This window comes from Sciurus vulgaris (assembly GCF_902686455.1).
Source record: "Sciurus vulgaris genome assembly, chromosome: 1".
In the NCBI taxonomy this organism is placed as follows: Eukaryota; Metazoa; Chordata; class Mammalia; order Rodentia; family Sciuridae; genus Sciurus; species Sciurus vulgaris.
The window spans coordinates 66171245-66315423 of NC_136461.1; the positions used below are offsets into that span (position 1 = coordinate 66171245).

At 36.5% G+C, this 144179-nt stretch overlaps 1 protein-coding gene, 1 long non-coding RNA gene and 1 pseudogene across 3 annotated transcripts; 2 read left to right on the forward strand and 1 right to left on the reverse strand.

The window, feature by feature from the left end:
* Positions 1–50136: 50136 nt before the first annotated feature.
* Positions 50137–51633, reverse strand: LOC306638023 (vesicle-trafficking protein SEC22b-like; annotated as a pseudogene). Its single transcript has one exon. The product of its transcript is annotated as a vesicle-trafficking protein SEC22b-like (transcript).
* Positions 51634–61147: 9514 nt separating this feature from the next.
* Positions 61148–100936, forward strand: PTGFR (prostaglandin F receptor). The gene is made up of 3 exons (XM_079148560.1): positions 61148–61575; positions 63024–63893; positions 99554–100936. Exons 2-3 carry the CDS (start codon positions 63096–63098, stop codon positions 99851–99853), a joined length of 1098 nt encoding a protein of 365 aa, XP_079004686.1. The 5' UTR covers positions 61148–61575; positions 63024–63095; the 3' UTR covers positions 99854–100936.
* A 6-nt stretch (positions 100937–100942) lies between these two features.
* Positions 100943–103462, forward strand: LOC306666451. Its single transcript, XR_013765305.1, has 2 exons — positions 100943–102877; positions 102918–103462. It is a non-coding gene; the product is annotated as an uncharacterized lncRNA (long non-coding RNA).
* The last annotated feature ends 40717 nt before the right edge of the window (positions 103463–144179 follow it).

Here is a 144179-nt window from a genome sequence, read left to right on the forward strand (position 1 = left end):
GTCAGGTATGAAGGTTAAAAGTAAATGACTACTTTTCTAAAGTGCCTAAGAGAGTCCAAGATAATTTTATTTCTTGACCTGCAACATTCCAACTCTTCACAATCATGATGTTCTACTCAGAAAGGCCCAAAAATGCAGGATCTTTAGAGCAAGTATTTGGCTCTGGAGCGGTCTCTCAAGTTTACATAAAAATTGCAAGATGACATAAAAAATATTTTCCCCATAAATTATTTGAAAGCAAGTAGGCTTCATGATGTTCCATCACCCCTGGAGACCTCAGTGTGTATTTCCTCCTAATGAGGATTCTCCAACGAACCACCATAAAACCCCATAAAACCATCAAAAATAGGAAATAAACATTGATACATTACTACCATCTAATTCTCAGACACCATTTTTTTTCATGAATTAGCTGGAAAATGCCCTTTCTAATAAAAAGATCCATGTCGAAACTACATGTTGCCAGGTGCTGTGGTGCACGCCTATAATCCCAGAGGCTCAGGAAGCTGATGCAGGAGGATTGCAAGTTTGAGACCAGCCTCAGCAACTTAGTGAGACTCTGAGCAACTTAGTGAAACCCTGTCTCATAATAAAACATAAAGCAGGCTGGGTGTGTGGTTCAGTGGTTAAGTACCCCTTGGTTCAATCCCTGATATCAAAACAAAACAAAACAACAAAACATGCCATGTTCAGTTGTCATGTGTGACTTTTTAGTATTTTCTCACTCCTTGGCTTTCATGACCATGAAGATTACAGGGCAGTCATTTTGTAGGACATGTTCAATGTGTTTTTCTTATATTTTCTGTTGATTAGGTTTGGCTTATTTGTCTTTGACAGGAATATCATAGTAGTGGTACAGGGTTGTTCTTCTTCTATACCGTCATGATTTTTATGTATTACTGGTGATGATCTTTTTGATCATTGATAAAGGAGATGTCTGCCAGCTTCTCTTTGTAGTCAATTACTCTTCATAATTAATAAATATTTTGTGGAGAGGTAATTTGAATTTGGCAAGACATCTCATTCCTCATCAAACTTCTTATATATTTATTTATGCCAGTATGATATTAGATATCACAGTATGAATCATAGTATGATATTAGATATCATAGTCAGTATGAATCATAGTCAGTATGATTCTTTTTAATAGAATATTACTATTCTATTAAAAAGGGATTATTGTCCATTTATATAATTATTTATTTTGAAGATCAAATATTCCTTCTCATTTGATCGATGTAGGAACTCTCCTTCCAGCTGCTTCTATGTCCTTTTGACACACTCCTTGGTTCTTTGAGCATTTCCTTACTTTCTGGCATAACAAGGGGTTCCAGGTTCATTTTGTGGCACTCCTACAAGGAAACTTGGTTGTTTTTATTAGAAAAAAAGTATTTAGAAACCAAAATCTTGGTGATAGGTGAGCACATTGCTGTGCAGTGTTGCGGCTCAGAAGCCCTTGGAGTAGACGTGGCTACATATGTTCATAGGTGTTCAAACATTTATTTACATCAGTATTTTTCTATGTCTGTTTATTTGTTGAACCCAAGAGTTCGAAGATATCTCCAATTCTAATTCTCCAGGGGTGATGGAACATTATGAAGGCTACTTGCTTTCAAACTGAACAAGGGTCATTCTAGTTTTTCTCTGTCTATATTTATAATTTCTTTTTCCATATTTCTATTTCTCAACCACTGTGAGAAATCTAGTTCTAATACCTCAATATATTTACTTATTTTCTCAACTCCCCTGTTATAGAACAAATCCCTGCTGCTAACACCCCTTCCATTGATGATTCTAGACTTACATTTTTAGACTTTGGCGAGTGGATGCCCTTCTCATCCTGCTTGGACTCTGACACCCCATGCTGGGTTGTACATGCCTCATTACATTTGCCTCTACCGCACTGCACTTGATCATCTACTGTTGTGTGGTTCGTCCCCTCCAAAACTCCTGTTGAAATCTTACTGCCATTGAGGCAGTGTTGATATGGGGCCTCTATAAAGAGGTGATTAGGTCATTAAGAGGAAGTAATGCCATTTTCATGAGAATGGGTTTGTTCTCAGCAGGGTGGGTTGTTGTGAAGTGACTTGCCCCTTGTATTTTGCATCTTCTGTAGGTGCTGCTTGCCCTTACTCCATGGTATGACATAGCATGAGGGCTTTACCAGATGCAGCTGCCTGATCTAGGACTTCCAGTCTCTAGAAACTTGAGTCAAAGAACTTTCCATTATAAATTACTCAGTATTTTGTTATGGCAACAGAGAATATGCTAAGATGCCATTGCTCTACTTGGGTACCCTTCTTACTCTGCCCAGGCTTTGGTAACCTACCCCAGATGGACTCTCAGTATAGACATGCTCTTTACCTATCCAGGGCTCCATCGCCCCTCACTGGGCTGCCACTATCACTGCCTCATTCTTCTTGGACTCCAGCATCCCTTCTGGGATTCTACCTTCCCCAAGAGCCCCAGTACATACCTTGCTCAGCCTTACCTAAAAGCTTTTGATTGAATTTTCAGGAAGGAAAGGGAAAAGAAGAAAAGGAGAAGAGAGAGGAAGAAAAGTAGGCTTGTTTTTAAAGTTCAAGTTGGAGAAACAGCCAGTGGGCATCCTGTCTCTGGACCACTCTTACTAGATGTGGGTTGGGATAAAACAAGAATATGGGGAGTTCAACTGAATTAGTTGTCAGGATTATGGTCCAGGAACAAGGTTCAGTGGACAATTTCACCCAAGTTAAGAAGAATTGTAGCTAGTATTTAGTATGTCTTATTTGTTAGTCATCGAGTTACATTATCTAGCAATTTTCTTGATAGCTGGACATTATTCTACTCATTTAACAAAGCAGGCAACTGAAGTTTGTAGAGGTTCACCAGCTTGCTCATAATCAACAGGAAGGATTCAAACTGGGGCTCCAATCCAGGTCTGACTGATATGCATAACAATTCTTTTACTGCACATGATGATTATTACTAATTAAGAAGGAGAAAGATAATTTGAAAAAAAATTTTTTTCTTGGATTCATGTACAAGTGTTTCTGAATTTCTTTTTTTTTTTCAACAAAGCAATCAAGTTATTCTAGTAAAATTAGATTTAGGAGTTGAAAGAAAACTTCCTATTCTTACTTTAGTTCTTCTGCTTTGGGAAATAAGAACCTGAGGAGGTTTCAGACATATCAATTGTAAGCAAAGAATGACCCAGAAAGAAAGCAAGGAGAAGTGGGGCCCATCAATAAAGTTGTATTTACATTAAAAAGTGGTAGAAAGAAAAAGCTAATCAATGTTTGTTTAGTTATCTTGTTTTGATTGAAAGTCTTCCCTTGTAGGGTAGGAGACAAGTGAGAGAATGACAAGTTCAACCAGCATTTTTGGCTCCTGCTAAGTCATGGCTCCAGGGACACAGAACCTGCCATGTTCCCTCTACAATTGCACTGAAGTTGAGTGTAAAATTATCATGTATGTCACATGATATTTCAGGCGTCCTGATCTACCACAGCACCAAGGTTGAGAAAATAACCTTCCGTTTCCAGGATCTTGCTACGTTTGGTGTTGGCAGCTGTTGTTTTTAATCATTCACTTGGTATTCTTTAATCCTTCTTTAATAATAGAATATAGGTTTGGTTTTATATTTCTCTCATATAAATAGCAGTGAACAAGTACATCATTTATGCAAAAATAAATGTATAATTTTCTTTTCTGTAATCATTAAGGATGAGCCTTTGTGAATGAAAACATACATCTCCATCCAAGTTATAAAATGAATTCTACCTAACAGCCCAACCAATGAATTGATGGAACTTCATAAGGTCTTGTAGAATGTTTGGAGCTGAGAGCCATGTGATTGTAGTTCCAGGGGAGGGGACAAAGTTTGATGGTGTGTTCTCAGTTCCCTTTCTATCTGCTGTGCTCACTCAAGCCATCCTTTCTACTTATGCTGTGGTGTTGCTTGGTATTTGCATTATATTTTTATACGAAGCACTCATTGCTTTTCAACACTACTCATATATTTTCACTGTGTCATAGTTGGTGAGCAAGACATAGAACTACACATGAGCAGATAGAGGACTTGGGCTGTTCTACACAGAGTGATTTGGGGAACTGAGCAGTTAGTTGATCTCATCAAATTAGAGAGAATATTAAAGTAATCATCTAATAAAACAAGCTGGGTTATTTATTCAAAGAACTATTTTAAGTTTTCAGTAAATTATAAAGTTCTAATGTGTTTATTGATTTTTGTCAGAGAACTGAACTCTGCTATGAAGATAACTTGAATTTTATGATTGGGCTTCAAATTAGTAATAAACTGTTGGACTATTTAGCATTCAGTGTACAAACAAGTTATTGAGCTGCTTGAATAAAATAGTGTAGCCATTCATTGAAAAGAGGTATTAATATGCTAATTATTATATGTTCTAGAGGCCTGTGATGTAAAGCCATCATTGTTTTCTTTTAAAAAAATGATTGTTTACATTTTGCTGTTTAGTTTAGCAAATTAATTTGTACTTTAGACAGAGCGATAGAATTTAAAGAAGTAGAAAGGATTTTTAGAATATTAAAGGAATAAAGACAATATAGGAAGAAATAAGTATGACATTATGTGCCATTACACTAAGTGAATTGCAGTTTCTTTATTGTGGTGTTAAAAATAATGAACTTTGCTGCAGTTACTTTAGTTTAAATCTCCAACATATTACCACATTGCAGTACCTAGCATGGTGCTGTGCACATATATACGTTTAACAATTCCTGACTTTCGATAAATGACTACCACTGAGTATTAGTCATTATCTAACTCTTAGCTTAATGAAGCCTGAAACTTGAAAATATGGGGCAGAAGTTTGTTTATTGTCAATGAGAATTTACTTTAAAAATGCTATTAATGTGTCTGAAATCTCAGAATGTATCTAAGTACAAACTTAGACTTGTATCATGGGCATGAATTAGAAGGTAATATGAATCTGAAGAAATAAAAATATAAATATTTAGATTACTCTGTACATACAAGATGGGGAGGGATTTCATGCCTACGAGCAGGTTGCCAAACAGAAGTTTATACTTAGAATACAAAATACGATGGTTTAATCTGAGAAACCATCTGAATGTATGAGTATTATAATTATAGTTGGGGAAAAAACCCTGAAGAATAAGAAAAGCCATCTGGTGCTCCCCATGGGTCAGGAAGTTCAGTGTCCAGAATTTAAACTTCAGAGCCACCAGTGAGATGTGCCAGGGTTGCTGCCTGTCAGTCCTAGCATCCTGATCTAGAGGGATTGCTAGTGAACATGTTTGTTTATATTGTGAGTTAGTGACTAAGAGTTGAGTGTTGCACGGAAAGGAAAACAACAGGAACAACAACAATTAAATAACACAAAGCATTCTCATTAGTGTTCTACCAGTTTCTGGAAGAAAATAACCAGTTCCTTTGTCAGGGAGAATTCTTTTGTTTCCTCTCTGGGCATTTTCTTCAGTCTCTAACCAACCAAACTATTGTGTATATTTCTGTCTTTGCATTAAATAAAAAGGGAATGTAGACAGTTGTCCCTTCTTCTTAATGCTCTAAACAAAATGGTTAAAGGGTAATAAAAGCATTCTTGCAAAGGGGAGAAGAAAAGGAGGATTCGGAGAGAGGAATCTACCCTTCCTCTCTCCACTTCATGAGAAATTGCATTTGAAAGATAAGCTCTTCCTATGGGGGTGACGTGTGAAAGGGCAGGAAGAGCTAGCTTCAGGCAGTAGTGGTTTGGGGACCTGCACTTCACCACTTATCCTTTGGTCATAGAGAGCTAGTTGCGAAAAGGATGATCACAGGAAGTACTGTGTTTTAGTAACTAAGCAGCTGTACACACATTTTATTTTTGTTATGTGTTCAAGGGACTTAGTGCACTTGTACACTGTAGGGGGCGAGAATTAACTTATGAGTGTTTATTATGTGTCAGGAACTATGGTAGATGGTTTACTTAAGTTATTTCTTCAGTCCTACAATACCTATTAAATTATTACAGAGTGTTACTGAATTATTACAGGATTGTTGTGAGGATTAAATGGGATAAAACAGTATCAGGTACATTAAATTCTCACAATGACCCTATAAGTAGCAGAAAGGTTAAAGCGACCCAGCCAACATCACACAGCTAGTCAGTAGCTAGAGAGGACCGACCCCACAGCCCTTACTCCTGCTGCCTCTGAGCGACTGTAAAGGACTGTTCTGGTGGATAATTATCTACTGTGCATGTGATAGGAGCGAGCTTGGGACAGAAATTCCAAGCAAAAGTGTATTATCGTTAAAATCTATTCTGAGAATGTTTATTATTACTGGGAGGAGTACATTTCTGCACCATTTCTACTCTTGAGGTACAAAGCTTTCAAATTGCTTTCTTTCCTCTTTGTGAGCTACAAACTGCAGGCAGTTGTTTCCCACCGACAAGGTATTTCCAAATCCATACTTAAAACTAAATTTGAGGAAATTTGATATCCCAAATCTTGTGCAAGGAAAGAATGTGACTCTTTAAAAATTTCATGATCTTGTGTTAATTTTATTTCTCAAAAGCTTTATATATGGAATTCTTTAAATAGTCTCTTCATCTGATACAATGGTATGCTACACTGGCAGAAATGTGAGTGGAAGTTAATATTTGTAAAGATGTCAGGGCAGTGATTTTTTAAAATCCAAAATTTATTTATAATATTTTTGGATGCAGAAATGTGCATAAATAGAAGGCAAAATTGGAAAAGAGTTTAAAATGAAAATACCAAGGCAAAGGGATAGGAGGTTAATGAGTTGAACTCTAGTAAGATTGAAATAGAGAAAATTTTCATTAGAACATAATATTATAGGGATAATATATCAACACAAGAGTAGAAATGATTACATTGAAATAAATCTTCAAAAAATGTAAAATTTTAAAAATTATTGTTGATATTTGTAATACCAAGAAACAAAGTTATCCTCTCCCACTGATGGGATACTCTGCATAATAGCTATTCAGAAGAAAAGATGAAAAGTACTTTACTGTGATGTCAAGTGTTAAATTTTAAAGACTAATTTTTAAGATGTGTATGAGAGAGAGAGAGAGTGAGAAAGAGAGAGAAGGGGCACTTGGAGGAAAGAATGGAAAGGATCAAAAAATATTTCAATTAACTCCCTTGATTACATCTTGTTTTAGAGAACTAACCATAAAACAATTGCCTTTTGTCAAGTTTGCCCAGCGTCCTTTGTTTTTAGCACTGTCAGTGGTAATACGGTGCTGCATGATTTGTTCTATAGTTAATTACTGTTTTCCTTTGCCTCCGTGTATCAGACACAGCCAAAGTTGCCACCTTTTTTAGGAGCTTAAATTATGTGCACTAAATGCTTACAGTAAATATATATAATTTTTTTTCACTAATAATGTAGAATAAAAGGAAATAAAAAGACAACAAAAAGAAAAAGTAATAATTCAGCAAGAAATCCTCTCACATTTTCTTTTCTTTTTTTTTTTTGTTCCAATGAAACTTTATTTATGGATACTGAATTTGAATTTCATATCATCTTTCCATGCCACAAAATATTATTCTTCATTTGATTTTTTAAAAACTATTTTTAAATGTAACATCCACTCTGAGATTTTTTTTCTTTCTTTTTTTTATTGTAAACAAATGGGATACATATTGTTTCTCTATTTGTACATGGAGTCAAGGCATACCATTTGTGTAATCATAAATTTACATAGGGTAATGTTGTTTGATTCTTTCTGTTATTTTTTCCCTTCCCCCCCACCTCTCCCACCCCTCTTTCCCCTCTATACGGTCCTTCCTTCCTCCATTCTTACCACCCTCCTTATCCCTAACCCTAAACATAACCCTAACCCTAACGCTAACCCCTCCCACCCCCCTTATATGTCCTCATCCACTTATCAGCGAGATCATTCGTCCTTTGCTTTTTGAGATTGGCTTATCTCACTTAGCATGATATTCTCCAATTTCATCCATTTGCCTACAAATGCCATAATTTTATCATTCTTCACGGCAGAGTAATATTCCATTGTATATATATGCCACAGTTTCTTTATCCATTCATCAACTGAAGGGCATCTAGGTTGGTTCCACAATCTGGCTATAGTGAATTGAGCAGCTATGAACATTGATGTGGCTGTATCTCTGTAGTATGCTGATTTTAAGTCTTTTGGGTATAGGCCAAGGAGTGGGATAGCTGGGTCAAATGGTGGTTCCATTCCAAGCTTTCTGAGGAATCTCCATACTGCTTTCCAGAGTGGCTGCACTAAATTTCCAACCCTACCAGCCATGTATGAGTGTACCTTTTTCCCCACATGCTCACCAGCACCTATTGTTGCTTGTGTTCTTGATAATCTCCATTCTAATTGGGGTGAGATGAAATCTTAGGGTAGTTTTGATTTGCATTTCTCTTATTACTAGAGATGTTGAACATTTTTTCATATATCTGTTGATTGCTTGTACATCTTCTTTTGTGAAGTGTCTGTTCATTTCCTTAGCCCATTTGTTGATTGGATTATTTGTATTCTTGCTGTAGAGTTTTTTGAGTTCTTTATAGATTCTGGAAATTAGTTCTCTATCTGAAGTACGAGTGGCAAAGATATTCTCCCACTCTGTAGGCTCTCTCTTCACATTACTGATAGTTTCCTTTGCTGAGAGAAAGTTTTTTAGTTTGAATCTATCCCAGTTATTGATTCTTGCTTTTATTTCTTGTGCTATGGGAGTCCTGTTAAGGAAGTCTGATCCTAGGCCAACAAGTTGAAGGTTTGGACCTACTTTTTCTTCTACAAGATGCAGGGTCTGTGGTCTGATTCTGAGGTCCTTGATCCATTTTGAGTTGAGTTTTGTGCAGGGTGAGAGATAGGGGCTTAATTTCATTCTGTTGCATATGGTTTTCCAGTTTTCCCAGCACCATTTGTTGAAGAGGCTATCTTTTCTCCACTTCTATTCAATATCATTCTTGAGACTCTAGCCAGAGCAATTAGACAAACCAAAGAAATTAAAGGATACGAATTGGAAAAGAAGAACTCAAACTATCCCTGTTCGCTGATGACATGATTATATATTTAGAGGAACCTGGAAATTCCACCAGAAAACTCTTAGAACTCATAAGTGAATTCAGTAAAGTAGCAGGTTACAAGATCAATGCTCATAAATCCAATGCATTTTTATACATAAGTGATGAATCTTCAGAAAGAGAAATTAGGAAAACTACCCCATTCACAATAGCATCGAAAAAAATAAAATACTTGGGAATCAATCTCACAAAAGAGGTGAAAGACCTCTACAATGATAATTACAGAACACTAAAGAAAGAAATTAAAGAAAACCTTAGAAGATGTAAAGATCTTCCATGTTCTTGGATAGGCAGAATTAATATTGTCAAAATGGCCATACTACCTAAAGTGCTATACAGATTGAATGCAATTCCAATTAAAATCCCAATGATGTACCTTACAGAAATAGAGCAAGCGATTATGAAATTCATCTGGAAGAATAAAAAACCCAGAATAGCTAAAGCAATCCTCAGTAGAAAGAGCAAAGCAAGGGGTATCGTAATACCAGATCTTCAACTCTATTACAAAGCAATAGTAACAAAAACAGCATGGTATTGGTACCAAAATAGACAGGTAGATCAATGGTACAGAATAGAGGACATGGACACGATCCCATTTTCTATCTTCGTATTCCTAGGAAAAAATGGCACTTTCTTATATTTGCATAAAAACAAAACAAAGTGCCTTTTTTTTTTTTTTTTTTTTTTTTGTGCTAGGGATTGAATGCAGAGGTGCTTAATCACTGAGTCACATCCCCAGTCATTTTATATTTTTATTTTGATACAGGGTCTTGGTAAGTTGCTTAGGTCCTTACTAAGTTGTTGAGGCTGACTTTGAATGTGTGATCCTTCTGTCTCAGCCTTCCAAGTTACTGGGATTATAGGTGTGTGCCACTGTGCCCAGCTAAATCTTTTTTATTTTAATTACTGTTGGTGCATAAGGGTGGGAATTAAGGAGAAGCTTTAAATGAATTCATGGAAAAAAATGCTTATTTCTAGGAAGGGACTTTTAAAAATTACTAAAATACTTTAAACAATTTATAAAATGCCTCTGTGGACATCAAATAGTTCTTACAAAACAAAATTTTAATTATTTGTGTATAAAAAATCAGAAACATATGAATTAAATTTCACTTAAAATACACATGACTTAAAAAACTAAATGTAAAAAAGTACTTGGCAAAACTTATTTGGGGTTTGGGAAAACACAAAATATGTTTTGGGTTTGGTAGAGCCACAGATTATTTAGAGTATCTTGAAATAATCACCAAACCCGCGAAGTGTTCCTGAGTTAGCCCATTCCATAGAAGATTTTTATTGTGATGATGTCTGACGATTGATCACTTATTTTTTTTTACTGAAGAAAAAAATGCACTTATGACAATTCAAGGAAGTTCAAATTTTATTTTTCCAGTGAATTACCATAATTTGAAAACCCAATAATTTAATAGACATGTTGTTTGCTTGTTTTAAAAAATCTGCAGCAGCAATATTACTACAGTGAGTTATAAAATCAGAAAATGGTCTCTGTCCATTCATTGCTCATGTGATCTTTTGTCCCCTTTTCCTCCTCCTCCTCCTCCTCCCTCCTCCTCCTCCCCCCCCCCACTCCTCCTCCTCCTCCTCCTCTTCTTCTTCTTCTTCTTCTTCTTCTTCTTCTTCTTCTTCTTCTTCTTCTTCTTTGTATTTCATTGTTTTTCTTGAGTACATCTTAATAATAGTATCTTGGTTGCACATTGGGAATTGCAGAGAGGCAAATGTCAAGCCCAGTCCCTTTCCTTTCTAGCAAATTTGTTCTTCCTACTTAATCCTCAGCCTCTCTTTAGGTGTCCAATGCTCTGCAGTTGCCCCTACTCTTTACAGTCCTAGCCACAAAGATCTACTTATATCCACCACTGCAGAGTCCCCAGAACAATCTCTCATCAAAATTTACATTGTGTATATCTAGTACAACACTGGAGAGATGAATGTCAGAAATGTCTTGAATTATTTAATTATAGTTACATACATTACTTTGTTGGAGAAGAAGAATGGCATTAGATTTTAGCTGAAGAGTTTCTAGAAAATCGCTTTTATGAATTTCATTCAATCAGATTGAAGTATAAAGAGGGTGCAGTGATATCTCAATGGTGCCCAAAGATTAGATAGAACTATAGTTAGATTTAAAAGCACGTGTAGTTAGATCTAGAAGTAGTTAACAAGAAACACAAGATCTCGTCAATGTAAACTCATCTGGAGTAGTTAATGAGAAACAGCGACTACTCTGGATGAGCTTGTGCCATTTTTCTTTCCTGTAGGTAGACTATTTCAGTGTATGAATTTTGGGGGGACACAATTCAACTGTAAGAATGCTACATACAAGGAAGAGTAGAGGCTCTAGATAATTTCATTCATAGATAATTTATTTTTAGTTTTGGGAAACAGTTGGAATGGGGCAGACCCTTTAATTTGGTCAAGGATTGAGATGATTAGTGTTTAGTGTTTAGTTTTGGTATGGACTGATCAGTTCTACTTTACCTCTACTTCTAAGGTATATGGTTTCAGGGACCCACTGAAAGCCTTAAGCATTTTTCAGGGCCCTTTCCTCCTTCTTGGGCCCTGAATTTCACTTTGATCCCCTTTAGACCTTCAGCTCCAGATTTCAAAGCAACAAATGTAAGAGGAATTGTTAACTTCTGCTTTCCTTCTCTTATTTCCACTCCTGGTAACTTTTTGATACCTTCAAGTAGAATTTTTAAAAAACAGTATGTCCAAGATTTCTGTGTTTCAGCAAGAAGGTTAGTCTGAAATGAGCTAATTCACTATAAGGAGGAAGCCTAGTCAAGTCATTAAGGTTAATTCTTGGAATTCCCAGAGCACCAAACAAATGACCAAGTATCCAATTTATCTTTTATTAAATCCTTGTGTTTTGACATATTCATAAATGCATATAACTTGACTTGATGCATTTTAATCCCTAGTACTTCCACTTTCTTCTTTTCCTCCTGAGTATAATCCACTTAGTGTATTCAGTAAGAATTTGAGGAATACAAGTATGAACTCTCCAGAAAGTTAGTAGCAATAGGAAATGCTTGTTTGAACACTGCCCATGTGCCAAGTGCTAAGTGCTTTAAACAGAATATTTAATTTATGCTTCACTATAATGATACGACATAGAGGCTATTATTGGCTTTAATTTATAACAGGAATAAAAGGCACAAAGAAGTTTAATAACGTGTTCAAAGTAACACAGCACAACAGCAGAGTCTGAATTTAAATGTAAGAACTCTGTTTTAGGAGTCCTTGCTTTTAGCTCTCCTGCTGTTTGTCCTATTTCATGAGTTACATTGTTTGTACTTCTGGTATTTAGAAAGCCTTTGCTCAACATTTTTTCCAAGTTGTTGATACTGCTTCTACACTGGGAGAATGCCTTCTTATGGACATAGACTTGTTTTCTTAAAGATAAGCTAATTTCTTCAACCTTGACATGGCTAGACTTACCTTACACTCAACTTTTTCTATGTTACCCTTTGTTGAACTTGACTTTGAAATTCTTTTTTTCTTTGTTTTAGTGATTTACATTGACCTCTTTTCACTATCATCAATTTATTATTATTCATCGTTTGTCTTTGGTAAACTCTTCTCTAATCAGTTGAAATAAAAAGCAAATTCCTATAATACATGCAGAGTTCAGTAATATACACACAACATTCTCTATTCCAAAGTGTGTCCACCAGGCTATGAGCGCCTTAAAGCAATGGTATCTGGCCTGTCTTTCTAGTGCTGGGTGTCTGACATACAGTGCTTGGTGATTGAGCAAATGAATGCGTGCTGGTCTTGGAGGTGTAACACTATTGTATCACTACCTAGATCTTAACATTTTCCATCCAGATACTTGCTTTATATCTTACATGGAAATAAAATGGAATGAATACTAAGGTGGACATGAATGCTTTTATTCTGTGAACATTCTTTGGTGGTATTTTTGATTTCTGCAAAGGGAACCTAATACCATTCAAAATAGTAGTTTATTTTCCTGATGCTCAGAATACATAACATTAGACACATGTTTGGACATATTATTAGATCCAGTATTATTATATTGGCTCAGTCTCACAATAAATTTAGTTTATTGAGTTTCTGCATATCTCAGAGAGAGAGAGAGAGAGAGAGAGAGAGAGAGAGAGAGAGAGAGAGAATCCCAAATTGCATGCATCACTACATTATATTCTTGAGAAAGCCTGCTCACTATAATAAACAATCTTTTATGGTAGCTACATTTTGAAGACTCAAGAGTTAATTTTACCTGTCAGATAGGAGTACATGAAAATTTGATTTTACTATTGATTAGTCTGCATGTTTTATAGGTTAGTAATTTGATTACTAGTTCACCTGGTTTAATTACTTCCTACAGCTCTAGTAGTGGGTTTGATTTTCAGATAAGAAGGCTGGAGCAGTTCACTGACCATTTCTGTGTTTCTCAAGACAATATGTGGCACCCAACATAAACTTCCTCCTAAAACCTAATTCAGGGATAATGGCCAGATAGCTATTCTTTGGCTTTTGACAAATAAGTCTGTTGGGGTAGCAATTATAGTTAGAAACGGATAAGAAAAGGCAGCCCACGGCACTGTACGTACTGCTCTGGCTAGATGTCATGAAGTTCAGTTTGGGTCCTATGGACCTCTACACTCCTGACTGCATTGTCTTTCCTTCTGAACCATTTAATTAGTGTAGGGAGAGCCTTTTTGTTAGTTGGAAAGACTAATCAAGGGTCATGAAATAATCCATTGTTTTCCTGACACAACATTGTTCTTTCTAAAAACACTCTAAGAAAAAATATATTTAAAAAATTTTTTTCAAAGGACTGTCTAAATCTTAAACTCTAATCTCTTCTTAGGTGATCACATAATACTATCTATTACTGACGACTCCGACATTTTTATCTCTACCTGGAACTCTTCCCTGATTTCCAAACAAATATCCAACTACCTCCGAGATGATTCATATGGATATTTGATGCAGTGAATGGGTTGTTGGGGTGAAGATCAGTTTGATTCTGAACATAAAGATTTGAAATTTCTATTAGACATCAAGCTGAGACTGTAAAGGTGGAAGAGTGAACAAGCCTGGGATGGAGTCAAGGTGACTCTCCTCCAGGAGTCATTAGCGGAGAAGCCAATGGAAGGTTGTAGAGACACCCACTGAAATGGGAAGACCAGGATGGAGGTGTCACAAAAACAAGGGAGGGCTGTGCTTTAAGAAGGCAGGAGTAGTCACCTCTCATTCTGCTGGGTACTAGCGTAAGGTAGGAACTACAGAAGTGCCCCCTGTATTTGACAGCAGGAGGTAGCTGGTAACATGGAGAGATGGACTGAAATTGACAAGCAACTTCAGTAGCATGATAGGACAGAAGACAGTGGTGTAGGTTTTGTTATGAATCATTCTATCAGCAAAGTTTGCAGCAAATAATTTATACCACAAAATTTCACTCCATGAGAACAAAGAACAATGAGAAAACCTCTATATTCATGCACATATAGCTTATGTACAGGAAGAGGATGTGGATGATACAAATCATGTTATTAACATTGATTGCCTTATATAAAACACCTTTCTGCTATTTGCATTTCTTCACCATGTACAAGAAATGTCTTATTTATGTAATTAAAAATAATAAAAATGCTAAAAAGAAAGGGAATGGAAGGTAAAGAAGTGGAGGCAGAATATTGTAAGTTGTTTTGTTAAGCTTTCTTGTGAAGTGGAACAGGAAATAGAATGAGAACTCAGGAAGATTTGGGGTCCAGGAAGGACTGTCTTGGAGCATTCTGAATGCTCTGGGATGAGTGAGGGCTGGGGGTAGGGGTTGAGAGTGCAGAATAAGAGTGAATGACTATGGACACAAACTTTAGGGGATGTTTCTGTATTCTTAATTTTCCATTTGAAAAGTTATCATTGGGAACCGGGGACCACTGAGGACATCATATTGTGGAGTCATCTTCCCTACACACGGAAGTGTCTTAGTAACTGAAAGTCAAGGACTTCAGGTGGAGAGAGGCTGCTGGGTTTCTCTCCTCTCTCCCCCATGGCTCTCACTCAGCCTCTGTCTAGACATGTGAGTGTGGTAGTGTCTTTTAGCCTTTATCTTATTTGAACTTTACCACAATTGCCCCAATCCTGTATTTCTACTTCATCTTTTTGTTTTCTTCGGTTTACATTTTTGTAAATGTATTGGAGTATTGGAGATTGAATCCTGGCACACTTTCTTACCAAGCTACATCCCTAACTCTTTTTAAACAAATTAAATTAAATTAAATTATTATTATAATCTAAATTTTAGACAGGGTTTCCCTGCATTGCAGAGGCTGGCATGGAACTCACAATCTTCTTACCTCAGCCTCCCTAGTAGCTGGGATCGCAGGTGTGCACCACCATGTTCAATCTGGTCTACTTATTTTTGTATTGTAAATCTGTTTGTATGACTAAGCAGATTTTATAAACCTGCAAGGATGATTTATATACTTTTGTTTGCTTTTCTTGAAACTTTCATTAAGGTGTTCTGTTACTAGGACTCTTTATAAATCTCTGGGGCTGAGAATTTTCTCATTAACAATGGGCCTCTTTCTCTCCCTCCTTCTCTCATATGGCAATGGACTAAATAGTTCTTAGTCTGACTTCTTATCCTGTAGATGGAATCACTATAAAATTTCTTGAGCAACAGAACAAAATGGAGATGAAGAGCAACTTGCTACTTGAACAACTGTCAGGTTGTGATTTACCCTAACTGCTGCTTAGATACTTGACAGGCAGGCTTTCTTCTTTCAAAAACAGATTAATGAAAAATTTGAAAAAATTGCTATTTGAAAGGAGCAAAGGCTGTGCCTTTTGGCAACTCATCTTTTGAAGTTTGAGCAAGACATATTTTCCAAGTTATTATTTTTAACATGCTAGTCCATCAGTGGCCAGGACTGTATCCATCTCTTCTTACTAAAAGGCAAAGGATTCTTATGTATATTCAGGGAAATGTTACAAATCTATGCTACAAAATGGGACCCCATGGAAAAAACTGAGGAAAGCTTAATCTGGAGAAAATAATCAAAGGGAATATTCTTGATATCTTAAAAAAATTTAAGAGCTATTATTTTAAAAAGGTATGAACTTATCTTTTATGACCACTGAAGAGGAGTTATAGAAAAAGTATATCACATTATAGCAAAGCATGGAGATACCGTTTGGGAGTTCTTTCTGGGGATCCAAGGACCACCTCACAGCAGGCCCTTGAACACAGAGTAGAATACACTTGGAGGCATATTGTTCAAGGGAATTAAAAATAGGCTTTGTGGTTGAACTAGATAAGTTAAAATACCACCAACACCACCCCCAAATACAGAGAATTTTGTAGATTTTGCAAATAGGAAAAGACTGAAATGAAAACATAAGTCACCTATAATATTCCTAGACAGAGTTAAGCACTGATGATATTTTGATATGCAGGGCATCTATGTATTTTCCAAGCTGTAGTTTGCTTAAAGGTAATGTTATGGTTTGGATATGAGGTGTCCCCAAAAAGTTCAAGGGTGAGACAATTCAAGGAGGTTCAGAGGAGAAATGATTGGGTTGTAAGACTCTTAACCCAATCAGTGATTTAATCCCCTGATAGGGATTAACTAAGTGATAACTGAAGTGGTAGGGTGTGACAGGAGGAAGTGGGGATTGGGGCATGACTGTGAGGTATGTATTTTTTAAAAATTATTTATTTATTTTAATTAAAAATCATAAATTTACATAGGGCAATATTGTTTGATTCATTCTGTTATTTTTCCCCTTCCCCCCCATCCCTTCCACCCCTCTTTTCCCTCTATACAGTCCTTCCTTCCTCCATTCTTACCACCCTCCTTATCCCTAACCCTAAACCTAACCCTAACCCTAACGCTAACCCTTCCTACCCCCCTTATATGTCCTCACCGCTTATCAGCAAGATCATTCGTCCTTTAGTTTTTTGAGATTGGCTTATCTCACTTAGCATGATATACTCCAATTTCATCCATTTGCCTACAAATGCCATAATTTCATCATTCTTCATGGCGGAGTAATATTCCATTGTATATATATGCCACAGTTTCTTTATCCATTCATCAACTGAAGGGCATCTAGGTTGGTTCCACAATCTGGCTATAGTGAATTGAGCAGCTATGAACATTGATGTGGCTGTATCTCTGTAGTATGCTGATTTTAAGTCTTTTGGGTATAGGCCAAGGAGTGGGATAGCTGGGTCAAATGGTGGTTCCATTCCAAGCTTTCTGAGGAATCTCCATACTGCTTTCCAGAGTGGCTGCACTAAATTTGCAACCCCACCAGCAATGTATGAGTGTACCTTTTTCCCCACATCCTCGCCAACACCTATTGTTGCTTGTGTTCTTGATAATCTCCATTCTAATTGGGGTGAGATGAAATCTTAGGGTAGTTTTGATTTGCATTTCTCTTATTACTAGAGATGTTGAACATTTTTTCATATATCTGTTGATTGCTTGTAGATCTTCTTCTGTGAAGTGTCTGTTCATTTCCTTAGCCCATTTGTTGATTGGGTTATTTGTATTCTAAGTGTAGAGTTTTTTGAGTTCTTTATAGATTCTGGAAATTAGTGCTCTATCTGAAGTATGAGTGGCAAAGATTTTCTCCCACTCTGTAGGCTTTCTCTTCACATTACTGATAGTTTCCTTTGCTGAGAGAAAACTTTTTAGTTTGAATCTATCCCAGTGGTTGATTCTAGCTTCTATTTCTTGTGCTATGGGAGTCCTGTTAAGGAAGTCTGATCCTAAGCCAACAAGTTGAAGGTTTGGACCTACTTTTTCTTCTACAAGATGCAGGGTCTCTGGTCTGATTCTGAGGTCCTTAATCCATTTTGAGTTGAGTTTTGTGCAGGGTGAGAGATAGGGATTTAGTTTCATTCTGTTGCATATGGATTTCCAGTTTTCCCAGCACCATTTGTTGAAGAGGCTATCTTTTCTCCATTGCATATTTTTGGCACCTTTGTCTAGGATGAGAAAATTGTATTTATTTGGGTTTGTGTCCACGTTCTCCATTCTGTACCATTGATCTACCTGTCTATTTTGGTACCAATACCATGCCGTTTTGTTACTATTGCTTTGTAATAGAGTTGAAGATCTGGTATTGCGATACCCTCTGCTTCACTCTTTCTATTGAGGATTGCTTTAGCTATTCTGGGTTTTCTATTCTTCCAGATGAATTTCATAATTGCTTGCTCTATTTCTGTAAGGTACATCATTGGGATTTTAATTGGAATTGCATTGAATCTTTATAGCACTTTAGGTAGTATGGCCATTTTGACGATATTAATTCTGCCTATCTAAGAACATGGGAGATCTTTCCATCTTCTAAGCTGTTCTTTAATTTCTTTCTTTAGTGTTCTGTAGTTCTCATTGTAGAGGTCTTTCACCTCTTTTGTGAGATTGATAACCCAAGTATTTTATTTTTTAAGATGCTATTGTGAATGGGGTAATTTTCCTAATTTCTCTTTCTGAAGATTCATCACTTATGTATAAAAATGTGTTGGATTTATGAGCATTGATCTTGTAACCTGCTACTTTACTGAATTCACTTATGAATTCTAAGAGTTTTCTGGTGGAATTTCCAGGTTCCTCTAAATATATAATCATGTCATCAGCGAACAGGGATAGTTTGAGTTCTTCTTTTCCAATTCGTATCCCTTTAATTTCTTTTGTTTGTCTAATTGCTTTGGCTAGAGTCTCAAGAATGATATTGAATAGAAGTGGAGAAAGAGGGCATCCCTGCCTTGTTCCAGTTTTTAGGGGGAATGCTTTCAGTTTTTCACCATTTAGAATGATATTGGCCATGGGCTTAGTGTAGATGGCCTTTACAATGTTAAGGAATGTTCCCACTATCTCTATTTTTTCTAGAGTTTTGAGCATGAAGGGATCCTGTATTTTATCAAATGCTTTTTCTGCATCTATTGAAATAATCATGTGATTCTTAACTTGTAGTCTGTTGATATGGTGAATGACATTTATTGATTTCCGGATGTTGAACCAACCTTGCATCCCTGGGATAAAACCCACTTGATCGTGGTGCACTATCTTTTTAATATATTTTTATATGTGATTTGCTAAAATTTTGTTGAGAATTTTTGCATCAATGTTCATTAAGGATATTGGAGTGAAATTTTCTTTCCTTGATGTGTCTCTGTCTGGTTTAGATATCAGGGTAATATTGGCTTCATAGAATGAGTTTGGGAGGGTTCCCTCCTCTTCTATTTTATGGAATACTTTGAGAAGTATTGGAATGAGCTCTTCTTTAAAGGTTTTGTAGAACTCGGCTGAGAACCCATCTGGTCCCGGACTTTTCTTTGTTGGTAGGCTTTTGATGACCTCTTCTATTTCATTGCTTGAAATTGATTTATTTAAGTTGTGTATGTCCTCCTCGTTCAGTTTAGGTAATTCATATGTCTCTAGAAACTCGTTGATGTCTTCGAAATTTTCTATTTTGTTGGAGTATAGATTTTCAAAATAGCTTCTAATTATGTTTTGTACTTCACTTGTGTCTGTTGTGATATTTCCTTGTGCATTCCGAATTTCAGTAATTTGAGTTTTCTCCCTCTTTCTCTTTGCTAGTGTGGCTAAGGGTTTATCAATTTTGTTTATTTTTTCAAAGAACCAACTATTTATTTTGTTAATTTTTCCAATTGTTTGTTTTGTTTCAATTTTGTTGATTTTGGCTCTGATTTTAACTATTTCCTGTCTTCTACTACTTTTGTTGTTGGTCGGCTCTTGTTTTTCTAGGGCTTTGAGCTGTAGTGTTAAGTCGTTTATGTGTTGATTTCTACTTCTTTTGTTGAATGCGCCCCATGAAATAAATCTTCCTCTCAGTACTGTTTCATAGTGTCCCAGAGATTTTGATATGATGTGTCTTTGTTCTCGTTTGCTTCTAAGAATTTTTTTATTTCCCTCCTGATGTCTTCTGTTATCCATTCATCATATAATTGTGTATTATTTAATCTCCAGGTATTGGAGAAGTTTCTGTTTTTTATTCTGTCATTTATTTCTAATTTCAATCCATTATGATCTGATAGAGTACAAGGTAGTATCTCTATCTTCTTGTATTTGCTAACAGTAGCTTTGTGGCATATGACATGTTCTATTTTAGAGAAGGATCCATGTGCTGCTGAGAAGAAAGTGTATTTGTTCTTTGTTGGATGGTATATTCTATATAAGTTGGTTAAGTCTAAATTATTGATTGTGTTATTGAGATCTATTGTTTCTTTATTCAATTTTTGTTTGGACAATCTATCTAGCGGTGAGAGAGGTGTGTTAAAATCACCTAGTATTATTGTGTTGTGGTCTATTTGATTTCTGGAATTGAGAAGGATTTGTTTGATTTACAAGGATGAGCCAATGTTCGGGGCATAGATATTTATGATTGTTATGTCTTGCTGATTTATGCTTCCCTTAAGCAGTATGTAATGTCCTTCTTTATCCCTTCTGACTAACTTTGGCTTGAAGTCCACATTATCGGAAATGAGGATGGATACTCCAGCTTTTTTGCTGTGTCCATGTGCATGGTATGTTTTTCCCCATCCTTTCACCTTTAGTCTATGGGTATCTCTTTCTATGAGATGAGTCTCTTGCAGGCAGCAAATTGTTGGATTTTTCTTTTTAATCCATTCTGCCAGTCTATGTCTTTTGATTGATGAGTTCAGGCCATTAACATTCAGGGTTATTATTGTGATATGATTTATATTCTCAGTCATTTGACTCATTTTTGTTTTTTGACATGATTTGGTTTCTCCTTTATTTGGCTATTCCTTTAGGCTAGTTCCTCCTGTTGCTGATTTGCATCATTGTTTTTCATCTCTTCCTCATGGAATATTTTGCTGAGAATGTTCTGCAATGCCGGCTTTCTTTTTGTAAATTCCTTTAGCTTTTGTTTATCATGGAAGGATTTTATTTCATCGTCAAATCTGAAAGTAAATTTTGTTGGGTATAAGATTCTTGGTTGGCATCCATTTTCTTTCAGGGCTTGAAAAATGTTGTTCCAGGCCCTTCTAGCTTTTAGGGTCTGGATTGAAAAATCTGCTGATATTCTTATTGGTTTCCCCCTGAATGTAATTTGATTCTTTTCTCTCACGGCCTTTAAAATTCTGTCTTTATTTTGTATGTTAGGTATTTTCACAATAATGTGCCTTGGTGTGGGTCTGTTGTAATTTTGTATATTTGGAGTCCTATAAGCCTCTTGAACTTGGTTTTCCATTTCATTCTTCAGATTTGTTAAATTTTCTGATATTATTTCATTGAATAGATTGTTCATTCCTTTGGTTTGTTTCTCTAAGCCTTCCTCAATCCCAATAATTCTTAAATTTGGCCTTTTCATGATAACCCATAATTCTTGTAGATTCTGTTCATGATTTCTTACCATCTTTTCTCTTTGGTCAACTTTGTTTTCAAGATTAAATATTTTTTCTTCAATATCTGAGGTTCTGTCTTCCAGGTGTTCTATCCTATTGGTTATGCTTTCTATGGAGTTTTTAACTTGGTTTATTGTTTCCTTCATTTCAAGGATTTCTGTTTGTTTTTTTTTCAATATCTCTAACTCTTTATGGAAATGATCTCTTGCCCCCGTTTTTGCTCCTTTAACTGTTGATTGGTGCGATCATTTAATGCCTGCATTTGCTCTTTCATCTCCTTGTTTGCTTCCCTGATTGTTTTAATTATGTACATTCTGAGCTCCTTTTCTGACATTTCTTCTGCTGTACTGTCATTGGGTTTTATTGATATAGTATCTAGGTTTCTTTGGGAAATTTCTTCCCTTTTTTTCTCATATTGGTCAGATGTCAGTGGGACTCTGAGATATTGCAGATTTCCTCTATGGCTTATAGTGTCCCTGTAGATTTCCAGTGTATCACCTCCCAGCCTTCAGTAGCCTGAAGTCTTGTAGGAACTTGATAATGCAGTGCTTCCGAAGAAAGCTGCCCCTAGCCCGCTACTGGTTCCAGGGCTTGGAGCTGGCTCTGTGCGGAAAGGCTCTCACTGGTCGGTCTGCTCCTAGAAGCTGGCTGTGAAAGGAGCCTGCCGCCGGAGGGAGCAGGGCTGATTGGGGAAGTCCCTGGCTGCCCTGTCCTGGTCCCTGAAGCAACCTGTGGGCAGGAACTCGCAGCCCTGGTTCAGGGACTTGAAGCTTGGTTCTGTGCAGAAAACTCTCACTGGGGGACCTGCTCCGAGATGCTGGAGAATCTGGCCCTGTGGGAGGAGCCCATCGCCGGAGTGCGCAGGGATGCCTGGGGAAGACTCTAGCTGCCCTGCCCTACTGTAATAAGCCACCCGAATCTGGGCCTGCCGCCCGGGCAGTGCTTCACCGGGTGGGGGAGACTCACCCCGTGGCTCTATTTTAATCTGAGTCTCTCAATGCCTCCCCTTCTTGAATCCTGGGTTCTGGAGCGACTGGAGATGCAGTCACCCTCTACTCCACCATCTTGGATCGTGAGGTATGTATTTTGTATCTGGAGAGTGGAGAGTCTCTGTCTCTGCTTCCTGCCATGATGTTCCTGCCACCTCCAGCACTGAGGAATGGAGCTGGCCTTCTGTGGACTAAGACGTATGAAACTGAGTCCTCAAATAAATTCTTCCTCCTCTATAATTGTGCTGGTTGGGTCCTGCAGTCACAGCAGTGAAAAAGCTGAGTAAAACAGGTAACTTGTGAAGGGAATAGGCAGGGTCCTGAGTGTGTATAATGTTGTGGTTTGGATCTTGAATGTCCCCTAGTGACCTATATGTTGAAGGGAGGTGGTAGAACGTTTAGTAGATGGGACCTAGTGGAAGGAAATTGGGTCATGGTGGCATGCCTTAGAAGGGGATATTCAGATGTCATTCTCTTTCTTTCTCTTGCTTTTTGCTTCCTGACCACCACAAGGTGAGAAGTTCCTCTGCCATATGTTCCCTCCACAATGTATTACCTGGCCACAGCCCCAAAGGCAATGGGGTCAAGTGATCATAGACTGAACCCTGGAGCCAAAATAAACTGCTTTTTTCAGTTGATTGATCTTAGGTATGTGTTACAGTGACAGAAAACTGACTGATGAAATGTATTTGAAATGCTGGGATCACATTGCACACACTGTTGTGTAACCTGTTTTTCTGTGTTACTACATTGCAAACAGTTTCTCCTGTGGTCACATATTTTTTTTAACATATGTTTAATTTGTAGGTGGACACAATACCTTTATTTTATTATGTGGTGCTGAGGATCGAACCCAGTGCCTCATACATGCAAGGTGAGCACTCTACCACTGAACCACAACCCAGCCACAGGTTACATAATTTTTAAGATCAGTTTAGTATAGCATAAGGTGACTTAATTTTTTTAACCAATAGCATTCTGTGTACACTGATATTATTTGTTTTACTCTTTGTTAAATTGTAATAGGTATAACTTTGTGCATATTTTTTTACTTATGATGATAAATTCTCTGATGTGGACATGAGGCATTAAGCCATAATTTTTAAAAATCTTTACTAGATGACCTAAAAATTTCTTTTTAATCCTGAGACTTTATAAAGTCTTAGACCCATGAGAGCTACCTTTTCAAAGACTGCACAACTGTCACCAGAGTTTTTTCTAAGTGCATTAACCAATTCTTCATTGATTCTGTCTTCCATGATAACAAAACATTCAGAAGCAAGGAAAGATACTTTTCCTTCAGTCATTACTGTGACCCTTGAAATCAGAAAAAGGGAATAATGAAATTATTTATACATTCTCAAATAACTTTATTTCTTTCTTATTCTTTTTTATTTTTCCACTCACTACCCACAAATATCTGTCTGGAAAAATCACGAGCCCACTGAGAGTGTGTAACAATTGATACACATACTTATTCTGTACCTAACAAACAAAATTATTGTCATTTTTTAGTATTTAATCAATTGTTTTAATCTTAGATTTTTCTATCTAGGCATATACATAATTTGCAAACAGTGTTTGTTCTCCCTTTCCAATACATGTGTTTTATTTTTTCTCCTTTATTGCATTGTCCAGGTTCCTTAGAACAGTGTTGATGATACCTGTCAGGGTGGAAATTCTAGTTTTGTTGGAAATGTTGCTGCAGGGGCCTTCAATGTGCTACAGTGTTGCTTTTTTTTTTTTTTTTTTTTTTTTTTCTTCCTTTTTTTTTTTTTTTTTTTGGTACTAGGGATTGAACTCAGGGGCACTTGACCACTGAGCCATCCCCAGCTCTATTTTGTTTTTTATTTAGAGACAGGGTCTCACTGAGTTCCTTAATGCCTCACAGTTGCTTAGGCTAGCTTTGAACTCCAGATCCTCCTGCCTCAGCCTCTGAAGCTGCTGGGATTACAGGCATGAGTCACCGTAACCAGCTAGTGCTGCCTTTTCTTAACTGACTGTGGGCACCAGTTCCCAGAAAGGAGAACACAGGGTTTGGCAGTCAAAGAAGTTTGGGAAACAGTATGGTAAATTTCCTTCCAGCAGAAACACAGAACAAACTAGCATTCTAGAGCCTCTGAGAAATTCCCCAGTGAAAAAGAATCTGATTAACTTATTTACCTACTAAACTTATTTGCTCTGGGGAAAACTATTTTTTCTAAACATACCTGTGGACATCTCCTCCCTTAATACCAGTTTGAGAAACCTTGTTCTCTTTTTTCACCTTTGAGTACTTTGTTTGCTCTTGGTTTCTGAGAATTTTTTTTTTTTTTTTTTTAGCTTGTGAAGGAAGTTGAGTATTTTGTTTTAACTCAGAAATTGATAGTGCATTTTATTAAATGCCTTTCCTAACTTTCTGAAGTGGTCATGCAATTTCTTTATCTCTTAAAAAATAGCGTCCTATTAAAAGTAAATCATTTCTGCCTCTAATGTGGAGGATGGGAAGATGTGCTTTGTGGTTTCTTTGCAGTCTGTTCCAAAATTAGTTCTGCCGTTTATTAGCTGTGTGAAAATTGGCAAGTTTACTTTGCCTGGCTCTGTTTCCTTGTTTTATAAAATGGAGTGGGTAATAGTTACCTAACAAGGTATTGTAAAGTGTTTGGTACAGTGCTTGAAATATGGCATGCATCCAATAAATGTTAACTGCTAATCATACCTCTTGTTTAATGTTGAGAATTAATAAGGGTAGCTGCTAAAAGTCTGGTGATTTTAAGGATGGTATGAAGTTGACAACTTTGTTATGGTTTTATTTTTAAGAATAGTCCTTTCAGGTTGGTGCTCCCTTTTCTTATGGCAATTTTGATAATATTTTTCCAGAATGTCACTGTTTTATCTAGATTTTCAATTTTGTCTATCTGTGCTTATATTGGTTCCTTATTCCTAATTTTGCACATTATGTTTTCTTTCTTTTTTTTTTGTTTGTTTTACAGAGCATTGTTAGATATTTGTCTATTTCATTGGTACTAGAATAGGTTTTATATTTTGTAATTTTTAGGCATGTGACATTTCTAATAAATTAATTCTGCTTCTGTCTATGGATTATTTCTTTTGAATACATTCTAGGTCACCAAATTGATCTATTACCCCCTTTAGAAAAATGATGAATTAACTTGAGCTGATATTTCTTCTTTTCTGATAAATACATTTGGGATTAATAATTTTTATTGCAAATCTCTTTGCTGAATCTTAAACTTGAGTGTGCAGCAACATCATTGTCTTTCATCTTAAAATTCTGTAATTTTGGTGTTGAATTCCATTTAATCTGAATTATTTAGCAAAGGGTTTTTTAAATTTGCAAGTGGGTAGCTTAATGGTGGTGGCATATGGAGGGTGCCTATAAATATGATCTGGTTTTATTATAGTGTGAATATTGCTTATTTATTTTTACTTTTTGGGTTTTATTATGATTGCCTTTGAGGTTTACTCTACTATTTATTTTTAAAGACAAATTCCATGGTATTTGGATAGAATCGGTACTTGTTAGGTGCAAAATTTTACATAATACTAAAACAAGCTAATTTTTATTAAAATCTTCAATTACCTTATTTAATTGTTCTCTATTTGATTTGACAAATATTCCTGGGGTCATAGGTCTTTTCCTAGAGTTCTACTTTTTTCCCAGTGGTTTATAAATGGTCTACTCTTTTTAGTCTTTTATTTAATATTGTCACATAGACAGGACCTAGATCACGAAGAGTTTTAGTGACCATGGAAAGAGGTTGAATTTCATTTGAAGCTTATTGGGGAGTCATTGATACATGTTAAACCAGTGACATTAGTAAGATTTATACTTAAAATATATTGTTCTGGATGCTATATGGAACAGTGAAGGTAGATTTTTAAAAAGGTGGAGACAGGGAGACTAGTAAGGAGGCTGTTACAGTATTCCAGGTGAGATTTATGATGTGACTTGGACTCTGTTGTAGGGCAGAGAAGGAAAAGAACAGATAATTCATGATTTATATTGGAAACAGGATCAAATAAATTCACAAGTGAATTAGACAAAAGGGATTAGGGAGGGAGAAGAATTAAGGGAACAAATTTCCAAATCACTAGGTTGGTTGGAAAGAGGAAAGGAGTTACAGTGGAATATCCAAAACACTGTTGACACTGTTTTTGTCCTCATTACTCTCATGCATTCCAGAAACATTTGTTTGGCAGGTTGTGTACCAGGAACTGAGGATGCAAAGAGGACTGAGATCCCTTGCCAGACTTAATAGGCTTTTGGGATTATCCTTTGTTTGGTAAACACAGTCTCACAGGCATGGTGTTCACTAAGTGATGTGACCAGTCCTCACCAGTAAAGATCATGCATGGTAGCAGGGCCATACCATGCAAGGGCCTTTGGCATAATGGCCTGTCGGGTAACAGTAGAAGCTCGGTTGCTGCTCAACTGATGACGATGTTTGGCAGCATCCCCAAGTCAAGGAGGATCCCAAAGTCTAGCTGCATGCTCAAACAACATTCTTTTTGTACAGCGGCACCAGGTGCTCTCATACCTATTTAAGATTAACGAATATTTTTAGAAAATAAACTAAAATATAGAATTGATAAAGTAGAACAACACGATTGCTGGTAAAATATATATGTGTGTGTATATGTATATATATATGTGTGTATATGTATATACATATACACACAAGCATATACATACACATGTACACACATACTAATTTACTGCCATATGTACAAGAGCATATACATACATGTGTCTATATACTTCTAACTGCTTGTAAAGTTGTAAATATGTACTAATAAAGTTAGTAATTCTTAATGAAATGTTAAGTTAGTTGTTGTAGTAAAGTTAGATGCAAATACATTTTTATACACATATTGTGTATCTTATCTATAATATTTATGTGTACCTATAAATTCCTAGAGGATTTTTTAGTTTACTAGCCCAGTAGTAAATCACTCATGGAGCTTTTGGGAAGAACGTACCATAAACACCAAATATGAATCTGAGGAATGTGGCTGAAGTAGACTCCTTGGAAAACCTCAGTGATAAAATGAAAAGATCTGGAATACCATTAAAGCAATGCAAGGAAGAATGTAAAAAAGTCACAGATTTATTTAATAAAGAAACTTTATGATTGTGATTGATGTGGAAGAAAGGACACATTACAGTGTAGTGATCTCTGAAACTGTGTGACACTGAAGGAAATTCTTCTCAACAACATAGGAATTAAAATAAAACACTTATTTGGACACCTCCTGAAATCCAAAGAGAAATGTCAAGACATATGAATCATTGTACTTTTACCAATGAGGTACAATGTAAAATTTTATATACATGTCTGAAGTGTGTACACAACTGATAAAATAGATTATTTTTAAGTAATCAGATAAACAAAGAAAATAATGAATAAACAGTGTAATATTAACCTTCTGTGGTTTAAAACTGCCTGGAGAAAAAAAGTAGATTTGAGTACTTAAAATGGGTTTATTATAGATTTGCAAATATCTTTTTCCATCTTCCCACATAGCAGCAAACACTGTTTATATTGCACTAAGCATCAGTGGCTTAATTTTATAATTTTGATCAGTAAGGTAAACAAGTGGGCTCAGTTAGTTGGGAACAGAGACAAATCTTGCATTTGGTGCTGTATTATCACTGTTAGGTACCTAAAAAGTGATGAGTGCATTTTTGATTGACTAATTAGCATATTGGACTCGATTATAAATACCTGCTTTTGAACACCAAATTCAAATTTTCAGGCAATTAAATTGTTTCTGTTTTACATAAGCATTTCTTGAATTGGTTGTCTAATTTATGAGTCAGTGAATTCCAAAATCCATACGTTAGCATGTACTGTGTAGCTTGCATTATCAAATGGTAGTTAAAAAGATGGATTTAAAAGTTAGAGTGATTTGGGTTCAAATCGCAGCTCTGGAATTTAGTAGCTGTGTGACCTTGGGCCATTTACCTTTTCTACACCTGATTTTCTTCATCTGTGAAATGGGAAAAATAAGGGTACTTATTTAAAATGGGTTGAGATATATATATATATATATATATATATATATATAAAACAACACTCTCTGAAGCCATTTTTATACTTGTCCTGCCTCATATCCACTCAGTCTTAAACTAACTGCAATCTGGTTTCTAGTCCCATTACCCACTGAAGTTGCTCTTGCTTTCATTAACAACCTCCATTTTGTAATTGCATAGATTTCTCTTCCTCTACTGTGCTCAACATCTTGGTGACCTTCTCCTCTTATCTTCTTTCCCAAGGTTATCTCACTCCTTGCAAAGGCTTTGAGTACTGTTTATATGCCAGCAGTCTAAGTATATGACTCCACATCAGGCCTCTCACTTGCCCTTCATATTTAGATATGCATCTACCTACCTGGTATTGTGGGTGTCCCCTCACAGACATCTTAAGATTACAACATCCAAAACAGAACTCTTGATATTCTTGTAGTTGGTTCTGCAACATGTCTACCATCCTTCAATGGCAAGCACCACAATCTGCCCAATTATGAAATGTAGAAACCTCGTAATTGTTCTTTTCCTTTTTCCTTGCCTCTCACACAGTTCTATTACCACCTCCAGAATATATTTTTTATCCATCCATTCTTCTTATCACCACTGCCACCACTTTAGTCTATCATCTTTTATCTGGATTTCTGCAGAACCTCCAATATCAGTGTGTTTGGGGGCTTGCATCTCCTCCAAGTGTCAGATTTTAATGAAATCTCTCTTTACACACTTAAGTTAAATGAAGCCTAGAAGAAGAGATTTAACAATGTAACCACATTTAGATTTAGTGCAAATACTACGTTTGCTAAATAAGGATATTATTGGAATTTAATAAAATATTTTTAAAGGATTTGTGGATTGCTTATACTTGTGCAAATCACACCCTGGATGTCTGTTTTCTCTTCAAAGGACTAAGCACAACATTCAACTAGACACAAAACCAAGGTTTCTTTGATGTCATCTCCAAGGCAGTTGGAGGCAGCAAGATACTCATCTTCACCAGGCTGTCTCTTCAAACCTGCTAAGACCCTCTGGATAAATTGTTATTCTTCCCTGACTACATGGCTGGTCTTTTTTTGAAAACTCTAGGCTCACAGAGTGGCACCCAGCCTTCTCTGCCAACTATATGGGATGTCCCATCCCTTCTTTGGTCTCTTTCCTTCCCTGCTCACTGGTGCTAAGGAAATGGTAGAAGCTGGCTCTTGATTTACCGCACTCTTATAAACCTGCACACTCTGTATAAAGGTCTCATGCAACTAGACAAATAAATTTTCTCTCTGTTCCATATTCAGAACTAGAAAATTATCTGTAATCAAGCAAATGTGTCTTCTAACTTGTCTGATTTTAGTTTTTCTATTCCCAAACCATTTTTCACATAGCTGCCAGAAAACTGTTTTAATAAATGTTCCAAATCAATCAATCAATCAATCAATCTATACCAAAGAACACAAAAATCTTAAACATATAACTTGATAAATTATCACAAATAATCATTGTACCATTAAAATAATAGAAAGTAAGTATTAGAGATGTCATATTGAAACTTCTACCAGCCTGGTAGACAAATTAAATTTCAAAAGGTTTAGTGGAAAGAAAAAAAAACTGGGTCTTGAAAACTTGGTTTGAGATTTGAGTTCCTGATTTGCACTCTAATCTTTCTGATAACATAGCACAGGCCGGTTTCAAGATGGCGGCCTAGAGGTTGGCTGCATTTCATGTTGCTCCAGGACTCAGGATTCAAAGGAGGAGATATTGAGAGACTAGGGACCAACTCAAAGCAGCCGGTGAGTCTCTCCCGTTTGGGAGGCGTCCCGGATGGGGCGGTAGTCCCAGAACGCAGGAAACTTTGTGAAGTAGAGCTGCCCGGCGAGACACCCCTCCCCCCGCTGGAGAAGTGAACTCGGACAACTGGGAGCGTCGTAGAGGAGACCGCTCAGCACAGCGCTGGGACTCGGAGCAACCACTGGGGCTCCGGCGGCTGCCCAGGGGAGGAGCGGCGAGGAGAGCTGTTTGGACTCAGACCACTTCTGAACACCGGGTCCAGCCCTGAGGAGTAGGAGGAGGAGGAAGAGGAGGGCGGCAGGCCATTTGGACTCGCAGTGACTGCATTGGAGCTCCAGGTGGCTGCTTAGAGGAGGAGGCGAGTGGTGAGTTGTTTGGACTTAAAGCAACCGCTCCTGAACACAGGGGGGCTGCCTGGAGGAGGAGCGTGGTGGGTCGCTTGGTCTCGAGTGGCCGCACCAGAGGTCCAGGCGGCTGCCCAGAGGAGGAGTGCAGTGGGTCACGTGGATTCAGAGCCACTCAGAGCGACTGCTCCTGAACACCCGGGGGGTTACCTGGAGGAGGAGGAGGAACGGGGAGGGTCACATCGACTCGGAGTGACTGCCCAGGGCTACGGGCAGTTGGTGGGAGGAGGAGGCACGAAGTGAGTTTCTTGGACTCCTAGTGACCGCACCAGAATACTGGGCGGCTGTCTGGAGGAAGAGGCCTGTGGCGGGTCTCTGGGACACAGAGCGATTGTACGGGGCCCCAGGTGGCTGCTCAGAGGAGGGGCCGCATAGCCAGGCGATTAGGTGCAGAGCAGGGTCCCAGGATCTAGGAGGCTTCTTGGTGGAAGAGCCGCACAGAGACACGTTTAGGGCGGAGCGAAGGTTCCAGGCCTGCGGGCAGATTCTCTGAGGAGGGGCAGCCTAAGGAGATTCATCTGCGAAGGGTGAGGCTCCCAGGCCATGGAGGTAGGGCCGGGCCCCTGGGAACTTTGCAGAGGAAGGCAGCCCAGCCCAGGCAGTAGCTGTAAATTGAGGGGAACCTCTAGGAGGGGAACTGACCAGCGAGACCTCCCCACCTGGTGAGTCTTCCCTGGAGGGTGAGGTTTCCCCGCAAGGACAGTAAAACCAGAGACACAGGCCCAAACAGGCCTTGCCTCAGCCCGCAGCCTAGTTCCCCTTTGGATGACCATTGGTCAACAAGTGGAGGCACCTCTGCCCACTAGCAGGGAATATACCCCACCTGAAGGCCACCACTCCTAGAGAGGCAGCTTCCTGTGGTGCACCACATTATCAACTTCCTCCAAGACTTCATTCTACTGAAGGCTAAGAGGGGATATATATAGAAATCTTCAGGGACATTGTAAGTCAATAGAGGAAATCTGCAATATCTCAGCGGTCCACTGATACCTGAACAATATGAGAAAACAAGGAAAAAAAAATGTCGCAAACAAATCTAGATGTTACATCAATAAAACCCAATGAGAGCATGGCAGAAGAAATGACAGAAAAGGAGTTCAGAATGTACATAATTAAAATGATCAGAGAAGCAAACGATGAGATGAAAGAGCAAATGCACGCACTGAATGATGAGATGAAAGAGCAAATGCAGGCATTGAATGATCACACCAATCGACAGTTAAAAGAGCAAATACAGGAAGCAAAAGATCATTTCAATAAAGAGTTAGAGATATTGAAAAAAAAACAAACAGAAATCCTTGACATGAAGGAAACAATAAACAAAATTAAGAACTCCATAGAAAGCATATCCAGTAGGATAGAACACCTGGAAGACAGAACCTCAGACATTGAAGACAAAATATTTTACCTTGAAAACAAAGTTGAACAAACAGAGAAGATGGTAAGAAATCATGAACAGAATCTACAAGAATTATGGGATATCATGAAAAGGCCAAATTTAAGAATTATTGGGATTGAGGAAGGCCTAGAGAAACAAGCCAAAGGAATGAACAATCTATTCAATGAAATAATATCAGAAAATTTCCCAAATCTGAAGAATGAAATGGAAAATCAAGTTCAAGAGGCTTATAGGACTCCAAATACACAAAATTACAACAGACCCACACCAAGGCACATTATAATGAAAATACCGAACATACAAAATAAAGACAGAATTTTAAAGGCTGTGAGAGAAAAGAACCAAATTACATTCAGGGGGAAACCAATACAGATATCAGCAGACTTTTCAATCCAGACCCTAAAAGCTAGAAGGGCCTGGAACAACATTTTTCAAGCCCTGAAAGAAAATGGATGCCAACCAAGAATCTTATACCCAGCAAAACTTACCTTCAAATTTGACGATGAAATAAAATCCTTCCATGATAAACAAAAGCTAAAAGAATTTACAAAAAGAAAGCCAGCATTACAGAACATTCTCAGCAAAATATTCCATGAGGAAGAGATGAAAAAACAAAGAAGCAAATCAGCAAAGGGAGGAATTATCCTAAAGGAATTGTCAAATAAAGGAGGAAACAAGTTGTGTCAAACAAATAAATAAAAAATGAACCAAATGACCGGGAAACCAAATCATATCTCAATAACAACCCTGAATGTTAATGGCATGAACTCATCAATCAAAAGACATAGATGGCAGATTGGATTAAAAAGAAGGATCTAACAATATGTTGCCTACAAGAGACTCACCTCATAGAAAAAGATACCCATAGACTAAAGGTGAAAGGATGGGTAAAAACATACCATGCACATGGACTCAGCAAAAAAGCTGGAGTATCCATCCTCATTTCACACAATGTGGACTTCAAGCCAAAGTTAGTCAGAAGGGATAAAGAAGGTCATTTCATACTGCTTAAGGGAAGCATAAATCAGCAAGATATAACAATCATAAACATCTATGCCCCAAACAGTGGCTCATCCATGTATGTCAAACAAATCCTTCTCAATTTCAGAAACCAAATAGACCATAACACAATAATACTAGGTGATTTTAACACGCCTCTCTCACCACTGGACAGATCTTCCAGACAAAAATTGAACAAAGAAACCATAGACCTCAATAACACAATCAACAATTTAGATTTAATGGACATTTATAGAATATACCATCCAACCAAGAGCGAATATACTTTCTTCTCAGCAGCACATGGATCCTTCTCTAAAATAGACCATATATTATTTCACAAAGCTAATGTTAGCAAATACAAGAACTTAGAGACACTACCTTGTATTCTATCAGATCATAATGGATTGAAATTAGAAATAAATGAAAGAGTAAAACAGAAACTATTCCAACATCTGGAGATTAAACAATATTCTATTATATGATGAATGGATAACAGAAGATATTAGGAAGGATATTATAAAATTTGTAGAGGTAAATGAGAACAAAGAAACGTCATATCAAAATCTCTGGGACACTATGAAAGCAGTACTTAGAGGGAAATTTATTTCATGGAGCGCATTTAATAAAAGAAGTAAAACTCAACAAATAAACCACCTAACACTACAGCTCAAAGCCCTAGAAAAAGAAGAACAGAACAGCACCAAAAGTAGTAGAAGACAGGAAATAGTTAAACTCAGAGCTGAAATCAATGAAATTGAAACCATAGAAACAACACAAAAAATTGACAAAATAAATAGTTGGTTCTTCGAAAAAATAAACAAAATTGATAAACCTTTAGCCACACTAACAAAGAGAAGATGAGAGAAAACCCAAATCACTAAAATTTGGAATGAACAAGGAAATATCACAACAGACAGGATTGAAATACAAAACATAATTAGAAGCTATTTTGAAAATCTATACTCCAACAAAATAGAAAATTTCGAAGACATCAACAGGTTTCTAGAGACATATGAATTGCCTAAACTGAACGAGGAGGACATAAACAATTTAAATAGACCAATTTCAAGTACTGAAATAGAAGAAGTCATCAAAAGCCTACCAACAAAGAAAAGTCCGGGACCAGATGGGTTCTCAGCCGAGTTCTACAAAACCTTTAAAGAAGAGCTCATTCCAATTCTTCTCAAAGTATTCCATAAAATAGAAGAGGAGGGAACCCTCCCAAACTCATTCTATGAAGCCAATAGCACACTGATATCTAAACCAGACAGAGACTCATCAAGGAAAGAAAATTTCAGACCAATATCCTTAATGAACATCGACGCAAAAATTCTCAACAAAATTTTAGCAAATCGCATACAAAAACATATTAAAAAGATAGTGCACCATGATCAAGTGGGTTTCATCCCAGGGATGCAAGGTTGGTTCAACATCAGGAAATCAATAAACGTAATTCACCATATTAATAGACTTAAAGTCAAGAATCACATGATTATTTCAATAGATGCAGAAAAAGCATTTGATAAAATACAGCACCCCTTCATGCTCAAAACACTAGAAAAAATAGGGATAGTGGGAACATTCCTTAACATTGTAAAGGCCATTTATGCTAAGCCCATGGCTAATATCATTCTAAATGGTGAAAAACTGAAAGCATTCTCCCTAAAAACTGGAACAAGGCAGGGATGCCCTCTTTCACCACTTCTATTCAACATTGTTTTTGAGACTCTAGCCAGAGCAATTAGACAAACCAAAGAAATTAAAGGGATACGAATTGGAAAAGAAGAACTCAAACTATCCCTGTTCGCTGATGACATGATTATATATTTAGAGGAACCTGGAAATTCCACCAGAAAACTCTTAGAACTCATAAGTGAATTCAGTAAAGTAGCAGGTTACAAGATCAATGCTCATAAATCCAATGCATTTTTTATACATAAGTGATGAATCTTCAGAAAGAGAAATTAGGAAAACTACCCCATTCACAGTAGCCTCGAAAGAAATAAAATACTTGGGAATCAATCTCACAAAAGAGGTGAAAGACCTCTACAATGAGAACTACAGAACACTAAAGAAAGAAATTAAAGAACACCTTAGAAGATGGAAAGATCTTCCATGTTCTTGGATAGGAAGAATTAATATTGTCAAAATGGCCATACTACCTAAAGTGTTATACAAAGTCAATGCAATTCCAATTAAAATCCCAATGATGTACCTTACAGAAATAGAGCAAGCAATTATGAAATTCATCTGGAAGAATAAGAAATCCAGAATAGCTAAAGCAATCCTTAGCAGGAAGAGTGAAACAGGGGGTATTGCAATACCAGATCTTCAACTCTACTACAAAGCAATAGTAACAAAAACGGCATGGTATTGGTACCAAAATAGAAAGGTAGATCAATGGTACAGAATAGAGGACACGGACACAAACCCAAATAAATACAATTTTCTCATACTAGACAAAGGTGCCAAAAATATGCAATGGAGAAAGATAGCCTCTTCAACAAATGGTGCTGGGAGAATTGGAAATCCATATGCAACAGAATGAAACTAAACCCATATCTGTCACCATGTATGAAACTAAACTCAAAATGGATTAAGGACCTTGGAATCAGACCAGAGACCCTGCATCTTATAGAAGAAAAAGTAGGTCCAGATCTTCAACATGTCAGCTTAGGATCAGACTTCCTTAACAGGACTCCCATAGCAGAAGAAATAAAAGCAAGAAGCAATAACTGGGATAGATTCAAACTAAAATCTTTCTCTCAGCAAAGGAAACTATCAGCAATTGGAAGAAAGAGCCTACAGAGTGGGAGAAAATCTTTGCCAATCATACTTCAGATAGAGCGCTAATCTCCAGAATCTATAAGGAACTCAAGAAACTCTACTCTAAGAATACAAATAATCCAGTTGACAAATGGGCTAAGGAAATGAATAGACACTTCACAGAAGAAGATCTACAAGCAATCAACAAGCATATGGAAAAATGTTCAACATCTCTAGTAATAAGAGAAATGCAGATCAAAACCACTCTATGATTGCATCTCACCCCAATTAGAATGGTGATTATGAAGAATACGAGCAACAACAGGTGTTGGTGAGGATGTGGGGAGAAAAGTACACTCATACATTGCTGGTGGGGCTGCAAATTAGTGCAGCCACTCTGGAAAGCAGTGTGGAGATTCCTTAGAAAACTTGGAATGGAACCACCATTTGACCCAGCTATCCCACTCCTTGGCCTATACCCAAAGGACTTAAAATCAGCATACTACAGAGATACAGCCACATCAATGTTCATAGCTGCTCAATTCACACTAGCCAGACTGTGGAACCAACCTAGATGCCCTTCAATTGATGAATGGATAAAGAAACTGTGGTATATATATACAATGGAATATTACTCAGCCATAAGGAATGATAAAATTATGGCATTTGCAGGCAAATGGATGAAATTGGAGAATATCATGCTAAGTGAGATAAGCCAATCTCAAAAAGCCAAAGGACGAATGAGATCGCTAATAAGTGGATGATGACATATAATGGGGGGAGGGGAGGGTTAGTGTTAGGGTTAGAGTTAGGGTTAGGGAGGGGGGCAAGTATGGAGGAAGGAAGGACTGTATCGAGGGAAAAGAGGGGTGGGAGGGGTGGGGGGAAGGGAAAAAATAACAGAATGAATCAAACAACATTACTCTATGTAAATTTATGATTACATAAATGGTATGCCTTTATGCCATGTACAAACAGAGAAACAACATGTATACCATTTGTTTACAATAAAAAAATACATTATTAAAAAAAATTAAAAAAAACATAGCACAAATACAAAATAATAGTATTTAGAGTGGGGTAAATGGCACAACTTGCTCAAGGCTGGAGGCATGAAGCCCTCTACTCTGGCTTCCCCTGACCTCTGTGAGTCTTTTTTGAAAAATGTGTATTTAGGTCATTTGCCCTTTTTTAATTGGATTGTCTGTTTTTCTGCTTTTGAGTTTTTGAATTTCTCATAAATTGTTAAGTGAATTGTTGGTGAATTTTTTCCAGTTCTGCAGATTGTCTCTTCACCATGCTGATTGCTTCCTTTACTGTGCAAAACGTTCTTAGTTGAATATGATCCCTACAATAGTGTTGCAGGGTGAATGTCTGCCAAGGCTGGGGTGTTAAAGTTTCCATCTTGAGGTGGCAGCATTAGAGGGTAGCAGAATGTTTAGGAGGCGGGGCTGAGTGGAAGGTCTCTGTGGTGTACCCTTGAAGGGGATTAAGAGGCGGGGCTGAGTGGAAGGTCTCTGTGGTGTACCCTTGAAGGGGTTATGGAGACTTGCACCCTCCTCTCTCTCTTTTTGCTTCCTGGTCACTATGAACTGAGTAGCTCCTCCCTCTTATGTTCCTGCCAAGATGGAGCATGGCCCAAAGGCATGGGACCTTCTAATCATGAGCTGAAAGCTCCAAAACTATGAGCCTAAATAAGTCTTTAGTCTTCTCAAGTTGATTATCTGATATTTTGTTATAATAACAGGAAACTGTTGAATACACTCCCATTTGTTTATTTTTGATTTAGTTATCTGTGCTTTTGGGGTCTTGTTCAAAAATCCTTGGCCTACACCAGTGTTTTGAAGTGTTTCCATTGTTTTTCCTCTAGTAGTTTTATAGTTTCAGGGCTTTGATCCATTCTGAGTTGGCATTTGTACATGGTGAGCAATAGGGGTTGAGTTTAAAATTTCTGCATTTGGATATCCAGTTTTCCCAGTGCCATTTACTGAAAACAATGTGTGCTTTTGGCCCCTTTGTTCAGAATCAGTTGGCTGTAGATACTTGGGTTTATTTCTGGAGTCTCTATTCTGTTCCATTGGTCTATGTGTCTGTTTTGATGCCAATACCATGTTGTTTTGATTATTGTAGTTTTTTAGTATATTCTGAAGTTAGATAGTGTAATATGCCCTACTTTGTGCTTTTGACTATTTGGAAGTTTTTGTGCTTCCATCCAAATTTTAGGATTTTTTTTCTAGTTCTGGGGAGAATGTCATTGATATGTTTCTAGAGATTGCATTGACTCTGCAGATGACATGTGAACAATCTTAATTCTTCCAATTCATGAACATGGGCTGCCTTTTCATTTTTTGGTGTCCTTTTCAATTTTTACCATCAATGTTTGATAGTTCTTATTGTAGAACTATTTTACCTGTTCATATTTTATTCCTTGGTATTTTTTGTAGAAATTATAAATAGTATTTCTCTCTTTCAGGTAATGTACTCTTGTGGTATCGCAATGTTACTGATTTTCGTATGTTGATTTTGTATCTGCTGTTTTGCTGAATTTATTTATTAGTTTTAATAGGTTTTTTATGGAGTCTTTTGTGTTTTCTGTATATAAGATCATGTCATATACAGTGACAATTTGTGTGTCCACACCCACAAATCCTAGGCAGATGCCTCATTCACAGTGGCAAGTCTATGGTCAGGTGCTGTAGAATTCTGCTGGATTCAGGGGCTCACTGAGGAAGGACTGGCCCCAGGTTTCCATGCCTTGGCAATTACCTCCCTTTTCTTTTCCCCAAGCAGACAAAGATTCTGTGTGTGCTGTGCTTCCTGCAGCTGGGAGAGAAGGATAGGGTAAGTAGTTCCTTGCTGCCATAGTTGTTACCAAGATGGATTGCATCTCAGTCTCAGGGCCACGGGAACCTATACAGTCTTGGGTATGTGCACTAAGCACATTTCACAGCTGGTGATGACACAGGTGACAGTGAGACCCTCTCACTGAGGTGCAGTTCTCTGCATGGCACTGTGGCAGGTTCAGAGACTCTATCTGGGAGCAGTGGCCAGCCTGAATTCTTCCTGGTAGCATGCTTCATGAGGGTGGTCCAGCATTGAGTTCTTTTTCTTTATTATGGGTTCTTTTAATTTGTATATGACAATAGAATACATTTTTACATAATTATAAAACCATGGGATATATCTTGTTCTAATTCAATACTCAGTACCTTTCCTTCTCCTTCCCTTCCCCACTGCCTACTCACTTCTTTCTATTGATTGTCTGCCATTTACCCACAGTTATTTTTTTAAATTACTTTCTTGTGGATGTACACAATGGCAAGATTCATGCTGGTATATTCATATATGTGCATAGAAAAGTTATGTCAGATCATTCTACTGTCTTTTCTTTTCCCATCCCCCCTTCCTTTTTTTCTTTCCTCTTTTTCTATTCCATTGAACTTCTTCCTCCTCCCTCACCCTCACTAGTTGTTAGCTTCCACATATCAGAGAAAACATTTGGCCTTGGTTTTTTGGGATTGGCTTATTTCACTTGGCAAGACAGTCTTCATATCCATTCACTTACTGGCAAATATCATAAAGTGATTCTTCTTTATGGCTAAGTAATACTCCATTGTGTATATTTCTTTATCCATTTTCTCTTTATCCATTTATCTGTTGAAGGGCACTTAGGTTGAGTTCTCAGGCAAAGTCCTGTGTTTCCTTTCCTGTGACACCCCAAGCTGATGGAGTCCTGTTCTGTGTTGTGCTTCCTTTAGCTGGGAGAGGTGGGGGAGTTGATTGGGCCTCTGGCCAACGTGGGTCCAGAGGCTCAGTCTGTGGGCCCTGACCGGAGGGCAGGGACTGTGAGGTTCTGCCTAGTACTGGTTTTCACCATGGTGTTCCTGGTACTAGGTTTCAAGTCTAAGGCCTGCTTTAATTCCATTTCCCTCTTTCAAGTAGGAGATATCTCTTTCCCTTTGCCATTGCTTAGAATTGGGGAAGGGTGATTTTTCCTTTCTATCTTCTTCATTATATCTTTCTTATAATCATGCTACATCCAGGTACTGTGGTCTCTCACCTGGTTTCCTGAGCTGTTATGAAAGTGGTTTGGTGTGTGAATAGCTGTTTAAGCTGATGTTTCTGTGGAGTAGACTGATGGTGTGTCTCACTCAGCTGCCATTGTGCTCTGGCCTGCTGTGGCTTTTAGTTTAAACTCCTAATGTTTTCATTTGCCATTGAGGGCTGTGGTTTTAATGGCAAAAAAATATTTGATTGGAATCATGCACATTTTCTGATTTTCCTCTGGTAAACAATAACTATTTTTCAAATGGAAAATTTTTAATTTCTTCCTTTTTTAAATGAGCAAAATGATAGTACGACTCAAGCATTTATCTCAATGCTTGAGTCTGTTGGAAGTAGTTTTAACACTGACTTCCTCCCCATAGGTGCCATGTTTGGTGAGAAGAGAACCATTCAGGCTAGACTGCTCTGCCAAGCCAGCTCAGGTGATACTCCCAGTTTTTGGACCTTTGCTTCCTGACCCTCCTTTGAGTCACTTTGTCTTCTTTCTTGGGTTTTAGAGTAATGCCAGTAGATGGCTAATATTAATTTTTCATATTATATCTTTTTTGGAAGATATTTAGAATCTAAGTTTCAGCTTTCATACATTACCTGAAACTTAAAAAAACAAACCCAAAACACTAAGAATTAATTTTTAGTGTGATGAATTGTAATATCTGTCTTCAATGCTTATAGAAAGAAGATGATGGTAGGGTGAAATGACAACACATTCAGTTAATAGTAGTTAAAAATCCATCGTTATTCAGTTTTAAGAGAAAATAGATGCATTGGAGCCATTGGCTGTCGCCTCTGCTTCAGAGCTGGTGAATGAATTCTGCCTTCCCTGTGTGCACATGCTTGCACACACATGAACACGAAGTCTGTTTTCGTAGGTTCCTGGGTCCCACTAGGAGAAATGAAAGTTTTGGCTTAAAAATCTAGTTTTTCATGAAATTATAAAATGAAATGTTGTTTAGCATTAATCTAAAGAATTCCATATTTTGTTCAAACAAATAATCTAATATTACAAAACTTCTCTGGAATATTATTTTGAAATTTGCTTTTGTTTTTCCAATGCAGTTAAAGATCTCTTATCACTTAATTACATTCTCATTGCACTCTAAGGAAAAGTCATTTTAAAAATTTTATTATGTTTAAAAAGCTCATGTTTTATGTTGGAAGAAATACAATAGCTATATTCATATCTAACAACATCAGTCATTATTAGATATACTCTTAACCCTTTCAAATTTGCAATTCTTGCAAATGTTATTTGTTTTGCTTATTAGCATTGATAAGCACACATATTTACAGTTGAAGTTTTCTCATAGGGATCCTTTTTACTATTTAACTTCCACTGTTCTGAGAAGCACTTGCTTTGTCCTTCAAATAGTTTTAAGAATTGATGCATTGTGATAATTAAGGAAGTGTTAGGGGAAATATATTTAAATGGTGTACGTGTGGTTATTGCTGTGTATTAACTATTAGTGTTGATCAAAGAAACAACACACCTTTACAGAACATTTTCAATAATAAGAGTAAAATTAATTTACTCCTCACAACAATCCCATGAGGTAGGCAGAAGTAAAATTCAAGATATTTCAAAACCTGAAGGGTAGGGGCTCTGGTCCATTGGAAAGGATTCTTGCTAGAGCTTTTTGTTTCAAGGCTTTAATATTTTAACTGCAGCCAAGTGGGTGAACGGGACGTAGAGGAGACTCTGGTGCATGTGTATTGTGTGTGTCTGTGTGCACGTGCATAGAAGGGAGGTGGTCCTTCAGTAGGGAGCTATTTACCTATGGGAATGAAAGTGATCTCCCATATTGACACGTGCTGGAAAAGAGCCGCACTAGAGGTAGCACTATATCATCCCCCAAATTGCAGCTAAGGAAATCAACTCAGAGAGGTCCATGTAATTGCCAGTGCAACCAGAGATGATGCACTCTGCTTGAGCAATGGAGGGACTTGAGTGGGAGGGAGATACGAATTTAAGGTTCAGGCTGCTCATTTGTCTATTCCTGGTAACAACATAAGTAATTCAGTTGTTGCAGTTAATTCCATAAACCATGAAACAGTATTCCCATAGGGCTTGTCTGGGTGTATATATACATACATTTTAATTTGCAAAAGAATGAAACACTATATAATTATATATTTGCATGGAAACATACTGGTTAAAAATAAATGAGGAAAGGTTATAAAAATATTTAATGACATTGTTAATATGAGAAATGTTATAAAGTATATAAAATATGTAAACATAAATATATATTATATAGATCTTTATATATAAAGTATAAGAAAAAACTATCAATCCATAAAGTGTTGTATATCATATAATAGGTAACCACATGCAACAACATACTAGATTATTTTATTTTTATTATTCCTGATATATTATTTCAATGTCAATCACATGCTGGTTTTTAGGCATGTGAGTTCAGCTGCTATGTGTGAGGTGAAGCCGTAGGTAAATGCCAAGTGAGATCCTAACTCACAGATTTCTCAATTATGAGAGAGGAAATCACTCTTCATGTCTAGCACAATATCTAGCTGATGGGTTTATATAAATATTTGATTCTAGTACAAATGATTAAAGATTTGGGATGGACACAGAGGAACAAGTTAACTTTTCTGGTAATGTGTAATGTGCAAATTCTTCAGTGAGGAAAAATCCCTATTAACATATTTCCTTTCCCTTTTGGTCATTTTACTTTTGTTAGTGAAATGCCAGTAATAAGATGTTTCAGTTTCCGCTGGTATCTTGGCAGGGGATTTAGTCAGCAGGATTGGGTTAAGAATGTTGGCTCTCAGTCGTTTCTGCCTGAGTTTGCTCTCAATCCACCACTTACGAAACTGGAGACCCCGGTTGAATTTCTTATGCTCTTGGCACCTCAGTTTCCTCATCTGCAATACTGGGATACTAAGAGTACCTGCCTCATGGTATTGTCCTGGGAGTGAAACGGATGGGTGAGTTGGTGGATGTAAAGATGAGTTAGTGCTTGGATTCAGAGTAGTTCTCAGAAATGTGAATTATCTCTGAAGGTCCAAGTGTGCTGTTGACAAAGTAAAGTTTACTTTACTTATGAAAATAGGGAATGTCAAGGGCTTTCTAAGTGTACAACACTTCATGAGAACCTTTATTAAGTATCTGAAATAAGAGAAATAAAGAGTCTGCTCTCATTTAATGGGATATAATTGTCATTTTAACTCCAGGGTGGGAGATCAAGGCAATGTAGCACAACAGGCCAGCTTACGATGTTCCTGACGGTCAAGGCTATACTACGTCACTGTTGATGAGGCAAGTAAGACAATGTCTTTGCTCAGTGAGGAGACCAAATGAGTCACTACAACAGAACTGATCTAATTAATTTTAGCTGACTTTGTTCATTAATTTTAATGAATTCTTTTCATGAAGACTTGATAGAGACAGAAGTGCACAATTGTTTTGAATGTGTAATTTATGCTACAGTAGAGCAGAATCGGACTTTCTCATCACAAATGGGAAGGCACCCATCACCACGCCCATCACCACAGTGCTCCCTGCCCAGGGCACTGACATCCCCTGCCCCTCAGAAGCTGTAACTTTGCATCATTTACTCTGTACAAGATATGTGTTGCTGTGTTCAGTTGCTTCATATGCATCACATAATATGTTCTTTAAATCAATATTATGAGGGAAGTTTGATGTCTGCTGATAGATGAGAAAATTGAGGTTAAATAGTGGCACTAGTTTTCAAACCCAGATCTTTATAATTCTCCATTCAGAACCTTCCTGCCAGCACCTTGCTTTTTGCTCAGTAAAGCTGATTTTGGACTTTCGACATCCAGAATGGTAAGAAAACACATTTATCATTTTTTTTTAACTAAAGTTTGTGGTAATTTGTTATAACAGTATGACAAACATAGGGCTTTAATTCTAGATGAGGCAATAGAGGTAAATAATAGTGACAACCAACCAATCACATAGTGTGTTAGCTGGTATAGGTGCCATGGAATAAAAGAGAAACACATGCAGGGTAAGAGGTGTGGAGAGTGCCTCATCTAGTTGTATTGAGAGGGACTTGGGCAACAGTTTACATTTTATCTAGGAGAGTCAGAATAAACCTCATTGAGAAAGTGAGATTTGGCATAGACATGAAGTTGGTAAGAGTTTGCCAAATGGATATATGTGGGAAACTATTCTAGGTGGAGGGAACAAGCAGTCTAGTGTGTGTGCTTCAGAAAGTACCACCACCACCACCAGGTGAAAAGGAGGGAAATAAAAAAGATTAGAGGGGTAATTGCTGGCTGATTATGTAGGCCAGTGTAGGCCATTGTAAAGTTTACTATTGGGAAGAAGAAATGATTTTACAGATTTACTAGAGGTTATTTTCTAGACAATACCAAATATCTAGCCAATTCAGCAAAATAGTGTTCAATTAAAAAAATTATTAACAGAATGAGCTAGAGGATAACTATGTATAGACACATCCCCAGTATTAATTTTAAGACACCAAATTATTTGAAAGAATGAAATTAATCCACAGGTTGATTTTGTGTGTGAAATGCAAGTTTTTCATAGCCTTTTTTTTTTTTTAAATAGGTTTTGGGGTTTTGAAAATTTTATTTTTAATTGACACCTAATAACTATACGTATTTGTGGGGTACAGTGTGAAATTTTAATACATGTACACAATGAGTACTGATGAAATAATTTGATCACCTCAGATAGTCATCACTTCTCTGTGTTGGGGACACTTAACATCTTCTGCCTACCAGGAGATATACAGTAAATTTTTGTTTCTGTGGTCTCCCTGCCGTGCCAGGTACAACACTAGAGCTTATTCCTCCTCTCTAGCTGTATTTTAGAGAGCAGACGGATAAGATGTTCCCCTAGCATTTGAGTGTAAATAAATGAGCAATCTATTGGAAACTAAAGTTCATCTGACATCAACTTCTCTTTCTATTTTATAATTTTTGATTATTTAAATTCTTATTTTCATGATATAATTTCTTAATTTTTTCCTTTTTTTAAATCATGTAGATTACTTGGTGCTATGTCTACATCTGATGTGTTTAAACTATGGCAGATTCTATGTGTGAGGCAGGGGTTTAAAAAATGATGACTAAATTTTAACTGGCTGGGTTAACTGCAGGCCTGTGTGGCAGAAAAGCCTGGCATGGCTACCTGGAGCAGATGCCCTGGCAAGTAAAGGCATAGCCACACAGTGACTGCCAACATGGGCCTGGCCCAGTGGTCCATTTCAGATTCCAAGTGCCCTTAACAGCAGAAAGGTTTATCCAATGTGTTTTCCATTCCACACCCTGGATGTGGTTAAATTCTAAAATCACCTGCAGATGTGGAGTAATTATAAGTTCATTTTTGCTTTCTTCCTCCCATGTTGTATTTGGATTATGTTTACTATGCTAGTTCTATGAAAGATCTCTTGCTCACTTAAATCTGGACTATATAATATGTGGCAAACTCCAGAAACTCTCAGGCATTCAGAATTTTGTTCAATCTAAACAAGTAAACACTTACTTGCTGAATAAATGAATAAACCAATGTTTGAATTAACTGGGAGTGACTATTCTTGCCTTCCCTGGTTACTCTTTACTTTTAGTTTTTGCAAATTCCTGGTCTGTTCTGATATTAGATGGAGGTGTATCAGTATCAGTGCCCTAGACGACTGGCAAGGGAATTGGAGGAGGCCTTACGTATGCAGACCAGGGATGAGTTCTAGGCACCTGCTTCTTCAGTGAGCTGAGTCATCCTCTAATCCCACTACATTTACCTGCTCTATATAAGTGGGCTTCTCATATGGTTTCTTATTCATTGTGTGACTGGTGGTGGTCTGAGTGAAATGCTATTCCATTCAACTGGTTCCCTGACCATCTTCATGGTATAAAAAAGGATGATTTAATTTAGCAGGTCAAGGAATAGGGTTGGGGGTTTCTTAGTAAGGTTCTCTGAAGAAATATAACACACACACACACACACACACACACACACACAAATATACATGCACACATACACAGAGGTATTTATTTATTTATTTTATCGAGACATAGTATTTATACATTTTATGGAGGACAGGCCATAATTTGATACAGGTATATGAAGAACAACGATCTGATTAGGATAACAGATATTTTCATCTTCCCAAACATCAAGCATTTTTATGTTAATTTTTTTTTTTTCGTATTAGGGATTGAACCCAGGGGTACTTCACCACTGAGCTGTATCTCCAATCCTTTTAACTTTTTGTTGAGATGGAGTCTCATTAAGTCGCTTAGGGGCTCACTAAATTTATGAGGCTGGCCTGAACTTGCCATCCTCCTTCTTCAGCCTCCTGAGCCCCTGGGATGACAGGCAGGCACTCCATGCCCAAGTGTGTTGAAAACTTTTGTGTTATTCTTTTCTAGTTATTTTAAAATATATCATAGATTGTTATAATCAATAGTTGCCCTATTGTGCTATAGAAAACCAGAATCAATTCCTCCTTTCTGTGTTTTGATGCCCCTTATATAGCTTATTTCTGTCCCCCACCCTTCCCAGTCTCTAGTGACACTGTTCTAGTTTGTTCTTTTATGAGATTGCCTTTTTTGTTTCCACATGTTATCTTTCTGTATCTATTACACTTAACATATCTTCTCATTCTACCCTTGTTGCTGCACATGATGGGTTTTATTCTCTTTTATGACTGAATAATATTTTGTTGTGTATATGTACCACATTTTTATTATTCATTCATCCATTGATGGATCCCTTGGTTGATTCTATATCTGGCTATTGTGAGTAGTGTTGAGAGTACAGGTATATTTTTGATATAATTATTTCATTTCATTTAGATATATACCTTGTAATGGGATTGTCAGATCAGAAAGAAGTTCTATTTTTAATTTTTAAAGGAATTGGCTTATGTTATTATGAAGATTTGCAGTTCTAAAATTTTCCACACAGGACAGCAGATTAAAGAGGCACGGAAAAACAGATATAATTCAAGTCCAAAGGCCACCTGCTGGCATACTCTCCTCTTATTCAAGGAAAGTGTCTTTTGTTCTATTCAGGTTTTCAACTGATTGGATGAGACCCTATCCCATTATGGAGGGAAATCTGCTTTGCCCAAAGTTCACTGCCATGAATGTAAGTCTTACCCAAAAATCTCTTCATAGAAACATTCAGAATGATATTTGACCAAATATCTGGGATCCATGACACATAAAATTAATCATCAGAAGGGTAGAGTAAGAGTGACCTTTGAGTTTGTTATCCAAAGGATCAGTACTTGGTAAACTGGCTGTTTGCGTGTATGTGTGTATGGGTTTATATATTGTGCTTATTTTCTTTTTGTTACTTTAGTTCTTCAAAAAGATTGGATAGTCTCTTCCAGTTTAGCTATGCATTAGGAGTTTTGTCTATGTGGCAACTATAGCATTTAGATGAAATTGTACACATCTCAGGAGTAATGAGTTATTAACAATGATTTAAGTTGGAAGGTCCAAGAATAAGCTGAAGGTCAAGGGATTATTTTAAAGTAAGTAAGGGATATTTTATCATCTCCCTTCATTCTCTACTATCTCTTTTCATCAGATTCTATTTCCAGAACAAAAATTGTTACACTAAATCTAAGTTCCTTATAATTTTACATTCCTTTTCAGTTGTTTTGCATTATGTAGAATTTATCATTACACTAGAAATACTTGGGTATAACATTCTATTGAATTTCTTTGATTTTTAAAAATTCCATTGCATACTTACTTACAGCGATGTGAGCATACATTAATTAAAACATTTAATTGATGTCCACACCCTTAGGTAATTAATAATGAATAGGGATAATAAGATAAGAACACACATATCAAAATGCACAATAGAGTAATACTTCAGAAGAGAGAAAAATTATTTATCTTAGACTTCAGGGAAAAGAACATTTCAGTTTAGAACAAGATAGGGAGCAGGACATCTAGGGATAAATTGTCTGATAGAGAAATGACAGTTGAATGGGCTTTTTAAGTATGGGCAGGATTTATTGAACCAAATTGAGGTAAGGACATTTTGGGAAGAAGAAATAGTGACAGCATGGGTTCTGAGATGAGAAAGTCTGGGGTGTATTTGGAAAATGGGTCAAAGTATAGGTCAAATGAAGGGAAAAAATATAAGACTGAAACAAACTGAGGAGTTCTTAGTAGTTTAAATCCAGAAACTGAATTGTTTTTACTTGATGACTAATTGGAAGTTACTGAAGGATTTTAGTCCCAAATTTCTATTTTAGGAAGATTTTGTATTGATTAATAATAGTAATGTTATTATTATACATAATTAATAGTTATTCCTTCTACAATGTAAATTTTTTCAAGTTAAGTTCCCAAAGTCCAACAGTTTCAAGCAATGTTAGTTAGCTTTCCATTACTGTAACAAAATACCTAAAATAATCATCTTAAAAAGAGGAAAGGTTTATTTTGACCTCCACCAGCAAGAGGGAATTCTCCAGGAGATTTTCCTCAGACAGGAACTGGAACATTGCCTGGGTCTCTGTTTGCTGGCCAGTGGACTAGAATTGCACTATTGGCTCTTCTAGGACTCCAGCCTACTGCACTTGCCACCCTTCAAAGATGTGTAAGGCAATTCATTATACTAAATCTCCCTTCTGCCCACCCAACACATCCTGTTGATTCTGTTTCTTTGAAGAGCCCCGATGAATAGAGAAACTTAAAGATCGTCCTAGCCTATCCATTTATCCTCCTTTTCTCTACTCTCCCTGTCCATCTCTAGGGCATAGGTGAGACATGTACAACTCATAGTGGTCAAGTTACTTGTCGAAGATAACCATCTGATTAGTGACATAATTTGCATATTGAGGTATTGGTGGGTTGGGGAGAAAGTGGGTGTCAATGACAACTAATACATTGATCTGCTGGGTAACTAACCTTGTTTAAAGGAAGAGAGATTGTCAGGAAAATGTACACATTTTCAGATAAAGTTTTATCCTCGTTTAATTGTGTTTAAGGCATCAACTGTGACAGATATGCAGAGTGCATCAGATGTGCAGGAGAAGCATTCTAGAAATGGAGACATTTCTGTCTAATGATTATTGAGAATAAAGATTTAACTATATGAAAGAACAAACTTCCCCATGTGTGAAAAAAGGTTTCCTTTGTCAGACACAAAGTTTGCACAGCAGTTTTGTGCCCTCTGGTTAGTAATGTTGGCCCTGACTGACATTTTCACAAGATAATGTCTTTTTTTTTTTTTTAACATTCTAGAAGCATTTATTCCATTACTGACCATTAGGTTCCACCATGCAATTTCTCAACAATAAGCTGCCACTCTCTATTCCTAACAGAAGCACCAAATGCTATGGTACCACTACCTAGGTTTTCAGTTTTATTACCAATTATCATCAATTAAAGGATATGCCTTTTAGGGACTTAAAAGCACTTATTCTCTATAAAAGAACTTCATATTTCATGCACAAAACTCCAACTGGCAGATATAGGTTTATAATAGAAGAAAAAAAAATTCTAGTTCTGTAAATTATCAGAAATAAAATAAGCATTTCTACTTGCCTTGTTTTAAGGAAATAAGATTATATTTTTCTACCAAGAATCAGGATAGTGGTTCTGAGGATCCTTTAAGGTTATAAAACTGCTTACTAAAGTTCCCTCTAAAGATGTTAAGAAGTTGGCTTATTTTCCTGTACAATTTAAAGAAATATTTGCAGTATGTGTAGGAGTTATAGGTTATATTGTAGACACTGGCAATAATATTCAAAAAGCCTATTCTCCCCTTTTAAAAAATTCCATGTCAGAAGGTAAAAGGAAATCCCCATTATCCCTGAGTGAAAAAGGAAAAAAAAAAAAAATATATATATATATATAGGTGCTTTTATTGGTTAATAGAAGCCATTGTAAATGAGTTATTTATTTTTAGAACATTCTTAAAGAATTTGCATAAACTGAAACAAGAATGAGGGGCTCTCGGAGTTTCTTAGATAAAAGTAGCAGTATAACTAGTTCATCTGCAGAGATTTCAAATTTAATTAACTATATAGCTGAACAGTTTCCACTTTGAAATGTGAGAATATCCTGAGAGGATGTTTATGGTACATAAAACTAATGGATAAAGGGGAATTTTAAAAAATGTTAGCAGGAGAAAAACACAGTAGGGAAAACTATAATGTAAGTAAGGGGCAAGACAAAGCTGTAGTACTAGGCTGGGCCTTTCTTCTCTTTAAGCCAGGGGCCTCTAGCCATCCTATGCTATAACAGCATCCTATGCTGTTATAGTAATATAAACCAAAAGCAGTGACATAAAATTAATTATAACCTAAACTAATTTAAGTCTTTTGTTTAAAGAGTAAATGAGAGAAAAATTGTAGCTTCTTAATCAAGGAGTGCTTTATAATTTCACGGCATCTTAATATAATTCATTTAACTCTACAGCAATTGTGCAACAAGCAAAGTATCATAAAAGGAAAACAACAAAGGTTAACTCCTATAGGGGCCAACAGACAGGATTGGTGCAGCACAGTAATTAACCTTCACATACTTGGAGTCTTGTTTGAAAGGCATCAAAAACTCAGATTACTGAAAAATCACAAATGTCACCAACAAAAGGAATGTTGATTAAAGTCAAAAGAACTTCCCAAAGGGCTGCCTTCTTTGAAGGAATTTCAGAATGTTGCTAGCACAGGTTGGCTACTTAAATCTCACTGATGGCGCCATTAGAGAATGAGAATGCCCAGTCAGTGCTGTTTTAAAAATGTACTGGGAAGGGAAAAACAAAACAATCTACTGTTCCTTAATGTATATGGCTTAGCACCCAGAGAAAGCCTCTGCCCCCAAGAGACTTTCCACATAGGGTTAAGCTTCAATAAATGAGGCGTACTCTTTCATTTTCAGGATGTCTTTTCTTGCAAGGTCTTTAGAGGCAGAAGTTCCACTTGGATTCTAATACACATTCCTGTGAGCTCAGCTTCCTGAAAACATACACCTGCCAGGTTCTAGGTTCTCCGTTACCAATGACTGGATTCACTACTTCACAGCCACCAGAATCGCACATACACTATTAACATGATGAAAAATACAGCTACGGCTGCAAGTTTGGCATAAGTGGAACGCATGTTCAAGTACTTCGCATCCTGGCGGTATTTCTTGGACAAACTAGACAAATTGTTGGCCTTTGAATCCAATGCTGAGAGTGCTTCTCCTCATTGTAACACTTCTTCAATATTGGCCACCATGATTCTCTGTACATCTTGCAATTCAGTGTTGATGGAGCCTAGATTTCTCCGAGCACGACTGTCAATGTAGAGCTTCTTGGTTTTCTGAATGAAGGTATCAAACTCAATAAAGGAATAAGGTCTAGACACAGTAGGCACCTTTTTCCCATGCTGTTCATCAAATTCTGAGTGCAAATCTTCTAGGTAGGCAAAAGCCAACTTCTTAGGAAAGGCAGCTTCACACAAAACCAGATAACACACTCCCTGCTCAATAATGTAGTGAAAAGTCATGGTTCCTGCTTCCAAGGTACACCTAGTAGGTGACTGTTCATTCAACTTTCGAGAGTTGCTGAGCCTGGCTCTGATACTGTTGAAGGTCCCAGCCAGACTGTTCGTCCTCCTGCATCGAGGCGGCCAGCAGGAGCCCATCTGCCACCCGGGCAATCATTGTAAGTAACACCATCTTCACTGGCTACAGGGACCCCACACTGGCCCGGGCAGCCTGAGGCGTAGTCCTCACTTCCTCCGCGGCGGGTGCAGTCACACCTCTACCTCAGTTCCCTCGATAATGTCTTTTTATGGTCAGAGAAATCACACTCAGAAACTGAAGATTTTTTTTTTAATCTTTAAAACACTCATGACAATACAGTGTTTTTTTATTTTCAATTTGATTTTTTTGAAATTTTTCAATAGAAGAAACAATGTCATTTATGTTAGAATAATCACTGACTTTTAGAAAATAAGGTGTGATGCTTCCATTATATTAAGATATGAAACAAGTGGAGGATATGAGCAATTAGTTGCAAAATTCAAGCTGGAAATAACTTTTCCTTCCACTTTTTAAAACATTTCTGCCTCATGCTTTCGATAATTCCAAAATAACTTATCTATGCTATAGTTTGGATCTTTAACGTCACCCATGTGTTGAAGGCTGGGTCCTAGCCCATGGTGCCTATTTGGAGGTGGTGGAACCCTTTGGAGGTGGGGCTTAGTGAAAGGAAGCTAGTTCACCAGGAGTGTGCCCGTTAAATGCATTTTAGGGGCCTGCCTCTCTTTGCTTCCTGTCTACCACGAGGTGAGCAGTCTCTTCTGCCCTGCTGTGTTCAGTCAGCTTTTCCAACTTATAAGGAGGAAAGATTTGTTTTGGCTCAGGGTTTTGGAAATCTCAAGCCTTAGGCAGAACACCATGGTGGGGGGCATGTAGTGGAAGCTACACAATTCATGGCAGGGGGGAAGCAAAGAAAGAGGAAGTGTCTTGGGTTCTGATACCCCTTCAAGGGTACACCCCCAGTGACCTAACTTCTTTCCAGTAGGCCCTACACTTCCTAATGGTACCACCACTTTTCAATAGCACCATGGGATAGTTACTTAGCCTTTAGAACATCAGCCCTTTGGGGACTTTTAAGACCTAACCTATAGTACATGTACTCCTACTATGATATTCTGCCTCATCACAGGTCCAAAAGCAACAGAACCAACTGACCATGAACTGAAACTTTGGAAACCATGAGCCAAAGTAAACTTTTCCTCCTTATAAGTTGTTTATCTCAGGTATTTTTTCACAATGATGGGATGACTAATGTAGTATATAATCTTTATGCTTCACTTTATATTGTTTAGAGAGATACAATCACTGAGATAAGGAAAAAGCACAAATGTAAATAGTTATTTAGCACACATTAATGAGCACCAGCAAAGAATTGTGCTAATTAATGGGAAACCCAAATATATATAGAGGACAACCTCTTTGCCAGTTTAGCAAGTAGGAACACTAACCAAATATTTATTGATTGTATGTTATAGCCCTGGTACAATAATAAGGGATATGTAGATGTCTGAGATCCACTTGCTGCATTCAGTGTGTAAAAGGTGAGAGACAAATGCAAAAAACAGGGAAAAAGTGCTGTCAAGTGTACTAAAATATAAAACTTTTCTTTTTTTGTTGTGGTTTTTTTTTTTTTTCTCTTTACTTACGTTCTAAGTAAATGAAATTAAAGTGTTAAATTATTATCATGGCTTTTATTATTCATCTTTATGTTGTGCAATGCAATATAAATGCAAACAGAACATTTCATTTGGTTGCAGAATCACCAGAATTATGCAATTTGCATTCTGTGGCTTGTTCTCTGAGGATTCATCTAACTGGTCTGAAGAGAACATCTCAGGACAGAATCAGGAGGTGGGGAAAGAAGAATAGAGGACCCCTTTAGGCATAGAGCTGGTTGAGGGAGCACTTAGGCCTAGAACACTCCTGGGACCAGTGCAGACCCCACTAGGCAGTCAGAGATCCTGCTCAGTGATTTGGGGTGCATTTAGTTGGGCCTGATGGCTGCTGGATTTCTCTCCTCACCATCCAGGGAACTTATGTCCAAGCTTGAGAGCAAGCCCCTTTCCTAGTGAAGGTAGAAGCAATCTCCAGGTGGAGTAGGAATGGGGAAACTGAGGGGTGGTGTTTGGGATGGGGAATGGGTGGCTGAGAACCTGCTCTAGGGAGGCAGTGCTGTATATCAGTTGCAAGCCCCTGATGCATCTTTTATGGCCCCATTGGACTTCACTCATGAAACACAAATTCAGAGATGAAATTAAGAACGTCAAGATGGTGCCTACAGAGCAATGACCCTACGTGTGAACTCTTTCTGAACTGCAGGCCCAGTGGAACTGCATTGGGTGAATATCCAAGAAGCCAGTTCTACTGTCAAGTTCAGGTCTTTAGAGATCGTTGCTCCCATGACCATGATAGCTCCATCTTTCAGGGAAAGAAGTTTTTTTCTCCTTGTTGTGCTAGAGGAACAGTAACCCTATCATTATTTCCCTCTTCAAGTTTTCTTTACTTGAATTGCAGTCCTAGACCACTTTTTAATGGTGTTTAAAAAAGGTGATTTTCTGTGCTTTATCAGGGATGGTCGCATCATCCTTCGTGGGAGTTTCAGATTTGCTCTGGATTTAGATGCTGGTGTTTTGAAGTTTCACTGAAGTGAAATTCATGTGAAAATTGCAGTCAAGTCTTGATTGCATGCAGCCAAGGAGTCAAGATGACCCCTGATAATTACTCAGCCACAAAAGGGCATGCCCTAACAGTTGTTTGCACTTGAACAACCCTCTGTGTCCAAATGGAGTGTGCAGGAGAGCCTTGGCTGCTCGTTATCTTCAGTGACACGGTCAGCATGGGCCAAGGTCAGGGGCCAGGGAACTGAGCAGACCTGGAACTGAATTCCTTCTCCATGATTTTGTGATTTAGCCTATTGATCTTTCTAAGCCTCAGTTGCCCCATGTACAAAATAAGGATTATAGTTTTTTCTTTTCTTATCAAGTTCTTGTGAGACCTAATCGAATAATACATGCAAAGTGTTTAGCATGGTGCTTGAGACATAGTCAGTGTACAATAGATGTAAACTTTATATCTTTTAATGTGCAAACATTGACAAAAAAAAAAAAAAAAAAAAGAGTGAAAATGGCAGTTTGTACCACAGCACTGTTCTGTTTTTGGCACACTGCTTTTGGGGCCTTCAGACATTTCTGTGATGCTGCATCTGGTCCACTCCTTTCCATGTTACAAACTCTTGTTACTTTCTGCTTTGCTAAACACTGTCTGTTCTATGTCTCACCTGCTGAGGGCCAGTAAAAGAAAGAGCTAACTAGGTAGACTCAGTTTGTGTCTTAGTTGGATCTAGGTATCTATGCCAAATATTGAAGTGAGATAAAATTCTGAAAGAGCAAACAGAAGCCTGATTGATCAAGGATGAAGGTAAGCTGGGGATATAGCTCAGTGGGTAGAGTGCTTGCCTTGCATGCATAAGGCCCTGGGTTCAATCCCTAGCATATCCCACCCCCCACACCAAAAAAAAAAAAAAAAAAAAAGGATGAAGATAAAATAGAAGTGAAAAGCAGAAGGGGTTAACAACTTGCAAAAAGTGGGACTTAATCATCTCTGCTTCTTCAATATCGTTTGCATAATGCCCGCTCACCTTAAGAGTGAAATCAATTTGTAGAATGGCGATAGGTATCCAGGGCTCTGGAGGGAATGTCCAGGTTCACGGTCCCAGATAAAGGGAATATAGGAAGAGGTATGAGGTTGAAGAGCATGGGCACTGCCTGCTTATTCCCAGAGTGATAGAAGGAGCCCAGGACTTCACAGCTTGTGCTGTGTCACTCTTTCACCACAGCTGTGTGATCTTGGGCAAATCAATCATGCTCTCTGAGCTTCAGTTTCTTCACTTCTTTTCTCTATAAGAGCATAAAAATAATTATGTGATGCCATTCCTGTGCACATTAAAAGAGCCTGTCACAGTGTTGGGCACAGAATAGGAGTACACTAAATATGTTCTTTCTATTAAGCTTCCTCCCAACCTCTCCTTTCTTTCTCCCAGAAGAAAGAAGGAGAGTTAACAAAAAAAGTGCCACTGTTGGTCCAGAATATTGTGAAACAATGTTGATGGGTTATTGCAAAACCTTCTGCATTGAAAGCAAAACAATATGGACATCTGTCCTTCTGGGTGTAGAGTTCGCAGCAACAACCTTGTACCTAAAAGACAGTACTTCATGTTTTATTAAACCCAGAGGCAGCGTGAAGACTTGCTGAGAGTGGGGGTTTTGTGGTCAGACAGACTTGGCTTTGCCACTTGTGCTTGCCATTCTAACTAGCTAAGTTACTTCTTTGTGCTTGGGGTTCCACACTGATAATATATCTACTTCATTTATTTATTTGTTGATTCCAGAACATCTTCCATAGTATGTGAAGGTGCTGGAAACACAATGATGAGAGCAGATGTGCAGTCGGCACAGGACATGCTAAAGTGTGGGTGCTAAGCCCTGTAGACTAAGTGGGAGTCAGTGGATGCTGGAGGGGTTGGAGGAAGACTGCTGAAGATGGGGTGTCAAGCATATGAAGGCATGCATATTTCAGGAGCTGAGGACATCAGCTGAGGCTGAGTCCTAAGAGTAAGGAATGAGGTTAAGCCCTGGAGGGAAGTAGCTGGGACAGATTAGGAAGGACCCTGAGGCCACATTAAATAGTGCACAGTTGATCCTAAGGGTGACAATTGAGCTTCCCAAACAGTACTTTCCAAGGGACTAGAGTTCAGGGAGACTGCTGAACATCCTCTCTTTTCCAGAAGATTCATAATGTACATTAGTATCTGCTAATTTCCTATAGTAAATTCAGTTTATCATTTGTTTAACAGTAGCCCCCAAATCTAACTAATACTAAATATTTATATCTACATCTCTATGTATTATGAACTTAAACTCCAAAGAATCTGCCTTGGGGAAATAATGAGAAATGAGAAGCAATTTCAGAGTTGTAAATTGGGGACTAATGTAACCACACTTTCATTTTATAAATATATAGTCTTATCTGCCACATATGGAGCTCTGAAATACTCTTCAAACTTCTTAATTCAATGAATTCTCATAACAAGTCTACACGGTGGGTATTATTATTATTATTATTATTATTATTTTGCTAAAATGAGGAAACTAAGGTATAAAGAAGCTTGGTATAATTTCTGGTTACAAAACTGGTTATAAATAGAAGAGCTTGAGTATGAATGTGGTCAATATCTACTTTAGTCCCTGCTAAAAAGTACAGGACAATCAGACTGCGTAGGAACATTAAATTGGAATCAAGTAAGACTAGAGACAATTAGGATGGGGTTGTGGCTATAATTTGAGTAAAGGATGATGTCCACTTGGACCTCATACAATTTTATAGAGGATTAAATGTTTAAAACACATAGTATAGATTTTATTGTTGGGTAGATAGGCAACAAGTGATAGTTTTTTATGTATATGTGGAAATTAGATATATGAAAGTTATGTGTTCTAGATCATGGAGAAGGAAGGGTATGTAAGTTTGCCAGGGCTGTCATAATAAAGTGTTACAGAAGGGTGGATTCAACAACAGACATTTATAGTCTCATAGTCTGGATTCTAGAAGTCTGAAATTAAGGGGTTGGCAGTTCAGTTTCTTCTGAGGGCTGTGAGGGGAGGATCTGTTCCAGACCTCTCTGGGTTTGTAGATATGGCCACATTCTTGTTTACTTTTTGTTTTCCCTTTATACATAATCTGTCTCCAGATATCTTCTTTTTGTAAGATGTATTGAATTAGGGTCCACATAACAACCTCATTTTAACTTGATTATCTCTGTAAGGATTCTATCTTCAACTAAATTTGCATTCCGAGGTACTGGGCATTAGCAGTTTGACATATACATATTTGAGGACAAAATTAAAACCATAATAGAGGGATTATTTTATAATGACACCACAAAATTAGTTATCCATATGGAGAAAAAACCCTCACATCATAATCAAAAATCATTTTCTGAAAGTTTAAAGATTTAAATGTAAATGACAAAATGATAAAATATTTAGAGAATATGTAGTAGAATGTCTTTACACTTCAGGGTATGGAAGGACTTTCAAAATGCAACACCAAAAATACTAAAATACAATACAAGAGATGAGATTTAAAATATTCAAATTGACTGCATTAAAATTAAGTCTTGTTAAAAAAAAAGCAAAAAGAAAACAAAGAGGCAAACTGATTTGGACAAAGACATTTGCAAAACATGTAACTTTTAGAAGGTTATTATATAGAACAATGAATAATCAATAATAATAAGAAAGCCCAATAAAAATTAGACAAAAGAGATGAATAGACATCTCATAGGAGAAGAAACATGGATACAAAAGGAAATATAGTTTAAACCCACAATAAGATGTCATTTTACAACCATCTGGTTAAAATTAAAAGCTAGACATAAGCAAGCTTTGTCATGAGTGTGGACGAAGGGAACTCAAATAGACATTCTCATGCCTCATGACTCAGTAATTTCATTTTAGGTATATATCCTAGAGAAATTCCTATACAAGGTGATGTGTGCAAGACTATTCATAGTAGACTATTTTATAAAATTGGGGAAATAAACCCAATGGCTATGAAAAGATAATTTTGCAAAAATTTGAATATCCAAATATTGGGATATTATAGAACTTTATAAAAGAATAATTTGCTACCACATATATTGATATGCACAACTTTAAAAAATCCTGCCGGAAGAAGCAAGTTGCAGAAGGTTATGTTACAAAACAAGGAAAAGTAAATAATATATTTGTTCATCTCTTTATGTGATTAAACTATATAAAACCATGAGAGAATGATGACACAAATTCAGGACAGTGGTTAGCTAGAGGAGGGACACAGAGAAATGGGAAAGAGGGAGAAGTATACAGATGGATATACCATTGTCAGTATTCTAGCATAGTCTTTGTTATGGGCTAAACTGTTTTCTTCAAAAAAGATGTGGGAGTTCTAACCCGCATTATCTCAGAATGTTTCCTCATGTGGAAATAGGATCATTGCAGATATAATTAGTTAAGATCAGGCCATTTTGGAGTAGGGTAGGCTCCTAATCCAAATTGACTGAGGTCTTTACAAAGAAGATGGGCATAAGAAGATGGTTACACAAAGAGAATGACACGTGAAAATGAAAGTTGAAATTGAAGTGATGCATCTAGAAACAAGGAAGACCCAAGCTAATCACCAGAAATAAGCAAATGGCCTAGAGCAGATTCTCCCCCATGGCTCTTAGAGGAACCAAACTTGCTGACACCTTGTTTTTGGACTTCTAGCTTCCAAACTCCTAAGACAATAAATTTATTTTGTTTCAATTACCCAGTTTGTGGTACTTTGTTACAGCAGCTTTAGGAAACAATATATCTTTTGCTTAATTGGTTAGTAGGCTCATGGGTTTATTTTATTTTATTTTTATAATTCACTCTTTGCAAATGTGTTACACATACAACTTTTTATGTACCCAATAGTTACAAACAAAAAATAAAAAGACGAAAGTTATTTTCATTACTACCAACTGGGCATGTTTCCAATATTAATCTTGATGGCAAATTCCAATAACACTTTTCTAGACAGTTTTATTAAAACAACAAAAACCAATTTCCAGCACTCCCCTTGATTTTTATGGAGTTTTATTTCAACTTCAATGCCACTAAATCCCTATTCTGTGACTTATAGCATGCACACCTTCTGAGTAAAATATCCTATATCTAATCATGAACCAGGATTGCCAAGCACACACCTGTCATAAATTATCTCCTTGTATACAGGTTGGCATCAGCTTTGCCTCCATTTAACACAAGATAATCCTGGATACCTAAAATCACATCAAGGTTTTAAGTATGCATGCCACAAAAGTAAATGTGTTCTCCTAGTCTAGAAGCCAGAGCAGGGGCTTGTAATCTTTGTTCACACAGAGGTATCTCAGTTCTGGCACAATGCTAAATTCTCAGTGAACTTTTTGAATGGATGTACAAGAGATTAGTTTTATTAGGATGCTGCTCCTCAGAAATAGCAATAAAACTATACTGCTTTTCAGGAGCCCCTCCCTCCATAGACTTTTGTTTTATTGTTTGTCCTCATGTGATGATTCAACAGTTCTCAAGGACCCATCTTTGGGGACTATGAATAGGGGATCAGATCTGGGTTGCATAAGCCCAGGCACAATATCTCTGTGTGTGTGTGTGTGTGTGTGTATGTGTGTGTGTGTGTGTGTGTGTATTTTTGAAGGTAGTTAATTGTTTATTCTTCCTTACAGATTAGGAACTTGCTTTACTAATAGTGATGTATTCTATCTTTAGGAGAACACATGTAGGTACTTACGATCTTTTATTAATACTCAGGTGAAATATGTCTTGATTAGAGAGTAGACTCAAAATTCCAATAACATATGCAAAGTAGATTTTAAAATATAATGTGATTTATACAATACTTAGAAAATAAATTAGTATTCTTTTGAATATATTACATAATTAATGTTATGATTTGACATTGAATTAATAATTTTTTTTTCTTTTTTAATGCAGTAGCTAGATCAGCTATTGTTGGGTGCTCCAGTGAAAGACTGAGAGTTTCAAGACTATAATCGTGGAAATGCTTACTGATAGGGTTTATTAATTTAAACAACATTTGTTGAGTGGTCATACCTTGTCCTAGGTGAGGATAGAGAGATGAACGAGACCCCTGTAGGAATTCATTTCAGTGGGAGAGACATAAGGAAACCAATAATTGTAATGAAATGTGATGAAATGTTATTAAAGAAAAGAGCCATGCTCTGTGTTGCTCACATTTTCAGTGTGGTTTATTACCCAGTTGTTCTTTGGATGCTGGCCATCTGGGTATAATATTTCATTCAAAATATTTAATTAACCAAACATTCACTTCTTTGGCCATACCTAAGTAAGTTTTCTTTTTTACAAGTTATGATCATATCAATTTAAAAAATCTCAATATCTACCACAAGGGAAAACTGCAGCCATTCTTTTCTACAATTAATGGCTAACTTATTTGACCTCGTCACTTTTGCATTTTATGATCCTTTCCAATTTCCAGGAATTTAGAGCCTGCTTCTGATTCCAGAATGGAGAAATGACACTTGTTTCTATGTGGCACCCGTTTTTCTTATAGGTGGTGGCAATATTTTATAAAAGTAAAAAGAACAAAAGCCCAATAGATTTGCCTAAGTTTTAGGCTGGAAAAAAATGAGACCGTTAATAGATATGGATGTGATATAATCAAAAGAAATCACAGTATTTTAAAATGGATCAAATAGTAATTATTAATGAAATATGAATATTTATTTCTTTACTTCATTTTAAACTGATCTCCACAAAATTTTTAGATGCACATTTCTTTGAGTATATATATATCACTAGAAATTCTCTCACCAGTGGGTGTTTATAATCCCTGAAGGTCACTCACCCATTTCCCTTCTCATTTCTTAGCAGGAAAAGAGTTCAGTACTCTAAGGGTACACTGTAGGGCTGTGCCTTCATTTACAATCTTTAACTGGAATGCCTGTTTTTCACTCACCAGAGAGATCTAATACAATATTCTCCCGCAAATACGCAGTCCCTTTCTAACTACTCTTTTTATCCTTTTCGGGCTGGACTTGAAATGAGTTCAGTCTGACAGTCCGACAAACTAGACTACCCTCCGCTCTCCGGATTCTTCTCTTGAACCCTCAAAAATGGCCCCTTTAATTTGAAAATGAGTTTAAAATAAAACTTTCTGTAGTTAGTCCGGTGGCTTAGAAGGCAGCACTGCTGCAGATGGGGTGGCCTCAGCATCTGATGGCGCTGTCCTAGTCTCTCCCTGTCCCTCTCCGGTGGAAAAGGGGGCGGGGAGGAAAGAGAAGAAGGGGCGGAGGTCACCCGCGCCCTCCATCCTGTCCTGGCTGCCAGCGTAGCTAGGTGCAGCGGGATCAGAGGGGCTGCCTGCAAATTTCCGGTGAGAGGATCAACCGCGCAGAGTCGACCAGCGGTGGGACTTGAGCCGGGACTTGAGCCGGTGCTGGAGCAGGAGCGCTGGGCTGCTCTCCCTCAACTTGCGGTGGCGGCTGTACTAGGCTGAACGCACCATGGCGCACGGAGCTAAGCGCTCTGCGGCTCCGGCGATAGCCCAGCTGGCCGCCCAGAATACCGAGGTAACCATCTCTCCAGCCGCTAGATTCCCATGCATCTACCTCTCGTTGTTCAACCCAACCCAGGTTTAACCCACCCTCTTCCTGAGACGCGGGGCGGTAGATGGAGCCGACCGCGCTGGAGGACACCTTAGGCTGTGTTTGGCAACAAGTTTGGATCAGATTCCCTAAGCTGGGGAGATAAAGAAAGAGGGGTGTTCGGGCTGGCCGTCCCGATTGTGAGCTGGGCGGATGGGGACCAGGTAGAAGGGGTTTCAGATGACAAAACAGGCGAAAGGGAAGATCCCTTTCTCTCCCTGTGGTTCCCTGCCGGCTATAGTTCATGTCCTCACCCGGGCGGGCTCAGGCCTTTGGAAAGCCTTTGGCGCCCCCCAGGCAGGGTGGGAGGGAAAACAATCTCTGGTGTTTTGAGCAACTGCAGAAAGTTTCAGCAACTTAGTAGGTTTAGGGAATATGTTGCAAGCAGAAGCTGGGGGCCGCAGGGTTAGTGACAGGCGAAAGTTGTACTGTGAGTAAGACCAAGAGGAGGCAGCCGTCCCCCGGGTAGCCCAACCGGCTCCATTGGGGCCGTTTCGGTCCCAGGAAAGACTGGCTTCGTGATTCCCAGCCTCCCGGAAAGCAGCTTGGGAAACGCCAATCGAATCAACTGCAGGCAGGGGGGTTATCGTAGAGTGTATCTAGTGCCTGTCAGGACTCAACTCCTTGGGGACAGAGCAAAAATACTTTGCATTGAATATTGCTCCTCTGAAGCTGTGACTTAACAGCAGTTAGGCAGATGTGCCCAGAGCAAGCGCGAACCTCCCCTTTCATCATCAGGAACGAGGATTTCTGCACAGGTGTAACTAGATCAGAAAAACCTTCCCAAAGATTCACCGCTCTGCCTTCCAGGAGTCCATACGTGTGTTATGTGACTTAGGTTTTAGAAACATTGAGAAACGCTCCATTTAACATGAGCTTGTTGGTCCCCCTCCCAAACTTTAATGAAGACTAATATGTCTGCCTGACAAAGAGGTGCTTCACCTGGGGGATAACCGGCAGTTTGGGGACAAAGTCCTTCAGAAAAAGGAGAAGAAATTTAAAAATGATTTATTTAAATAGATTGTTATGCTTTTAAATCGAATCTTGTTAGTATTTTGCAAACCTTTAAAGTTTGAATGTGTCAGTGAAGCGTCAGGAGGACATTGAGGATTTGGGCTTGAGTGAAATCAGCACTCGAGCCCATTTGCAGAGGGAAGATAACTAAGGGCTCTCAATTTTGACCTTTTTTTTTTTTTTTTTTTTAACCTTGAAAAAAAAAAAAAAAAACAGACGGGTGCTACTTTCAGTATGATGCAACCTTGCTTATCATAGGCCAGACAAATCCAATCCTACCACAGGGTGCTGGGATACTTTGGTCTTAAGTGTCAGATGATCGGTAATTTGGTATTTAAAATTCCTCTCTTATGCTACAGATGTCTGGACTGCAAACCTGCACAGTTTTGAGAGAGAGATGACTTGAGCAGCCAGCTGTTATCTCCACAACAATGTCCATGAACAATTCCAAACAGCCAGTGTCTCCTGCAGCTGGGCTCCTTTCAAATACAACCTGCCAGACAGAAAACCGACTTTCAGTATTTTTTTCAATAATCTTCATGACAGTGGGAATCTTGTCAAACAGCCTTGCCATTGCCATTCTCATGAAGGCATATCAGAGGTTTAGACAGAAGTCCAAGGCATCATTTCTGCTTTTGGCTAGTGGCCTGGTAATCACAGACTTCTTTGGTCATCTCATCAATGGAACTATAGCAGTATTTGTATATGCATCTGATAAAGACTGGATTCGCTTTGATCAATCAAATGTCCTTTGCAGTGTTTTTGGTATCTGCATGGTATTCTCTGGTTTGTGCCCACTTTTTCTAGGCAGTGTGATGGCGATTGAGCGGTGTATCGGAGTCACCAAACCAATATTTCATTCTACGAAAATTACATCCACACATGTGAAAATGATGTTGAGTGGCGTGTGCTTGTTCGCTGTTTTTATTGCTTTGCTGCCTATCCTTGGGCATCGAGACTATAAAATTCAAGCATCAAGGACTTGGTGTTTCTACAACACTGAACATATTGAAGACTGGGAAGATAGATTTTACCTTCTACTTTTTTCTTTTTTGGGGCTCTTGGCCCTTGGCGTTTCATTCTTGTGTAATGCCATTACAGGAATTACACTTTTAAAAGTTAAATATAAAAGTCAGCAGCACAGGCAAGGCAGGTCTCATCATTTTGAAATGGTCATCCAGCTCCTGGCTATAATGTGTGTATCCTGCATTTGCTGGAGTCCATTTCTGGTAAGACCCTCAAGTTTTGACAATTTCTGCTTTCTTGGGTTTTCCATGTTTGATATAAGGTTTGTTGTCTTTATTAAAGTTGCTGGTCTGGAACTTCAGTCTTTCAAATGCTGGCATTTGCTCCTCCTCAAAACTGATTTCAGCACTCAAGCTCTGGCTTAGAATTAAGCTATGCATTACATACTTGGTTTTATTTTCATAGGCTTTGATTTGAAAGAAATGTGTTGCTAAACAATTTTAACCATGGTGTTACCTGTTTGCATGCAGTACTGTAGAAGTAAAGTAGTTTTAACAGAAGTAATGCGTTTTTAATATACCAACTATGATTACTTTCTAAAAAATGACCAGTTATAACACAACATTGGATCAGAGTCTAGTAAGTTTTGACAGAAAGTAATCCAGATTTTTAATTTGCAGATAAAGACTAGTAACTACTGAGTTCTTTTAAACCGGTAATGACTAGGTCTCAACTTATAAAATATGGTGATTTCAGATAGTTGGATAGTTCAGGTGAACTATATGGATAATTGAAGTGAAGAAATAATTAGCGTACTAATCCTGAGAACAATGCTGATAGCCTGGGAGAAGTATGGTTGATAGGAGGATCAGAGACCCTCCCTTTTTTCTTTCATCTTTTTTTTTTAAAAAAACAAGTTAGCCAGCAGATATATGTGATAGCTTGGTATTTTAAGTTGGAAATGAAGGCTAACATTAGGGATTAGTAACAAACACAAATCATTCATGTGACATTCTAGATAGAAGAAAAAAACCCAAAATAACACTTATGAAAGATGACATGAATTTAATTCCTCCCAGTATTTTACTTTATGATGGAAAGAATGATAGCATGCCAAAAAAAAAAAAAAAAAAAAAAAAAAAAAAGATCCTTCTGTAGGGAGCAAGTGACAGCAAAGATTATTTTCATTACCTCCTCTGCAATAATTAAGAAGTGGGCTGGCATCCAGAGATAATAACACAACTTAGAAAAAGGTGTGAGTGAGGCAAAAGGAGAGGTAAGACAAAGGTAGAGGCAAGGTATAGGTTGTGGCAGGTGGTGGCATGAAGGTGCTTGTTAGTAATGTATTTTTCCTAGGTCCCAAACAGACTCATTGTCCAACCATTGTTGCCAGTGCAGTTTTGATAAATAATCCTGATAATTTTTATACACATAAATATTCATAAAGAGTGTTACTGCAGACATATCCCAGGATAGAGTTAATTTATTTAACAAAATGACTTCTGCTTTTCTAATAGTTTTTCATTTCTATTCAACTTATTGCCTCACAATTTGAATTTAGGCTCTTAAATTGTTACATTATTTTAAAAAATTTCATTTTGTTCTTGAGTTGGCCAGATTATAAGGACCCAGTCAGGAGGAGACTGAGTCTATTAGTGACAAGTCAACCTTTTGAGACTTGCTTTTTTAATCAATTTAGGAGGCTTTAGGTGAATCAAAGTAAGGTCAGGTATTTTAATCTGGAAGTGAAAGCTGAAGTTAGGGATTAGCAATTTATGCTTATGGTAGTTGTTTGATTGATCTATGCTTATAGCATAGTTGTTTGAATTGAAAAAGATGAGCTTTAACAACATTTGGAATCACGTTGTGGTACTTTTTGAGGTGCTTAATTTATGCCACTTGACTAAATTAATTCCACAAGGGGAATGATTCTCATTTTCTAAATTAAATTTTGGAAAAAAGTACCTTTTCAAAATAATTAAGTATGAGTGAATTAAAATTCATTTGGAGTTGTGAAGGGAATATGAAGACACTGAGAAAAGTGTTCAAAAATATTCCAGGAACTTACAAAATAGTCATAGCTTTGGAGGAAACCTTAAAGCAGCGAGGTAGTGCATTAAAGGAGACAATCTAGATAACTGAAGTTATCATTTGTATTATCGTTCTGAGGAATCTTAAAAATTCTGTTTAGTTCTGGCTTTTGACTTTGAGAAATAGGAATGATAGACTTAAGAAAGTAAAATTCTATTCTCTTGCCATGGGTATTTTGAATTTATTCTTTTCTCCAATTTCCTTTCCTGAATTTTTGATTTCTTTCATTGTTGGAATAGATATTATGATTTGATTCATATTTTGGTCACATTTTCTAATGGAAACAATTCATTTTTATGGAACATTTTCTGAGCTCTGCTGTCTCTTTGAGTTATTGAGACATCCATGACGCCACTGTCAATACTTGTAAAATGCTTTTAAGTGTGACATTATTTCTGTGTTAGATGTGTAATAGGTATACCACAGATTCTCCTTAATGGATTGATACTTTGAGTTGTTTCAAGGATTCTTTGCAGTCTTAGCTCCTTCTGTGGAGGCTGGTCTTCATGGTAATTTCTGAACAAGGAATTTTTAAGTTTGGTGATATGACCTTAACTGAATCTTAGGGATTCAGGCAGGTGTAAATGTGACCCTAGTGAGAAACTCAGGCTTGAAAACACCAAAATAACCAACACTGATACCTCAGTTGAAACATTTTTCTTTTTTCCTCAAATGTCTGGAGGATTTGCACAGGTGTTAATGATGGAGCCACCATTCTCCTGCCCACCTCTGGCTTCTTACTTTTTAAAAGTACCTCTACAACCAAGTTTTTAGATTACCATAGTTTACTATAATGGTGACAGCCTTCAGGCCAATGGACTACTTTGCAGCATGTGCCTTTTCTTTGATAAGTTTGAGTGATTGGATTTGTAATTTGAATGAACATCTGAACACATCATTTTACCTGTGTTCACTGTCATTTTCAAGTCTCACTCTGAAATAGAGGTAGCAGTGCATATACTGAGAGAAGGAAGTGGGAAAGGTGCAGATATTTGTCTGTACTTGACAGGATACAGTGCATCAAAACTTAATAATGGCATAATTTCTAAAATTGTTCAGATTTATACTGGATATTAATTTTATAGACTGAATTTTATTTAACCAATGCAAGGGTTAAATGATGGTGATGTTTATTTGAATTCTCTTTATAATAGGCTTTAATGTTTTTGAGTAGTTTTAGGTTTATAGAAAAGTAAACCGGTTAACCAGCAACCCCCCCTCCCTGCACACAGTGACCCTTATTATTAGCATTAGCATTAATGGGGCACATTTGATGCAAACTGATAAGCTAATGTTGATACAGTATTATTACCTACAGTCTGTTATTTATCTTAAAGTTCTCTGTGTTGTACATTCTACAGGTTTCGACAAATGTATAATGATATCTGTCCACCGATGTGGTACCGTGCAGAATAGTTTCACTGTCCTATAAACTGTCTACAAACATTTCAGAAAAAATTCATGAAAATGAAATTGTTTCCTCTAGAAAATGTATTCAGAATATGATTTAAATCATATCTACTCCAACAATGAAGAAACCCAAAAACTCAGGAAATTAGAAAAAAAATGTAATATGCTTTATTTTCCCCAATGGGGAAAATGTGCTTTTCTTCCCCCTAAAGAAATTGAGATTTAGAAATGTTGTATAAACATTTCATTTTCTTAAAATATAACTCATTACTGACTTTTAAAAATTTACAGTGTCTGGGTTTCATAATTGTGAACATGGTTAACTCATATAAATTCATTTAATTACAGTCGTAACTGAAAAACGTGAGGAACTGTAATAGCCTTTTAGCTTACAGTGCCATGTAGAAACATATTAACTTCAAACATTTTTGAGAGTGAAAGAACAATTTTAAAATTATCTTGTGTGGTTCACAGGCAAATTATTTTTTTCTTGGTAAATGATCTCAAGGAGGTTCTTTTGATGTTTCTGTTTTGTGGGGGAATATTTACCAGCACTTTCAAGGAATATTTTCTTAATATTCTTTGTTTATGCCTTTATACATGTAATGGTTCTTTTTAATGCTATCTTTCCAGAACACATAATACTAAGAGGGATTTATTATTATTGCTATGTGTATTTCACCAATTTGGCAGAGCATTAAATACTTGTTGACTGATTGACGTAACTTCAGTAGTATGAATGTCAAGAGATTGGAAATGATTGACCAGAATATGGATTCTGAGTTTTGTAGGTATGAGTTAAGCAAATACTGAAACCAAATGGTCATTTTTAATGTTTCCTAAGTCAGCAACTGCAGACTTGTGAACTGTTAAACTTCAGCTGTCTTTTACTAGAAGGCCAGTTGTTTGTTTTATCATCTCTTTAGGGAAACAGGATCATTTTGCATAGAGGAAAACTATAAAGTATATAAAAAGCAAAACGATTTCTTATGTAGTTGAGTTTTTCCAAGAAAGTGCCCTCTTGCATATGTAGATTTTGAGTTTGATTTTTGAAAGGGAGTTACTTTATGCTAATATTTCTAGTCAGTGTAGTTAACCATCATTTGGTTTCAAGGGTGATTATCAAAACCAGATCACAGAACTGGATTGTTAATTGAACTTTGACTGAAATTACTTAAAGGTACTGGCATTGTAATGACCAGTTTTTACAGCCATAATGGCAAATGATGGAGCAATGTGACATCATAGGACATTTGCCTGTTAAGTGAAGATTGTTCTCTTTGAAAGCTGACTCTCATCATTATATTTAAAAATAACATAATGGGAATATGTGTGTATGTCTGCACTTAATATCAAAAGGGTGGTGAGTGGATGTCCCTCTCTCTGTTTTACGTGAAAAGAAAAGGTGCAAAATGTATAAATTGTATGTGTGCATGTATATATATGTATATATGTATATATATACATATGTATATATGTATATGTATATACATGTAATATATATATATATAACTAGTATGTACTTCTGTATAAACATAAAAGTGTACATTTGTGTATGTGTATATACACATTTGTTAAATTATTTTCCAAATTAAAAAAATTGGTTAGCTAATCCAATATTGGATCTGATTATACCACTTAAGAGGGTTTCTAATGTATTGCACTCTAATTAAAACCAAGAGGGCTCTTTTATAAATGGGGTCGTTTGGTTTATTTCTCACTTTGGAGGGGCATGAGGATAATGAGAGTAGCTGGCAGAGGAGTGGTTCTGGGAGATGTGGGAGACCCCTCACCCCCAACCTTGGCATTCTCTTGCTTGGACACTCTCTTCTTGGCATTTCTGTGGTTTTATATCTTTCTCTTTCCTGATCACTCGAACATCCCTTCTTCTACTTAGGCTATTTTAGAAAGGAAGATTTCTCTTCTCCTCTCTCTCTCCTACCTCTGCTTTATTTCCCTTATAGCACTTGTCAGTATCTGATCACATAGTACAGATCTCTTGGTTCATCTGGTGGTTTTGAGTTTTCCCCTGGCATGCAAGCTGCTTGAGGGAGGAGACCCTGTTGATTGCTACATCTCCAGCTCCTAGAGCAATGCTGGGCACATAAATGGTATCCATAAATATTTGCTAAATGAATTTCATGTAAAGGAGGCTGCATTCAGTTGTCTACAGTTGTTTCCACTTTGAATTCACTTCATGACTGAGATCAGGATCTGGTGAGTAGGCTCCAGGAATATTTTTAATGCTTCCAGTTTGTGACCAGGTTGGAGAGCTCTGAGAAGGGAACATCTCTATGGAATTTCCCTGAGGGTATCAATAGAAGGAAAAGTCCAGGAGAATCCCCAGCATTCTGAAGTTTCAATCTGGGGCTAGAATTTAGGACTTTTGTGAGCATCTAGAGAAATTTCACAGATGAACCAGTGAATTAGTTTTGGTATTTTACTTTTATGATATTATAATAATTTGTTGATGTGTCATTTTCTCTGTTAGTCTCAGTGTACGTGGTGGCAAAGTTCTATGTTTTAGTTTCTAAAGATAGTGAATAACTAATCGGTGTTTGTTGAATGAATCAACTAATAAACCAAGTATTGAATGCAAAGTATTGAGGCAAAGGAAAATATTAGGCAATAGAAATTTGGATTAATTTTGCCCCATCGTCTTTAGCACTGACTTTTACTCTACAGCCACACAATTTTTTCATGTTATATTTGTTTTTTATTGGTGTTTCATCTTTGAGGGAGTCATGTCAGGGGACAAGAGAAGTAAATTACTTTGAATAAAGACTTCCAGATGTTGCATGTTGTTGTTATAAAATGAAATCTCTGCACTAAATGTTGAAATTTGTCTGAAAAATGGCCTTGCTAACGTCATGTCTTCAGCAGCTGATTGAACGAATATATATAGTTCCATTCATGGTGTTGACACTAGAAGATGAGGTAGGTTTTACGTTCACTAATGATTAATTCTCAGAAAAATCTGAAAGCTCTTTTTAGAAGATCTCATGGTACCCCACCCAGATTCCCGTTTTGGGGGAGTGTTATTTGGGAAAATTTCCATCAGCTGATGGTGCCTGCCTTGACCAAGGTTGTGTCCCAGGGTCTCTGTGGTCATTCTGCATGTGAATGGTGACAGATGAATGTGAAGATACAAGGCCCTTGCTCCTCACCTCATTTGGAACATATCTGAAGACCCATTCATCTTCAGAGTTTGCTGAGGGCTTTCCTTACATCTGCTGGGCACGTCTGCTTCTGTTCAATTCTGCTACCCTGGCTGCTTCCAACTCTCCAGAAAGCTTCCTGCAGGCAGAGTTCTGTCTCATTTTATTTCCTGAAGAGTCCGCCTAAGGGCAATGATCCAGAAGTCCATTTGTCCATGCCTTATCTACGTATCAAGTATTTTACATGTAAGGCTTAAGGTTTGATTAGATAAATATATGGAAATTGAACTCATTTGAAGAGAATATCATCTTCCTCCAAGGATTATATGTGGTGTAAAATTGGCCAATTGAAGGTCAATCAATTAGAATGACACTGCCGGGTTGAGAAATTACACAAAAATCTGTTGCTTAAAATGAGCATGGTGGTCTGAAATGCTTTGTTATTTTAGGGTCATTTACTCTTGGCAAAACACAACTTCCTGTTTTTAAAGAGAAAGACTAATAAAAATGCCCAAAGATGTCATGGACACGGAGGTGGCACTTTCAAAACATTAGTTGAATGATTTAAGCACAAGCAAATCAGAAACATGTGGATTAAATTTATACCCTCATGGGTATAAAATTTTCTAGTTTAATGTGTTTGGGGCTTTATATTAAGACCCAGCACATTTGAAAAACAATTTAAGATGTTGCTGTGTTCCAAATCTCCTTGGGTTGCCAGTCTTAATATTATTTGTTCAGACTGATACTTGGAGGAAGTATATAAAATTCATTCCATTTATATATGCTGTGGGAGGTTCTTTTAGCCACACCGATTTGACCTGATACATTAATGTCATTTATCTGTATTCAGGGAGGACATCATCCAATAAAAGAAATTTGTCTTTGATTTTTGTAAATATACCTTTCAGAGCTTGTGTGAACCTGTCATTCTGTTTCCCTGACCTGGGTGTAAGGGTGCTAATGCCACAGAGGAGTGGATGAAGTTGTGGTTTATGCAGATGGGGATGTGGTTTTCCTCACTCCTCAGCTCTTGAATCCCCAAATAAAATTCAGACTGTGGAATGCTGAGACAGAGTGTGGCTGTGGTGTGATGGCGAAGGAGACAAAGACAGTTGGATTATATAAAAGCAATTATTTCAGCTTTTTGTGCACTGTCCCAAATTAAGCCTTCCCTTGAGATTAATGTAGCTGAGAACAGGCTAAGAACTTGAATCTCAGCCTTATTGCCTCTTAGCTATGACCTTGGAGTTAATTTTTGACATCTGTGAACTGATTCTCATGATAGTACTTACTCAGAGGAACTATCATGTTAAATGGTTTGATCTCCCTAAAATCTCATAAAAGTGATTGGCACATGGTAAATGCACGACAAAATCTAAAAACACTCATTCTAATTCTGTTATTGCTGCTCACCATCTTGATTAAAAATAATAATTTGCTTTTAGTTCAGTTGTTTTCCATTTTCTCCTACATTAAGAAGGGCTGGTTATATTAGGGAAGAAGCTCATAGCTTCAGAAAACTCTCTTGGACACTTGCTTCCACTTCAATTTCAGATTATTACTCCTTATTTCATTATCTCATCAGAAGTAAAGATGGGACATGCTAATCTTTTGAATCTCATTCTATTCAAACATTTAAGTGATTTGTAATTGTAATTCTATAATTTATTAAGGTCTTAATTTTCAAGTAATTCAAATCACGTCAAAATTAGCAAAAATTGTTGAGACCTTTAGTTATAAGGCATTATACATGGAGTTGTGAATGGTACCACACAGTGAAAGATAAAGCTCTTTTTTCAAAGAGTTCAAAACTTATGTGAAGTAAAAGCTGAAGGTCTTAGCTCTTGGAGAGGCAGCATAGTGTGGTGACTTAGAGTCTGGGCTCCAGTTTTGTTTCTTCCACTTTGTGACCATATGGTTTGAACCATTATGTGCTTATATTTCCTTATATGTAAATAGATACAGTATTAGCATCCATTGTATAGGTTTGGTGTAAGGATTAAATAGATTAACATATAAAAATGGTGTCTGACACATATGAAGTATATATTCTTCAGTTATTATATTATTATCATTATCGTTGCTGTTACTATTAAATGATAATGTTGCCAGCTAATGATTTTGCCAGTTTTAAAATTAATTAGTAAATGAATAATGGTGTTACAGAAGAGAGCTGTCACTTCTAAACTGGTCATTCACCAGTAATTATTCATTAATTGAATTGATAAACATTGGGCACCTACTATGTGTCAGGCACTGTTCAAGATATTAGAACAACAATCACTGTTAGTTAACTGTTTATAATATTGATGGCCTTAGGCAACTGTACTTACAAAAAATTTCATTGTAAAAAAAATAACAAACTGCCAATTAAATAAAAACATATCTTCCAAATCCCATTATCCAGAGACAACTATTACCATTCTAATAAGGAAAATGTATAATTTTAATTCTTTGATGAATAGAGTGGTTAAACATTTTTCTCTTATGTTGATTGAACATTATCTCCTTTGTTTTGTGAATGTATGGGAATTTTTATTTTTCTATGTGATTTATAAGAACTCTGGGCAGCAAAGAAGAGATTATTCTGATATATTAAAATAGTTATAAAATCAGTTGTAAAAGCAATTGCCTTTTTCTTTAGTGTTTTTGTTTATAAGTAGGAAATTAACCAATACTTTCCTTTGTGGATACTGCCTTTTGTTTAAGGTTTAAGAAATGTTTTTTTTTTTTTTTTTCAGAATAAGGTGATGTATCAGTATTCATTTCTTTTATTCCTCTAGTACTTTGCCTTTTCATTTTTATTTATGTTTATAATGCATTTATGGTTTATTGGTTATTGTTTAATTTTCAAGTAACTTATCTGTATTTTATTTTGAATAGTTAACTTGTTGCCCGCAAATAATTTATTGAAGGATCTTCCTGCAACTGTTTTAAACTCCAATGCTTATTACATATGAAATTCTTATCTGTGTTTGGATCTTTATGGACTCTTTATCCCATTTTATTTTTCTGTCTTTAGCTTTGTGTACAGTTCTCATCCCCTTCACATTTTATTAAGACTTGTGCTCAATTTATTATCCCTTTTATCAATCACGATCTATCTATCAAAGTCATGTTTTAAACAATATTTGTGAATTTCAGCATATTACTGCTTTGCATCTGTTATATTCTAAGGTTTTAAAACTTTTGATTTTATTGTATATAATATCTTATTGTTTTTATATACTATAAAAGTAAGAAAATACTAATTTTGGTACTTTTTATTGTGAAAAAATTCACATAGCATAATTTTCATCATTTTAATCATATTTAAGTGCAATTCAGTAACATTTAAGACACTCACAATACTATGCAATCATCACCACTACCTGGTGCAGAACTCGTTCATCTCACCAAAAGGAAATCCTTACCTATGAAGTAATAATTTCTCATTTCCCATTCCTTGAAGCTCCTGAAAACTACTAACCTCATCTCTGTCTTTATGGATTTGCCTATTCTGGATATTTTGTATAAATGGAATCTTTCATGTCTTTCATGTTTGGCTTCTTTGACTTAGCCTAATGTTTTCAAAGTTTATGTTGTAGCATGTATCAGTACATCATTTCTTTTTGTGACAACATTATATTAATTTATGTGTAGATACCACATTTAAAAAATCCATTTGTTAGTTCATGGACATTTAGGTCATTTCCACCCTTTGGCTATGGAGTACAAAGTTTTGTTTGAGCACTGGTTTTCAGTTCTTTTGGGTATGTAGCTAGGAGTGGAATTTCCAGGTCATGTAATAATTCTATGTTTATTTACTTTTTTAAGGAACTGTTAACTGTTTTCCACAGGGACAACACCATATTACATTCCTACCAAGAATGTATAAGAGTCCTGATTACTCCAGATTTTTGCCAACACTTGTTATTTTCATTTTTTTTTATAACTTCTCTAAGGAATGTCAAACAGTAACTCATTGTAGCTTTGATTTGCATTTTCTTAATGACTAATGATGTTGTGCATCTTTTCAGCAGTTATTGGCCATTTATGTATATATATATTGAGAGTCATTTTTTGTGTTTTTATATTAGTTTCTAATTTTCTTTTATAATTTAATCTTCTACTTCCAGCACTACAATTGTACCTGTTTTAAAAATCAAAAGAAAAATTATTCTTTTTTATGTACTAGAAAAAATTAAGGAATTTAAATGTAGCTGACTTATGATGATTTGGCATCACTTCAGCATGTTTTTCTTGACAAGAGTTTTAGGTTTTTTAAAAATTCTGACCATTGTTTCATTTGAGTTTTCTATTTTTATTTATCTTTTTAATTATATCCAAATTCTCAGTACAAAAAATTACCACTTAATTTATACTCTCAAAAAAACCTGATTGTATTTTAGTAAAGTATATTAGCTTCTTTACATTTCTTGGTTAATTCCAGTGTCTTTGTTATTTTGAAGTCAATCTCTGTTGGTTATCATTTTTTTTTAAAGAGTAACTCAGGTTTCCCTGTTTCTTTGTTGAGTATTATTGAATTATATCTCAGACATTGTGAGAGAGAGTTCATTCTGTTATATTTCTCTGAAGAGTATTAATGTTGCTGTTTAACAGGGAATTAATTTGATCAATCTCGAATTACAAACTCTATTTCTATCAAAGCAGCTCAAATATCAGTTACATTCTTCTATTTTTACATAGGTTGCATGGAGGTCTGCCCCATGCATGTGTGGTTCAAGGGTCAGCCCAAGATTTGGTAAGATTTTATGTAAACATTGGGGTTTTCCCTTTGTTCCTGTCTTGTTTCTTAACTCTATCATCTGGTTCTTCAGACTGCAAATACTGTGAGTTTTGTATCAGGGGTTTAGGGCACAGACTGGGGTGTGCCAGAAGCTGTGGAATGGGACACTTATCCTTTTCCTATATACCAAACCTTTTCCAGAATTTGACTGTTTTTGGCTGCTCCCCAGTGTCTTCATGTGGTGGTGGTGTTTTTTTCATTTTCAGAACTTATAGTTGTTATTTCAGTGAAGGTTGATTTCATAGGAACACTTTTGGCCATACTGTAATGGAACATCCTACTTGGATTTAGATTTAGATTGGATTTAGATTCTGAACATATTTCCAATATTTTCAGAAGTTCGGTTAGGATATGGGTATGTTCTTCTGGCTAATCATTGCATATACAGAGTATGGTTTCTGTCACATAATGAGAAATCAATAAAATTTATTAAATGTTGAATGAATTGTTTCTTAATCATGCTATGAACAGTGAACAATTTTGTGGAATTTGACTGACATTTTGTTCTATTGACTTTGTTATTTCTGTAATTTCTTTTTGATTTTATTTCCCCCCATTCTAATGTTTATGATTTTAATTGATTTCTAGATCTGCTGGAGTGTAAAGTTAGATGTTAATGTGAAGAATAAGAAGACTTTCTTTAAGAATTATATGTTTGAAAATGTATTTCCCTTGGTTAATAGTTTTGTTTATTAGAGAATTCTTACATCTAAATAGTTTTTCCTTAAAGAGTGTCAACATTATTCTACTTTGTTTTCTTCATGTAGCTCTATAAAGAAGTCTGAAGTCAATCTAATTCTTTTCCTTTCTGAGAGGTTGCTGGTAGGATTATTCTTGAAATTTATTTTGGTGTGGGAATATTTTTGAAACTTTTTGCTCATATTCAGGGTACTCTTGAATCTGACTCGATTTTGATTTTTGACCTCATTGAAATTTTCTTTTTTCTGTTTGTACTTCTGCTTACTTTGTTATTTTCTTATGAAATGCTTATTATAAGAATATCAGAGTTCCTTGATTTGTTATTCATAAGACTTATCTTTCCATGCATTATATGTCTTTTTCTTTTCTACAAAAGTTCTACAACACTAATCTAGAGAAATCTGTTTTTATTGCAATTCTGTATTTTGAAATTGAGTGAGAGTAGTTTTCCTCTTATGTGTGGGTGGGAAGTCCGTGGTTTTGCTGAATAGCCTCTTTCCGTAAGTATGACTACAGTCCAGTTACCTGGTGCACTCCCTCCCTCTGATTCATTGTGGCCCTCACTCTGAGCCGGAGTAGCCATGACTTCTTTTACTGTGCCAAGTGCAGCATGGAAATGAGTCACTGTCCGCCACACGGTGTACCAGCTCCCACTCTACATCTCAGAGAACTTCATGGGTTCACATATTCCCCTATTCTCTATGATCCCTTCTTAACTCTTTCCTTCCTTTGACAAAATTGGCAACATATATGGTGCTTCTTATTTGGTCATGGCAATGGGAATTTGGGCAGGAACATAGCACAATGTGAAGTTCAATTACCTTCTTAAACCACAAAGTCATTGTTACTTTAAAACGTATCTCTGATAATATTCAGTCTAAGCTATAAAAATGGGCTTTAAAATTAGTTTAGTATTTAATCATTTCCAGTTCAGTCATTTTATCTGTAAGATACTGAAATGAATAGTATCATCAGTTCTTTTCATTGAATTGACTTTCAAATTTGTCCTGGTAAGATGTTTTGGTATTTTCAGTATAGCCTAATGCCATTCTTACTAAATGAATTACAGAATCATCAGATCAAAACAGAACCAGTAGAGATTTTCTTTTCTTTTGCTCTCATGCCCTCAATACCTCTCGGTTGCCTCCAGAATTCTGGAGAACAACAACAAAATAAAAATCAAAAACCAATGTGTAGTGCAAATATTCTATTTTCATTTTGTTGTCTGTATTCTGATAGCTGCTTAAGTTCACTAATTTAGAAAGTGTGAAATTAAATAAAGAGGGTCAGTGTGAAAGAGCATGGATGGATTCCAGTTTAGAAAGCTGGTTGGTTCTTCCTAGTCCCAGGAATTCGATGTTGACCACAGTGGTCCTCAATACCTGTTAGTGGTCTATCCCTCTTCTGAGCCTATCCTAATTTTGGTTTGGAGTTGCGCAAGATCTGAACATTAGGAAGAAACTTTTTAGGATTTTCCTCCAATCTAGCATATCCTGTGGGTCTGCTTAAATTAGAAATGGACTTTTTGGAAAAATTGGATTAGAATTACACATAGAAAGAATGCACTGAGTGTCTTCTTACTCCTTATTTCCTAATATCAAGCTTATTTCCAGTTTGTAGCATAAGATGACGAATGATATCTCTATCATTATGCTTGTATTAATTGCAGTGAACAGAGAATCAGATTTGAGTGCATTTCAATCTTTGTATGCTCCTATAATGATATATATTTTGTGACCAATAATTTCCATATTTTCCCCTTATGCTATCTCGGAATCAGAATGACAATTTGGTATATGACAACCAAATAGTTTAAAACTGTCTCCAATCTTCCAGGCTTTGAGCTATTAAAGGATGTGTGGTGCTTCTTTTCTCCACCGAAAATCCAAAGATAGCTAAGGCTGATTCTTTCTTATTTCAAGGAAATTTAAAGAATTGCTGTTGCCAGTCAAGGAAAAAAATACCAAACAGTTCTAACTGCATAGCATTTAAAGGAAATCTCTGCCTTTTTTAAAAGAATATTTTTTCAGTTGTAGATGGACACAATGCCCTTATTTAATTAATTTATTTTTATTGTAGTGCTGAGGATGGAACCCAGTGCCTCACACGTGCTAAATGGGTGCATTACCCCTGTGCCTCAACCCCAACCCCAGTCTCTTGTCTTTTTTTGCTTCTCTCTAAACTCATAGAAGTCTAATGTATGGATGATGAATGTGGAGGCCAGCTTGCTAAAAGCATCCTTGGACTGTGGAAGTGACAGCAGTCTGTCTAAGAGTAATTTCTACTGTGTGCTGTTGACCTTCTCCTAATTGCCAACTTCAGGTTTGTCTGTATAAGCCACATGATCATAATACAAAAGCCAGTCTGCTTATTTAGATAGTTTTAGACTGATGTAGGTTTCCACATGGTCAATTTAGGAAGCTATTTTATGTGTGACTGTAAAGATAATGAATAACCTGATTTACCTATATCAACACCCTTGTCTCAAATGCCTCCTTTGAATATGACATTAATATATAAACATATCTTAATGTTAGTTAACTGTACCACCTTTCTCTTGGACATCTTTGTTTGTTTTATTTGCTTTCCAAAAACTCATGTTCAAATCAATTGACTTCAACTGAGAGATTATTTATCTGCTAAACAGTATAAAGAGACGAGTAGCAATCTGTTAGAAATCATGCTTTGCAATGATTTCTGAATGGTGTTCTATGCTTTCAGGTTCTGAAAAGGTCACAGAATACAAGCAAGCCTGAGGAATCTCTCTGTTATCCTCCAGTCCCTGCCTGAAGGTCAAAGAACTCTCCTTAGGTTTCAGCTGAAGGGGCAAAGTTTTCTTTTAGAATTACCTTCACTTTTCCTGTCCACTGAAGGGCACTGGGACCTGTGGGAAATGGTCAGGAGCCTTCTTTGTGGGCCTTAGGCCTAGATGATGAACCCACACCACCCAGCTTGAAGAGGAGATTAACATGTAGTCATGACTTGAAGTACAGGCAATTGATTGCCTATTACCAAATAGTGCCTTTATAATTAAAATCAGAGACCTCCTATGTGAATGTTAGTTAAGTTACTAAACATTTTTTTCATCCAAAATTGTTTAAAGAAACTCCAGTTTTTCATAGATTAAAATGCCATAATTGCATGGCTTAACTCACGTGAAGTGTAGTCAAATATGTATGTGACTGGTGGCTAAAAATGACCTCTTCAAGATGAATTTGTACTGTAGCATATCATACTGGTTTAAATCTGTATTTTTTTAATTAGAGGAATTATAATTCTGAAATTCTTGATTTGTCTTTATTTAAATTTGTAATACTATCCATGGAACCTGCTCTATTTATTTTATCTTGCATTTTTCTCTTTCTATGGATAAAATATAAGATCTAATTCTATCTACATAGAGTTTGTACTGTTTGTTTGGTGACTCTTTCTTCTTGCAAGTGAATAGGGAGCTCCTTAGTGACAGAGCCAATGTCATATGTTTCTACTCTGTTTCCTGTGGTGCCTGGTACACTGCTTGGAAAGGTTTAAGGAAAATGCAGCTCATCCTTTAGAATCCTTTAGTCACAAATGAAATTAGTGAACAAAACAGCAGCCTTATGGCCGTGATTATTAAATACTCATGAATGTCACACAAGGATTTTATCCTTAAAATTTTATTGTTTGATAAAAAAAGGTATAAACTTTTTCAAAATACAACCAGAAAACTGTAATTGCGATGATCATTTTAAATTTAAAATTCTTGCTTAGTTTTGTCTTGTAGTGTAAGAAATAATAATTAATAAAAATAACTCGACCTACATATCTCCCACTGAGTGCAGACAGGACTGAATGTGCTCTACAGATGCTAACCCAGGGCATCCGCATGACATTTTTCCTTGTGTATGCCCACAGACAGGGAAACCATTTATGAATATGTATGTTCAAAGGGTTCACTCAAAGGACATAGTCATGTAACACTTGCATTTAGCACCTGATCAATTGCACATTATTAGTGATATATTACATCTGACCTTTTAGTTAAAATGTTCTCATATGTAAGCCAAGGTTCTTCAGACATGAAGAAAATTCAAAGTTGACTGTACTTTGTGGAGAAAGATAAACATAATAAATGGGATTATTTTTATATTCTGTTGTTATGCTGGCATAGGCCTGATTGAGGGTAATCTCTAAAAAAAAAAATTGGCTGCCTTCAATGATGTTTTTTTAAACAATATTTGCTTCTCTCCTCCCTTCTAGAGCTTTTGTCAATTCCCTTTGTCTCCTATCTTCGCCTGTCCCTCACCTTAACTTGTCCTAATTTATCTGGGTAAATTTAAAACTTCAAAATTAAAAAAAAATTAGGTAGCTCAGTTATTTTACATTAAGTGTTAAAATTAATCTGGATTTTATGCAGAGGTTTTAAATTCTTTTTTTTATTTTTAATTTTATTATTTTTATTCATTCTGTGTAGTTCTACATGACAATAGAATTCACTTTGATAAAATTATACAAGCATAGATTATATCTTATTCTAATTCAGACCCCATTCTTGTGGATCTACATGATAGTGGGATTCTCTTACATATTTTCAAATAGGTACCTGGGAAAATTATGTCAGATTCATTCCACTGTCTTTCCTATTCCTATCTCCTCTCCTTCCCTTCATTCCCTTTGTCTAATCTACTGAACTTCTTCTCCACCCTGCCCCCACTTTATTGTGGTTAATCTTCCACATATCAGTGAAAACATTTGACTTTCATTTTTGGGGGGTATTGGCTTATTTCACTTATCATGATAATCTCCAGATCCATCCATTTACTGGCAAATATACTTATTCTTCTTTATGGCTGAGTAATATTCCATTGTGCATATATACCACAATTTATTTATTCATTCATCTGTCGAAAACCCCTAGGTTGGCTCTATAACATAGCTATTGTGAATTGTACTGCTATAAACACTGATGTGGCTGCATTCCTGTAGCATGCAGATTTAAAATCACTTGGATATGTACTAAGGAATGGAATCACTGGGTCAAATGGTGGTTCCATTCCTAGTTTTCTAAGAATCTTCACACTGCTTTCCAGAATGGTTACACCAATTTGCAGTCTCACCAACAAAGTATGAGAGTACCCTTTTCCCCACTTTTTTTTAACCCTTTGAAAAGACTTTTTACTCTTCTTTTTGTCATTGAAAGGTTAAAACCCCATCCAGAGAAGAGATATCATTGCGAAGTGCTTTGAGGGGATCAGTCAGGCTTCGATTAAAACCAGAGGGTGTCATGAGGAGCCAGTTTCAGAATTTTGACTATAGCAGAGCAAACTTTTATCCTGAAAATGTGCTCCTCTTACAGAACAGCTTGTTTATTATCCCAAGTGTCTTGCAAAATCTGATGTGTTTGCTATCAGGACGCTACAGTTTGCAGTTATACCCAGGCATATTTGTGGCTTGAAGATATCAAAGTCCTTGATTTTTTTTTTTTTTTTTTTTTTTTTTTAGGAGAAGCCAAAATATAGCCATAGTGAGAACTGACTATAGAAAATAATTAAAGCACATACATAAATGTCATATGTTTAGCAGTAGTCATTTATTTGTTCAATAAAAATATTTCCTAGTGCATCCCAAGTGTCAGACAGCGTTCAAGGTGCTGGGACTGCGCTGCCGGACGAGCAGACAGCACCTCTTCTCTCATGGAGGGCACTTTCTTCCACAGATGGCAGCTGCAGAGGGCTAGGGGCAGTTTGGAGAGGACAGATAAGTAAATGAACATAATAACAGGGTTTCAAAGAGCCCTAAGTGCTGTGACTGAGGGTGGGCATGGGGCTCTTTTGGACTGGATGGTTGGGGACAGTCTCATGATGAACTTACCTCTGCGTGGCCCAAAACAGCCAGCCATGGGATGGTATTGGGACAGGGTAGTTGGGCAGAGGGAGGAGCCAGCACAAAACCCAAGGGGAAGGGTGAACTTTTCGTAACCAGGGACAAAGTAAAGGTCATTAACTGGAGCAAGGATCGTGCAGGTGAAGGTGGGAGGATTGGAGGACATAGAGGAAGGTAGGGGTCAGATTATGTAGGACCTTGCAAGCAATGGTGCGTTTGGCTTAAAATTTCTTTGGAAGCCTTGGGAGAGTTTCTTAATGAGGATTGATATGATCTGATTCATGATTTAAAAATATCACTTTGTTGAGTAGAGAATGAATTCTAATAAAGCAGGATATGGCAGAAAGGTTTTGCTGGAAATTTCATTTAATGCATGAGTAATAAAGAAATTACTCTTCTAGCACTTATATTGGGAAGTAAGGCAAATAATACATCACTATTAAATAAAGATTAGCTTGTGAATAAAAAAGGAATATTTTCAAAATAATTCTCCTTAAGGCTTAATATACAATTACACTTTGTGACAAAATATTAAAGGAAATATATCATTTTACTTGGTTCATAATCTCAATATAGCTTCACTTTTGGTCAGAAAAGGTCAATTTTATGGACATTCTTTTGAGACTACATAGTCATTGACTTGTATTTTTCTTTTGTTTGAAAAGAAGCTATTTGGCATAGTACTCTTTATTATCATTATTTTGATTTTAGTTCTGTACAGCTTTAGTACACAAAAAGTTAGGTAACTCTATGTTTTAGTTTTGAATATCACTCTGTTTCTTGACCTTAGAGAAATCAGCTTTAGATGGACCATGGACTGAGGTTAGATGTAGGCCCTTCTTTGGGGTTTGGTTAAAGCTGGACTGTGGCATAAAAAACACTGTGTGTGTTGTGGGGGCTGCTATACAGCTCAGTGGAAGAGCCCTTGTCTAGCAAATTTGAGGCCCTGGTTGGATCCCTGGCACCAGAAACAACAACAACAACAAAAACAAATTTAAAAACCCTCTGAGTTTTCACTTTCGATTTAATGCCACAGTTCTGCCATTTATGCGTAAATCATGAATATGACACATCGTTTATTTTGCAGAATTTTTTCTACAAAGCCTTCCTTAAAATATTTTAAAATTTGAGTCCCATGCAGAAGTGTGTCTTTCCACCAAGAAAAAGAAAGATGGCTCCATAGTAAGCCTCAGAAAACTCTTGAGAAGTCGTGCTTTCTGAGTCAAGGTTCTTAACTATTCCCTAGCTGCTGTTACTGGGAAGAAAGGGTCAGTACTCCTTCCTTGATTTGGAAAACTTGACTTTGGTTCTGCATTCATCTACCAAATATTTATCTAGCACCTGCACCTAGTATATGCAGAGATATCTTGATTTATGTTGTTTATATCACTGAACATCGTGATCAGCGGCGACTCCACATGATGACTATACTAAAACCATTTCTATTAGACTAGAAGGCCAATGTCTTTAGTCCATCCTTTAACCCCTGCTTCTAATTAGTGGAGTTTCTATTGTATTATGCAAAAATTTCTCACCACCTGAGCCTGAACATCTAATCACATGTCTTTTGGCAAATTATTAAAGAGCTATGTGAACTTCACTTTTAACTTTTTAGAAAATATGAATAATAACTGATGATAATATTAACATATAACATAAAATCAGGTTATATGAGTTTTCACTAGAGATCTGGAAGGATCTGGTAGAAGGTGCTGCAGATGATTATTACTGTTCTTACCATGATTTCATTTGGTTTTCTAATAAAACTTTGCTGTGACTTGAAAAACATTCATTGAATGCCTACCATTGGAATTTGCAATATGTTACTTAGATACATTAATATGTCTAAAATGGGATCCTAACCTTAAAGGAATTTGTAGTTTATTTGGGGACATGTGAACAGAACTACTCTGTTAGAGAAGAACTTGAGGGTAAGTGCCCATGGTTTTCCAAAGGGACACCTTTGCTGAGAAACTTAGTCTATAGTTAGTCTATGCCAAGTTCTTGACCAAAGCTATGAATCTGGGTTCATTGTGGCCTCTGGTGATCCTTGAGGAGTGAGTTCTTACCTAGCAGTTATGACACTGGATTCTCTTCAGAAATGCAATTCTTGTCTTTTGATTTCATTATTGACTTACAAGCTTTTTTTTCCCTTTTCTTCCTTGGGTTAAATTACCTCATCTTTTCCTCACACATATTTCTTTTCCATAAACTTGTAGTAAACGCCATTACAGGTTTATGCCACCTCCTTTCTTTTCATGATGTGCTTCTTAATATAACTGTGTTTAATAAGGTCAATTCTTCTCAAAGAAGCCAACCAGACACCATCTGAACTTCTGCAGTTCAGGGTTAGAGGGGTTTTGGATCTGATAACTGTCAATGGTTTACCCGACCAGAGAAATTTAAAAGTTAGTCCAACCCATCTTATTAAGTAATTTACCTGAATGCAAAGCCTCACTTCTGTCTTCTCATGTTATTTCTGGGAAATCCTATTCTCTTAAGTGAGACCATTTTTGTGGTTTTATCCAAAACTTCTTAAGAATACAGTTCTTCCACCTAACTACAGAGGGAGGGCTTGGCTTTCTGGTATTGCAAATCATACCACAAAACTTGGTAGTTTGATGGAAAAAATAACAGAGAATTAATATACTTGAAAGAAAGTAGTGGAATTGGAGCTGCAGTTTTACAGTCATGCAAGCAAAAAAATTTTTTTGAGCCTTTTCTGACAGTGTCCTGAGGACAGGAAGACAGCTTTTGATGGTCATTTCAGACTTATGGCAGGGATTACTTAGACCTTTCCTAGTGATATTAGTGAATGGTTTATGAAATTTGGTGATGATTTGCCTTCAGTTTGGAATTGATCATAAAGATGTACGGAGGATATTCTCTATTGCCTATCTTGAATGTGTTCATAAAATAAAAAGATGTGTTACCACTCTGGTGTGCTGTCATTGTTATCTTTTCATTAACTCTTGGGGTCTAAGAATCAAGTTCCACGAGGGCTTTTCACCCTTGTCATTTCATAATCTGAAGGCAGGCAAGGACAAGATCTCCAGCATTCACCTTCTTTAGACAACGCTGAGTTTATACAGGTAGAAGCAATCTGAGCTACACCCTTGGTCCTCAGGCAGGTGGGGTAGGATGGTCATCCTACTGTTCAGGTTCTGACCATACTGGCTAGTTTCTCTCTCTTAAGTTCCATTCCCCAGCTCTGCAGACGCCATCTTCTCCCTTCTCTGCTAGTTGTGTCTTTTCTGTCTATAGTCTCTTAAGTGAGTCATCTTACCTTAATGATGTAACTGTGCTGTTCTCTTCCCTGACGGTAGAGAAAATAATTAATTGAGAGAAACCATCCATGGAGGAAATGGAAGGCTAATGTTTGTCCTTCTGAGCTATTTCAGGGAGAGAACTATAATAATCAACTAACAACCTTGCGATTCAAGCCTCTTGTTCAGCTGGTATATCCCTGTATGACCAAACTGTGTCATTGTGTGTGCCTGTGTCATTCTGATTGATTGGTGCCAATGTTCCACATCATTTAAATATGACTATCGATATGCTATATTGTTTTGAACAAATATATGTCCATTATATGAAATTCAAAAAATACATAAGTTAAAAAATCTAATTTCCTTTAAATTTTGTGTTAAGTAAATTTCTTGATTAAATAAACTTATTGATATTTTGTCCCCCAAGGGTCCATTTATAAAGGCTGAGTCCTCAGGATGGTGCTATTGGGAGGTGATGGGACCTTGGGATGGGAACTTAGTGGGAGGTCGTAGGTCATTGAGGGTGGCCCATTAGAAGGTAGTTCTCTTAGGACTCCTTGTTGGTTTCATTGAGAGGATTGTTATAAAAGTCTGGGTTTGGTCCCACCTCTCTCTGTGCTTCTGATTGGAGATGTAATCCCACACATGCAGTTACGATTGCCAGCCACCTGGTGTCTGAGATAATGCAGAGAAGGGGTGACTGCAAAGCCTGTGCTATGCTGTTTGGACTTTCAATCTCCAAAACTGTGCACTATATAAACCTTTTCTTCTAATAAAGTAGTTGCCTCAGGTATTTAATTGTAGTGACACAAAGCTGACTATTGTAGTCTGATTATTCAGCGACTTGACAAACTCTCGTTGATTTTAAATGTTTAATGACTCTAATCATTTTTCAAAGTAACAAAAGTTTGTCTCCTTTTTTCCAATTCTTTTATCTCATCTTTTTATTCTTATAGCATTGGCAAGAAATTATAGTACCGTGTTAAGTAGTGGTAGTAGTTGGGGCATCCTTGCCATATTCTAGATTTTAAAATTCATCTATTAAGTGCAATGGCTGTTGTAGATTTTTGATATAAAAATTTCACTAAGTTCCCTTAGTTTAAGTCCCTCATAGGTACTATATTAATATTCAACTGCTCTGTAGCAAATTTCTACAAATTCAGCAACATGAAACAGCACCCATTTTATTTTATCTATAGTAAGATGTCTGGATTCACAAGGGCCTCACACTTAAGGTAAGAGCTGGATTGAACTCTTACTTTGAGGTCTCGGGGAGAATCCTTTTGAAAGCTCATTCAGGCAATTGGCAAAACCCACTGCCTTGCTTTGTGGCTGTGGGTCTGAGGTCCCCACAGACTGGCTGTCAGCTGGGGACTGCTGTCTGCTCCTAAGGCAGTCTGTGTTCCTTCTCATGTGGCCCCTCTGTGTATCAACCAGAAAGTATGCACTGAATCCTTCTCATACTAGGAATCTTTCTGGTCTTGTGTTACCAGTTGGAGAAAGTTCTCTGCTTTTAAATGTGCTCACATGATTATGTTAGGTCCACCTTGATAATATCATCTCTGAAGTGCCAGGTAGCATAACAATTATAGGAGTCTTATTATATGCACCAGTTCAAAGGATTAGGGTGGGATATTTTGGAAATTCTGTCTACTACAAGTGCATTCCCAACCTCTGTTAAGTACGGTTATGTCTTCGTCTATATTCTATTATGCTTTTCTCAAAGCATATGTTATAGTTTGGATCTTAATGTCCCCCAAAGTCCCATGTGTTGAAGACTTGGTCACCAGCCTGTGGTGCTATTTGGAGGTGTTGGAATCATTGGGAGGTGGGGCTTAGTGGAAGGAAGCTAGGTCATGAAATTTGAAGGTGGTGTTGGGACCTCAGCCTCAGCCCGTCTTCTTTCTCTTTGCTTTCTGGCTATCACTAGGTGAGCAGTTTCCCCTTCTGTGCACTTCCATGATGTACAGTGCCAGAGGCCTAACACTATGGGCCCAAGTGACCCTGGACTGAAACCTATGAAACCATGAGCCAAAGTAAATCTTTCTTTCTGATAAGTTGACTACCTCAGGTATTTTGTCACAATGATTGAAAGTTAACACACACATATACATTTATTAGAAGGACTCTCTTTGACATTGGAAACCAGATTATCATTGCTAACTCTTTGATCTTAGGCAACTTAATTATCTTCCTTTTGTCTCCTATATTCTTCTTATTAAAATAGGAATATTAGTGGAATTTAGTTGCAGAAAATTGGTAGTAGTTATGCACTAAGTTTTAGCTAGTATAATAATTTCTGAAATAGCTTTGTTTTATAATCTTTGTTGTCAATTACATTATAAAAATTTTGCCTGTGATTATCCTGACATCATGTTAATGGTTATGCACTATTTCATTGTGTAGGTATACTATAATCTATTTTTATAAATTTCTGATTGTTAGAAGTTGCTTCTGTTTTCTCATTTAAAAAACAACACTAAAATAAACATCCTTTGAAGTTTTTCATACTATTTATTTAATCCTTAAATAAACTCATGGACATGGAATTGATAGTTTCAAGGGGAATTGACTTATAAAGACTTGTGGTATATTTTGCTGTATTGCCCTAAAAAAAAGTTAAGTTAGTTTGCACATCCTTTTCCCTTTCCCCTGGAAATGTTGCTTACTTCTTAAAACGTTTTTATAAATTATGGAGAAATATCTTCAGAGAGTGAGTATCAGGTAGTTGGCATCTGAAGACAATGGAAGAGAAAGAAGAAATGATCTAATTCAAATTTCCTGGAAAAGTGGTCACAAATCAAAATCTAAGCTGGAGACTAAGTTTATTGGGGAAAGAAGAATGTGAAAAACAAGTATGATACCTTTGGACTAACAGTACTTTACCACAAACCACAGACTTCAGGCACAGTGGCAGAAGATATAATCCATGTTACCAATCATGAATTTTTAGGTAAGGCAAAATGCTTCATAAAAGATGGTTAGGCAGAAATTTGGCAATCTATATATAGATATATATAGATATATATATCTATATAGATATATATATATTTGCGGTGCTGGGGATCAAACCCAGGGCCTTATACTTGAGAGGCAAGCACTCTCCCAACTGAGCTATATCCCCAGCCCTCAATCAATATTTTTTATCCAGAGAGAACACCAATCTAATAACTGTATAGTGTGTTGTGAAATTCCTGTTTTATTTAAAAGTTGAACTTATGTAACTTTTAAAAAGTCATGGGGGGCTGGGGAGATCGCTCAGATGGTAGAGTGCTTGCCTCGCAGGCACAAGGCCCTGGGTTCAATCCCCAGCACCGCAAAAAAAAAAAAAAAAAAAAAAAAAAAAAAAAGTCATGGGAATCTTCATTTGAAAGCTTGCATGGCATTAATGTACCAAATTTTCACAAGGTAGTAAAATTGTTTGATTTTAAGGAAATGATTGATGACTTCTTTGTCTTAACTATAAGTTTAGCTAACAAAATATTTACTGTAATTTTTTTTTGTTTTCATCATTATGCAAATTTATTAGGAAGCGACAACCTTCCTGAGTTCTCAGTGAAGTAATGAATAGTGGGATACAAAATGCCATTGTGATTGCATACATAAAATCATACTAAAAAGGCACATTAGTGACATGCATATGCTAAGTTTTCAAGGTGCCAACTTACCATTTCAGTAACGTAGTCTATTATAAAGAAAGAAAGAAAGAAAGAAAAAAAGACCCCTTAGGAAAGAATCATATTAAAAATTCTGTAATTCCTTAGTCTATCATTTATTGTATTTTAACATGATAACATCAGGAACTTGGTGAATGTTGGTTACTGCTTTTCATAATGATGATGAACCATTGAAGCAAGATGGGATAGTTTTGTGTGTTACCGAGGTTTATGTTTAGATACCCGCTATGTGCCCAGAAGAGTGTCAAGAGTCATGGTTTGTGGCTTCCATGGACCCTAAAATATCTTCCCATTCATTCATTTGTCACTTTGGTATTTCTTTCTTTTTCTGATATTTATACAGTACCAATTATAAACCAAATCTGGAGCATGTGCAGTTTGTTTCCAGTATCCACAAGAGAAAGTCTTTTTTCTTGATGGAGTTGATGGTATACCGAAACCATAGGATATGCATCTGAAACTGCTGAAGAATGAATATTATTAACAAGGTGATGAGAGAAAGAGTCATGCAGTCTTCAGTCATTGCAATAGATTGTCTCAAATAGGAAATGGATTTGGAACTGGGTGGGTAGTATGGTAAGGCCATGAGGTAGGATGTGTATTCAAAGTACTGAAAATTACATGGGAGAGGGAGAATCTGATCAAAGATTTAAGAGTGTAGGTTGTTATTCTAGAGAATAGTAGGTAGGATATGTATTAATTTATAACTAAGGGAGATAAATTTCTGTTTGCTTCTTAGGTACCCTGACCAAAAATTTAAAATGTTACTTTATAGCTTCAGAAAAAATTAATTTGGAAAGTAAAAAAAAAATGCAAAACTAAAAACTTACAAATGAAAACAAAACTCAAATTGTCTTATCTTTGTGACCAAACAGATTGATTTAAGTACCATGATAAAATGGAATTATTTGTAATTAATTGCCTGAATAATTAGCTTGGACTGTTTTTTTTTTTTAATTGACCAAAAGTGTATATTATTTTCACCTTGAACAATACTTGTGTATGCTTTAGAGTTAAATTGGCATTGGATATAATAGTGACCCTGCTCCTTCCCAGCTCCACATTCTGTTATCTCATTTGTCTGTAAAGAGGTTATGCTATGACTCAGTCATAAAGTTGCTGGGAGCCTTTGCATTTGGTCTGTAGCCTTAGGTTATCTGGTTTTTTTTCTCCCTTCCTTCCTCCCTTCTTCCTTCTTCCCTTCCTCTGAGGCACAGCTTGCTGTGATGCCCAGGCTGGTCTTGAATTCCTGAGCTCAGGTGATCCTCCTGCTTCCACCTCCCCAGTGCCTGGATTACAGCTGCTGGGCCACTGAGCAGGTTTAGGTTAGCTTTTTTAAAGACTGATTTTTCTCTAAAATTTATGGATATCTTATTTTTAAAGGGATACCCATTTTGTTGAAAGTTCCCATTACATGATGAATTATTGTAGTAGAGCTTAGAAAATGCCTTGGGAAATCTTTCCAAACTCTTGTAATAATAAACCAACGGGGCCAGTTTGAATTTTCTCTTTGGAAAAACATGTGTTTCAGAACAGAAGGCTTACTGAAATGTTTACTGGTTTAATCCACTTTTGCTGTAAAAAGAGTGTTGCAAGTAGTCACATAAAGTAGTCTTTTGCTCCTGAAACAATGCAATTTTGATACTATGACTTCCAATTTTGTTTTCTCTTTAATTTACAGATGAGATGCTAATAATTACTTTGGTTTTGATATTTTAGAAAACTCTGGCTAGAGCTTCAAGGACAATGTTGACTAGAAGTGGTGAAAGAGGGCATCCCTGCCTTGTTCCAGTTTTTAGGAGAAATGCTTTCAGTTTTTCACCATTTAGAATGATATTGGCCATGGGCTTAGCATAGATAGCCTTTACAATGTTAAGGAATGTTCCCACTAGCCCTGTTTTTTCTAGTGTTTTGAGCATGAAGGGATGCTGTATTTTATCGAATGCTTTTTCTGCATCTATCGAAATAATCATGTGATTCTTGATTTTAAATCTGTTGATGTGGTGAATTACATTTATTGATTTCTGGGTGTGAACCAACCTTGCATCCCTGGGATAAAACCCACTTGATCGTGGTGCACTATCTTTTTAATATATTTTTGTATGTGATTTGCTAAGATTTTGTTAAGAATTTTTGTGTCGATGTTCATTAGGGATATTGGTCTGAAATTTTCTTTCCTCGATGTGTCTTTGTCTGGTTTAGGTATTAGGGTGATATTGGCTTCATAGAGTGAGTTTGGGAAGGTTCCCTCCTCTTCAATTTCATGGAATACTTTGAGGAATAATGGAATGAGCTCTTCTTGAAAGGTTTTGTAGAACTCAGCTGAGAACCCATCTGGTCCTGGACTTTTCTTTGTTGGTAGGCTTTTGATGACCTCTTCTATTTCATTACTTGAAATGGATCTATTTAAATTGTGTATGCCCTCCTGGTTCTAGAAACCTGTTGATGTCTTCATGATTTTCTGTTTTGTTGGAGTATAGATTTTCAAAATAGCTTCTAATTATGTTTTGTATTTCACTCATGTCTGTAGTGATTATTTCCTTGTTCATTCCAAATTTTAGTAATTTGAGTTTTCTCTCTCCTTCTCTTTGTTAGTGTGGCTAAGGGTTTATTAATTTTGTTTATTTTTTCAAAGAACCAACAATTTTTTCTATTGTTACAATTTCATTGATTTCAGTTCTGATTTTAAATATTTCCTGTCTTCTACTACTTTCAGTGTTGCTCTGTTCTTCTTTTTCTAGGGCTTTGAGTTGTAGTGTTAAGTCATTTATTTGTTGATTTTTTCTTCTTTTGTTGAATGTGCTCCATGAAATAAAATTTCCTTTAAGTACTGCTTTTGTAGTGTCCCAGAGATTTTGATATGACGTGTCTTTGTTCTTGTTTACGTCTAAGAATCTTTTATTTTCCTCCTGATGTCTTCTGTTATCCATTCATCATACAATAGCATATTATTTAATCTCCAGGTGTTGGAGTAGTTTCTGTTTTTTAGTCTGTCATTTATTTCTAATTTCAATCCATTATGATCTAATAGAATACAAGGTAGTATCTCTATGTTCTTGTATTTGCTAACATTAGCTTTATGGCATAAAATATGGTCTATTTTAGAGAAGGATCCATGTGCTGCTGAGAAGAAAGTGCATTCGCTCTTTGTTGGATGGTATATTCTATATATGTCCGTTAAGTCTAAATTATTGATTGTGTTATTGAGATCTATGGTTTCTTTATTCAATTTTTGTTTGGACAGTCTATCTAGCGGTGAGAGAGGCGTGTTAAAATCACCTAGTATTATTGTGTTATGGTCTATTTGGTTTCTGAAATTGAGAAGGATTTGTTTGACATACATGGATGAGCCACTGTTTGGGGCATAGATATTTATGATTGTTATGTCTTGCTGATTTATGCTTCCCTTAAGCAGTATGTAATGTCCTTCCTTATCCCTTCTGACTAATTTTGGCTTGAAGTCCACATTATCTGAAATGAGGATGGATACTCCAGCTTTTTTGCTGTGTCCATGTGCATGGTATGTTTTTTTCCATCCTTTCACCTTTAGTCTGTGGGTATCTCTTTCTATGAGATGAATCTCTTGCAGGCAGCAAACTGTTGGATCTTTATTTTTAATTCAATCTGCCAGTTTATGTCTTTTGATTGATGAGTTCAGGCCATTAACATTCAGGGTAATTATTGAGATATGATTTGTATTCCCAGTCATTTGACTCATTTTTGTTTTTGACATGATTTGGTTTCTCCTTTATTTGGCTATTCCTTTAGGCTAGTTCCTCCCGTTGCTGATTGGCATCATTGGTTTTCATCTCGTCTTCAAGGAATATTTTGCTGAGAATGTTCTGTAATGCCGGCTTTCTTTTTGTAAATTCTTTAAGCTTTTGTTTATCATGGAAGGATTTTATTTCATCTTCAAATCTGAAGGTAAGTTTTGCTGAGTATAAGATTCTTGGTTGGCATCCATTTTCTTTCAGGGCTTGGTAAATGTTGTTCCAGGCCCTTCTAGCTTTTAGGGTCTGGATTGAAAAATCCACTGATATTCTTATTGGTTTCCCCCCCGAATGTAATTTGATTCTTTTCTCTCACGGCCTTTAAAATTCTGTCTTTATTTCGTATGTTAGGTATTTTCATAATAATGTGCCTTGGTGTGGGTCTGTTGTAATTTTTGTATATTTGGAGTCCTATAAGCCTCTTGAACTTGATTTTCCATTTCATTCTTCAGATTTGGGAAATTTTCTGATATTATTTCATTGAATAGATTGTTCATTCCTTTGGTTTGTTTCTCTAAGCCTTCCTCAATCCCAATAATTCTTAAATTTGACCTTTTCATGATATCCCATAATTCTTGTGGATTCTGTTCATGATTTCTTACCATCTTCTCTGTTTGGTACTTTGTTTTCAAGATTAAATATTTTGTCTTCAGTGTCTGAGGTTCTGTCTTCCAGGTGTTCTATCCTATTGGATATGCTTTCTACGGAGTTTTTAATTTGGTTTATTGTTTCCTTCATTTCAAGGATTTCAGTTTGGTTTTTTTTCCGTATCTCTAACTCTTTATTGAAATGATCTTTTGCTTCCCGTATTTGCTGTTTTAACTGTTGATTGATACGATCATTCAATACCTGCATTTACTCTTTCATCTCATCCTTCAATGCCTGCATTTGCTCTTTCATCTCCTCTTTGCTTCCCTGATCGTTTTAATTATGTACATTCTGAACTTCCTTTCTGACATTTCTTCTTCCATGCTGTCATTGGGTTTTATTAATATAGCATCCAGGTTTGTTTGGGACATTTTCTTCCCTTGTTTTCTCATATTGGGCAGGTATCAGTGGAACTCTGAGATATTGCAGATTTTCTCTATTGTCTTATAGTGTCCCTATAGATTCCCAGTATATCACCTCCTAGCCTTCAGTAGCCTGAAGTCTTGGAGGAACTTGATAATGCAGTGCTCCACAAGAAAGCTGCTCCTCTAGGGGTGGTGGCCTTCAGGTGGGGTACATTCCCCGCTAGTGGGCAGATGCACCTCCACTTGTTGACCGATGGTCTGCTAAAGGGTAACTAGACTGCGGGCTGGGGCATGGCTGGTCTGGGCCTGTGTCCAGGCCTGCCGCCCAGGCCAGGGGAGCCTAGTTGTGTGCAGAAGCCTCTCGCTGGCTGGCCCTGCTCCGAGAAGTTGCCTGCTGTCTGGCTTGCCACCAGGGCCCAGGGGAGCCTGGCTGTGCACTGAAGCCTCTCGCTGGCTGACCCTGCTTTGAGAAGCTGCCTGTGGTCCAGGCCTACCGCTGGGGCTGGGGGGAGCCTGGTTGTGCGTGGAGGCCTCTCACTAGCTGACCCTGCTCGGAGAGAAGTCGCCTGCTGTCTGGGCCTGCTGCTGGGTCCGGGGATGGGGGCTGGTTATGTGCGAAAGCCTCTCACTGGGCGGTCCTGCATCTAGAAACTGCCTGTGGAACCGGCCTGCCACCCAGGCTGAGCCTTACCCAGTGGGAGAGACTCACCCAGCGGGTCTCAGTTTGTCCCGAGTCTCTCAATACCCCCTCTTCTTGAATCCTGAGTTCCGGAGCAACATGAGATGCAGTCATCCTCTTGGTCTCCCAAGCTTTTATTTTTTAAAGCATATTATTCTGGAACTGTGCAAGAGAAGTTTTTTTTTTTGAAGGCTTTTGTAGCTACTTCTTTCTTGTTGGTCTCTTCTCAGAGACTTCATTCATTCAATTTATTTAACAGATACTGACTGTCGTACTGTATGCCAGATGCTAGGGATCAGCAAAGAGCCAATCAGACAAAAGTGCATGCTTTTAAGAAGATTATATTTTAGTATTAGATAAAACAAATAAAAAATAAATAACTAGCAAAATATATAATTTGTTAGGTAGGACTTATCTAAGTATTCTCTATTTTACTAGCATCTAGCAAAAAACCTGAACATAGCAGACACTCAAAAATTACTTGCTTCTATATTGATATACTTTTATGAATACTCAAAGGAATAGAAGCATAATTCTTGAATTTACCATTGCTTTTAATTGTAAACAGACACTGGGGTCCTGACTGTAGTCAACAGACATACAGGCATAGGGAATGGAATGTGAAATAGCTTCCAAAGTAAAATTTTAGTTTACATGACTATATTATCTATGAGTATTGTGGCCCGTTTGATTGATTAATTTTGAGCTTAACAGATGATATACTTGTATTATGTGGCCCAAGTAGATGGATTTTTTTTGATATTTGGTTTTATCATATTTTACTCCTTGAAATCTGGTAATACACCTAAACTCTCCTTTCTATACATTTTTCACTTCATTGTTTCTCTCTTATCTTAGTATTGAGTGTATTAGAGGTATCAGATTAACTAATTGTTTTTCATAGACTATGCAAACACTTGGTCCTCTCTGTTTTCTCAGTTAGAATTGTAATAATTGAATCAGGCATGGTGGCACATGTCTGTAATCCGAAGGGCTCTGGAGGCTGAGGTAGGAGGATCCAGAGTTCAAAACCAGCCTCAGCAACAATGAGGTGCTAAGCAACTCAGTGAGCCCCTGTCTCTAAATAACAATACAAAATAGTATTTTGTTCAATCCCTGCTACTCCCAAATATAAAAAAAAAAAGAATTGTAATCATTGATAAAGATCAACAATTGTAACTTGCCAAATCCATAGAAGATATTTTAAAAAATAATATGTATTCCTTTAGTTCTGTGTCTTCTAGTTCTCTTGGGCTAGATGAAAGAACGAGTGTTGATGAGAGTCTGGACACACTGTCTGGAATGCAAGTTTGGGTGGGCCAGTCAGGGAAGAATGTTCTCCAGGCATGTGAAGTGACTGTCATCAGGGTCCAGGGAAAATGACTATGTTGGCCCAGCTTGCAGACATTCCTCAGCCTGACCTCACGTCCCACATATCTCCTGCCAGTTTTATCAGAGTTAAGTTTTCCAGGCAATTCTTTGGCGCCTTCAGTACCACCCCACTCATATACCCATGGATGTACATAAATAATTCATACAATTTCTGATTCTTTGGTAAAACAGTGTATTTCCAAAAATTACTTGGGGAAAAAAAGCACAGCTTGCAAAAACAATGTATGGTATATCCAAAATGTTAGTAAATTAGATACAAACCAAAGAAGAAAATAAAAATTCCTCTGTGTTTGTACTGTCTAGGGTTATCCAATGAAAACATTTATGTATAACCTAGTCTTTTTTTTCCACAAAACAACAGTTGTTTTTTCAAAATTGAGATGATGTAATTGATGCAATTGGGTGACTTGCTTTTTAAAAAGTTAAAACTGAATCACAAACAGAAGTACCTACGTAAGTTTTCATTACATGAAATTATCATAATTTATCTTTTGTTGCATACCTAGGTTATCCAGAATTACCAATGATGTTATTATCAATAATATACTAAAGATATTTATTTTACAGATATATTCCACCTACAGCTTTATGAGTAGCTAAACAATCATTCCTTCTAAGGCTCTGGAGCAACCTCTCTTCATGGCTGGGGCTGGTGGTCAAGGAGGGAGATTGTTATTATGAGTGCTTGGGCCCTGCCCTGGTATTTGGAAAGAAGACTGAGCCCTGAGCTCCTTTAGAAAATTCAGTGTCTTTTCACCATTGGTGAACACACTAGTGTTTTCAGAGGAGAAAGGAGAATCAGAGAGCTTCATGTCATATAACTGAGGTGCTTTAAATTCGTGTATCTCTAAAGCAAGGCCAACTCTTCCATGCAATTACACTGAGTATATTTGCTCCCATATACACAGAGTAGCTACCCAGGAACATACTTATTCATTAATAGAAAATGCATACATTTAATACTTCTGAGACAAGAGAAATATTTATTCATTCATCCTTATATGCTCCCCCCTCCCAATTCTAGCAAATTCCACAGTTTCTGCTTTGTTTACCATTTTTTTTTTTTTTTAGTAGTTCAAATTTTTTTTTAGTTCAAATTCAAATATTGTTTTTTAGCATTAGTTTCTCTTCTTTCAAAGGAATTATGGAAATTGAATAGTTCATAGAAATTTAAAACAATGATATACCACATTGTAATCATTACACAGACTACATTGAACCTTGAACATTTTAGATTTATAACATATTTTGGTTAATACATTAGATTCAACCCATTAATATGCTTTTATATTTTGGAGAAATTAGATTGATATTTATAACCTTTACATGCAGTTCACCCAAACCTTCCTCACTTCTAGGTCTTGCTTGATTCTCTCCAGGGAGTTCCATCAGATTCATAATCAAAATGACAGAAACTGTAACTAACTTCTTTAGGACTGAAAATGTGTTTTTCTTTTTCTTTTGAAACAAAATAAAGTGCTTTTAAATTTAAATATTTCTTGCCCCAAACAAAACTGGAACATACTTAACCCTGAAATCTTCATATCTTGACAAACATATTTTAACAGAAAAAAAAAATCAGTTTTGGGTCATTAATGTCTTTCAAGAGTTCAGATTGGATCTAAATTGGGTTTTGCATTATTATCGTGCTCATGTTTGTACATGAAAGTTAAAAGAAAGAGGGCGACATCCAAGGATGACCAATAGGCAGTGTGTGATGTGACAGCTGACCAATAGCGGCTCTCCACAAGGCCTTCTCTGAGTTCAAAATCAATCCTGTGATCCAATTCCAATGCAGAATCAAGAAAGCCAGAACTGCTATGTGGAAGGGTCTGTGTTGCCATGGTGGTAGTAGAAGGAGAGGCAACTGGTTTCTTCTCATCTTCCATTGAGTCTTTTGATGTCTCAGATGGCTGTGATGCAGATGAACGTCCAAATCTTGAGAACAACATTCCTCCAAGCCCCTTTCCAATGCTAGCAGCCCCTAATATGCTTGCTTTGCCTATATTAGTTATAGATTCTCTGTAGTGTCTGTGGGATAAGACTGGTGAGGTCACAGGGCTTGGTATGGTTGAAATGCCTTCATTCTCTGAAATTGAGGTAGATTCTTTTGTTGGGTTGAGAAAACTTGGCTTCATTGTTTACCATTTTTATCTTCAATTCCTAGCATATTGCCTGGCACATAGCAGATAGTCAATAAGTATTTGGTGAGTGAACCAAAAATATAAAGTGAAAATATCTGAGTCCAAATGCCAGTCAAGTCTTGGCTGTTTTTTTCTTAGAGGAATCAGTCCCTTATAGGTAGGTGTATTTTTAAAATCCTAGGGCATAATTTAAGGCAACAATAATATAACAATGATATGAGAGTCTGATTTTGACCCAAGTACTATTGTGCAGAAAATACTATTTTTATTTAGTTACTGAATATTTAGGTCTGCCCTTTGATGCATTATTTCCCTGGGGAAAGAACTACTGCCCAAGTGATCTGCATGGTCTGCAATATCCTGCTTCTTTTAAGTGCCAATAAACCACCCTGGAATCCTTCAGTAGTGGATTAAAACTTTTAGAAACACTTAATGCCTCAAAATATTGGACCCTTGTGACAGATGGTTAGAGGTTTCTCTGATGATGATGATGTTTCAAGAAATAAATGAAAAGAATAAAAATAACAATTGAATTCATTCCAATATTTACTGCGTACATTTTAGGTATCAGCTTTGTACTGGGTACTAGAAATATGAAGACAAATTAAAGATACTCACAGATAAATGCATAATTATTATGCATTGTTCAAAGTGTGTAACTGGACAGGATGCAGTGGAAATACACAGGAGGGAGCAACTAAGAATTTATCTTGATGAAGATGGGGAAAAATGCACAGGTGTGAGTCCATTTTTATATGGGGTTTGGAGATGGATTGAAGTTTGTCAGTCAGAGAAAAGGGGATAGGAGTTCAAAACGAAGAGTGTTACACAAGCCATTGCTTTTAGGTCATGGTGCATCTCTGACAGCTAGATATTTGCCAGTGGTTGAAACATAGTGAATTACAGAGGTAAACTTACAGATGCACCATCACAACACCAGCTGAAGAGTTTGCACTTTGTCATACAGGCCATGAAAGTTTTAATAAGGGGTATTTATTCTTTAACCATTGATCTCAGCGGTGCAAATAAAGATACTTCTTTCTGACATTGGTCTTGATTTTCTTTCATTTGAGAGTTTTAGGTTTTGTTAGACCATCTCTGAGTCCTTGTGGCACAATGGCCCAGCACCATTTAATTTCAGTTTCATCTCCTGTTTATTTATTTTTTATTAATTTTTATAACCAAGGTATTTTTGAAGTCCTCTTATTTGTCTGTTCTGCAACTATTTGGAAGTCAAAGCTGAACTCGATGATTTGCTTCATTCTAATAGTAGCTGGGACCATTTATGGAACTGATTCTACAAAATGAACTGTTTATAATCATAGTGATCAGGAAATAGACACAGGAGACCAAAATAGCATGGCTAAGATTAAGTCAAAATAGTAGTATAGAGATGAACTCATTTCTACAAAGTCCTTAGAAAATTCCATTGCTTACTTTTGAGAATATTTTAGCCTACTTAAGGTTGGGATGAGAGATTCAGAAAAGAGAATACAAAATTCTAAAAATAACATTCCAGAATAATATTATATAATATGTACAAATTAATATCAAATGTTCAAATGCATTTAAAAAATTTTGTTAGCTAATCTATAATTTATGTACTTAAATATACTTTATTTTTTATTGAAATGCATAAATGTGTTCTGGCCTTGAGATTATTATTCACAAACGTGTAAGCAGGTTGGTTATTGATGTCAACATCTGTTCTCTCTGAGTCATTCTAGCTGTGCACATCTGACTTCTCTAGAAGTTACCATTGTTGTGGTTCTGATGTCAATTTGAATTCAAAGGATTTGAATGTCTGTATCAGTGATTCTATCACTCATTTATTTTTGTCAGTATTTAGCAGCATAACATCACTTTGCGGAAATGGAATGAAGGTCATATAGCACAGCTAATTAAGTTAAAAGTAACAGAATTGAAAAATGTAATCAACAAATTTCTCTGTTTTTCTTGTTTTCTAGGTAACAATGGCCAACATTGGCATAAATGGAAATAATTCTCTGGAGACCTGTGAAACAACACTCTTTGCTCTCCGAATGGCAACATGGAATCAAATTTTAGATCCCTGGGTATATATTCTTCTCCGGAAGGCCGTCCTTAAGAATCTCTTCAAGCTTGCCAGACGCTGCTGTGGAGTGCATGTCATCAGCTTACATATTTGGGAGCTTAGCTCTATTAAAAATTCCTTAAAGGTTGCTGCTATTTCTGAGTCACCAGTTGCAGAAAAAAATCAGCAAGCACCTAGTTTAGTAGGACAGTAAGTCAGTGTAGGACTAGAACATAATTAAGAAAAGTTTTGGCAATATTTCAATTAGATAAAAATACATAGCCTAACTGGAAAGTTCAGACCTCAGAAGGTAGTTGGTGATACTTTCTTTGGATTCAGCTTTTGAAATTTGTCAAATTAGCGTATGATTGCACATTTTCACTTGTTTTTGTCAACTGGAGATAGAATGAAATAATGCTATGGGAGTCAGATAGGAAACAATTTTGAGCTTATCTGTGTGATTGATGCTTTTGGAATAAATGAATGTGTTGAGGCCTAATGTACTTTTACTTGGCCTGTCTACTAGAGAACACCTTAACGCTACCTGCACAGTGGATTGGCTATTTTGGGATCACTGCTTTGCAGCTATTCTTCATAGACAAAGCTCACTGAAATAGAACACCCATGTGTTTTTGTCTGGTCTGTTTTATTAGTCATTATGTAGCCTCAATCAATATATGCATGACCATGGCACCTGGGATTCACTGTGGCTTATAACAAAAACCACTACATAGGCCAGGTCTGGCTCACAGGTTGTCTGATCTTGTGAATCTGTTTAGAATGGGCCCATTCTTACCATATTTGACAAATATGATTACTTTCATTTTATTATTATGAAGGTCAATTGTTTGAAGGCTTTTTTGATAAGTCACAGATTTAAAAATTTTAAATAATCTTTTCCTTTGAAAATTTTAGTGCACTGATATACATTCATATTTAGAGCTGCAGAGGCTTTAACTTAGCCCAGACATAGGCAATTTGCATGACAGTAGTTCCTAAAAAACTCTATCATGGATAATGCAAACCACCTACACCCTAGTGATAAGTGCAAAGGTGCTTTGCTGTGATCCATCATTTCTGGTCCATAGAATAAAAGACACACAGTCGACACAATATTCAAAGATTATCTGCAACTAGTCTGTTTCTGCCTTACATGCATGTGTGTACACAAATATACTCACTACAGAAAATGGAATATTCTATCGACAATATGTCCACTAAATGTGTAAGTTAGCATCTTCTAAAACCTGTGTTACAGTTTTCAGGGGGAAGATTGGAAATCAGCCAAGCTTTGGGGCATGATCAAAGGTAATAATCTCCCCAAAATTTCCAGTAATAAATCAGACTTTTTCTTTGCTTATTTGCATAATTCAATCCAAAGAATTTTAGTACTCATTTAAAAAGTCCTAGGCCCATCAGAAAATAGGGTGTAGTTCTGCTTTATAATAAGGAATTGCATTTCTAAAAAAATGTCTTGCTTTCATTAAATTGGGTCTCTTTAAAAATTAATTTTCTGTGAGAAACTATTTTCAGACTCTAAGAAATTCTGTGAATTCAGATAGACTTAATTTATTGTATTTATAAATTTGTTTTTTATTGGTAATTTACATTGGAAGTCATTGTTAACTTTTATGGATTTTGGCAAATTTCTTGGGTAAATTAAAAGAAATTAAGCAAATAACCTCATTGAAGATTTGAAGGCAATACTTTTTCTGTGAATCTAAAGCAGAATCACAACACACTGGCACATGATATACTTAATTTAAGGCCAGTAAATGATTAATCTTGCAAATTTATTCTCATATGTAGAGCACATACTATATACTAGATCAGTACTTGTCAAATTGAATTATAGACAAAAATTTCTTGATGCAAATTGGATGTGGAATTGCAAAGTTTTTGAATGTTTCAGTTTAAACTGACAGTGACATATTGGTCATTATGGTATATGTATATATACATGTATGTATGTGTGTGTGTGCATGTTTAGGTATACAATACATGTTTAAAAAGAAGCCACTGCAATTTGTGATTGCTATTACATTGCGTAAATGTTCTCATGTGTTTCAAGAGTACTTAAAGCCAAGACAAACTTGCAGATGGTTCATTTACTTTCAAAGCAGATATTTATTTTCTACAACTACTTAAGAATATTGGTGTCCTGTGAACTGAATCACAAGGGACCAGATCTCTACCTTCCCTTGTCGTGTTGGATAAAAAACCTGCAGCAAATATTTCCAGGTATTTCAACTGGGGTAGGCGCTGAGAAGAAACTCATTCAGAGGTCCCAGACCTCTTTTCCCAGAGCCTTCAAATGTAATGTCAAAATTGTTGCTGTATTGGTGTCATCTAGCCATTTGTATCTGAACTGAGACCTGTGACATGACCATGTGTGGGATGCAAAGCTTTGGGGAGTGACAACGGAGTCAGTTTGCATATTCTAGAAAGATTATCTGTGTTATGTGAGCATTGTTTTAGGGCAACCTAATTGATTTTAAGATGATGTTAAACACATGATACTGACATCAAAACTGGAAAAAAAATAAGTAAAAGAACATGTTTGCATGATTTAGAATTTTATTCCAACGAAAGCATAATTAAAGGAAGCAAACAAACATAAGAATGGGCATAGCTGATTTCAGAATTTGTTTCTGTTGTTATATATGCTGCATATAGTTTGGCAATTTTCTGTATAATTAATAATAGAGGGTAACATCCACCAATAACTTTCATTAATGTTCCAAGTGGAAGTAAACTTGTTCTGATTCCTGGAAATAAATAGTAAAAATAATTTCAACAGGTTCACCAGTTTGAATGTTTTAAAATTTATAACAAGACCTTCAAGGTAACTGAATTTCCCTTTGCATTGGACAAAGTAGTAATCATGCAACTTTGAATGCTATGTGAGCTTATGATTTCTGAAGAATTATATTATTCTAGGCAAAAGCTAAACTTGTCAGACTTTTTTAGAATCTCTGTGAATTTGTTTAAAAAATAAGATAAAAATGCATATGGATTTTTATGATTATGAATACAAAGAAAATGCTGACTCCTGGTATCCGGAAACATCAAATGTTTTACTGAAGGGTTCAATTAAGTGATAGAGATATGCCCCTTGAAATTTCTTTCTAGAGATGGAAAGTTGCTTGTAATGATTTATGTAACTAAATTGGAAAATTCCTAAATGTCAGCGTGTGTGTGTGTGTGTGTGTGTGTGCGCGCATATATATATATATGTGTGTGTGTGTGTGTGTGTGTATCTATATATATATATATAGATAGATAGAAAGAGAGAGAGAGAGAAGAGAGAGAGAGCGAGGAATCTGTGGTATGTAACAAGTAGTCTTGTTTGTTTATTTTCAGACTTAAAAAGACAAACTTGCTTTAGTTTTGTGTGTAATTTGAATTTACAACCTTAATAATAGCACTTATTAAGAGTGCATATAGAGTGAGCCTTTTGTGAAAACTGCTCTAGCTTCACCTGTGCACTATCACTGCTCCAATTAATTAACCGTCTAGGGTTAAAATATCAAGGCTGGGCATGTATATTTTCTTGCTCCCTCATCTGGGTATCAGAAGACTTTGTCACCTGGTTAATAATGTTGAACTTCAACTCATTACTGACACATTTTAATAGTAAATGAAATGTGTTTTTCTTTGTTATGTGAATAATTGTATTTTGTGCTCTTCATATTTGCTGGTTTATATAAGAGATTAAATCATGATGTGTATGTGTTTTTGCTTACATCAGTATGCAACCATGTAATTTTAGTGCTTTGAATAGCCTGAAACTTTAATGACTTTATAATAAACGTGGACTAACCTTTTTTGAGAGTGGTTATTTTGAAGATGGTCATATAAAACTGTCAACTCTTGAACCTGAATTCCTGTTTTTACCAGCTGTTAGATGGGAAGAGTTTCAACTTAGTGTCCATTTATTGCTGTCTGTTATTCCTTCCCTGCCCACTCTTCTGCAACATCTAAGTTTCTTTTACCTGAGTCTTACCATAGTTTCATAATTTAGATGGGATTGTTTCTAAAATCGGGTGGCCTAGGTATGGTCTTGGATAGCCTAGTTAGGTCTAGGATAGCAAACGACCCCTATATCTTAGTGTCACAAACTCAGAAATGTTCCTAGGTCATCTGTGACTCCCATCCACTCTAAAGTGGAGCTCTCATCATTATAATTACTTCAAAGAACTCAAGTGACCAAATATCCACCATAATATAGGGGAAACAACAGGACATGATGAATCATGCACAGATTGTTAGAGCTTGCACCCAGAAGGAATACATATTTACTTACACATTTCAGGACTTCAGGCAGGTTAATACACCAGGAAGAGGACTGAAAATAGTTGATAGATAGCACTAATGATTTCAACATTCAATAAAAATGTTTTAATTCTTGCCTTCCTATTGATGTTTAAGCAGGAACCATTTATTTTTGAAAATGTATTTTTAAATTTAGGAATATAATGTCATAAAACATAAATAGTGAGAAGCATGCTGTTATAATCTATAAAGATAAGGCCGTTCTGATAATGCAAAATAGCACCATTGTTTTAGTTCTGAAATTTCATTCCTACCCTAATTTCCTCCCCCAACTTCAAACAAATTAGATGTGAAAAATGTATGCAGAAAGAGATTAGAAGAACAAGGGGTGATATGTATTGATAATAAAAAATTATGCAAAAACAAGGTCAACATAAATCAGCTAAGGTTTAGTGGATCTCAAATCTCTTACTAGTTTCAAAAGGATTTTTCTCAAAATGTATACAGGCAAAATCACACTAGTGTCTGGGAATATTACTTACATTTTGTCACTCTAACCAAAGTTTTTCTTTTTCTCAAGAAAGAGTTCAAGGCCATTTGGATTAATTCTACATTTACCTCCCTACGCTTCTAATGTTTATAATCTTCTTTGATCCTGGTATTTTCCACTCTTGTCTGACTCCTGTTGGTGTTACAATAATTTCCTACTCTAGTAAAATGAATCTTTAATCAGTCTGGCTTTCTAGGATGGTGCTGGGTATTCATTTTCTCAATAAAATATAGCATTCATACTTTTCTTCTGGGACAAGTAAATTATTTTAATGGGTTTTATTAGAAATAATTGAAATGACAGTTGAGAATAAATGGACCAAGAACAAATTAAAATACTTGGACATAAAATCCTCTAAAGGCACTAAAAATCAAGGTCTTTTATACAAGTCCAAATAAATGGTATTTCTAAGGTAAGAAAAAAAAAAAAAAAAAGAAAGCAAGTTAAAAGAAAAAAAGCTATAGAAGCAAAAGTCCAGGTTGTGCTTTTGCAAAACACAATCCCTCTCTGTCCTCTGGAGAAGATGTCATTGGTCACTGGGTGCCTTACACAGGACACCAAAAACAGAGATAAAATGTTCTATGTAATTGTTTCTCCAAATGTATTTTTCTGAATCTCATATACTAATTTGTAAAACTTGGACTATTAGAAGAGCTGAAAATATCAAGACAGTTTTCTTAAAATTGAGACATTTGTTACCACTTTATGAGTTTAATTTTATAAGATGAGTAATTTTCTCACAGATACTCAGAAAATAGAAAGTTCAAAAATATTCAGAGAATTATAGAAACTAAAGTTAGAAGCAATTTTTATCTATTTGCTTTCTAAATTGAAGTTAGGCAGATATTAAAAATGTCTTTTAGTAATGTTTTTTGGTGAGGACTTATGAAATAATGTTTCTCTTTATGCAGAATTCTCTACAAGACCTAGCTATGTATTCTGAATCAATTTTTGACTTGTGGTGCACACCTCCCATTTCTCATTAATCCATTGATTAGAAAAGTGATGATCAGGAAGGGTTTTCCAAGAAGACCCCTATGTACCAGGGTCCTGAGGCAAGAATATGTGAGGTGGCTGTGCTTTTGTTCTATAATATATAGTCCAACTATAGAATCAAATAGTTTTTGGTCCCTGTGTCTCCTGAACATGCTGCGAGCTCATTCTCTGGTCCTGTGGAGAGGAGCAGTTTAGTATTTTACTGATTTAAGCCCAGTATGACTTGCATCCAACTAAAATATAAATATACTGTGAACTAGCTTGCCTTTTCTAAAAGAACCTATGATGGATTGTGATTCAATTCAGAATTAAGACAGTGGTTCATTCTGACCAGTGAAGCAACACCAACCACTTAGCCTATGGTCTGGTGTTGCTATCATTCACTTTTACATGTGTTTTAGGAACTTTCCAGATTCCTGATTTGTGGAGGTAGGTAGAGCAGAGCAGGGAGAGGATTTTAATGTCTGTAGTCTCAGAAGAAATGTTTCTCCAATTTTAAGAATGGAAGATAATCTGTCATCATATTACATTGCTTTTGGAGATCATTTATCTCTCATAAGCACTACCAGTAATTCTTTATAGTAGATTATTACCATCCCTTGAAATTCAACATTTCTATTTATACTATGAGTAAATTTTGCAAGTAGGTAGGAAAGCCATTATAAAGTATTAACACCATCTGAGATATAGTCTATGATTAGAACTCCACTGTCTAATGACAAAAAAAGAGAGAGCGAGAGAGAAATCAGTTTTTATTCTGATGTTTAAGAGATGGCAGGTGGTAGTTGAGCCCCAACATCTAAGCTTCTTCATTTTGCTCCTCATTACATTAGCCACTGCAAATCAAGTAGCCTATGTGGGTTTTTCTCCTACCACTTTGTTCTCCAAAGGGTACCACTCTGACCATGTACATTAAATATGAAATTTTCTTTCTGAAAAATAATTATGGCTATTTTACTCTCTTGCTTTCAAATTGTATTCTTTCTCCACTGCCTTCAGGATCAAGTCCAAACTACTTAGAGTAACAAACAAAATTCTTCTACTTTGTCTTTAGTAGATCCTTTCTGGAGAGTCTAGGCAGCCTGAAAACCATATTCTCTGCTCTAATATTTCTGAGTCCCCTCGGATCATCAGAGGTGTTTATTAATAGCTATGCCTGTACCCTGAGACTAAATGGAGTTGACCACATGCCTCTTCATTAAGTTGTGATAAAGCTTATCAGTTGTCTATTTTGATCTTTACTGTGGTATGACAATTCCATTTTATTATTATATATTTTCAAATAGACAAAATCTAGTTGGAGAAGCTGTTTGCTTAAATGTGCAGGGAAATGATTAAAATACCAGCCTTCTAGAACTCAGGCCATGTTGCTTTTCTGGAGAAAAATTAAATACAGTAAACAAAGTGCCTTTTGAATCCCTAATTTATGGGTTGAATATTGGAACTATTATTAAGAATTTTATTTGTTTGATGTTATTTAAAAGTGATTAAGGATTCTATATTCTATATATATTATATATTACATTTTATATGATATATATACCATATATTATATGTATATCTCCAAAATACTCTTCTGTCAATTTTTTGTTCTTCTAGGAATATGCTTATCAAGTTTAAATTGGCATTGTAAGTATATTTAATAAATGAACAATAATAATGAATGCCCTCTTTTAACCAATTTTTTTTTTTGCCATTGTGACTAAAAGACCTGACAAGAACAATTTTAGAGGAGAAGTTTATTTTGCTCATGGTTTCAGAGGTCTCAGTCCATAGACAGCCAACTCCCTTGTTCTGAGCCCAAGGGGAGGCAGAATATCATGATGGAAGCATGAGGAGGATGAAAGCAACTCGTACCTGCCAGCAAGAAGGGGAGAGAGAGAGAGAGAGAGAGAGAGAGAGAGAGAGAGAGAGAGGGAGAGAGGTGGGGAGGGGAGACTTCTCCTCACACCACAGACAAAATATAAACCTCAAAGGAAAGCCCCAGTGACCCACCTCCTCCAGCCATATCCTGACTGCCAACAGTCACCGCCCAGTTAATGCCTCTCAGTGGATAACACATTGATTAGGTTACGGCTCTCATAACCCAATCCTTTCACCTCTGAAGCTTCTAGATTATCTCACACATGAGCTTTTGGGGGGCACCTAATATTTAAACCATAATATATACATTAAAAATATTAGTTTTCACTTGATAATTGACCTAAGAAGGTTTTGAGCAGTAATGTCATTTGACATTAAATTGATGCTTGTGTACTTCTACACCAAACATAGGAGGGTAGCTGGGAAAGGGGAATATGTGTGTAAAGGGAAGAGGGTAGGAATTTATTTCTTAAGTATACTCTAACCCAGGTATTGGTGCACATTTCTAATTCTCCAAAAAAGACCCTGAGACTGTTATTAATAGCACTGTTTTATAATAACACTGAAGTACAGAAAAGTATCTTGTAGGTTTCTAATATCTTGTAGGAGACTTTGTACATCACCTCATAAATTTACCATTATATGGTGATGTGGTAGAAAATTAGGTTAGTGTAACAAAATCAAAACAAAAAATGTCCAAAGCAAAAAACAAACAAACAAACAAAAAGCAAGGCAAAACAAAACAAAACAAAAACCAAGAGCCAAACAAAATAAACAAAAATAGTTAGGCCAATTGCACTGATAAATTGTTGGTAAGCAAGACAAGAGAACCTAAGATAGCCAAGTCCCTCCAGTGACATCTGAATTTCATTTGTGTCATAGGAATGTTAAATGACTTTACTCTGGGAATTACTGGACTGTGGCATACAAATGATTCTAAACATTTCCAAGTTCAGTTTTACAAACTGTCTGCACTACTTTCATATCTAGAGATAAATCACAAAGAATTGATTAGTTCAGCACTTGGGAAAGGAAGCAGAAGATTCAGTTACAGAAATCATTCAGTTCTAGATATTTGGAAACTTTCTTATGCACTTGGAAGGGCTATGGGGAAGCATTATATTCTCTTTGATTTTGATATTTTGTGTTTTCAGGATTCCTGTATTCATAAAATGACTTCCTTAAAACTGTAACACATGAAATAATAACTGTTAATTGATACTGCTTAAAGTTTTCTTTGATGGATAACTGTTAACTGATACAGTGTAAAAGAAGGTTTCTTTGGCCAAATACATTTGAGAAATTCATTCAAAATCTACTTGAGGGCATGTAAAAACATACAATAGGATAAAAATAGACCCATTTAATGTCTTGAATAATATATTATTGAGGGTAAAAATTTTTGGTTTGTCGTACTTACTAGAATTCCTTAACACCATTTTGGAAACACTGTTGATGATAAGAAGCAGAACAGAGTTTCTTGATGTCATTGGCTATAATTTGTGACTTTTTTTGGAGTACTACTACCACCTTAGATTCCAGTTAAATAAGGAAAGTTCTAGAGCAGACAGTCATAAAATAATATAAATTCCAAATATCATCAGTGCGACTCTGCATTCTTGGTCTTTGCTACAGCAACTCAAGACAGTTTACTGATTTCTGAACATTTATGTTGATCAAGAAGGAGAATAACCAGGAAAGATTAAATGAAGTCAATTAGAAGACTAGATAAAAAAATGCTTACATTTTTGCTTTGCTTTCTATATTTACTTGCTTGTTCCTTAAGAGAAGTATATTTCATGTTCTCTTGTTCAAAAAGAGTGCTTGAGGTGATTTGATTTTTGCATGTCTGAGATAGTTATCAATTGAGTAAGGTGTTAAATGGAAACTGAGAAGAAAAATTTTACCATTCTATTTATTATGTAGATTTAGGAAATTTCTTCAGGGCTGCAGAAAGTTTTAATCTAATATCAAATATGTTTGACCATAATCTTCTCTTCCTATCTGTAATTCTTCCAATTATTTTTCCCACATCAAATCAAGTCCAAACACTGATCCAATCATGAAATATGTAGATTTAGCCCACAGAATAAAGAAACCAGGTTCCCAGAGCTGATCATAACCCAGGGTAACTAGTGGAAAGGCATAGCATAGTAAATATGTATTTTACCAATAAGGTACAAAACAGAGCAAAGAAAAAGAAGAAACTAATAAGGATGTAGTGTTTCTCTTAGGTTGACTACTTGCCTATTTCCTTTCATATTGTTTGAGGATTTTTAGGATATGAATTCTTGAAATTCTTGGAAATATCAAAGATTAAGTTTTACAGATTTTCAGATATGTGTGAGAATAATCTTGACCAGACAAAACAAAATACCTGACATAATTTTAACATCAGTTATGGTGCCTCAAGATTCTTGTCAATGATTTGAAGCAAAATGGCTAATATCAGGCTTGTACACATTATGAGGTATTTGAAGGATCAAAGCACTGCACTATTTTCCAGAAAGGGCTGCTGCTCTTTTTGACAGTCAGTGACTCTTCAAGGGGTTGGAAAGAAGGGATGAAAACAATGGTCATCATATTCATGGATGAACCCACAGGACTGAAGTTTCTATTAAAAGTGGTTCATTTTTCTAGTGATTCGTTTTTGTTTTTCTTTTTGCAGAGGGAGAAAAGTGTTCCCTGACTGGAAATCTCTATTAACTATTAGAGTGGGTTTCCCTGAGGACTAAGCTACAATGGCATTTCTCTTCTGAGTTGATACATCCACCAAGAACTTCACATCTTACTTCAGATGGCTATTGCTTCATGCAAGAACCACACAGAAAAGCTTAAAACATAGCCTTAGCCCAAATTTTAAACAATGGTTTAAACTAGATTTATGTCTAGTTAGCAGGGTTCAAGAGCTGCAGTTTTGCCCTTTGGTATTAATATTGTGAATGTGCAAGTATGAAATTGCTTTTGCTAAAATGTAAGATAAATTTCCATGAAATGAAATATTCTAAATCAAGATTTTAGGACTCTGCTCTTGATGTGATTCTGCTTGTTGCTCCTATTACCTTAATATTGCAAAGTGAATGTCTAGAGAGAGATCAGGATACCAGGTGTGTAGGCAAAGATGTTTACATAGGTTTAAAAGAAGATTAAAGAGCATTCAATAAACTAAGAGGTGTTTTTTTTTTCTAGAAAAAATACTGACAAACTCATTTGTCAAAGAAATGAGTTCACAGAAATCAAATATACCACGTAAAACCATGTGATAAACTTTAAAGAAGACACTCATAGTTTTAGAAAAGAAAACCCTGATACTTACTGAAAATAGTTGAAAAACCAATAAAGTAAGAGGAGTTGATGAAATTGCGAAAACGAACAATGGAATAAATGCCAGGGTTGGGAGGTTCCTGGAAAGCCCTCTGACCATGGCTAGGCTGACTGCCCCCAGTGGCCTGACCTTGAGCCAGCTCCAGCGTCCTTGCTGCGCTCATTACAGATTCCAGTTCTCTACCCTCACAGCTTTCCTCTGCTCCGTTGTAATTTGGATGAGAAACAGAAATAATTCCTTGTTCTTTCTCTGTGTTTTTCCTTATTCCCTCTGTCTTCAGTTTTTCTAAAATGCTTTTTAAAATCAAAGTTCAATTGTTGGAAAACACATTGCTGGAGAAAAACAAAAGAATTGTGTGGCCAAATACATCATTTCTTTTGCTCTGTAGCTTGCTTATTCTGCAAGTTGGATTCCAAGATTTGCTTTGTTCTTTCAGCCTTACCATTACTTTGTAAATCAATTGATTTTATTAAATCCTTTCTGCAAATAGAAAACTCTTTTTTTCTGGTCCAGGAATCAGCTAAATGAAGCCCATTATGGAAGATCTTTTGTTAATGATTTGTAATCCTTGGTCTCTCACATTTTGAATTCTTTAATGTGATATTCCTGGAATCAAAATGATATTTTGGAGTTTTGACTATGTTTATGATGTTTTAAAGAAGTTCTAAAAATCCCAGAGTCTCAAAAGGCCTACCCTTTATAATCAAGTACATTAGTCACTAATTGAATGACCCAATCTTGGTGTGTCCCTCTTCAATATCCTCTTCAATATCAATTAATCGTTAGAATGCATCACAGAACTCACTAGGTGTAGAATGTTGTACAGAGGGCACTTTGAAATCAAGGTGAAAACTTTGAAATGTAAATGAAGGAACCAATGAGTAGACTCAGAGCAAAATCAATTTCAAATATGCTTTTTATTTATAAATTGAAAGTTTTGTGCACTAAGTGAGAATTAAAGAATCATATTTACAAAGCAGAATAGGCAAGGCTATGCATGCTCTTGCTCTTGGGTTACATTAAAGCTTTCTTGATGAGCAGATATGTTTATTTACTTTTTTAATTTTATTTTTTTAACTTGTTCTAATTAGTTATACATGACAGTAGAATGCATTTTGACACACTGTACACAAATGGAGCATATACAACTTCTAGTTATATATGGTACAGAGTCATACCAGTAGTGTAATTGCATATTTACAATTGCATATTTACAATAATAATGTCTGTCTCATTCCACCATCCTACCCATCCCCACACTTCCTCCCCTCCCCTCATTCTCCTCTGCGCAATCCAAAGTTCCTTCATCTTCCCCAGGCTCCCCATTATTATGGATCAGCATCTGCTTATCTGAGAAAACATTTGGTATTTGGTTTTTTGGTTTTGGTTTATTTTGCTTAGCATGATATTCTACAGCTCCATCCATTTACTTGCAAATGCCATAATTTCATTTTTCTTTAAGGCTGAGTAATATTCCATTGAGTACATATACCACATTTTCTTTATGCATTCATCTGTCTAAGGGCATCTAGGTTGGTTCCATAGTTTAGCTATTGTGAATTGAGTTGCTATAAACATTGATGTGGCTGAATCACTGTAGTTTGCTGATTTTAAGTCCTGGTATAAACCAAGGAGTGAGGTAGCTGGGTCAAATGGTGGTTCTATTCCAAGTTTTCTGAGGAATATCCATACTGCTTTCCAGAATGGTTGCACCAGTTTACAGTCCCACCAGCAATGTGTGAGTGTGCCTTTTTCCCCACATCCTCACCAACACTTATTATTGTTTGTATTCTTGATAATTGAAATTCTGACTGGAGTGAGATGAAATCTTAAAGTGGTTTGATTTGCACCTGTCTAACTACAAGAGATGATAAACATTTTTTTCATGTTTGTTGATGGATTGTATTTCTTCTTCTGTGAAGTGTCTGTTCAGTTCTTTAGCCCATTTATTGATTGGGTTATTTGCTTTTTTGGTGTTAAGTTTTTTAAGTTCCTGGAGATTAGTGCTCTATCTGAGGTGAGCATGGTAAAGATTTTTATCCCATTCTATAGGCTCTCTCTTCATGTTATTGTTTGTTTTCTTTGCTGAGAAGAAGCATTTTAGTTTTAATCCATCCCATTTTTGAATTCTTGAATTTACTTCTTACACTTCAGGATGTTAACTCTTAAGGTATGGTTCATAATCCTGAGCCAGTAAAACTAGAATTGAAGTGATTTCTGATGTAATTGGAAGTCTATCAGATTAATGTACATGGCAGATTCCACAGGTTAGTCATAATAAACACTTTGACTTATTTGCTCCTGGGAAGACAGTTGGCTTCTCATAGGAGAGATCAGGACACATCCATCAGTGCCCAAGACCAAAACTAGAAGAAGCAAGCTGCACATTCCTCCCAAACAATTCTGGGGTTATGTTAATCCGATTGTTTGATTTTATGATTCTTAAGACTCCAGTGAAAGGCAGAAATGAGGAAAGTACAAGTGGAGGCCAGGAGAGTTCTCCATTTTTAGAGGTATATGTTCTTCTAAATTGGAGCAGAGAAGAGACCTAGAAAACAGTGAGATGTGATATTATGGTGGTGACTACACTAAGGAGAGACTTCTCAAGGGACAGGTAGTTTCTGAAGTGAACACATACATTAGTGAGTGAGAATTGTTCTGAAAACTGATATAGCACCTATAAAGCACATTATTTGAGGCTTGGTCTGTATAACTTCACAGGGTAGCACCTATATATAATGAATAAAGAAATGTGTAAAATGTAATAAAGATGTGTCTCCATCAAAATTCAGGTTGAAGCTTAATCCCCATTTTGCTGGTTTTTAGAGGTGGGTAAGTGACATTAAGCAAGATGACTAAAGAGAACTGTCTGTCACTCATTTCCCTTATAAAAAGGAACCAAAATAAAGAATAAAAAAAAAAAATTCCAACTAGAGTGACAGAGGAAGTACACTGGAAAGTAGCAGGAAAATGGTGACATTCCTTTGAAGCATGAAAACCCAAGACAGCATCATAGAGAGAAAAGTGAGTCATCTTGCCTTTTATACAGTCTTCCCTGCCCAAATAGGTTCAAGGCAAGACAGACTTCTCCTCAGAGAGAAAAGGTAAGGTCTCCACTTTATCCCCAGTAGTCCACATTTTTACTGAAATTAACTACACCAGAGACTCCATTGAACCTCACAGGCTGTGAACAGTTTGAAGAGTTGCCTGGAGTTCATGTGGTTGTACCATCATAGAGTGGGAGCCTGCAATGTGTACCACTCACCTGCCCTAACCTAAGCTGTTTTGACTTGGTGCCGTCTTGAAATTGGACCCATTATTAGAGTCCTGCAGAAACTGCCCTGGGACTGGTAGTCAAAATTTATTTTTATTCTTGAGACTTCACATTCATTCCACCATGCTCACATGGGTGACTAAAATAATACTACTCTGCTTGCTCAAAGCATAGACCAGAAGAAAGGCCAAAACCCTGGTTTCTAAACTCACATAGTGACCTATCTTCCAAGGAAAAAATAGGCTTTCTCAAAGAGAAGCCAAAACACAGTTGGTTGTCCTGCCCTACAGCTAGGTGATGACTCTACCCTATTCCCCAGTGAGCTGTTGATAACTAGCCAGCTAGTAGCATCTGCATGCCTCTGAGCCAGACCCAATGTCAGAGAGAGAGAGGGAGAGAGAAAGAGAGAGAGATATCATTAAGCAAACAAACAATCACATTATGGGAGTTCCAGAGGGAGAAGAGGTGGAGAAAGACAAAGAAAACATATAACAAAAGAATGGCAGAAAACTTTTCAAGTTTTGGGAGAGATATTGGCTTCCATATGCATGAAGCTCAAATAACCCCAATGAGACTCAACCCAAAAGTCAAGTTGTCAAAAGTTAAAGACAAAGAAAAATTTTAAAGTATCTAGAGAAAAATGGTAAGTTACATGTAAGGGAAGCACACTAACATTAGATATTTTAGCAGAAACCAAGCAGGCCAAGAGAGAGTAAGGTAATGTTATTGTTTGTATATGAGGTATTTCCTTAAAAGCAGGAATCTTGAGGTAAAATGATTAGATTATGAAAGATGTAACCACGTCAGTGGATTAATCCATTTGATTGATTAATAATTTGAATGTACCACTGGATATTAACTATAGGCAGATGGGCATGGTTGGAGGTAGTAGGTCCCTAGTGGTATACTCTTGGTGATTATATCTTATCCCTGGCTTCCTGCTCTCTTTCTTTCTCTGCTTCCTGGCTGCCATGAGTTGAACCAATTTTCTCTGCCATGCCTTTCTGCCATGATGTTCTGTCTCACCTCAGGTCCAGAGAAATGGAATTGGCTGAACATGAACTGAACTTCTAAAACCATGAGCCCCAAATAAACTTTTCCTCCTCTAGTTGTTCTTGTCAGGTATTTTGGTCACAGTAACAAAAGGCTGACTAACACAAGTGATATACTCAGAATGCTGAAAGAAAAAAAAATAAAGAAAAATCTGCTGACCAACAATACCATATCCAGCAAAGTGATTCTTCAAAAATAGAGGAGAAATTGCTTCTCAGACACACATAACTAAGATATTTGTCTCCCCATTAGACTGGCCTTACAACAAATACTTAAGGGACTCCTATATATAGAAGTGGAAGAATGATAATTACTATGATAAAAATCATACAAAAGTGTAAATCTTACTGAGTACACTAGATACACAAATGAGAAAGAGAAAGAAATGAAACCTTATTGCTATGGAAAAACAGCAAATTATAAAGATCAACAACAGGAGAGGCAGAAGGGAACAAAGTTATACAACCAAACAAAACCAAAACCAAAACAAAACCACCTCAGAGAACAATGGACAAAGTAACAAGAGTAGGTTGTTACCTATCAATAATAACCTTGAACACAAATGGAATAAATCCCCCAAATAAAATATATAAATTGTTGAATGAATAAAAAAAGAAGGTCCAACTGTATACTATGTATAAGAAACTCACTTCACTGGTGAAGACATGCATAGACTGAAAACAGAAGGAAAAGGATTTTTCATGCAAATGGAAACCAAAAATGACCAGGAATAGTGTTTTAATCTCCTTTACTTTGGTATGACCAAAATACCTGACAAGAATAATTTATAGGAAGGAAAGTTTATTTTGGCTCACCTTATCAGCCAAGTTCAGTCCATGGCAGGCTGCCTTTACTCTGAAAAAGTGCATGTAGTTTTAAAACTTAAATATAATTTACATGTAATAATTTATTCACAGGGCTTAAGTATTCAGTTTGATTGACTTCAATGTATGTGTGTACCCCTCAATTAAAACAAGATAGGATATTTCCACACCCCAGACAAAAGTTCTGTTGTTCCCTTTCTCCAGTCAACCACCTTCCTACCAAGAAGGAATTACTTCTGATTTCTATCATGAAAGATTAATTTTGTCTGTTCTTGGAAGTCATATAAATGGAATGTTTCTATCATGAAAGATTAATTTTTCTGTTCTTGGAAGTCATATAAATGGAATCATGCACATATATTACAGTTTCTGGCTTTTTAACTCAGCAAAATGTTTTGGAGATTAATTCATGAATCAGCAATTTGTTCCTTTTAATTGTTAGTGCTCCACTGTTTGAACATATAGTTCATTTATCTTTTTTTCCTGTTGATAGACATCTGAGCTCTTTTGCATTTTGTATGTTATAATAAAGTTACCAAGAACACATAAGTACAAATCATTTTGTTTATATGTTTACATTTATATTAGGTAAATAGGAGTAGAATTGTGAGGTCAGAGTGGACACAAGGTTTTCAAAAAGCTTTGGCTATTTATTTATATATCATTTAAAAATTATTTTAACTGATACATAAAAAAATAAAAATTTTAAGTTTAATGGAGTACTCGGTAATGTTTCAATATATGTATACATGGTGTAATGTTTAAATTAGGTTAAACATATCTATTTCCTTGAACAATTATCATATGTTTATGGTGAAAACAAAAATCCTTTCTTCTAGCTTTTTGAAATGTACAGCACATAAGCACTATCTATACTCACCCCATTGTGCAATAGCACAACAGAATTACTTGCTCCTACCTAACCATAACATAATACCCATTGATCAAATCCCAGCTCCTCCCTTCCCCAAGCTCTTCATCTCTGGTAACCACCATTTGACTTTCAACTTCCATGAGATCAACTCACATGTGAGTGTCATGAAGTACTTGTCTTTCTATGCCTGACTTATGTCACTTAACGATCTCTAGTTCCATCCATGTTGTCATGAATGACATAATTTCATTCTTTTTATGGCTGATTAGTATTCCATGGTGTATATATACCATTTTTTAGTTATCCATTCCATTCATCAGTTGATGGACACTTAGGTTCTTTTAGTTTCTTAACTATTGTGAATACCATCAACAATGTGAGTGTACAGATACTGTTTTTCATGTACTGATCTCATTTTCTTTGGTTATGTACCAAATAGTGGAGTTGTGGATCATTTGGTAATTCTATTCAAATATTTTGAGGAAGCTCCTTATTTGAGTAATTTTATTAACATGTTTTCATTTCTATAGGTAAATGGCCAGGGTGAATTGAAGGGTTCTAAAGTAGAATAACCATATTTGTTCACCAAAGTGGATGTATAATTTTCCACTTGTTAGCAATATATGTGGATTTCATTTCTATATCCTCACCAAAATTTATCAGTCTATTTTTATTATAGCCATTCTAGTGAGTATAAAATGTTATGTAATGTTTCATGTGCATTGTAACTATTTATACATTGATATTTGTCTATTTTCTAATTGTCTTTCATTGTGATTTGTGAGAGTTCTTCATATAATCTGCATGAGTCTTTGGCCAGACATTTGTACTGCAATATTTTTTCCTAATCTGTGGCTTGCCTTTAACATTTTTAGTGGTATTTTTCGTTGAGTAAAACATTTAATTTTTTTATGAAGTCCAATTCATTATTTTTTTCTTTTGTGTATAGTCAAGAAATCCTTATCTATTCAAAGGAAAAAAAGATATTCTCTATGCTTTATTCTTAGAACTTTGGTTCTAGGTTTTATCTTAAGCCTGGACTTTATTATTATTTTTAAGTATATGAAATACTTAAGGGACCAAGGTTTGTTTATTTCCATATGGATATTCAGTTATTTTAATGCCATTTGTTAAAAACACTTCTTATCCCATTGAATTATTTTTGGCATCTTGGTTGAAAGTTAATTGAATGTGAATGTGTGAATTCATCCCTGACTATTGTTTTCCGTTGATTTATCTTTATGGCAATATCACATTTTTTGCATTATAGTAGACTTGCCATGTTTGAAAGTAACCTGGAATCAGTTAATGTAGGTCTTTCAACTTTCATTTTCAAGGTATTTTTTTTAAAACAATTTTAGATCCTTTTTATTTCCATATGAATTTTGAAATGAGCTAAAATAGTTCTCAAGAAATCCTGCTGAAAGTTGGTAGTGATTGTGTTGAATCTAAGATTGATTTGAAGAACAGACATCTTAGCAATATTAAGTACTCTAATTTATGAGTATCATATATCTCTTATGTAGGTCTTTGATTTTTCTCAGTAATATTTTGTATCTCTGCTATTTTGACTTTTTAGGTAGTCTGAGAAATATACTCTGCTTTGGATGATGGTAACATATTCTGACCTTAGCAAATTAATCAGTAGTTTCAATCTTCTAAGCCAAAATATCAGTTTAATCAAAGAAATTCTGTAATTGATAGGTGATAAATGGAGGGCAGGTTTCAATCATCTCAAACTGGCTAAAAATATGCAGTAAGTATGCCTTCTGCTAGACGTGCTGTTTCTCAGGAGAGTAAACCTAGAAAGATCTCATTCTGTTCAAAGACATTGTACAAACACATCAAGGTCAACTTAATTGTCTAAGTCAGTCAACAAATAAAACTAGTCTAGATCTTAAAAATAAGAGAAATAAAGCACATTAATTTCTTTAAAGAAGTTTTCTGTAGAAGAATAATAGACAATGATGATATATCGTGATTTCTGTTATGTTGGAAGAAGCTATAGAGAGGTGACACAGGAGAGAGAAAATTGGTAACTTCTCTTGGTAGTGTTGTTTAAAAATAAAATGAAATAATGCATTAAAAGAGTTCAGCATAGTGCCTGGAACATATTACACACAAATTAAGGCAACTTTATTTTTCATATATGATTTCATTTTATCATGTAATAATTCAGTGGTATTATAATTACTATGCATCTACAAATGGAGGCTCAAGGAGGATGAAACAATACCAAGTTTATTTAATAAAAGACTGAATTAGAGAACTCACAGTACTAATTTTCTTCACAGTACTAATTAATCTTTTTTTATATTTGCCAAAAATACATACAAAGAAGACAGCAATTCATTAGTGCCAGTACTCTATTTACCTCATAATCAACACGTTTATTACTTGCTACACCATTGTTTTGAATAAATGCTGAATTTGAAATGGAAAGAATTAAATGGCAAGAGCAAAGTCAGTTAAAATAAATATGCTGTCTTAGTGCATATTTTCCAAATCTTAAAATGTAGAAAATACCAGTTATGTCAAATTTTATGTACAATTTTGATAATATGGTACACAGATTATACTTTGAAATTCTTATCTCAGTTTTAGAGTTGTATAGGTAACTTTCTTGTTAATAATGTTGATATGGGAAATCTGTAGTATGGTGATGTGAAGATTTTATGAATATTCCTTTCACAAATATTATTGAAGTACTAACCATAGAGTATCAATAGTATTATTGAATGTGCCTAAATGAACACATTTTCATTTCATTATATTTTTCAGAATTTGGGGCAGGTTTCAATTTTATGCTTTCCCTCTGACATGTCCTTGTGCTTACTGGTTTTATTTGTCATGAACTTGCCAGACTCAAATTCAGGCAGCAACTTCAGAAACAGAACAGAGAACACAGAGCACAACTCAGGGGCCTGAGGAAACAGTGCTTTGGGACTGGTGTTTTATTAATGGGAAATGTCACCCTGAGAGCAACGATGGAATTTACTTCAGGGAGATTTTTAAGAGCATGATCGATACATTTTGGTCAGGAATGGTTTAGTGAAGCTTAGTCTTGAGTGAGAGAAGTGGCTTCTCTGAATTGGGAGGATTTATTACTTAGCATTTTGCTATTTTGAGTGGTGGTTTTCCTCGTTGTGCTTTTGTTTGATCACTACAGAAGAGATTTTATTCCTTCTGATTTCAAAATTCAGCGAAGCTCCAAAGAAGGGAAGGAGTCCATAAAGCATTGAATTTATGTTATTGTTTGATGACATGACCAATTACTTTCTTGTCTCCCTCATAATACTCAGCAGCTTGTAAATGGTAACAGATTACATACCACTTTGTAGACTTTAAAACCTTAGGAAAGGCCTGTTGTGCATCAGAATTTAATGAAATCATTCACTTCCTTTGAAGAATCTTAATAGAACATTTCATGTCTGGGAAGGAGGAAGGATTGAGAGATTTCAATGTTAGAGTCTTTCTTTAGCCTAGCCGTATTGTGATCACATCTGTCCATCCACATCTGTCCATCCACATCTGTCCATCCTCATCCAGGGAACCTACATCCATCTGTTCAATCAACCAAGAATGAAAAATATTTAAAAAAAAACATGCCTGCATTGAACATATATAGACCTTTTTTGACATTATTCCCTAAACAATACAGTATGACAATGGTTTGCATAGCATTTACACTACGGTAAATATTATGAGAACTCTAGAGATGATTTAAAGTATATGAGAAAATGTGTAGGTGGGCTACATTACAAATGGCATTTTATAAAAGGGACATGAATATCTGCAGCTTTTGGTATCCATGGAGGTCCTAGAACCAATCTCCCATGAATACTGAGGGACAACTACATATTAGTTAACTAAAACAAATTATTCTATTAGATAAAATCCTAACAGTTATGACACCAAGAATAAAAGGCATATTATCAATAACACAAATACCATAAATGATAGAAAGTATCCCACTTTTAAAAATAGATACTTTATTCTTAGGCATTATCTGTATACTCCCTTTGTTGGCCTTTTGAAAAATTGAAAAATTTTCTAAAAAAATACAATTTATCAATGCTTTTGAGCTTATAAGCAGAAAGAACATGTAAAACATGTTGGATATTTTATTAAATCATACTTAAAAGAAAATTTCATATGTTGTGAAAATAGTTTTTAAAGTGTTTGTCTAAAATCTTAAGATCTGAAAAGCAAATGTTAAACTATAAATATAAACATTTACTAGTAACATTTATACATTAAAATAATTGTACATAATTATAGACTAGAACATCTTTTGGAGACCAATGTAAAAGATCTAAAAAAAGTAATTTCAGGAATGATGGCATGTTTCTCATGTTATCAGATTTATATCTGTCTCAGATAAGAGAATTAGATTAATTTTGTGCTAATGGATGTCTGATTCCATTCAGATAGTGAATATTAAATACTACTTAATAGGCTAATATAAAACTTAACAATGGACAGGTCAAGCTAAGTTAATTGGGTTCAAGGAATGTTTTTGCAAACAATAAGTACAGTTAGACTTATATACTTGTAACACATGTATTACAATTTTATCAATTAAGAATTTGAAACAATGATTTTTCTAGGTTTAGTTTTAAGTTAAACTATTCATTGTTTGGATAAAATTAGTTAATCTTCATTTTAGGAATACTGGAATATGAATGAAAGTAAAATCTGTTCACTTTACTTTTGCTTTCGTAAATTAAAAAAATCAATAACTCAGGCAAAATTTCACTTTTAGATTTAAACATTACTTATGTCTGTTTCTGTTGTTAAAATAGATATTCTTCAAAATTTATTTTAGTGTATATATTTAAAATACACACCATGATATTTCAACACATGTGTGTGCACATGTGTGCGTGCAGTAAAATGACTACTAGTGTCAAGCAAATTGACATTATGACATAATTTTCATTTTTTAATGTACGGTAAAAGTACTTAAAATCTGCCCTCTTGGAAAATTTCTAAAATACAATACAATATTAGTGATGTCAGCCATGCTACACGTTAGATTTCTACATTTATTCACCCTACCTTGTTTCAACTTTGTATCCTTTCACCTAAATTTCCTAGTCCCACCCTCCTTCACTCCTAGTCAGAACTACTCTATTCTGTTTCTGTCTATCTGACTTATACTCCACATATGGGATCAAGCAAGGTTTTTTTTTTCTGTGTTTGATTTATTTCACTTCACATAATGTTCTGCAGTTTCATTCATGTTATTGCAAAAGACAGGATCTCATTTTTCAGAGTTAAATAATATTTCACTACATATGTAATATCCATGTACCACAATTTCCTTATCCATTTATCTGTTAATAGAATAGTTACATATCTTGCCTATTGTGAAGAATAATGCAATAAACAGGGTTGTTAATGTCTCTACAAGGTGATCATTTAATTTCCTTTGGGTATATATCTAGCTAGCTGGTTCTGCAGCAATTCCATCCTCAATTTTTTGAGACACTTCCATACTCTTTTCCATAATGGCCGGACCAATTTATATTCTAACCAACAGTGGACAAAGAGTTTCAATATTTTTCAGTATCTTTGCCAAAACTCATTATGTCTTTTCTTTTTAATCATAGCCATCCAAAAATGTTTGAGTTGATATCTCCTTGTGGCTTTAATTTGCATTTCCCTGATGATCAGTGATGTTCAGCATCTTTTAACATATCTATTCGTCACTTGTAGGTTTCTCTTATTTGCCATTGAATTGTGTGAGTTCCTTGTATGTTTGGATATTAACCGCTTATCAGACATTTGGTTCACAAATATTTTCTCTCAGTCCATAGGCTGCTTTTTTCATGGATTATTTCCTTTGCTGTCCAAGAGCTTTTAAATTTGATGAAGTGCCACTTGTTGAGTTCTGCTTTCCTTGACTGTACTCTTGGTGTGCTATCCAAATCTCAATGCCACAGCCATTGTCGGTGAAATTTCCCTGATGTTTTCTTCCAGAAGTTTTACAGTTTCAGGAAATACATGAAGGTTTCTAATACATATTGAATTGATTTTTGTGGATCCTGTAAGATAAGGCTGTTATTTTATTCTTTTGAATATAAAAATATAGTTTTTCCAGTATCATTTATTGAAGATATTCTCCTTTCCTTATCATGTATTTTTGGTGCTCTCTTGAAATTAGTTTTCACATATGCTTGGGTTTATTCTGGGCTCCTTATTCTGTTTGTTGTGTAGACATTTTTCATGTTCATGGAAAATGTTTAAAGAATTCTAGAACATGTATATTTAAAAATCTTCCCCAGACTGAATTCCATAAGCTTTTAAAAAGTAGTTTATTTCTCACTGTTTAAACACCTTTACTGTCAAGAATATCTTCCTCATACCTAATAGTAGTCATTCATGTGTGTATTAAACTGATCACCAACCTCTTTAGATACACACGTCTATCTGAAGATAGACAGTACCAAGAGGAGACGGAAGATGGTGGATTAGAGGAAGGTGCACTCTCCGATTGCTCCACAACTTGAGATTCAAGCACATTAGTATTGCTTCTCAGCAAAGTGGGTGACTGAAAGAATTCACTGAAATTCAACATTGGACAGTAAAAAAATTCTAGAGACACAGAAATTTAGAAGCTTTGGACATAAAACAAGAAATAATATGTTACAGATGTGTCAGTTTTTCTGGTGGCAATGTTAGTGCCACCAGGCCACTGAAGAGTAGAGGGTCAACATAGGCAGAAAGGGAGGAAAGAACAGCAAATAAAAGTGTCTTAGGTGAACCTGTGAAATTGAGAGGAAGACTACTCTTAACTGACCAAGAGATGGTGGGACAAGTTGGTGACTGATCAGTAATAAGAATCTCTCAGCCAGCAAGTGGAGAGTCATGGAAGCAATGACCTACAAGTGGCCTCAGAGCAGCTTGCAGAGGCAGGGATTCCCTTTTTTGCTGATAGCCCATGTAGCTGGGGAGAGGCCAGAAATGGTCAGACAGTAGGATTAGACTGTAGGTGTAATCCTGGGAAATTCATATCATAAGTGTGAAATATGACACCTATCCACAGAGAAAATCTATTAAACACTTGTCATTAAAATATTCAATGAACTAAAATAAGATCTAAGGAATAAATTAAGAAAACAATGACAGAAGGTGAAAGACCATTACAAAAAAGAAAGAGAGATACTGGAAAGAAACCAATCAGAACTCCTGGAAATGAAAGACAATGGATCAAATTAAACAGTCACTTGAAGCTATCACCAAAAATTATATTATGTAGAAAATAGAACTTCAGATGTTGAAGACAGAGCATATAACATTGAATACACAGTATAAAATAAAGTCGCTCTCCTAACCTCCCAAAAAGGCCATTATCCGAATGTACAAGAACTCTAGGGTAACATCAAGAGATCAAATTTGAGAATCATTGGTATAAAAGAGAACATGGACATAGAGGTTAAAGGCATTAAGAAAGTTTCCAGGAAAATAAAAGCAGAAAATCTCTTTAATCTTAGAAATGAGATAGACATCCACACACAGAAAGTATATAAAACTCCAAATAGACAAGATCAAAAAAGAACTTCTCCAAGACACAGCATAGTGAAAATGCCTAGCAGAAAATAAGGAAAGAATATTAAAAGCCTCAAAGTAAAACATCATGTCACATTCAGAAGTAAGTCAAAAAGGTATTAAGACTTTTAAACTCAAATCCTAAAATCAAGGAGGGTTGGAAAGAGATATTCCAAACTCTGAAAAAGAGCAATTGCCAGTCAACATTGCTATATCCAGACAAGCTATCATTCAGGATTGAAGAAGAAATAGACACATTCTGCGATAAGGATAAACTAAAAGAACTCATGTCCACTAAAACAACACTACAAAAAATACTTAGAGGTATTCTACACACTGAAGAACTCAGCAACAATTCCCAAAGTTCACAGGTGGGTAAAGCTTTCTAGAAGAGCAATTAAGTAAAGGAACATCAAGACTAAATTAAATATAACAAACCAAAATGGCAGGAAATAACAAACATCTATCTACAATAACACTGAATCTAAATGATCTCAACTCTCCAATTAAAAGACATAGATTGGCAGAATGGATTAAAAAACAAAATTCAGCTATGTGCTGTTTGCAAGAGACTCATCTCATAGGCGAACACATCACAGGCTAAATGTAAAAGGATAGAAAATACATTCCTTGTAAATGTATGAAATAAAGCAAGAGTAACTATTCTTATATTTGACAAAGCAGATTTGAAGCAAAAATTAAACAGAAGAGCAATCCAAGATGGCGGACTAGAGGGTGACTGCATCTCCAGTTGCTCCAGAACTCAGGATTCAAGAAGGGGAGGCATTGAGAGACTCGGACTAAAACAAAGCCATGGGGTGAGTCTCCCCAACCTGGTGAAGCGCTGCCTGGGTGGCAGGCCTGGATTTGGGTGGCTTATTGGAGTAGGGCAGGGCAGCTAGAGTCTTCCCCAGGCAGCTCTGTGCACTTCGGCGGTGGGATCCACCCACAGGGCCAGATTCTCCAGCATCTCGGAGCAGGCCCCCCACTGAGAGCCTTTCTGCACAGAATCCAAGCTTCAAGTCCCTGAATCAGGGAAACAGGTCCTGCCCGCAGGTTGCTTCAGGGACCAGGACAGGGCAGCCAGGGACTTCCCCAAGCAGCCCGCAGCCCGGCCACCTCCAGTGGGAAGCGCCATTCCAGGCTACCTTCTCGGAGCAGGCCCTCCAGTGAGAGCCTTTCCACACAGAGCCAGCTCCAAGTCCTGGAACCAGTAGTGGGCTAGGGGCAGCTTTCCTTGGAAGCACTGCATTATCAAGTTACTCCAAGACTTCAGGTTACTGAAGGCAGGAAGGTGAGACACTGGAAATATACAGGGACACTATAAGCCAATAGAAGAATTCTGCAATATCACAAAGTCCCACTGACATATGACCAGTATGAGAAAACAAGGGAAGAAAATGTCCCAAACAAACCTAGATACTATATCAATAAAACCCAATGATAGCACATCAGAAGAAATGTCAGAAAGGGAGTTCAGAATGTACATAATTAAAACAATCAGGGAAGCAAACGAGGAGATGAAAGAGCAAATGCAGGCATTAAATGATCGCACCAATCAACAGTTAAAGGAGCAAATACGGGAAGCAAGAGATCATTTCAATAAAGAGTTAGAGATATTGAAAAAAAAACCAAACAGAAATCCTTGAAATGAAGGAAACAATAAACCAAGTTAAAAACTCCATAGAAAGCATAACCAATAGGATAGATCACCTGGAAGACAGAACCTCAGACATTGAAGACAAAATATTTAATCTTGAAAACAAAGTTGACCAAACAGAAAAGATGGTAAGGAATCATGAACAGAATCTACAAGAACTATGGGATATCATGAAAAGGCCAAATTTAAGAATTATTGGGATTGAGGAAGGCTTAGAGAAACAAACCAAAGGAATGAACAATCTATTCAATGAAATAATATCAGAAAATTTCCCAAATCTGAAGAATGAAATGGAAAACCAAGTACAAGAGGCTTATAGGACTCCAAATATACAAAATTACAACAGACCCACACCAAGGCACATTATTATGAAAATACCTAACATACAAAATAAAGACAGAATTTTAAAGGCCGCGAGAGAAAAGAATCAAACTACATGCAGGGGGAAACCAATAAGAATATCAGTGGATTTTTCAATCCAGACCCTAAAAACTAGAAGGGCCTGGAACAACATTTACCAAGCCCTGAAAGAAAATGGATGCCAACCAAGAATCTTATACCCAGCAAAACTTACTTTCAGATTTGACGATGAAATAAGATCCTTCCATGATAAACAAAAGCTAAAGGAATTTACAAAAAGAATGCCAGCATTGCAGAACATTCCCAGCAAAATATTCCATGAGGAAGACATGAAAAACAACGATGCAAATCAGCAACGGGAGGAACTAGCCCTAAAGGAATAGCCAAATAAAGGGGGAACCAAATCATGTCAAAAAACAAAAATGAATCAAATGACTGGGAATACAAATCATATCACAATTATAACCCTCAATGTTAATGGCCTGAACTCATCAATCAAAAGACATAGACTGGCAGAATGGATTAAAAAGAAAAATCCAACAATTTGCTTCCTGCAAGAGACTCATCTCATAGAAAGAGATACCCATAGACTAAAGGTGAAAGGATGGGAAAAAACATACCATGCACACGGACACAGCAAAAAAGCTGGAGTATCCATCCTCATTTCAGATAATGTGGACTTCAAGCCAAAACTAGTCAGAAGGGATAAAGAAGGACATTACATGCTGCTTAAGGGAAGCATAAATCAGCAAGACATAACAATCATAAACATCTATGCCCCGAACATTGGCTCATCCATGTACATCAAACAAATCCTTCTCAATTCCAGAAATCAAATAGACCACAACACAATAATACTAGGCAATTTTAATACACCTCTCTCACCGCTGGATGGATCATCCAAAAAAAATTGAATAAAGAAACCATAAATCTCAATAACGCAATCAACAATTTAGACTTAACCGACTTATATAGAATATACCAGCCAATGAAGAACGAATACACTTTCTTCCCAGCAGCACATGGATCCTTCTCTAAAATAGACCATGTCTTATGCCACAAAGCTACTGTTAGCAAATAAAAGAAGATAGAGATATTACCTTGTACTCTGTCAGATCATAATGGATTGAAATTAGAAATAAATGACAGAATAAAAACCAGAAACTTCTCCAATACCTGGAGATTAAATAATACACTATTATATGATGAATGGATAACAGAAGACATCAGGAGGGAAATAAAAAAATTCTTATAAGTAAATGAGAACAAAGACACATCATATCAAAATCTCTGGGACACTATGAAAGCAGTACTTAGAGGAAGATTTATTTCATGGGGCGCATTCAACAAAAGAAGTAGAAATCAACAAATAAACGACTTAACACTACAGCTCAAATCCCTAGAAAAAGAAGAACAGACCACAACAAAAGTAGTACAAGACAGGAAATAGTTAAAATCAGAGCCGAAATCAACAAAATTGAAATCAAAGAAACAATTGGAAAAATTAACAAAAAAAATAGTTGGTTCCTTGAAAAAATAAACAAAATTGATAAACCCTTAGCCACACTAACAAAGAGAAAGAGAGAGAAAACTCAAATTTCTAAAATTCGGAATGAACAAGGAAATATCACAACAGACACGAGTGAAATACAAAACATAATTAGAAGCTATTTTGAAAATCTATACTCCAACAAAACAGAAAACCTCGAAGACATCAACAAGTTTCTAGAGACATATGAATCACCTAAACTGAAGGAGGAGGACATACACAACTTAAATAAATCAATTTCAAGCAATGAAATAGAAGAGGTCACCAAAAGCTTACCAACAAAGAAAAGTCCGGGACCAGATGGGTTCTCAGCCGAGTTCTACAAAATCTTTAAAGAAGAGCTCATTCCAATACTTCTCAAAGTATTCCATAAAATGGAAGAGGAGGGAACCCTCCCAAACTCATTCTATGAAGCCAATATCACACTGATACCTAAACCAGACAGAGACACATCAAGGAAAGAAAACTTCACACCAATATCCTTAATGAACATCGATGCAAAAGTTCTCAACAAAATTTTAGCAAATCGCATGCAAAAATATATTAAAAAGATAGTGCACCACGATCAAGTGGGTTTTATCCCAGGGATGCAAGGTTGGTTCAACATCCGGAAATCAATCAATGTCATTCACTGTATCAACAGACTAAAAGTTATGAATCACATGATTATTTCAACAGATGCAGAAAAAGCGTTTGATAAAATACAGCATCCCTTCATGCTCAAAACACTAGAGAGGGGGGTTTCAAGATGGCGGCCTAGAGGGTGGCTGCATTTCATGTTGATCCAGGACTCAGGATTCAAAAGAGGAGATATTGAGACACTTGGGACCAACTCAAAGCAGCCGGGTGACTCTCACCCGTTGGGAAGGCATCCCGGATGGGACGGTGGTCCTGGAACGCAGGAAACTTTGTGAAGTAGAGCTGAAGGCGAGACACCCCTCCCCCCGCTGGAGCAGTGAACTCGGACAACTGGGAGCGCCATAAAGGAGGCCGCTCGGCACAGCGCTGGGACTCGGAGCAACCACTGGGGCTCCGGCGGTTGCCAAGGGGAGGAGTGGCGAGGAGAGCTGTGGGGACTCAGAACACCGGGGCCTGCCCTGAGGAGGAGGAGGAGGAGCGTGGCCGCTTGGATTCGGAGTGACTGCACCAGAGCTACAGGCGGTTGCTAGAGGAGGGGCTGCGTGGCGAGCTGTTTGGACTCAGACCACTTCTGAACACCGGGGCCTGCCCGGAGGAGTAGGAGGAGGAGGAGGAGGAGCGCGGCGGTTCATTTGGACTAGCAGTGACTGCATTAGTGCTCCAGGCGGCTTCTCAGAGGAGAAGGCGAGTGGTGAGTTGTTTGGACTTAAAGTGACAGCTCCTGAACACAGGGGGACTGCCTGGAGGAGAAGCGTGGTGGGTCGTTTGGTCTTGAGTGGCCGCACCAGAGCTCCGGGCGGTTGCCCAGAGGACCCGTGCAGCGGTCACGTGGATTCAGAGCCACTCAGAGCGACGGCTTCTGAACACCCGGGGGTTATCTGGAGAAGGAGGAGGAACGGGGAGGGTCACTTCGACTCAGAGTAATTGATTGCCCAGGGCTACGGGTGTTTGATGGGAGGTGGAGGCACACAGTGAGTTTCTTGGACTCCTAGTGACCACACCGGAATACTGGGCCGCTGTCTGGAGGAAGAGGTGTGTGGCGGGTCTATGGGACTCAGAGTGATTGTACGGAGCCCCAGGTGGCTGCTCAGAGGAGGGCCGCATAGCCGGGCGATTAGGTGCACAGCAGGGTCCGAGGATCTAGGAGGCTTCTTGGTGGAAGAGCCGCACAGAGACAGGCTTAGGGCGGAGTGAAGGTTCCAGGCCTGCGGGCAGATTCTCTGAGAAGGGGCAGCCTAAGGAGATTCATCTGCGAAGGGTGAGGCTCCCAGGCCCAGGAGGTAGGGCCGGGCCCCTGGGAACTTTGCAGAGGAAGGCAGCCCAGCCCAGGCGGTAGCTGTAAATTGAGGGGAACCTCTAGGAGGGAACTGACCAGCGAGACCTCCCCACCGGGTGAGTCTTCCCTGCCGGGTGAGGTTTCCCCACAAGGACGGTAAAATCAGAGACTCAGGCCCAAACAGGCCTGGCCTCAGCCCGAAGCCTAGGTCCCCTTTGGATGACCATTGGTCAACAAGTGGAGGCACCTCTGCCCACTAGCAGGGATTATACCCCACCTGAAGGCCACCACTCCTAGAGAGGCAGCTTCCCTGTGGAGCACCGCATTATGAACTTCCTCCAAGACTTCAGCCTACTGAAGGCTAAGGGGGATATATATAGAAATCTTCAGGGACATTGTAAGTCAGTAGAGGAAATCTGCAATATCTCAGCGGTCCACTGATACCTGAACAATATGAGAAAACAAGGAAAAAAAATGCTGCAAACAAATCTAGATGTTACATCAATAAAACCCAATGACAGCATGGCAGAAGAAATGACAGAAAAGGAGTTCAGAATGTACATAATTAAAATGATCAGAGAAGCAAACGATGAAAGAGCAAATGCAAGCACTGAATGATGAGATGAAAGAGCAAATGCAGGCATTGAATGATCGCACCAATCGACAATTAAAAGAGCAAATACAGGAAGCAAAAATTCATTTCAATAAAGAGTTAGAGATATTGAAAAAAAACCAAACAGAAATCCTTGACATGAAGGAAACAATAAACCAAATTAAGAACTCCATAGAAAGCATATCCAATAGGATAGAACACCTGGAAGACAGAATCACAGACATTGAACACAAAATATTTAACCTTGAAAACAAAGTTGAACAAACAGAGAAGATGGTAAGAAATCATGAACAGAATCCACAAGAACTATGGGATATCATGAAAAGGCCAAATTTAAGAATTACTGGGATTGAGGAAGGCCTAGAGAAACAAGCCAAAGGAATGAACAATTTATTCAATGAAATAATATCAGAAAATTTCCCAAATCTGAAGAATGAAATGGAAAATCAAGTTCAAGAGGCTTATAGGACTCCAAATACACAAAATTACAACAGACCCACACCAAGGCACATTATTATGAAAATACCTAACATACAAAATAAGGACAGAATTTTAAAGGCTGTGAGAGAAAAGAACCAAATTACATTCAGGGGGAAACCAATACAGATATCAGCAGATTTTTCAATCCAGACCCTAAAAGCTAGAAGGGCCTGGAACAACATTTTTCAAGCCCTGAAAGGAAATGGATGCCAACCAAGAATCTTATACCCAGCAAAACTTACCTTCAAATTTGACAATGAAATAAAATCCTTCCATGATAAACAAAAGCTAAAAGAATTTACAAAACGAAAGCCAGCATTACAGAACATTGTCAGCAAAATATTCCATGAGGAAGAGATGAAAAACAAGGAAGCAAATCAGCAAAGGGAGGAATTATCCTAAAGGAATTGTCAAATAAAGGAGGAAACAAGCTGTGTCAAACAAATAAATAAATAAAATTTAAAAAATGAACCATATGACTGGGAAACCAAATCATATCTCTATAATAACCCTGAATGTTAGTGGCCTGAATTCATCAATCAAAAGACATAGACTGGCAGATTGGATTTAAAAGAAAGATCCAACAATATGATGCCTGTAAGAGACTCACCTCATAGAAAAAGATACCCATAGACTAAAGGTGAAAGGATGGGGAAATACATACCATGCACATGGACTCAACAAAAAAGCTGGAGTATCCATCCTCATTTCAGATAATGTGGACTTCAAGCCAAAGTTAGTCAGAAGGGATAAGGAAGGACATTTCATACTGCTTAAGGGAAGCATAAATCAGCAAGATATAACAATCATAAACATCTATGCTCCAAACAGTGGCTCATCCATGTATGTCAAACAAGTCCTTCTCAATTTCAGAAACCAAATAGACCATAACACAATAATACTAGGTGATTTTAACATGCCTCTCTCACCACTGGACACATCTTCCAGACAAAAATTGAACAAAGAAACCATAGATCTCAATAACACAATCAATAATTTAGACTTAACAGACATTTATAGAATATAGAATCCAACCAAGAGCGAATACACTTTCTTCTCAGCAGCACATGGATCCTTCTCTAAAATAGACCATATATTATGCCACAAAGCTAATGTTAGCAAATACAAGAAGATAGAGACACTACCTTGTATTCTATCAGATCATAATGGATTGAAGTTAGAAATAAATGAAAGAGTAAAACACAGAAAATATTCCAACATCTGGAGATTAAACAATATGCTATTATATGATGAATGGATAACAGAAGATATTAGGAAGGAAATTAAAAAATTCTTAGAGGTAAATGAGAACAAAGAAACATCATATCAAAATCTCTGGGACACTATGAAAGCAGTACTTAGAGGGAAATTTATTACATGGAGCGTATTTAATAAAAGAAGTAAAACTCAACAAATAAACAACCTAACACTACAGCTCAAAGCCCTAGAAAAAGAAGAAGAGACCAGCACCAAAAGTAGTAGAAGACAGGAAATAGTTAAACTCAGAGCTGAAATCAAAGAAATTGAAACAAAAGAAACAATACAAAAAATTGACAAAATAAATAGTTGGTTCTTCGAAAAAATAAAGAAAATTGATAAACCTTTAGCCACACTAACAAAGAGAAGATGAGAGAAAACCCAAATCACTAAAATTCGGAATGAACAAGGAAATATCACAACAGACACGAGTGAAATACAAAACATAATTAGAAGCTATTTTGAAAATCTATACTCCAACAAAATAGAAAATTTCGAAGACATCAACAGGTTTCTAGAGACATATGAATTGCCTAAACTGAACGAGGAGGACATAAACAATTTAAATAGACCAATTTCAAGTACTGAAATAGAAGAAGTCATCAAAAGCCTACCAACAAAGAAAAGTCCGGGACCAGATGGGTTCTCAGCCGAGTTCTACAAAACCTTTAAAGAAGAGCTCATTCCAATACTTCTCAAAGTATTCCATAAAATAGAAGAGGAGGGAACCCTCCCAAACTCATTCTATGAAGCCAATATCACACTGATACCTAAACCAGACAGAGAATCATCAAGGAAAGAAAATTTCAGACCAATATCCTTAATGAACATTGACGCAAAAATTCTCAACAAAATTTTGGCAAATCACATACAAAAACATATTAAAAAGATAGTGCACCATGATCAAGTGGGTTTCATCCCAGGGATGCAAGGTTGGTTCAACATCAGGAAATCAATAAACGTAATTCACCATATTAATAGACTTAAAGTCAAGAATCACATGATTATTTCAATAGATGCAGAAAAAGCATTTGATAAAATACAGCACCCCTTCATGCTCAAAACACTAGAAAAAATAGGGATAGTGGGAACATTCCTTAACATTGCAAAGGCCATTTATGCTAAGCCCATGGCTAATATCATTCTAAATGGTGAAAAACTGAAAGCATTCCCCCTAAAAACTGGAACAAGGCAGGGATGCCCTCTTTCACCACTTCTATTCAACATCATTCTTGAGATCTAGCCAGAGCAATTAGACGTACCAAAGAAATTAAAGGGATACGAATTGGAAAAGAAGAACTCAAACTATCCCTGTTCGCTGATGACATGATTATATATTTAGAGGAACCTGGAAATTCCACCAGAAAACTCTTAGAACTCATAAGTGAATACAGTAAAGTAGCAGGTTACAAGATCAATGCTCATAAATCCAATGCAAGTTTATACATAAGTGATGAATCTTCAGAAAGAGAAATTAGGAAAACTACCCCATTCACAATAGCATCGAAAAAAATAAAATACTTGGGAATCAATCTTACAAAAGAGGTGAAAGACCTCTACAATGAGAACTGCAGAACACTAAAGAAAGAAATTAAAGAAAACCTTAGGAGATGGAAAGATCTCCCATGTTCTTGGATAGGAAGAATTAATATTGTCAAAATGGCCATACTACCAATAGTGCTATACAGATTCAATGCAATTCCAATTAAAATCCCAATGATGTACCTTACAGAAATAGAGCAAGCAATTATGAAATTCATCTGGAAGAATAAAAAACCCAGAATAGCTAAAGTAATCCTCAGTAGAACGAGCAAAGCAGGGGGTATCACAATACCAGATCTTCAACTCTAGTACAACGCAATAGTAACAAAATGGCATGGTATTGGTACCAAAATAGAAAGGTAGATCAATTGTACAGATTAGAGGACACGGACACAAACCCAAATAAATACAATTTTCTCATACTAGACAAAGGGGCCAAAAATATGCAATGGAGGAAAGATAGCCTCTTCAACATATGGTGCTGGGAGAATTGGAAATCCACATGCAACAGAATGAAACTAAACCCTATCTCTCACAATGCACGAAACTAAAATCAAAATGGATTAAGGACCTCGGAATCATACCAGAGACCCTGCAGATTATAGAAGAAAAAGTAGGTCCAGATCTTCAACATGTCGGCTTAGAACCAGACTTCCTTAACAGGACTCCCATAGCAACAAGAAATAAAAGCAAGAATCAATAACTGGGATAGATTCAAACTAAAAAGCTTTCTCTCAGCAAAGGAAACTATCAGCAATATGAAGAAAGAGCCTACAGAGTGGGAGAAAATCTTTGCCAATCATACTTCAGATAGAGCACTAATCTCCAGAATCTATAAAGAACTCAAAAAACTCTACACCAAGAATGCAAATAATCCAGTCAAGAAATGGGCTAAGGAAATGAATAGACACTTCACAGAAGAAGATCTACAAGCAATCAACAAACATATGGAAAAATGTTCAACATCTCTAGTAATAAGAGAAATGCAAATCAAAGCCACCTTAAGATTCCATCTCACCCCAATTAGAATGGCGATTATCAAGAATACAAGCAACAACAGGTGTTGGCGAGGATGTGGGGAGAAAGGTACACTCATACATTGCTGGTGGGGCTGCAAATTAGTGCAGCCACTCTGGAAAGCAGTATGGAGATTCCTTAGAAAACTTGGAATGGAACCACCATTTGACCCAGCTATCCCACTCCTTGGCCTATACCCAAAAGACTTAAAATCAGCATACTACAGAGATACAGCCACATCAATGTTTATAGCTGCTCAATTCACCATAGCCAGATTGTGGAACCAACCTAGATGCCCTTCAGTTGATGAATGGATAAAGAAACTGTGGCATATATATACAATGGAATATTACTCCACCATGAAGAATGATAAAATCATGGCATTTGTAGGCAAATGGATGAAATTGGAGGATATCATGCTAAGTGAGATAATCCAATCTCAAAAAAACTAAAGGACGGATGATCTCGCTGATAAGTGGATGAGGACATATAAGGGGGGGTATGAGGGAATAGCGTTAGGGTTAGGGTTAGGTTTAGGGTTAGGGATAAGGAGGGTGGTAAGAATGGAGAAAGGAAGGACTGTATAGAGGGAAAAGAGGGGTGGGAGGGGTGGGGGGGAAGGGAGAAAATAACAGAATGAATCAAACAATATTGCCCTATGTAAATTTATGATTTTCAATTAAAAAAAATTAAACAGAAGAGACGAAGAAGTTCACTGCATACTAATAAAGGGAACAATCCCACAAGAATATATAACACTGGTAAATATTTATGCTCCAAATATTAGTGTATCTAATTGTATTTTACAAACTCCACTTTTTGACATTAAATCCCAAACAGACCTCTAGTACCATAATACTGGATGATTTCAACATACCCCTTTCACCAGTGGATTGGTCATCCAGATGTAAAATCAAGAATGATATTTCTTCCCTAAACAATATTATAAATTAAGTGGCCCTAACAGACATCTAAAGAATATTTTACCCCCAAAAACTAATTTTTTTCTTTGCAGCAGCTCATGGAATCTCTTCCAAATAGACCATATTCTAGGCATTCTAGGTCACAATGTAAGCCTTAGCAAATAATATATATATATATATATATATATTATATATATATATATAAAATATTCCCATGCATCTTATCAGATCATAAGGGAATGAAATTAGAAATAAAAATATGAAAGATTATAGAAAACACATAAACATACGGACCTTGAACAACACTCTTTTAAATGAGAAATGGATCATAGAAGAGAGAAGAAATCAAAAGATAACAGAGGTAACATATCAAAATCTCTGGGACAATATGAAGGCAATTCTAAGAGGAAAGTTTATAGCATGCCTACATTAAAAATACAGAAAAATCCCAAATAAATACTGATGCTATATCTCAAGGCTCTAGAAAAGAAGAACAAATTAATTTCCACATCAGTAAAGGACAGGAAATTATTAAGAGCAGATGCAAAATTAATAAAATTCAGAATAAAAAAAATACAAAAAATCAATAAAGAGTTGGTTCTTTGAAAAAATAAACAAGATTGATAAGCCCCTTAGCCAATCTAACCAAAAGAAAGAGAGAAGACTTAACTTGACAAAACTGAATATGAAGAAGGATATATTATTACAGATAACTTTGAAATTCAGAGGCTCATCAGATACTATTTTGAAAATTTATACTCCAATAAATTGAAAAATCTAGAAATAACTGACAAATTCCTAGACACATATGATCTGACCAAATTAAATCAGGAAGATAGAGAAAACATGAACAGACCAGTATCATGCAATGGGATCAAAGCAGTAATTAAAAACTTTTCTACAAAAAAAGGTCCAGGATCAGGTTCTCAGTTGAATTCTACCAAACCTTAAAAGAACTAATACCAATCCTCCTCAAATTACCCTATGAAATAGAGAGGAAATACTCCCAAATTCATTCTATGAAGCCAGTATAACCCTGATATGAAAGCCAACAAAGTCACATGAAGGAAAGAAAACTACAGACCATTATCATTGATGAATGTGGATGTCAAAATCCTTAATAAAAATACTAGCACATTTCATTCAAAAACGCATCAAGAACATAGTAAGCCATGACCAAGTGGGTTTCAGCCCAGGGATGCAAGGTTGGTCTGATATGTGCAAATCAATAAATGTCATTTTCTGCATAAATACATTTAAGAACAAGAATCATGTGATCATCTCAATAGATGCAGAAAAGACCTTCGACAAAATCCAACATCAATTTATGTTTGAAAACATTTCAGAAACTAGGGAAAAAGGAACTTATCTCCCAAATGGAGGGAGAAAGGATGGAAAAAGGCAGGAAATGCAGCACGAAACTGACAAAATTATGCTATGCACATTTGTGAATGTACCACAGCGAATCCACCTTTATCTCTATCTATAAAACAACAATTAAAAAATTTAAATATTAGATCAGCAGAGAAGAGGAAGGGTAATAGGAGAATGGAGGAGGGGAAGAAAAGAGGAAGCAATGGGGACTGAAATGAAGCAAATTCTATTCCATGCATGCATAATTATGTCAAAATGAACCTCACTATTATGCATAACTGTAATGCACTAATAAGACATTTTAATAAACAGAACAAACCTCTAGGAAGTTCAGACTGAAATACCCAGTGGTCTACTCAACTTTGCCATTCATATACCTAGTATTTGAATTACACCCAACACTTGACCTGATTTCCCCATGACCCAAGAACCTACCTACTCCATATTTCTTTATCTTAATTAATGTTACCTTTAGCTCTTTAGTTGTTAAGATTAAATTATTCTTGGCCTCATACCCTCCCTTAAGTTCATGAACATATCTTGCTGTTTTTTTTCCTTTAAATTGCATGTGATTCTCACCTGAGGCCCTGATATTGTTTTCTCTGTTGCACTTTCGAATGAAAGTATTCATGTTCTCCTTGAAGAAATGATTGCTTCTCAGGCTGGGGCAGGGAAAACATGAGATGAGCCTACAGTATCTTGTAGTGACAAAAACCAAAAAATCAAAAAATCAAGACTGGGAGTGTGTCAAAGGAACCCAGTCATGGACTGAAAGAGCTCACAATGATCAAAATGGAAATAATTTGAGCAACAAATAAAAAATAAAATACTGGGTTATAAGATAAAGTAAAAAGTAAGTATCTCTGGATATGAATAAATGAGTGAATAAATAAATGGGGAGAAGAGATGAATCTTATATAATAACTAAAAATGGTGTATGGATAATAATATGTGAACATAGTCTCCACTCGATAAAGGTGGATAGTGGAGATAAAAGACTTTTCAGTGTATTTTTTTTTTCATATTCATAGTTTATTATTTCACTTAAACATATAATTAAATTCTTTTTTGTCTTTTTTCCCCCCTTTTTTAAAGGTAACCCTTCTTTTTTATTTTTATTTATTTTTTATTGTAAACAAATGGGATACATGTTGTTTCTCTGTTTGTACATGGCATAAAGGCATATCATTTGTGTAACCATAAATTTACATAGGGTAATGTTGTTTGATTCATTCTGTTATTTTATCCCTTCCCCCCACCCCTTCCACCCCTCTTTTCACTCTATACAGACCTTCCTTCCTCCATTCTTGCCCCCCTCGCTAACCCTAATTCTAACCCTAACACTAACCCTTCCCTCCCCCCACTATGTGTCATCATCCACTTATTAGTGATATCATTCGTCCTTTGGCTTTTTGAGATTGGCTTATCTCACTTAGTATGATATTCTCCAATTTCATCCATTTACCTGCAAATGCCATAATTTTATCATTCTTTATGGCTGAATAATATTCCATTGTATATATATACCACAGTTTCTTTATCCATTCATCAATTGAAGGACATCTAGGTTGGTTCCACAGTCTGGCTATTGTGAATTGAGCAGCTATGAACATTGATGTGGCTGTATCTCTGTAGTATGCTGATTTTAAGTCCTTTGGGTATAGGCCAAGGAGTGGGATAGCTGGGTCAAATGGTGGTTCCATTCCAAGTTTTCTAAGGAATCTCCATACTGCTTTCCAGAGTGGCTGCACTAATTTGCAGCCCCACCAGCAATGTATGAGTGTACCTTTCTCCCCACATCCTCGCCAACACCTGTTGTTGCTTGTATTCTTGATAATCGTCATTCTAATTGGGGTTAGATGGAATCTTAGGGTGGTTTTGATTTGCATTTCTCTTATTACTAGAGATATTGAACATTTTTCCATATGTTTGTTGATTGCTTGTAGATCTTCTTCTGTGAAGTGTCTATTCATTTCCTTAGCCCATTTCTTGACTGGATTATTTGTATTCTTGATGTAGAGTTTTTTGAGATCTTTATAGATTCTGGAGATTAGTGCTCTATCTGAAGTATGATTGGCAAAGATTTCTCCCACTCTGTAGGCTCTTTATTCACATTGCTGATAGTTTCCTTTTCCGAGAGAAAGCTTTTTAGTTTGAATCTATCCCAGTTATTGATTCTTGCTTTTATTTCTTGTTGCTATGGGAGTCCTGTTAAGGAAGTCTGGTTCTAAGCCGACATGTTGAAGATCTGGACCTACTTTTTCTTCTATAATCTGCAGAGTCTCTGGTCTGATTCCGAGGTCCTTAATCCATTTTGAGTTTAGTTTCGTGCATTGTGAGAGATACGGGTTTAGTTTCATTCTGTTGCATATGGATTTCCAATTCTCCCAGCACCATATGTTGAAGAGGCCATCTTTCCTCCATTGCAAATTTTTGGCCCATTGGTCTAGTATGAGAAAATTGTATTTATTTGGGTTTGTGTCCGTGTTCTCAATTCTGTACCATTGATCTACCTTTCTATTTTGGTACCAATACCATGCTGTTTTTGTTACTATTGCTTTGTAGTAGAGATGAAGATCTGGCATTGCAATACCCCCTGTTCCCTATTCCTGCTAAGGATTGCTTTAGCTATTCTGGGATTGCTATTCTTCCAGATGAATTTCATAATTACTTGCTCTATTTCTGTAAGGTACGTCATTGGGATTTTAATTGGAATTGCATTGAATTTTATAGCACTTTAGGTAGTATGGCCATTTTGACAATATTAATTCTTCCTATCCAAGAACATGGGAGATCTTTCCACCTTCTAAGGTTTTCCTTAATTTCTTTCCTTAGTGTTCTGTGGATCTCATTGTAGAGGTCTTTCATCTCTTTTGTGAGATTGATTCCCAAGTATTTTATTTTTTCGATGCTATTGTGAATGGGGTAGTTTTCCTAATTTCTCTTTCTGAAGATTCATCACTTATGTATAAAAATGCGTTGGATTTATGGGCATTGATCTTGTAACCTGCTACTTTACTGAATTCACTTATGAGTTCTAAGAGTTTTCTGGTGGAATTTCCAGGTTCCTCTAAATATATAATCATGTCATCAGCGAACAGGGATAGTTTGAGTTCTTCTTTTCCAATTCGTACCCCTTTAATTTCTTTGGGATGTCTAATTGCTCTGGCTAGAGTCTCAAGAACGATGTTGAACAGAAGTGGTGAAAGAGGGCATCCCTGCCTTGTTCCAGTTTTTAGGGGGAATGCTTTCGGTTTTTCACCATTTAGAATGATATTGGTCCTGGGCTTAGCATAAATGGCCTTTACAATGTTAAGGAATGTTCCCACTATCCCTATTTTTTCTAGTGTTTTGAGCATGAAGGGGTGCTGTATTTCATCGAACGCTTTTTCTGCATCTATTGAAATAATCATGTGATTCTTGACTTTACGTCTATTGATATGGTGAATTACATTTATTGATTTCCTGATGTTGAACCAACCTTGCATCCCTGGGATGAAACCCACTTGATCATGGTGCACTATCTTTTTAATATGCTTTTGTATGTGATTTGCTAAAATTTTGTTGAGAATTTTTGCCTCTATGTTCATTAAGGATATTGGTCTTAAATTTTCTTTCTTTGATGAGTCTCTGTCTGCTTTAGGTATCAGTGTGATATTGACTTCATAGAATGAGCTTGGGAGGGTTCCCTCCTCCTCTATTTTATGGAATACTTTGAGAAGTAATGGAATGAGATCTTCTTTAAAGGTTTTGTAGAACTCGGCTGAGAACCCATCTGGTCCCGGACTTTTCTTTGTTGGTAGGCTTTTGATGACTTCTTCTATTTCAGTATTTGAAATTGGTCTATTTAAATTGTGTATGTCTTCCTCGTTCAGTTTAGGTAATTCATATGTCTCTAGAAACCTGTTGATGTCTTCAAATTTTCTATTTTGTTGGAGTATAGATTTTCAAAATAGCTTCTAATTATGTTTTGTATTTCACTCGTGTCTGTTGTGATATTTCCTTGTTCATTCTGAATTTTAGTGATTTGGGTTTTCTCTCGTCTTCTCTTTGTTAGTGTGGCTAAAGGTTTATCAATTTTGTTTATTTTTTTGAAGAACCAACTATTTATTTTGTCAATTTTTTGTATTGTTTCTTTTGTTTCAATTTCATTGATTTCAGCTCTGAGTGTAACTATTTCCTGTCTTCTACTACTTTTGGTGCTGGGTCTGTTCTTCTTTTTCTAGGGCTTTGAGCTGTAGTGTTAGGTTGTTTATTTGTTGAGTTTTACTTCTCTTATTAAATGCGCTCCATGAAATAAATTTCCATCTAAGTACTGCTTTCACAGTGTCCCAGAGATTTTGATATGATGTTTCTTTGTTCTCATTTACCTCTAAGCATTTTTTAATTTCCTTCCTAATATCTTCTGTTATCCATTCATCATATAATAGCATATTGTTTAATCTCCAGATGTTGGAATAGTTTGTTTTTTACTCTTTCATTTATTTCTAACTTTAATCCATTATGATGTGATAGAATACAAGGTAGTGTCTCTATCTTCTTGTATTTGCTAACATTAGCTTTGTGACATAATATATGGTCTATTTTAGAGAAGGATCCTTGTGCTGCTGAGTTGATCCATGTCGCTCTTGGTTGGATGGTATATTCTATAAATGTCCGTTAAATCTAAATTATTGATTGTGTTATTGAGATCTATGGTTTCTTTGCTCAATTTTTGTCTGGAAGATGTGTCCAGTGGTGAGAGAGGCGTGTTAAAATCACCTAGTATTATTGTGTTATGGTCTATTTGGTTTCTGAAATTGAGAAGGATTTGTTTGACATACATGGATGAGCCACTGTTTGGGGCATAGATGTTTATGATTGTTATATCTTGCTGATTTATGCTTCCCTTAAGCAGTATGAAATGACCTTCTTTATCCCTTCTGACTAACTTTGGCTTGAAGTCCACATTATCAGAAATGAGGATGGATACTCCAGCTTTTTTGCTGAGTCCATGTGCATGGTATGTTTTTCCCCATCCTTTCACCTTTAGTCTATGGGTATCTTTTTCTATGAGGTGAGTCTCCTGTAGGCAACATATTGTTGGATCTTTCTTTTTAATCCAATCTGCCAGTCTATGTCTTTTGATTGATGAATTCAGGCCATTAACATTCAGGGTTATTATAGAGATATGATTTGGTTTCCCGGTCATTTGGTTCATTTTTTAAATTTTATTTATTTATTTATTTATTTGACACAACTTGGTTCCTCCTTTATTTGACAATTCCTTTAGGATAATTCCTCCCTTTGCTGATTTGCTTCTTTGTTTTTCATCTCTTCCTCATGGAATATTTTGCTGACAATGTTCTGTAGTGCTGGCTTTCTTTTTGTAAATTCTTTTAGCTTTTGTTTATCATGGAAGGATTTTATTTCATTGTCAAATTTGAAGGTAAGTTTTGCTGGGTATAAGATTCTTGGTTGGCATCCATTTCCTTTCAGGGCTTGAAAAATGTTGTTCCAGGCCCTTCTAGCTTTTAGGGTCTGGATTGAAAAATCTGCTGATATCCGTATTGGTTTCCCCCTGAATGTAATTTGGTTCTTTTCTCTCACAGCCTTTAAAATTCTGTCTTTATTTTGTATGTTAGGTATTTTCATTATAATGTGCCCTGGTGTGGGTCTGTTGTAATTTTGTGTATTTGGAGTCCTATAAGCCTCTTGAACTTGATTTTCCATTTCAATCTTCAGATTTGGGAAATTTTCTGATATTATTTCATTGAATAGATTGTTCATTCCTTTGGTTTGTTTCTCTAGGCCTTCCTCAATCCCAATCATTCTTAAATTTGGCCTTTTCATGATATCCTATAGTTCTTGTAGATTCTGTTCATGATTTCTTACCATCTTTTCTGTTTGGTCAACTTTGTTTTCAAGGTTAAATATTTTGTGTTCAATGTCTGAGGTTCTGTCTTCCAGGTGTTCTATCCTACTGGATATGCTTTCTATGGAGTTCTTAATTTGGTTTATTGTTTCCTTCATGTCAAGGATGTCAGTTTGGTTTTTATTCAATATCTCTAACTCTTTATTGAAATGATGTTTTGCTTCCTGTATTTGCTTTTTTAACTGTCGATTGGTGCGATCATTCAATTCCTGCATTTGCTCTTTCATCTCATCATTCAATGTGTGTATTTGCTCTTTCATCTCATCGTTTGCTTCTCTGATCATTTTAATTATGTACATTCTGAACTCCTTTTCTGTCATTTCTTCTGCCATGCTGTCATTGGGTTTTATTGATGTAACATCTAGATTTGTTTGCAGCATTTTTTTTCCTTGTTTTCTCATATTGTTCAGGTATCAGTGGACCGCTGAGATATTGCAGATTTCCTCTATTGACTTACAATGTCCCTGAAGATTTCTATATATTTCCCCCTTAGCCTTCAGTAGGCTGAAGTCTTGGAGGAAGTTGATAATGCGGTGCTCCAGAAGGAAACTGCCTCTCTAGGAGTGGTGGTCTTCAGGTGGGGTATATTCCCTGCTAGTGGGCAGACGTGCCTCCACTTGTTGACCAATGGTCATCCAAAGGGGAACTAGACTGAGGCCTAAGGCAAGGCCTGTTTGGGCCTGTGTCTCTGGTTTTACCGTCCTTGTGGGAAACCTCACCCGGCAGGGAATACTCATGCAGTGGGGAAGTGTTGCTGGTCAGTTCCCCTCGTAGAGGTTCCCCTCAATTTACAGCTACCGCCTGGGCTGGGCTGCCTTCCTCTGCAAAGTTCCCAGGGGCCCGGCCCTACCTCCTGGGCCTGGGAGCCTCACCCTTTGCAGATGAATCTCCTTAGGCTGCCCCTCCTCAGAGAATCTGCCCGCAGTCCTGGAACCTTCACTCCACCCCTAAGCGTGTCTCTGTGCGGCTCTTCCACCAAGAAACCTCCTAGGTCCTGGGACCCTGCTGTGCACCTAATCTCCTGGCTATGCGGCCCCTCCTCTGAGCAGCCACCTGGGGCCCCGTACAATCGCTCTGAGTCCCAGAGACCTGCCACACACCTCTTCCTCTAGACAGCCGCCCGGTGTTCTGGTGTGGTCACTAGGATTCCAAGCAACTCACTGCATGCCTCCTCCTCCCGCCAACCACCCGTAGCCCTGGGCAGTCACTCCGAGTCCAAGTGATCCGCCCTGTTCCTCCTCCTCCTCCAGGTAACCCCCTGGGTGTTCAGGAACGGTCACTCTGAGTGGCTCTGAATCCATGTCACCCGCTGTATGCCTCCTCCGGGCAGCTGCCTGGAGCTCTGGTG

Coding starts and splice junctions, on each gene's coding strand:
- PTGFR (XM_079148560.1), top strand. CDS start 63,096: ATGTCCATGAACAATTCCAAACAGCCAGTGTCTCCTGCAGCTGGGCTC. Junction 63,894..99,553: donor TTTGCTGGAGTCCATTTCTG/GTAAGACCCTCA, acceptor CTTGTTTTCTAG/GTAACAATGGCCAACATTGG.